Raw genomic sequence first — 144,179 nt, 5'->3', positions numbered from 1 at the left:
ATTTCTTATGTATTGAAATTAATCAGTTTTTTCACATATGTAACATCAGAACGACCTGCGACCCGATTTGCTGCCCAACACCAGTCCTACAACATTTGCTAATTGCTAGCACAGAACAAAGAGCTTTTGAGTGCTGTGAAGCCTGAGTTAGCAAGAATTCTAAGGTATAGTCACTGAGAAAGCTTAATCATTTTGTTATAATCTAAAACTTAATAGTGTCTCCCAAAAGTTTTGACTGCAGTAAGAATTACCCATGAAACTGCATGATGGGGTTCCCCTTTGGAATCGCTCTGTACTTGTGCTATTCAGAGGAGGAGGAGGATAATTATGATGAAGATGTTGATGATGATAGTGATAAAGAGTGGGAAGCTCTTTTGGATTCACGAGCAGTAGAGCAGCAATCATTGCACCAGAGCAACAATTCGGAGATACACAGCTGAGCGGGTTTATAGAACTCAATGAATGTTCCTAAATCTTAGAGAGGAGCATGCCTCCGGAAGTTCTGGTTTAGTAGGAAGATTGTCAGAGAAGTGCATGGAGAGGACCTCAGCCTAAACTGTCTGCACCAATGAAGATCACCATAGGACTCATTGTCTACGTAACCGGGGGGTTTCAGGGGCCCACTGGACATAACTTACATAAGCCAGTTGACAGTGTATAGATGTATCAACAGGGAACAGATGCCTTATTTGCCAGGGCAATTTAATACATCATGTTCTCCATGGATGCCAGGGAGAAGCACAATGACACGCCAACATGCCAACGAACAAACAAACTTGCATTTATGTCGCGCCTTTCATGACCTCGGGACTGTCCCAAAGCACTTTACAGCCAATGAAGTATTTTTGAAGTGTAGTCACTGTTGTAATGTAGGAAACACGGCAGCCAATTTTCACACAGCAAAGACCTACAAACAGCAATGACATAATGACCAAATAATCTGTTTTAGTGATGTTGGTTGAGGGATAAATGTTGGCCATGACATGTGGAAGTACTCCCCTGGCCATGACATGTGGAAGTACTCCCCTGATCTTCTTTGAATAATGCCATGGAAGCTTTTAAATCCACCTGAGAGGGCAGATGGTTTAATGTCTCACCTGAAAGATGGCATCTCCAACAGTGCAGTACCCCCTCAGTACTGCACTAAGGTTTCAGCCTGGATTATATGCTCACATCTCTGGAATGGGACTTGAACCAACAACCTTCTGACTCAGAGGCGAGAGTCCTAGCACTGAGGCAAGGGCGCAGGGTGTGATTGATGGGATCCATGTAGGCCTACAGACTTCTGTGAAGAGGAGTGCCACTTACATTCATCAATAGGGGTTCTACTCCATTAATGTTCAACTAGTGTGCGATCACCAGCACAAAATTGTGAAGGTGAGTGCTAGGTTACCTGATAACTTGCATGATGCTTTCATCCTTAGACAATTCACCATTCCATCCTTGTTTGAAGAAGGGCAAAGATAATAGGGCTGGCTACTAGGTACTTTAGCTACCCGCTGTTGCCATGTTTAATGCCACTTTCATGGGTTCCATTTGATGGTGTGGAGTAGAAATATAATGAAGCTCATGCTGCCACTAGAGCCATGACCAATAGCATTCTAAAGCAGAGGTTCTGATGCCTGGATCGTTCTTTCAATATAATCTGGGGAAGGTATCTAGGATTATAGTAACCTGTTGTATGCTTCACAACCTAGCCACTGACAGGGACACCCACCTGGAGGAACAAGAAGTGGAGCAGGCAGTGGAAGCAGAAGGATTTGGTAGATGTAAGATGAGTCAGATAGATCACAGGGCAGTCAGGCTGCCACTGACTGAAGTATTCAGAGGAATTTCACCCTGGAAACTTTTTCCTGACCATGTCATTCACTTTCACTATAACCTCTGCATACTATCCATCCCTCTTGATCTTTCTCCACAGGCTACAGCTCATCTGCTATGATGACAGTCTGGCCCTGCCTGCTTCAAGGCTCCTGTGCAGTCAAAGGATGGAGCTTTCTTGATAGATAGCACAAAATACACTGTTCCAACCTTTCCCTGCTTATGGCCCTCTTGCCATTCTGCATGTAGGTCTGAGAATTATCAGACCCCATGATAGATTGACTGGGTGCATGGCAAACACTATTTCCCACCTTATTGAGCTACCTCTTCTGTGAGCCTGTCAAATAAGGCTGCCACAGTGCAACCGAGGGCCTGTATTGCATCAGTCTGAGCATTCATGAGAGAACCTAAGACTGGAAACAAGGCCTCAGCTGTGAGGGGTTGTTCAGCATTTGGCCCTGGAGCTGCCACCTGCTCCAAGGATGTCTACATGCTTTCATTACTGAACATCAACACCTCTTAGATGCAGGATGTTGATGCCTCCACATTTGTCATCATGATGCGGAAGCTGCTAGGCACACCTCCTGATGAGTCCATCATACTCTGAAAGCATTCTTTGAATGCAGGGCCATGGAGATTTGGGTCCATTGCCTGTGCAGTTGCTAAACGGAGCTCACTTGTCCTCAAATGATGGCTCTCCTCTTCTTCCCCCTCCAGCTTTTCTTGTTCCTGCGCTCCAGTTCTCAGTGATTCCACTTCAGCCCTCCCTTCATACTCTTTATCTATATCCTCCTGAGTGGCTGTAACTGAGCTGCTGCATGTCAAGCCCTGCAATTGTGACAAGGTGCCTAATGAAGTGCTTCGTCCAGGTTCCATGGAGGGTCCAGCCTCTGATTGCTCTGAATTCCTGTGAAGACATAAAAAGAGACAAACATAAAGACACATTAAAAGGCAAACATGTACTTCTGGGCTTCATCATCATTCTCATTTGCACAAGAAGTTCCTGAAAGTTGATATTTTCAGACACATTCCAGGACTGGAAGGAAAGGGAACAACAAACCCTCAGGGAGGACATGCCCACCTACTTCACCCTCTCCTGTCACTTCTCTCAAGTTGCATTGCAGGAGCTCTATTGCCTTTTCCTCAAATGGGATCTGAACGATAGCAGGAACTCCTGCTCCAGTAGCTTTGGCCTGCCTTCTGTTAAATGTCAACATCTCTTGCAGAGACAGAAAAGACTTTCACTACAGCATTGTAACCCCCTACAATAGTAGCAGTACCTTTTCCCTCTGCATTCAGAGGTGGTGCTGCTTTCCTGATCTTTCTTGCATTAGATCCTTGCAGATACTTGTGTGGAGTGAGTCTGACTTGTGACTAGTGAGTCAATCCTTACTGTGTATGAGACTGTACATGCTTTACATGGAGCTATTTTAACTAGCTCATTACACTGAGTGATGGGTAATACTAGGTAGTTGCTACATGGCTCACAAACAGTTTTAAATCTGTGTAAAGATTCACACTTACTTTCCCTCTCCTGGTGAGGTTATGAAACTTTTTTCAACATTGTGCCCAAGTTTTGGCACAGTGCTACTGCTGTTGATGGTCTCTTGCCATGCCTTGTATGCCACTGCCTTCGTGGCCTTCCCTCCATGATGGAAAAAAAGGGCTTCCCCAGGCTCCTCAGCTGATGCCACATTTAACAGGCCCCATTGCTCTTTCTATATCCTTGGATTCTGGTTTGGACTCAGGTTCTGTGTGAGGATGACCACTCTGAACTAGGAGCCTCAGTCAGAACCAATCTGTACTTGGACTTCACAACGGGCCGGCACAGACCAACCTGAACCAAAGTGAGAACCAAATTGCACAAAGGCAGCAGGCTCGATGTTTGGGGCACTTCTCACAGGGCATATCATCTTAAATTCAGCTGATCACGAATAATTCTAAACGACACCCTAGGCTTGGACTCAATAAAGAAGAGTTTCCATAGAATGATAGCAATTATAGCACAGGAAGTGAAGCATCTCATTGTCCAATAGCCTACAGTTCAAAAACTTTCCTTCTCCCTTCCCACCTGTTGCTGTTGCTGCTGTTCCTGGCTCTGCAGGAAATCCAGGGCTCCACACCCACCCCATTTCCTAGTCTCCCTCTCTCCCTCCGCCCGTGCCCCAATCTCATGACTGCTATTCCTCAGTGTTCCTCTCTCCTTGAACCCCATCCCTAAAACCCCATTCTGCAGTCTTCCTCTCTTCCCTGAAGCCCCATCCCAACCCATTCCCCAGTCTCCCTATCTCCCCTGAACCGCCATTCAAGGTCACCTATTCTTTCCCACCCCCCCCCCCCCAGAGCCCCAATCCCCTGCTTCCTAGTCCCTATTCACCCTAGCCCCATCTGTCTCCCCGTTCTGTCTCTATCTCTTCCCCGACTCCCAGTTGTTTCTCCAATAGCCGGACCTGTTTCTGGTCACCCTTGAGTGGGAGCTGGCACTCTGCAGCACTTGGGGTGGGGGATGATGCTACCGAGCCGGAGGCTTCTCTCTGGCATCACAGACACGGGGTGTGGCAAGGGGGTGGTGGTCACTGCTGCAGCATGAAATTTAAGGCTCAAAATTCTCCAAGGCTCCTAGCAGCAGTGCCCAGGAGATTCAAGCCTCATTTCGGGAGACTCCCTGGGAATCCCGGGTTGGCAATCCTACTCATTAGTGAAAGCAACTGACTCCTGAGATGTGGTTGTCTGGAATGTATCTGTGGGATAAAAAATTATGGCAGTGGTGACCTGCAGGTGGAGGTGGTTGACTGTACCTGCAGGTATTCGTAGACTAAGAGGTCACATTAAGTCACAGCTTCCCTGATTAGCTTGAGCTTCCCCCAAAACTGCACCTCTATCATGCCCAGGTAATTGATCCACTGCAATGGATGCTGCCAAGGGTGGTACTTGCTGAGACCTGTATGCTTCCAATGCCCTCTGCATTCTTTGGCTTCCCTTTTCTTCTCCACCACAATATGACAGATAATGGCCATTAAACCCAAGCTTTTAGTCAGAAAACTTTTGTAGTATTACTGCCTGCACTGTTCCTGTGCTGCTCACAACTCTTCATCTTTGTTATCCTCATGAACATCAGATCTGGAATTAAATTGTCACCTTTTAGTGTGCCTCTGCACATGTGGAATGCTGTACAAGTTCCTCAATGGCGACCTTTAGGAGGCTTTAACAAGTGAAATTAGCTTTTTATAAACAAAATCACTAGTGGTTTTCCTCCTGTCTTTGAGGGATGAAAATACTAAGAGGGGTGCTAATCTCTAATAGTTAATCTATTGTTACGTCACTGTGTAACTTTTCCCACATCACTGTGTAACTTTGTCAATCCATGAGTGTCTGTTTCAAATGCATGTTATACATAAGACTTCAAAGGTCTGGGCAGCTTTCTGTTAAAAAAAAGGTATCTGATCTAAAAAAATAAGTTTGTTATATTTTTAAGGGTGCTGTTTCCAAACTTTAAAAAAACTAGTACATTTGGTGCAGAAAATTGGCTTGATCACTGAAGCCTTATATTATGGATTGTTTTCCCCCACTGAAGTACTAGAGATTGTTACAATATTAAGAGTATGTAGCCTTCAATGTCAGAGAGTACTGTTAACTTCAGCTAGGAAAAGGCTATGATAACATTTAGAAGCTACTTTGTAATTTGCTTCAGTTACAGAATGTCCTAGTCACGTATTGCTATGTTTTGATAGTCCAGACAAATAAATTAGGACTTTCTGAGTGTCTTTCTAGACAGAGTTGTTTGTAATAGATGATCAAATACATGCTTCTTGACCATTTCCTTGTTTGTGTGGTATCCATGTTTGTGCAGCTACTAAATACTAGAATGGGAACTTGTGTGGACTCCTTGAAAGGAAGATGCTTCATGGGACCCTTCCCCTGCCACCCAGCTGGATGCCCCATGATCTACATGTAGAGTACCTCCAACGTGGGTGAAGCCCGCCATTATTGCTCTTTGCAATGAATCACCGAGTCTATCAAATCTGGCACCTATAACTGGGTACTCAAAGTTTCAATGGTGCCAGTCACAGGGTTCATAAAAGAACGCTGCTCTGTGCTTGTTCCCTCGCTGTTTTGGTTCCCCTGGAGAGGGCAAAGGATACTATGCTTTAACAACACTGCATAAAGAAATTTCTCCTAACCCTTCTCCTAACCTCTTAGTGACAATTTTAAATTGATGACCAATTTTCAGAAACCTACCTCTATTAAATCATCTCATAACCTTCTGTGCTCCAGTGGAAATAGTCCCAGATTTTCAAATCTCTCCTCATAACCATAGTTTCTTGTCCCTTGAATCATCTTGGCGGATCTACACTAAACAACAACAACAACTTGCATTTATATACCACCTTTAACGTAGTAAAACATCCCAAGGCGCTTCACATGAGCGTTATCAAACAAAATTTCACACCAAACCACATAAGGAGATATTAGGACAGATGACCAAATGTTTGGTCAAAGAGGTAGGTTTTAAGGAGTGTCTTAAAGGAGGAGAGAGAGGTAGAGAGGCAAAGAGGTTTAGTGAGGGAATTCCAGAGCTTAGGGCCTAGACAGCTGAAGGCATGGCCACCAATGGTGGAGTGATTAAAATTGGGGATGAACATGAGGCAAGAATTGGAGGAGCACAGAGATCTCGGAGGGTTGTAAGGCTGGAGGAGGTTACAGAGATAGAGAGGGGCGAGGCCATGGAGGAATTTGAAAACAAGGATGAGAATTTTAAAATCGAGGCATTCCCGGACTGGAAGCCAATGTAGGTCAGCGAGCACAGGGGTGATGGGAGAACGGAACTTGGTGCGAGTTAGGATACGGGCAGCAGAGTTTTGGATGAGCTCAAGTTTATGGAGGGTGGAAGATGGGAGGCTGGCCAGGAGACCATTGGAATAGTCCAGTCTGGAAGTAACAAAGGCATGGATGAGGGTTTCAGCAGCAAATGAGCGGAGGCGGGGCAGAGACGGGCGATGAACACTTTTCAATGGTGCCAGTCACAGGGTTCATAAAAGAACGCTGCCCTGTGCTTGTTCCCTCACTGTTTTGGTTCCCCTGGAGAGGGCAAAGGATACTAAGGCCTTTAATGTCCTTTCTATAATGGGGTGCCCAAATCTACACACAGGACTCTAAGTATGGCCTAACCATTGCCTTGTACAAATTATCATTACTTCTTTATTCTTCTTCTATAATCCCTTATTTATAAAATCCAAAATGTTATTGGCCTTTTTTGTAGCTTTATCTACCTGCACAAGCACTTTAAAGGAACTTTATATTTGAACTCTTAGATCTTTCTGTTCATCCACACCCTTCAGCATCTTTCCATTGAGTGTATATTTCCATTCCTTGTATATTCTACCAAAATGTTTTACCTCACACTTATCCCAATTAAATTGTATCTGCCACCCGTTTGCCCATTTACAGTCCTAATTTGTCATCAGCAAATTTCAATATCACGCTGACTGCACCTATCCAAATCATATATATATAAAATATATCGAGAACAAAAGTGGATTTATCACTGATGCTGTGGTACACTCTCCAGCCCTTCTCAAATCCAAGCCACGCCCATTCATCCTAACTCTCTGTTTCCTGTCGGACAACGAATTTTCTATTTTTGTTGCAACATTTCCTCTTGTACCATATGCCTAAATTTTTGTAACATGCCTCCTGTGAGACATCTTATTGAAAATCCATATACCCTACATCCACTGCATTTTCTTTACCTATATAATCAATCAATCCATTGTCCATGACTGACATTAGACTGATCATCCAGTTTATCTTTCTTTCCCTTCTTGAACAGAGCTGGTGCATTGGCTCCCCTCCAGTTCCCTGGCAGAATTTGCATATCTAAGGAGCATTGAAAAATTGTGGTCAGAGGCTCTGTTATCTCCACTCTGACTTCCTTCATCAGCCTAGGGTGCATGTTATTAGGGCCCAGTGACTAATCCACTTTGAGTTCTACTAATCATTTTTCAGAATCAATTCCTTTGTTACAGATATCTCTAATTCTAACAGGGAAGTGGGACAGTAAGAAGTGCAGATGGGAGTCAATTGAAATTTTCAAGACTGAGATCAACAGATTGCTGGTAGGTAAGTGTATTAAGGGATATGGAACAAAGACGGGTAAATGGAGTTGAGGTGCAGATCAGCCATGATCTAATTGAATGGTGGAACAGGCTCAAGGGGCTGAATGGCCTACTCCTATTCCTATGTTCCTATGTAGATAACCCATCATGAACAGGCAACAGGGAAGGATAATTAGTATTGCCTTGTTAGCTTTGCCCACATTCCAAGAACAAATAAAAATAAAGAGGCCAGGAGCAAATGGCACAGTGATGCTTTTTAATATTACTTATGCCGCTGTTGTACTTGTTTGTAAGCAAACATTTTTTCATTAAGATAGTGCCCCTTTAAAAGAACCATATTATGGTCTGCTAATCATGGATGGAAATGAAGTAATAATAAGGAGTCTTTGACATCTGCTATCTGACAGGACAGAGGGGAGCAAAAATAGGAAGCAATTTAAAGAAGTGGAAATATTGAATCAATTTAAACTCTTACATAATGTCAGAGTGGAGGGAATAACTGACATTTGAGAAAGGAGGACATATAATAAACATAATAAACATTCTAAAGAAGTGACTAAAGTAATGGACAGGGGAATGTCTATGTATGTTGTTTATATGGCTATATGTTTCTATGTTTCTATATGGATTTCCAGATGGCATTCGATAAAGTCCATCATAAGAGACTGTTAGCTAAAGTTGAAGTTCATGGAATTGAGAGCAAATTATTGACCTGCTTAGGAAATTGGCTGAGCAGCAGGAGACAGAGAGTAGGGACAATGGGCAGGTACTCAAATTGGCAGGATGTGACTAGTGGTGTCCCACAGGGATCTGTGTTGGAGCCTCAACTATTCACTGTATTTATTAACGACTTAGATGACAGGATAGAGAGCCACATATCCAAGTTTGCTGATGACACAAAGATAGGCATTATTGTAAGCAGTGTGGATAGAAGCATAAAATGACAGAGAGATATTAATAGATTAAGTGAATGGGCAAAGCTGTGGCAAATGGATTTCAATGTAGGCAAGTGTGAGGTCATCCACTTTGGACCTAAAAAGGATAGATCAGAGTACTTTCTAAATGGTGAAAAGCTGAAACAGTGGAGGTCCAAAGAGACTTAGGGGGCCATTACTTAGATCATTAAAATGTCATGGACAGGTACAGAAAATAAACAAAAAGGCTAATGGAATGCTGGCCTTTATATCTAGAGGACTGGAATACAAGGTGGTAGAAGTTATGCTACAGCTATTCAAAGCCCTGGTTAGACAACACCTGGAGTGCTGTGTTCAGTTCTGGGCACCGGACCTTAGGAAGAATATATTGGCCTTGGAGGGAGTGCAGCATAGATTTACTAGAATGATACCTGGACTCCAAGGGTTAAATTACGAGGAGAGATTACACAAACTAGGGTCGTATTCCCTGGAATTTAGAAGATTAAGGAATGATTTGATCAAAGTTTTCAAGATATTAAGGGGAACTGATAGGGTAGATAGAGAGAAACTATTTCTGCTGGTTGGGGAGTCTAGGACTAAGTGACATAGCCTAAAAATTAGAGCCAGGACTTTCAGGAGTGAAGTTAGGAAACACTCCTACATGCAAAAGGTGGTAAAAGTTTGGAACTCTTTTCCGCAAATGGCAGTTGATGCTAGCTCAAATGTTAATTTTCAATCTGAGATTGATAGATTTTTGTTAACCAAAGGTATTAAAGAATATGGGGCTAAGGCGAGTATATGGAGTTAGGTCACAGATGAGCAATGATCTCAGTGAATGGCAGGACAGGCTCGAGTGGCTAAATGACCTACTCCTGTTCCTATGTTCCAAGCAGTTGTGGCGGAAGATTGAATTCGTGTACATAGAAATACGGTAACAACAGTTTTTGTTTGCTAGAGACTAAAGTGAATGCATTGCAGAGAGAGCATACTGTATGTTAAAGCAGATTTGTCAGTAACCCTGTGATAGTTGTATAAAGCATATTTCACATCCCCAGGATGTCCCAAAGTGCTTCACAGTCAATGAATTACTTTTTCAAGTGTAGTCATTGTTGTTATGTAAATAAACACAGCAGCCAATTTGCACACAGCAAGGTCCCACAAATCTCAATGAGGTAAATAACCAGTTAATATGTTTTAGTGGCGCTGGTTGAGTGATAAATGTTGAGACCGAACACTAGAAGAACTTTCTGCTCCTTTTCGAAAAAGTGCCATGGGATCTTTTACAACCACCTGAATAGGCAGACAGGGCCTCAGTTTAATTTCTCATCTAGAAGACAACGCTGTTGATTTTCCATAGGTGTTCTTCTGGTCTCCTGCCATAACTTCTCTGGAGTTTACTCCAGTCTCCCATAGAATTTCAGGGCCGACTGCTCCAACAATGCAACACTCCCACAGCAGTAAACTGAAGTGTCAGCCCAGGTTATGAGTTCTAGTCCTGAAAAGGGGCATGAACCTACAAACTTCAGACTTAGAGGCAAAAGAAGTTACCAACTGAGCTAAACAGACTTAATAATTAAAGAATGTAATGGAAACATTTCTATTGCCTCTGGATGTAGTGTAAAATAAACTCTGAGCCAGACTAATAGCTCTGATATCTGTTACCAGTTGTAAAAACATGGGAGGTACGTGTTCAATCCACCCATTATCTCATATTTTCATTCCTGATAATTTGAAGTTTTTTCAGCTAAAAAATTTGAATTATCCAATAATTTCAACTAAGTGTAGACCAGCGTGTCTTTTACGTATGTGAACAGTGTTTGACATAATCTTAAATGTTCTTGCTCTTGTGTGTTCAAACAAATCATTACTTGAAAACCTTGCATACAGAAAGTAATGTTTTAGTTTTTAAAAACAAAAAATGTTGCCATGAAGCCAGGAGGAGCAGGAACGCTCTCCCCGACTCCACAGTACTCGAATTCTAGTTTAAAAACTTAGGTTCTGCGTTTCCATGGAGCTTCTCCTGATCTCCTGCTGTAACTTTGATGGGAGATCAGCAGACCCTGTAAAGAGATGTTGTAAATATCCATTCTCTGATGACGCTGCCAAATCTCCTGCCAAAGTTACGGCAGTAGATCAGGACAACCCCTGTTTAGGGTCTTGTAATCTATTTTGACATATCTTACTCTGAAAAATAAACACCACTTCCTAAACTGCGTTTAAATTGGTTTGCAATTAGTCTTGCTCTTGTCAATTTTAAAACTGTACATTTCTCTGATGTTGGTAACTCTCTGTAACAAACAACAATGCAGCCAATTCTCCCCGACATTAGTTACAGTTCATGTCACTCACTGGCTGCTCTGCTGCCCTTATCAAAGATGGCACCTCCTGGTCTCCAAGAGACATGGTTGCAGAGGGCACATACGGGTCTCTTCCTGCAAGCCCTGGAAGTGTCTGAGTGAGCGGTGGCAGGTATATGACAATGAACCATCTTTAATCATTTAATTATTAATGATTGGGATAAAACTTATATGATTGCAATCAACTACGTTGCTTTCAAGAATACAAAAGACTTTTTTATGAGTAAGGTAAGTAACCAAAATTTGATTTTTTCCAAATCCTCAGTGGGTGAGTTGAGTAGCTGTTCTCTGCGTTTTGGTAAAGTGTGAGACACTCCACAATGGTAAAGTCGATAGTTTTAGGTTGGGAAAGATGAATGCTAAATTTGGCCACTATGTTGAGGTATTGTGGGGTGCACATGGAATCGTACCCCAGCAAACCTTCAGGAGGGGAGAAATTCGCAGAAAAATTGGTCTGGTATTTCAACAAACAAGGTAGGATCTTCTGTTGATCCCTATGTCAAGGTGCAGTACTTCTTGTCCTTTGTGCCTGAACAATGGTGTGAGAGCAACTTTAGAAGTGGGTCTCCTGTACAATATGGACAAGAATTTCCTTCTATGAGGAATGGGGTCATGCTCACACAGAAAATTTTGATTTTGACACTTTATTTGGTACACTTTCCAACATTTTGGCATACACTTTTTCTTATACGTACATAAGGGAACCAAAATTCCATGGCCCTTCCTCAAAATCAATGCTTCTCTTAAGTAACCACCCCCCCACCCATCTCTATACGCCTGTTGTGGTAACTGTAGGAATTTAAACTAAGTATCAATCTAGTGGTCCTTCTCTGAACCTTTCCCAGGTCCTCTATATCACCAATCATATGAGGGGACGAAAACTGGACACAGTATTCTAGATGAGGCCCGACTTATTTATTGCTTTATATTAAATTGTCTTGATATTTACTTTTACTTTTGCAATAGCCTCAAGGCACTAGTCATCGACCTTCAATGATTCACGTACCGAAACACCCAGGTCCACTTCTGACTCTTTTGAAACTTGGGTTTCCTTTTAAAAATGAGGTAACTAATTCTTCTTGTCCGTGTACATATAAGCACAAATCTAATAACAATGCTTGTGAGTAAAATAAAATGCTGGGCATTACAGACAAAAAACGATTAACACTGTAACAGTTTTTTCTCAGTTGAATATCTAGGGTACTGACTGTACTTTCTGTGGTATGTCTTGTTTGCAGAGTGTTCCTAGCTTTATAGCTATGACTTGATTATTGCTTCACCCTAGCACTTATGTTGGTGTTTTGAAAGAATAAAATACAGTTCCCTTAAATCTTACACAACATCCTTTCAGTCATGTGACCTACTCATTGTGAAATTATTTGGAAGGGAACTGGTCTTTCTACATAAAGATTCAATCTAGCTTTATTTGTTGTAAATTGCCAAAATGCAAATTTCATAGTAATTTGAATAATTTTATGTTCATTGAATAATTAACATATACCTGTCTCTGTGTACTTATCAGTTTCGCTTTTTTATTTGAGGTGGTGATGATGGTGAATTCTAAAACTGTTTTGGTGCCCCCCACAGTACCTGATCACCGTATTCTTCTCCGCCGCCTCAGAGCCCCAATCCTTACCTCCACAGTGCCCAGTCTCCATCTGCTTCGCTCCCCCCGAGTCCGAATGCCTCGACCCCCCCCAACCCCGTCACCCTCTCCCTGCATCCTCAGTCACCCTCTCTCTTGTCGAGTCCCAATTCCCAGTCCCCATTCACCCTCTTTTAGCTCAGCTCTGCCCATCTCCCTGGACTGTCTCTCCCTTCCCCCGGAACCCTTGCTGTTTCTCCACTGGCCAGTTCCGTTTCCAGGAATCACCCCCCGCCACCCCCGGAAAATGCCCTTGTTAATCCCCTCCCAATATTCTTCAAGCTGAGTGAACCTGCGGCGGGCATGCGCTGGGGTGGGGGGGGGTGCGGTTGTTAACCGGGAGGGATATCAGACAGTGATGGGTATCAGACAGTGAGGGGTATCAGACAGTGATGGGTATCAGTAGGGAGGGGTATCAGACAGTGATGGGTATCAGCAGGGAGGGGGTATCAGACAGTGATAGGTATCAGACAGTGAGGGGTATCAGACAGTGATGGGTATCAGCAGGGGGTGGTATCAGACAGTGATGGGTATCAGCAGGGAGGGGTATCAGACAGTGATTTGGTATCAGACAGTGATGGGTATCAGCAGGGAGGGATATCAGAGAGTGATGGGTATCAGACAGTGATGGGTATCAACAGGGATGGGTATCAGCAGGGAGTGGTATCAGACAGGGATGGGTATCAGACAGTGATGGGTATCAACAGGGATGGGTATCAGCAGGGAGTGGTATCAGACAGGGATGGGTATCAGACAGGGATGGGTATCAGCAGGGTGGGGTATCAGACAGTGATGGATATCAGACAGTGATGGGTATCAGCAGGGAGGGGTATCAGACAGTGATGAGTATCAGACGGTGATGGGTATCAGCAGGGATGGGTATCAGCAGGGAGGGGTATCAGACAGGGATGGGTATCAGACAGGGATGGGTATCGGACAATGATGAGTGTCAGCAGGGATGGGTATCAGACAGTGATGGGTATCAGCAGGGAGGGGTATCAGACAGGGATGGGTATCAACAGGGATGGGTATCAGACAGTGATGGGTATCAACTGGGAGGGGTATCAGACAGGGATGGGTATCAGCAGGGATGGGTATCGGACAGTGATGGGTATCAGCAGGGATGGGTATCAGACAGTGATGGGTATCAGCAGGGAGGGGTATCAGACAGTGATGGGTATCAGACAGTGATGGGTATCAGCAGGGAGGGGTATCAGACAGTGATGGGTATCAGACAGGGATGGGTATCAGCAGGGATGGGTATCGGACAATGATGGGTATCAGCAGGGATGGGTATCAGACAGTGATGGGTATCAGCAGGGAGGGGTATCAGACAGGGATGGGTATCAACAGGGATGGGTATCAGACAGTGATGGGTATCAGACAGGGATGGGTATCAGCAAGGAGGGGTATCAGACAGTGATGGGTATCAGCTGGGAGGGGTATCAGACAGGGACGGGTATCAGCAGGGATGGGTATCGGACAGTGATGGGTATCAGCAGGGATGGGTATCAGACAGTGATGGGTATCAGCAGGGAGGGGTATCAGACAGTGATTGGTATCAGACAGGGATGGGTATCAGCAGGGATGGGTATCAGATAGTGATGGGTATCAGACAGTGATGGGTATCAGCAGGGAGGGGTATCAGACAGTGATGGGTATCAGACAATGTTGGGTATCAGTAGGGATGGGTATCAGCAGGGAGGGATATCAGACAGTGATGGGTATCAGACACCGATGGGTATCAGTAGGGATGGGTATCAGCAGGGAAGGGTATCAGCAGGGAGGGGTATCAGCAGGGTGGGGTATCAGACAGTGATGGGTATCAGACAGGGATGGGTATCAGCAGGGTGGGGTATCAGACAGTGATGGGTATCAGCAGGGAGGGGTATCAGACAGTGATGGGTATCAGACAATGATGGATATCAGCAGGGATGGGTATCAGCAGGGAGAGCTATCAGTCAGTGATGGGTATCAGACAGTGATGGGTATCAGCAGGGATGGGTATCAGCAGGGATGGGTATCAGCAGGGAGGGATATCAGTCAGTGATGGGTATCAGACAGTGATGGGTATCAGCAGGGATGGGTATCAGCAGGGATGGGTATCAGCAGGGAGGGGTATCAGACAGTGATGGGTATCAGACAGGGATGGGTATCAGCAGGGATGGGTATCGGACAATGATGGGTATCAGCAGGGATGGGTATCAGACAGTGATGGGTATCAGCAGGGAGGGGTATCAGACAGTGATTGGTATCAGACAGGGATGGGTATCAGCAGGGATGGGTATCAGATAGTGATGGGTATCAGACAGTGATGGGTATCAGCAGGGAGGGGTATCAGACAGTGATGGATATCAGACAATGTTGGGTATCAGTAGGGATGGGTATCAGCAGGGAGGGATATCAGACAGTGATGGGTATCAGACACTGATGGGTATCAGTAGGGATGGGTATCAGCAGGGAAGGGTATCAGACAGTGATGGGTATCAGCAGGGAGGGGTATCAGACAGTGATGGGTATCAGACAATGATGGATATCAGCAGGGATGGGTATCAGCAGGGAGAGATATCAGTCAGTGATGGGTATCAGACAGTGATGGGTATCAGCAGGGATGGGTATCAGCAGGGATGGGTATCAGCAGGGAGGGATATCAGTCAGTGATGGGTATCAGCAGGGATGGGTATCAGCAGGGATGGGTATCAGCAGGGAGGGGTATCAGCAGGGAGGGGTATCAGACAGTGATGGGTATCAGACAGTGATGGGTATCAGACAGTGATGGGTATCAGCAGGGAGGGGTATCAGACAGTGATGGGTATCAGACAGGGATGGGTATCAGCAGGGATGGGTATCGGACAATGATGGGTATCAGCAGGGATGGGTGTCAGACAGTGATGGGTATCAGCAGGGAGGGGTATCAGACAGGGATGGGTATCAACAGGGATGGGTATCAGACAGTGATGGGTATCAGACAGGGATGGGTATCAGCAAGGAGGGGTATCAGACAGTGATGGGTATCAGCTGGGAGGGGTATCAGACAGGGACGGGTATCAGCAGGGATGGGTATTGGACAGTGATGGGTATCAGCAGGGATGGGTATCAGACAGTGATGGGTATCAGCAGGGAGGGGTATCAGACAGTGATTGGTATCAGACAGGGATGGGTATCAGCAGGGATGGGTATCAGATAGTGATGGGTATCAGACAGTGATGGGTATCAGCAGGGAGGGGTATCAGACAGTGATGGGTATCAGACAATGTTGGGTATCAGTAGGGATGGGTATCAGCAGCGAGGGATATCAGACAGTGATGGGTATCAGACACTGATGGGTATCAGTAGGGATGGGTATCAACAGGGAAGGGTATCAGACAGTGATGGGTATCAGCAGGGAGGGGTATCAGACAGTGATGGGTATCAGACAATGATGGATATCAGCAGGGATGGGTATCAGCAGGGAGAGATATCAGTCAGTGATGGGTATCAGACAGTGATGGGTATCAGCAGGGATGGGTATCAGCAGGGATGGGTATCAGCAGGGAGGGATATCAGTCAGTGATGGGTATCAGACAGTGATGGGTATCAGCAGGGATGGGTATCAGCATCGATGGGTATCAGCAGGGAGGGGTATCAGCAGGGAGGGGTATCAGACAGTGATGGGTATCAGACAGGGATGGGTATCAGCAGGGTGGGGTATCAGACAGTGATGGGTATCAGACAGTGATGGGTATCAGTAGGGATGGGTATCAGTCGGGATGGGCTCTTTGAGGTTACCGGGGTGGGGGCGCGGTTTCTCTACAACGGCGTCACAATGCGGGCGTAGTACCCCGCCCCCCCCCCCCCAGAACGGGCAGCGTGAGTCGGTGCAGCAGCTGTGCCCGGGAAACTCCCAGACAATCTGGGAGGGCTGGCAACCCCATGTCATTCTGGTGTAGGCGATTAGAGTTTTGGGTGTAAGTTTGATATGCCAGAGTTACGCCTGTTCTAAAATACATGCTAAATTCCAGTAGAAGTGGCTGCTGACAGAAGGTGTGCACCACCACCACCCCCCCACACACACACACACACACCCTAGTGCTGCATGTTTGCAAATTACAGAATAATGCGGCAAAACCTGCTGCTCCAGAAATTCTGTCGCTTACACTTGACTTAAGTTAAGCTTGTAGGAAAGAGGGGTAAGTTACCTGCATGACCTGTCAAACCAAGAGGTGGTTGAGTTCACAGGCTTTGAATGTCCACAAAGTTTATCTGAAATATCAGCTTTGACTAAAGTGATTAGAAAAATCTTTTCTCAGCTTTGCAAATAAAAAAGGATTCTGCAAGTTGCCTTTCAGCTGTTTCAGGATTGGAAATCTTGTTTCCCACCCTCCTGTCATGGAATCTTTACCATTGGGTTCACTATGGGCATTCCCATTTTTGTCCTTATGAAGGGGGCAGAACAGGAGCAGGAGGAAGAGGAAATAGCAGAGGCACGCAGGATAAGGCTACACCAAAGGAGAAGAGGTACCTTTCCATCAAAGTCTACTGACCTCACCACTCCCGTGATGTTGTCTCAGAAGAGGTCAGCTTAAGGAGGCAACAGTTCAGAAAGAAGTCATCGAAGAAACTCTAGCCCCGATCATAACTCGGGATGGGAATTGGGCAGGTGAGGGCCGAGGCGGGTGGCAAACCACCCTGACTGCAACAGAGTGAGGCCTGGGTGATTTTAACTCCTGGGCCTCATCTGCAAGCTTCCAGAAAGTTGCTTGCCCGAAACCTGCAGGAAGTGACAGCTGGCTGGCGGGTGGGATTGGAATATCGGATGGCATATTGAGGGGGGCTGGCTAGAAAGGTCACATGAGCTGTCATCAGGAGAGAGGATGGCATCATGAAGGCCAACTCTAACCACACCACTTGTGCTGGATCCTGGAATTGAATGCCCACTGATCAGTGGGAGGGCAGACCCGATGATATCAGTTAGATCCTGCAGACCCTGAGAGATGGGAAAAAATAGGGCCCATTAGGGACAAAAATGGCAATCTGTGTGTGGAGCCGGCAGATGTAGGAGGGGTTCTAAATGAATTTTTTGCATCTGTTTTCACTATGGAGAAGGACGATGTAGACATAGAAATACGGCAGGGGGACTGTGATATACTCGAACATATTAACATCGAGCGGGAGGAGGTATTGGCGGTTTTAGCAGGCCTAAAAATGGATAAATCCCCAGGCCCGGACGAAATGTATCCCAGGCTACTGTGTGAGGCAAAGGAGGAGATTGCGGGGGCTCTGACACATCAGTGGTAGGAAAATTATTGGAAAAAATTCTGAAGGACAAAATTAGCCTCCACTTGGAGAAGCAAGGATTAATCAGGGATAGTCAACATGGCTTTGTCAAGGGAAGATCATGTCTGACTAATTTGATTGAATTTTTTGAGGGGGTGACTAGGCGTGTGGATGAGGGTAACGCAGTGGATGTGGTATACATGGATTTCAGTAAGGCCTTCGATAAAGTCCCCCACAGGAGACTGGTCAAGAAGGTACGAGCCCATGGAATCCAGGGTGCCTTGGCACTTTGGATACAAAACTGGCTTAGTGGCAGAAGGCAGAGGGTGATGGTCGAAGGTTGTTTTTGTGACTGGAAGCCTGTGGCCAGTGGGGTACCACAGGGATCGGTGCTGGGTCCCTTGCTGTTTGTGGTCTACATTAATGACTTGGATATGAATGTAAAAGGTATGATCAGTAAGTTCGCTGATGATACAAAAATTGGTAGGGTGGTAAATAGCGAGGAGGATAGCCTCAGTCTGCAGGACGATATAGATGGGTTGGTCAGATGGGCGGAACAGTGGCAAATGGAATTTAACCCGGAAAAGTGCGAGGTGTTGCACTTTGGAGGGACTAACAAGGCAAGGGAATACACAATGAATGGGAGGACCCTAGGCAAGACAGAGGGTCAGAGGGATCTTGGTGTGCAAGTTCACAGATCCCTGAAGGCGGCGGAACAGGTAGATAAGGTGGTAAAGAAGGCATATGGGATACTTGCCTTTATTCGCCGAGGCATAGAATATAAGAGCAAGGAGGTTATGATGGAGCTGTATAAAACACTGGTTAGGCCACAGCTGGAGTACTGTGTGCAGTTCTGGTCGCCACACTACAGGAAGGATGTGATCGCTTTGGAGAGGGTGCAGAGGAGATTCACCAGGATGTTACCAGGGCTGGAGCGCTTCAGCTATGAAGAGAGACTGGGAAGATTGGGTTTGTTTTCCTTGGAGCAGAGGAGGCTGAGGGGGGACATGATTGAGGTGTACAAAATTATGAGGGGCACAGATAGGATGGATACTAAGGAGCTTTTTCCCTTCGTTGAGGGTTCTATAACAAGGGGACATAGATTCAAGGTAAAAGGCGGGAGGTTTAGAGGGGATTTGAGAAAGAACTTTTTCACCCAGAGGGTGGTTGGAGTCTGGAACTCACTGCCTGAAAGGGTTGTGGAGGCAGGAACCCTCACAACATTCAAGAAGCATTTGGATGAGCACTTGAAATGCCATAGCATACAAGGCTACGGACCAAATGCTGGAATATGGGATTAGAGTACACAGGGCTGATGGCCGGCGCGGACACGATGGGCCGAAGGGCCTCTATCCGTGCTGTATAACTCTATGACTCTATGAATCTATGTCACCCTGAAGCTCTTGGAAGCTGCTTTCCATTGTTAGATTGTTATCTTTAAGCAATCTCCAAGACCTGAAGGCCAGTTTTCAATTCATCCACTTTGGATGCACTGACTGGACAGGAGAGATGGATGCAGACGTTTGTGGTGCCACCACTCACTCCAGGCAATAATCTGTTGTTTTTCAAGAAATGATTTTGATATTTGTACCAGTAATCTGGATTCCCCGTTCACTAAGACCTGCAGCTGATACACCTGTAGGTATCCAGCAAGAAATAGAATTCATTCCGTAATTCTTCAAATGACCTGAATTCAGGAAAAGACATTTCCTGACGACTCCTTTCTCCCACTCACTGGCATGGCTTTATCCTAATTATAAAATTGGGTTAATTTACAACAATTTTCCTCTCTGCCTTTAAAGTTGGATTCTTTTTCACCTTCACAATGTGGAAGTAATGAGTAAGTGTTGTTAAATCATACAGCTCTCTCTCTCTGTTTTCAGTCATGGGAGCAGCCCCAGGTATAGTCATGGGTCTAGATGGAGCCAGTGGGATAACTACTTATCCATTAATGCCAAATAATATTTGACAAGATGGTCAACTCCCCCCAATCAGAGCTAAGACAAGGAAGGTTGGGAGTACAGGCAAACCAATTCAACAGGTTATAGAGACTGTCAAAATAAATTAATGCTGACTGAGGCAACATACTTGGAATATAAATTGCAGTTCAGTGTTCTTGCATAGTGTGAGTGCTTGAGTGATCTCACTATTTCTATGCGGGTTATCCACCACCAGGCAGAAATGGTTGGTAATAGCTTTGGGGCTTGGCTGTCACTGTTGTGTAACCCATCCTATTTATACCTCAGGGTGGATTCCACAGCATTCGTCACAACAGAAAACTGCACACGCCCAGTTGTTGGAAAGCCACAATTGGCGACTTTATTTTCTGATGCCTGCACCAATTGCTGAGAAAAAGCCTGTACAGGTTAACAGTGAGAAAACCCTATTGCTAGCCTGTATGGACAGATGGAATCAGGGGGAAAACTCTCCAGTGGCTGGAGTCATATCTAGCACAAAGGAAGATGGTAGTGGATGTTGGAGACCAATCATCTCAGCCCCAGGACATTGCTGCAGGAGTTCCTCAGGGCAGTGTCCTAGGGCCAACCATTTTCAGCTGCTTCATCAATGACCTTCCCTCTATCATAAGGTCAGAAATGGGGATGTTCGCTGATGATTGCACAGTGTTCAGTTCCATTCGCAACCCCTCAGATAATGAAGCAGTCCGTGCCCGCATGCAGCAAGACCTGGACAACATCCAGGCTTGGGTTCATGAGTGGCAAGTAGCATTTGCGCCAAACAAGTGCCAGGCAATAACCATCTCCAACAAGAGAGAGTCTAACCACCTCTCCTTGACATTCAATGGCATTACCATTGCCGAATCCCCCACCATCAACATCGTGGGGGTCACCATTGACCAGAAACTTAACTGGACCAGCTACATAAATACTGTGGCTACAAGAGCAGGACAGAGGCTGGGTATTCTGTGGTGAGTGACTCACCTCCTGACTCCCCAAAGCCTTTCCACCATCTACAAGGTACAAGTCAGGAGTGTGATGGAATACTCTCCACTTGCCTGGATGAGTGCAGCTCCAACAACACTCAAGAAGCTCGACACATTCCAGGACAAAGCAGCCTGCTTGATTGGGACCCCATCCATCACCCTAAACACTCACTCCCTTCACCACTGGCACACCATGGCTGTAGTGTGTACCATCCACAGTATGCACTGCAGCAACTCACCAAGGCTTCTTTGACAGCACCTCCCAAACCCACGACCTCTACCACCTAGAAGGACAAGGACAGCAGGCACATGGGAACACCACCTGCACGTTCCCCTCCAAGTCACACACCATCCCGACTTGCAAATATATCGGCATTCCTTCATCATCGCTGGTTCAAAATCCTGGAACTCCCTTCCTAACAGCACTGTGGGAGAACCTTCCCCTCACAGACTGCAGCGGTTCAAGAAAGACGGCTCACCACCACCTTCTCAAAGGCAATTAGGGATGGGCAATAAATGCTGGCCTTGCCAGCGCGCTCACATCCCATGAATGAATAAAAAAAAAGCTACAGCCCACCCAGAGCCAGCAAAAATAGCAGCTGATATTGCTGGAACCAATGCTTACACAGCTGTTCTGGCCCTAGTGCCTCTGATGACATCATGGAAAACCAACTCTTCAGATGCACCTTGGCCACTCTGAAGACAGCAGTACTGCTTCAATTACCTTAGTGCCACAGTTAGGACTACCTCCTAACTTTAGCATTATAAGGTAAATGCATCATAACGCAGATATATCATCATTTTGCTTCAGCCAGCCTGAAGTGAAGCTACTGGACTGATCTTCCCTGGTGCGCTGTATCCAAAAACATTTATTACAATTTTTTCCCTCTCCCTTGCAGTTGATCTCAAACCTATAATATTGAAAAGGGTCCAATTGGCAGCAGGAGAGCTGGGAGGAGGAATTCTGGCTTTGTAGAAGCATTATGTTATCACTGTCAATACAATTTTGTGCTTAACATTATTCAGATGATACTTTGGCAAAATTGGATTGCCTCTGCGGGTAGCAATTCCTACATAAACTCAAACAGGAGAGGTAGAGGATAACATTGCCTATTTGCCAGCTTAGAGTCTGTTGAGATTTGAGTAATTACCCCTTCAGAGATCTTACAAAAGCATAGGAAGTCATTTACTAAGAACCCAGACCAAACTTTTGGGGCATGTGCAGCACCTGTGTCCATCCCTTTCCTATGTCTGTTAGATGAGGTTACTGAACCTTTCGTATATTCACAAATGTGTCAGAATCATAGAATCATAGAATCATAGAAGTTACAACATGGAAACAGGCCCTTCGGCCCAACATGTCCATGTCGCCCAGTTTATACCACTAAGCTAGTCCCAATTGCCTGCACTTGGCCCATATCCCTCGATACCCATCTTCCCCATGTAACTGTCCAAATGCTTTTTAAAAGACAAAATTGTACCCGCCTCTACTACTGCCTCTGGCAGCTCGTTCCAGACACTCACCACCCTTTGAGTGAAAAAATTGCCCCTCTGGATCCTTTTGTATCTCTCCCCTCTCACCTTAAATCTGTGCCCCCTCGTTATAGACTCCCCTACCTTTGGGAAAAGATTTTGACTATCGACCTTATCTATGCCCCTCATTATTTTATAGACTTCTATAAGATCACCCCTTAACCTCCTACTCTCCAGGGAATAAAGTCCCAGTCTGTCTAACCTCTCCCTGTAAGTCAAACCATCAAGTCCCGGTAGCATCCTAGTAAATCTTTTCTGCACTCTTTCTAGTTTAATAATATCCTTTCTATAATAGGGTGACCAGAACTGTACACAGTACTCCAAGTGTGGCCTCACCAATGCCCTGTACAACTTCAACAAGACATCCCAACTCCTGCATTCAATGTTCTGACCAATGAAACCAAGCATGCTGAATGCCTTCTTCACCACCCTATCCACCTGTGACTCCACTTTCAAGGAGCTATGAATCTGTACTCCTAGATCTCTTTGTTCTATAACTCTCCCCAACGCCCTACCATTAACGGAGTAGGTCCTGGCCCGATTCGATCTACCAAAATGCATCACCTCACATTTATCTAAATTAAACTCCATCTGCCATTCATCGGCCCAGTGGCCCAATTTATCAAGATCCCGTTGCAATCCTAGATAACCTTCTTCACTGTCCACAATGCCACCAATCTTGGTGTCATCTGCAAACTTACTAACCATGCCTCCTAAATTCTCATCCAAATCATTAATATAAATAACAAATAACAGCGGACCCAGCACCGATCCCTGAGGCACACCGCTGGACACAGGCATCCAGTTTGAAAAACAACCCTCGACAACCACCCTCTGTCTTCTGTCGTCAAGCCAATTTTGTATCCAATTGGCTACCTCACCTTGGATCCCATGAGATTTAACCTTATGTAACAACCTACCATGCGGTACCTTGTCAAATGCTTTGCTGAAGTCCATGTAGACCACGTCTACTGCACAGCCCTCATCTATCTTCTTGGTTACCCCTTCAAAAAACTCAATCAAATTCGTGAGACATGATTTTCCTCTCACAAAACCATGCTGACTGTTCCTAATTAGTCCCTGCCTCTCCAAATGCCTGTAGATTCTGTCCCTCAGAATACCCTCTAACAACTTACCCACTACAGATGTCAGGCTCACTGGTCTGTAGTTCCCAGGCTTTTCCCTGCCGCCCTTCTTAAACAAAGGCACAACATTTGCTACCCTCCAATCTTCAGGCACCTCACCTGTAGCGGTGGATGATTCAAATATCTCTGCTAGGGGACCCGCAATTTCCTCCCTAACCTCCCATAACGTCCTGGGATACATTTCATCAGGTCCCGGAGATTTATCTACCTTGATGCGCGTTAAGACTTCCAGCACCTCCCTCTCTGTAATATGTACACTCCTCAAGACATCACTATTTATTTCCCCAAGTTCCCTAACATCCATGCCTTTCTCAACCGTAAATACCGATGTGAAATATTCATTCAGGATCTCACCCATCTCTTGTGGTTCCGCACATAGATGACCTTGTTGATCCTTAAGAGGCCCTACTCTCTCCCTTGTTACCCTTTTGCCCTTTATGTATTTGTAGAAGCTCTTTGGATTCACCTTTGCCTGATCTGCCAAAGCAATCTCATATCCCCTTTTTGCCCTCCTGATTTCTCTCTTAACTCTACTCCGGCAATCTCTATACTCTTCAAGGGATCCACTTGATCCCAGCTGCCTATGCATGTCATATGCCTCCTTCTTATTTTTGACTAGTGCCTCAATCTCCCGAGTCATCCAAGGTTCCCTACTTCTACCAGCCTTGCCCTTCACTTTATAAGGAATGTGCTTACACTGAACCCTGGTTAACACACTTTTCAAAGCCTCCCACTTACCAGACGTCCCTTTGCCTGCCAACAGACTCTCCCAATCAACTTCTGAAAGTTCCTGTCTCATACCATCAAAATTGGCCTTTCCCCAATTTAAAATTTTAACTTTTGGGCCAGACCTATCCTTCTCCATAGCTATCTTAAAACTAATGGAATTATGATCACTGGTCCCAAAGTGATCCCTCACTAACACTTCTGTCACCTGCCCTTCCTTATTTCCCAAGAGGAGGTCAAGTTTTGCCCCCTCTCTAGTCGGGCCATCCACATACTGAATGAGAAATTCCTCCTGAATACACTCAACAAATTTCTCTCCATCCAAGCCCCTAATGCTATGGCTGTCCCAGTCAATGTTGGGAAAGTTAAAGTCCCCTACTATTACCACCCTATTTAGTTACCATTTTCCCTTTACAACACCCCATGGTTCCTCTAGTTCCACTTCTGACTTTACTCCTTTGTTTCTAGTTCTAGACCACTGCTTTTCTTGATAGATATTAATGACTTGGACTTGGGTGTAAAGGGCACAACTTCAAAATTTGCAGATGACACAAGATTTGGAAGGGTAGTAAACAGTGAGGAGGATAGTGCTGGACTTCAACAAGATATAGACAGGCTGATGGCATGGACGGACACGTGGTAGATGAAATTTAACGCAGAAAAATGTAAAGTGATACATTTCGGTAGGAAGAATAAGGAGAGGCAATATAAACTAGAGGGCACAACTCTAAAAGGGGTACAGGAACAGAGAGACCTGGGGGTACATGTGCACAAATCATTGAAGGTGGCAGGGCAGGTTGAGAAAGCGGTTAAAAAAGCATACGGGATCCTGGGCTTTATAAATAGAGGCATAGGGCTCGATATTAGCAGGGCGGCGGGTTCTCAGCGGTTGGTCAATTGGGCGCGTGGGTAACGTGCCCGGTGAAATCAGTGTGCTCCGCACAGAATCACAGGTTAATTGGAGCCACTTACCTTTGCTTCTGGGTTTCCTGCTGGTGAGCTGCACGGCGAGCAGACTGCGCATGCGTTGCAAGGTCTGTCAGCTGGAGGAGCCCTATTTAAAGGGGCAGTCCACCTATGCTCCTCCTGCAGCAAACAACCAATGCTGAACCATGGACCAGGCAAGAGGGAAGGCTGCCCCAAGATTTACGGACTCCTCACTCCAGCTGCTGCTGGATGGGGTGAGGAGGAGGAGGGAAATCATTTTCCTGTCTGATGGGAGGAAGTGCCCTCCCTCCACCACGAAGAAGGCCTGGCTGGAGGTGGCCGAGGAGGTCACCAGCAGCGGCAATGTACCACGAACCTGGGTCCAGAGCAGGAAGAGATTTAATGACCTAAACAGGTCAGCCAAAGTGAGTATACTTACGCATTCTCCCACACTCCATCTTCCACATCACCTCCACCACCACACAACCCCTTCTGCACTGCCACCACAACGCTCTCGCATCACTCCTCACATCCACTCAACCATCATCCTCACCTTGCCTGCACGTACTCACCGCCCCTGTCCCCATTCGTACACTACCACGCAACCCAATCCTCATACAATCTCATGGCTATGTTGCACACGCACCCTCCCATGCATCTCCCTCACGCTCAACCCCACCCACACCAATGCATGCAGCGGCTCACCATGCAACCATCACTCAATCACGCCTCTGTGTTTTGCCTTGATAGGAGAAGAGATGCCAGAACGCCCGGGAGAGGGCATGGACCAGAGGGGGCCCGCCACACCAGGTGGCACTAAAAGACGCAGAGCATCAGGCATTGGAGATCAGCCGCATGCTGGAGTGCCTGTCCGTGGCAGATGCCGAGGCTAGGATTGCACAAGCGGCTGGTGACAGAAAGCTAACACTCAGCACTCATGATAGCGAATGATCTTAGCATCACTTGGCATCTGCAGCACCTCAACATCTGCCCACATGCCTAATATTGCTTTCTGTTCTCTTGCAGGGCCATCTGCGAGACCTGCCGGCCTCTGAGGGTCCATCGTCACATCTGAGCCATGCATCCACCAGCGCAGATACACACACCTCGGTGGGTCCCCATCCTCATTTAGTTGGGCTTGCACATGGTGAGTCACCACGCACATGTGAGCACGAGCAGACCCTGGTGGCAGGGGCAGCCGTGGAGAGTCCACTCTGCTCAGCTGGACCCAGATACTGAACCCTGGGGGCCAGCCATGAAAAGGAGAATCGTCGAGGGGCAGCAGCACATTGCCGAGGCACTGGAACAGGTGCCACGCGCACTCTCCACAATCATGCAGAGGATGGAGGAGTCCAACTCCTGCATGAGGGGAATGGTGGCACAGGTACAGGAGGGTGTCTCCGAGATAGTGTCGCAGGGACGTGAAGGCATTTCTGAGATAGTGTTGTGGGTAGGTACGGGAATGTCTGCGATGGAGGAAAGGCTAGCCTCCCTCGAGCGTCAAGCATGGCTCAACAATGAGTCCATTCAGGCCCTGACAATGGCCGTTAGGATTCAGGGTGAGCAACATTCTGCCGCCTTGAACAGGCTGACAGATACCTTACAAGTGGCCTTCCAAGGCCTCACACAAGTTCTCCAAACTGCCGTCGAGCAGGGTGGAAGTGCCGTGAGCCTGGGCCACGAGAGGGATGATAGTGTAAGGGGACATGGAAGTGGGGATGCCATTCAAAGCGCTCCCACGTCTCACCCATTGCCCCCCTCTCAACCAGTACCCACAATGCTGCCCCCTCTCTAGGTGGCCGAGTCTGCCCCTGCACAGGCGCAGGTAGAGCAGTCTTTGGAGGGGCCCTCACAGGCACCCAAACCCAGAGGGCATCGGCCCAAAGCATCTCATCGATCAAGGCATGGACAAGAGCAACCTGCCACTACCTCTGCTGAAGCCACAGGGGTAGCACCACGTAGGGGTTCCCGGAAGCGCAAGGCGAAGGTTTTGTGAGCACAAAGGGAATGCACAAGGGTGTCTGACGATTTTTCATGTTTTTTATTTATATTTGTTTTCTTTCACATGCACAATAAATATTATTATTATCACCACTACTGCCACGACTTGCCCATTCTTGACTAGCTTGTGGAATAGGTCCCTTTCACCAGGTTCACCATGAACACGCACACTTGATGCCACCCATTGTGTCACTGCAGAGTGGGTGTAGGTGTATTTGCAGGGCTCTTTTGTGCAGACGACTGAGAGACGTCGGCGATGTCCCCGGTGGCACCCTGGAAGCATGCGGAGGAGAAGTTGTTGAGGGCAGTGGTGACTTTGACAGCGACAGGTAAGAAGATGGTGCTCAGGCCAGCCGGGAGCAGCTCAGCATGAAGGAGGCTGCAGATGTCCACGACTACATGTCGAGTGACTCTGACCCTCCGTGTGCACTGCTGCTCAGAGAGGTCCAGGAAGCTGAGCCTTGGTCTGTAGACCCTGTGGCGAGGGTAGTGCCCTCTGCGACGCATCTCTCTCTGCGATTGCCCTCCCTCCTGCTGTGCAGGTGGATGTGTCGCAGCACTCTGTTGTGGAGTTCCATGTGTTAGAGGTGGACGGCACGGCCAGCGAGGCTGGTGATGCTGTTCGCCCTCCGAGGAGGTCATGGCTGCAGCTACCGCGGCCCCCATCCGGAAGATGTACATTTGAGGGGGTCCGCAAGGTAGGTAAATGTGTCTGGACACCGGGGTAAGTGTGCAAGTTTCTGAATGTTACTGTTAGGAGGAGGGTGGTGGAGGCCAAACTTTGTCCAAAGTGACAGAGTGGCCTCCTGCAATGAGTGGGGGTCTCCCCCCACACCTGTCAAATGGACCTTTGTAGCTGCCACAGGCTGATAGCTGCAACACGTCCATTTGAACTAGGAGTGTTTCCCCCTGTATGGGAAATAGTCTCAGTTAATTTCAAAATCCCAGCCCTCCTAAAATATCAGGTCAATTAGGTCTGTAAACGACCTGAAGTACCTGTTTAAATACTTTAAGTGGCACCCCGCCGGCTTTAATTGCCTGCGGGAGTCCCACATGCAGGGACTGCTCGCGCATGTCAGCGGGTCACTGGGGAACCCGGAAATGGGCAGGTTGGAGCCGGGCTCTGGGCCCGCCCCGGGAATCCCCGATTTTTGCAACCCCCCCGCCACGAATGCACCCGATCGCGGGTGCAAAAATCGAGTCCATAGAGTACAAAGTATGGAAGTCATGATGAACTTTTATAAAACACTGGTTCGGCCACAACTGGATTATTGTGTACAGTTCTGGGCACCGCACTTCAGGAAAGATATGAAGGCTTTAGAGAGGGTGCAGAAGAGATTTACTAGAATGATTCCAGGGATGAGGGATTTTAGTTACGTGGATGGACTGGAGAAGCTGGGGTTGTTCTCCTTGGAACAGAGACCGTTGCGAGGAGATTTGATAGAGGTATTCAAAATCGTGTAGGGTCTAGACAGAGTGGATAGAGAGATACTCTTCCCACTGGCAGAAAAGTCAAGAACCAGAGGACATAGGTTTAAGGCGATTGGCAAAAGAACCAAAGGTGACAAGAGGAAAAACTTTTTTACACAGCGAGTGCTTAGGATCTGGAATGTACTGCCCATGGGACTGGTGGAGGCAGATTCAATCATAGCCTTCAAAAGGGAATTGGATAAGTACCTGAAAGGCAAACATATGCAGGGCTACGGGGAAAGGGCGGTGGTGGTCGGGGGGGACTAGCTGGATTGTTCTTGCATAGAGCCGGCATGGACTCGATGGGCCGAACGGCCTCCTTCCATGCAGTAACCTTTCTATGATTCTAGTTTCTGTTTCTGAGGAACATTGGCATCTCCAGAGCAAAACAGAATTTAATTATTTGCACGAATAAACTGCTCAAACCACATTTGAGGGATTTTGAGCACAGCAAAGGTCAGGCAAGAAGTTGGCCCACGTGATTCTCTGCCTTTAATAAGAGAGAAGTCACAAAAATTATTATTTAATGTACTTAATCCTTCTCAGAGCCCAGATGGCCGAGAGGGTAGTAATGGGCTGACTCTTTCCATATCTCCCTTGAGTTTGCCTTGGCATTTCATTTGCATTGAGATTGTGACTGTTTATATCTCTCTCAAAATTGTTCTGTGCCATGCATCTCTTGGTCAACAAAAACATCTTGTTCCCCAAGGGTGCCAGACCAAGGCTTATTTACAATAGGCGTCCATCATTCATTTTCATGACATTATCTTATAATTGCTATTGACTCTGAAGAAAATATTTAATGAGTATACCACAGCCTTCGAACACTTTTCTATGTTCTAACACTTTATTTTTTTCATTCCAAATTTCGCCCCTCATTTCCTGAATGGTGGGTTAAGATTACATGGGTATTAGTCACGCTCTAGTACTTCATCCAGGAGGCAATTCTTCATGTGTGAGCCTAGACAGTGAGTGATGGCAGACTGTTCAACCATAGGGGGCATCATTGTTCAGCCTGATCCTGTCCTTACCGCATGTCTACGCATGCACACTTTCCAGCACAAACCACTAAATAACATCAGAAGCTAGAATCCTGGCTTAGTTTTCCCCCACCATAGACCAGGGATGCTGAAGTCAATTGTACTACCCCTGTTGCTATCCAGGATGAGATCAGATAGCTTAGAATAGACCAGTTATCAAACTTGAGAATTTCTTGGTCTGTATGGTATGCTGCCACTCCTGGACCTACTTTGTGTACTTTTTAATGCAGCTATGCATCAAGTTATTAAATCTATATATGGATCTTGTATTTCTAACTTGACTGTTTTTTTTTAATGCCAAAAGCCTTCAGTGCTCCCTTATGTATAGCTATTATATTTGGACATCATTTCCTTGCCATTGTTTTTCTAGTTAGTATGTAATTTTTGTTGAAGCCTACAAAGTCCTTTTGCATTGTGGACACAGAATTAACCTAGACCTCAAACTGTTATCTCTTTTTTTTGTCCATGTGGTAATTGTCGTCTTCTCATTACAAACGTTTATCAGGATTGTGGATCTCCTCCTTCACAATTGACAGGTTTCCACTAAGATATCAGTTTTGTGGCAAACAGCTGGATAGAAGCTTGTTGCAGTTTGTTTGAAAAGTCTGCATGTTGCATTTCATTTATATGTGCACTTATCAAATTTTTATTTGTCCATAATGAAGCTATTTTAAATTTTCAAATTCTTTTGCAAATCCTTTGAATTTAATCGAAATTTGAAAGAAGAAAGTTAATTGAACTATTTTGCATTTACAATTATTTTCACTCTTCATTAACATGGGGCTAAAAACCGATGGCGCTTACCTCCTGGGGTAAGTGCCTGAATGTGCCTTCTGGTGACGTCCATTCCTGACCCAACCAAAATATTCTGGGTCAGAGGGAGGGCATCTATTTCACATATTGCAAGCAGGTGCTTATGCCACTAGTGGTACATCTCAGATGCCCACCAGGCAAGTGAGGCTGCCAAATGCAGCGGAGGCTGCCTGCTTGGGGGAGGGGTGCTAGGGTTTTTCCCCTTAAACATGCCTCAAAGTTGCTTATTACCCCTTCTATAAGAGGGCCTAAAACAATCTCTTTGTGGACTCCAGATCATGACCCAGGCTTGGACCACCAGGTGGGTCCCACTTGCAATATGTGAAACGGATGCCCTCCCTCTGACCCAGAATACTTTGGTTGGGTCAGGAGTGAACGCCACCAGAAGTCATATTCAGGCACTTGCCCCGGGAGGTAAGCGCCATCGGTTTTTAGCCCCATGTTAATGAAGAGTGAAAATAATTGTAAATGCAAAACAATTCAATTAAATTCCCTGCAGCGGTTGGTGTGCCTCCTTTCACTGGGCATACTGGCTGCTATTGTTCTACCAGGCTGGTGACAAGGAAACCTCTGGCCTCGGAATCTCGTTCTTCAGCCAAGCCCCCTCTGATGCAGCTGACCATGTTTGAGTTGGACAGAAGTTCTGCCCCAAACAAAGACCTGCAAATAAGTGGATCTACATCCCGGACTAATTCCCGGGTCTTCCACCATACTTCCGACAGACTTTTGCAGAAGTGCGCTAGAAGGCCAGCAGAAATTTGGAAGCATCCAAGCACTTGAGGCTGTGCAGAATGAGCCACAAGGTTGCTTAGTTCTGGTCATTTGTGTTTAAATATAATGGATTATCATGTTATCACGCAAAGCAACTCACAGTGCACTCAGAACTACAGAAGTTCAAGGAAAATGACATTTATCTATCACTTCTTTATACTGGGGAGGGTGTGGAGGGAGCTGGGGTTAGGGGGAAGGAAGGGGAGCCCAAATATTCTTGGTGCCCAGGGCCTCAAGAGTTCTTAATGCAGCTCTCCTTCAATTCCTTCAAACCTCTGCTGCCCATATACAATTCCACGCCAGGTGCTGCTCATATGTCACCGCTATCCTTGCTGACCTACATTGGCTCCTGGTCCCTCACTGCCTGAAATTTAAATCCCTTCATGACCTCGCCCCTCGCTAGCTCTGTAACTTCCTCCAGCCCAAAAACCCCCTCTGAACTTGCTGTTCCTCTGACTCTGGCCTCTTGTGCATCTACCCCCTCCCTTCGCCCACCATTGTTGGCAATGCCTTCAGCTGTCTAGGCCCCCCACTGGAATTCCCTTCCTAAACCCATCCACATCTCTACCTTCCTCTCCTCCTTTGAGACCCTCCTTAAAACCTACCCCTTTGTCCAAGGTTTTCCTAATATCTCTTCCTTTGGCTCGGCATCCATTTTTGTCTGACTACACATCTGTGAAGCACCTTGGTGTGTTTTTCTATGTTAAAGGTGCTAAATAATGCAACTTGTAGTTTGATCCATCTTGTTGTATTTCAGTGTGGACTTTAATTATGAAAAACAATTACATAATTAGGTTTGATATGGAAATTGAAGAGGAGAGGGAACAAAGATAAGGGCGGTGATTTTAACCCTACCCGCCCGGTGGAAACTGTTAAAATCCCACAGGTAATTTACCTACCCTGGAGCTGACCTGTTGGAATTTTCACCATAGGCGGCAAAGACACCCGCCCAAAACCGGTAGGGTCCTTTTTAGCACATGCATGTCATCCCAATGACGTCATTGGGAATTGACTGCAATTTCTACTTGTAGGTCTGAGCAGGAAACGGCAGTGAATTTCCCGCCAGGCCTACCCAGCAAGGAACCAGGTCGGGATCAAAAGAGGCCTGAAAAGGTAAGTTGAAATGTTCTTTTCTTATGGGGCCAGAAGGAGCAGGAGTGGCACCTTCCTAGACTGTAAACTGAACCTTTGGGACAATTGAGTTGAAGATGCTTAACATTGATGGTTGGTCGATTAACATTCCACTCAAATTTGGGCATCTGATGTAGACTAGATAACCAAGGAAGGATGTTTATAATAAGAACACTGACTGTGTCTAGGAACATAAATGCTGATTCATTCTAATTTAATGCAGCGATGGTGTGTGCGTACACGTGGCATGGGATGAGATAATTGACTTTTTATAAGGACTGTGGATTAAGAGTAATCTGCAAACCAAAATCTAGAGATTACCATTGAAGGTATTAGCAGAGGGGCACTAATGAGTATCTACAGCATTCCTCTGCTATTTTAATACAGACATTAACTAGTTTACTTTAAATTGGGCTGGCACCCCTCTTGAAGTAGAGGACAAAAGAATTTCATACGAATCCATTAAGTGTTAATAGATCTAATATCACCGAAAGTAATTTCTAAACTGAAGACCTATAGGGGGCGAAATTGGCCCACGTAGTGCTACACGGACTCCTGAGCACTGAAAATGGCGTCCGAGATGCTCTTCCGGCGTGATCTAATATCCACAGGCACCAGCTCAGAGACTGACACTGTGTGTTCTTTAGAGGCTAGGATAGAGGAGGGATGTGCACGAGTTCCATTGCAGCACATACATCCACCATCAAAGGTCTGGCAGCTGCATTTGGAGCTCAGACTGCTGCCTTGGAAAGTCAGACTGCTGCTTTGGGTATCACTGTTGAAAGGGCATCACAGCAGTTCAGCAAACTGTTCTCCAACAGATCACCAGGATTGCTGAGGCACTGCCCCGGGAGAGCGGCAGAGGTGCCATTGAAGATGAACCTGCTGTCCTATCTCAGGATGACAGCATTCCTGCTCCCACCCCTGCCACTTCGCCAGTGCCCTTGCTGTTGCCTGTCAGCCAGCCAGGCCAGAATGCTGCAGCCCAAGCCGAAACAGTGCAGTCTGAAGCCAGGCCCTCTCGGCCCAAAGCTGCTCGACGTCGTCCTCCAAGGCCATCTACATTCTCCTCAATTGAAGGTCACCACTCATGCTCCAACCACTGGGGATGCACCTCATAGGAGCACTAGGAATGGTAAAGCCCACAAAAGATAAGCACTAAGAGAATGCACAAGGGTGAATAGCCTCATATTGTTTATGTCTTAATTTATAAATGTGGATTTGAATTTTCATTTGGTGATGGTTTTTAGTTCTGTGATGAGCTAAGGGAGGAAGCAATGTGTAATCATAAAGAGGACGATTTGATGGTCATGTGAGAGACGAAAGGTAAGGAGTGTGGGACTGTTGGTGAATGGGGAGGTGTTGTTGAGGTTACTGGTATTGCTCATTAATAATCTGATCATGCTGAGCCCTAGCAGACAGGGCCTGTCTACCTTGTAGCCTCCCTGCCTCTTCCTCCACTTCCTGTTGCACTTCCTCCTCCTCCTCCTCCTCCTCCTCCATGTCCTCCTCTGGCTCTTCCTCCTCTTCCTCTACCTCTTCCTCTTGTTCAGTTTCTCACCTGATAGGCAGTGGCAAGGGATGTTCCATCATAATGGCGATGTTGTGCAGCATGCAGGATATAATGACAAATCATAAGACCCGTTCAGCTAAGTATGCAGGGCTTCAACAGAGTGGTCTAGGCAGCGGAAGTGTTGCTTGAGGATGCTTATGATGTGCTCGATGATTTTCCATGTGGCAGCGTGGCTCTCATTGTAGGCCTGCTGTGCATGTATGCGTGCGTTCTGGACCGGAGACATGAGCCATTTCATGAGGGGATAACCTTTGTCGCCCAGTAGCCAGCCTGTGACTTGCTGGTTGAAATACAGGTGGAACAGAGGACTGCTGCCAAATGAAAGAATCATGACTGCTGACAGGATAGCGGGCATTCACCTGCATGCTGCGCTGCGTGTGGTCGCACACCAGCTGCACATTGAGGGAGTGGAATCCCTTTCTGTTCACGGATATGGCTGAGTTCAGATGTGGAGCATGTGTGGCAATATGCGTGCAGTCAATGGCACCCTGCACCAAAGGGAAACCTGCAATGCGAGCAAAACCTTGTGCTCGCTCCTCCTGCTTGTCTCTGGCAAGAGGGAATGAGATGAATCTGTTTTGCATTGTGCAGAGTCTCAGTGACCTCCCTTATACAGCAGTGCACTGCAAACTGCAAGATGTTGCTTATATCTCCAGCAGCAGCCTGAAAGGAGCCAGAGCCGTAAAAATTAAGATCCTCGATCACCTTGACAGCCATAGGCAATGCAGTCCTTGCCCTGCTTTGAGATTGCAGTTGTGGCTGCAGCAGTGACAAATTTCAGTCACAACTTCTTTTGTGAATCACAGACATCTGATGTACTGATCTTCGCTGCAGTTGAAGTAAGAGAATTGGTCCCTGAAGACCCTCGTTGGATATGACACTGTCTTAACCTTGCACAGCTGAACAGGACTTAAACGGCACGAAAGATTCTCCCCCCACCCCCCACCAGTGCTATTTGAAGGGATTATGAAATATTTACAGGTTAGTCGCTGGATTATTTATGCATGCTGCTGGTGCAATTGTCTGCGTTTTTGGATGTTTCCTATACTTGGCTAAAGTTTCAATATTCTATAGATCGTGGTCCGGCTGGTCCTAACCAGCATTGGCTGGAGTGTGGAGTTCCAAAATTTCAGAGGTTGCTTCAAATCAGTGTTGCACACTGATTCGCATCATCAAATCCCAATGCCACATGCTGCTGGCGGTTGTGAGGTGCGTGTGCGCAAACACCTTTAGCAAGATGGCAACCTGCGCACTTCCCATCGGAAGTGTGTGCGCACATTTTGGACACCATTTTCGGTACTTAGGTGTCGGTGTAGTGCTTACAAAACGGGCGCTAAATCGCCCAATTTTGCCCTCCTTGAGTCTAGAGATGACCATGGAACCATCTCAAGAGTGAAGGAAGGCATACGCATTGTACTCATTTGTGTATAAATTTATTTCAGTGTTGTCTCCCTTACAGTGGGGAATGCATTTGGAGGAGTTCAAAGCATTGCTCATTTCCATGCTGGTAACACTATTTTGTTTTTCTACACAGATCCAGAGGATAGGAAATGACACATACTGCCGGGTTTACAATGTTGGTGTCAAGTAGCACGGATGTTGAGCATAGACACCAAACTTGGAAAAGTGAGAATGTATCAGCTGATGTGTCTACAAGCTTGAAATTGCTAAAAACAACCCTGGGTCAGCCACCATAGCCTCAGCCTTTGTATAATTATCCTTATACCCAAGCAGAAGATCGGGCTGTTGAACAGCAGCCATAACACAGGCAAAAAAAACCTGTAGATTGGAGATAAACAGTTACAAATCATCTGCATAGAATGAGACTTTGTGTTGCTGTTCTGTATGTATTGCTGAAGGTTTTATGATAGAGTGAATTAGAGATAAGGATATCCTTGCTATGTACTCCTTTAAATGTTACAGCTGGCTAAGATTGTGTTATTTGTGATCACTGTAGGCTGAAGGTTCGAGTATAGGAGAGAAACCTATTGATGAAGAAATCACTGAATCCAATATAGCTCAAAGAGGTTCTATTTTGCGTAATCATAGGCTTCACCTACATATTGGGAAAGTAGCTTTATTAGTTTACACACTAAAAATTATTACAATATATAATTGTTTGAAATAACTTTTGTAATTTCAAATTAATTGAATATTGAAATCAGCAGTGGAAAGTGATGGAAACAATACTATTTGAATACAGCAAATGTGTATAGTATGCATTTGATATTGTAAAGCCAAATATTTATTTTTATCAAATGAACACTTTGTATGCTGGCTTTTTACTATTTCTCCTGTCAAAAAATACCCGACTCCACTGGCAAATTACAGTAATAAATATTATGCAAGTAAATTATTGTAGTGAAGATAAACTGTAAATAAAAGAAATAGCAAACTTAAACCCATTGCTCTTTATTTTCTAATATCAAACCCATTGGTATTTTTAGATTCTATTCTAATATTTGCACTAAGATGGCTCTAAGATTTTTATGCAATAGGATCCCATTATGTCAGAAGGAGGAGAAATTGGACCCTGGGAATTATAGGCCCGTGAGTTTGACATTGGTTGTAGGGAAACTATTGGAAAGTATTATACAAAGTGCGATTCATGATCTCGCGGAGAGTTTGGTAGTTATTATGGATTCCCAGCATTCTTCAGAAAATATAGGCCTTACCTCACTGATCTAATTGAATTCTTTGAGGAAATTACCAATATGATGGATGACGGTAGTTCTGGTGATGTTATATATTTATATCCAAAAAATATGAAAAGGTACTGCATTAATACATATTGGAAACAATTAGATCATATGGGATTATAGGACAGATATTATGCTAGGTAGGTAACTGGTTGAAATCTCATAACTGGGGAATTGTCATTACGGGAGTGAATATGGTCACGAGTGGAATTCAATAAGACTCTATGCTGGGACCATTGTTGTTCATCATTTTCATTAATGATTCAGATGAGGGCATTAATTAAAACATTCTTAAATTTACAGATAACTAAAATGTGCTTGGGGTGAATAGTTTAGCTTAAATAAATAAGTTTCAGGCCTTTTAAAATTTGTTTTTAGGACACTGACCAGGCTGCATTTATTGTCTATTCCTAGTTGTCCTGATGGCAAGGTGGTGGGCCGCTTTCTTGAATTGTTGCAGGCCATGTGGTGATGGTACCTCCGCAAAGGTAAAGTTAGGAGGAAAGGGCCTGTGTGCGGCAGGTGGCCTTTAATGTCGACCAGTGCATTTGGGGTTGGGAAATTCCAGACATGTTTATATCATTAAGTGGTATTTGTTAAATGTAAGTGATCTAGATAGAGACCTGGGGATAATAGCAGATCACTCAGTAAAGGTGCATAGCAGTGTGAGGTGGCTATAGGAAAAGCAAATATGTTTCTAGGTTGCATTGATAGGATCATTGAATATCAAACAAGAAGTATTACACTTGAACTATTAAAGCTTTGGTACATCAACACTTGGAGTCTTGTGTCCAGTTTTGGCCTGGACACTTGTTTAAAGGTATTGAGGCTCTGGAGAAAGTGTAATGGAGGGTGACCATAATGATACTTAACCAATGGGCTCATAGTTATGAGGATAGGCTCCAAGATACTTTAGAGATACTGGAGTAGATTATCAACTTGCCGCCTGGATGTAAAACTGGCTTTGCGAATCAGACATCTGTTATAGAAACTTCCCGATCTTCATTTCCATTGATTTCAAATTTAGGCATCATTAACTCCTAGGCATAGACTGGATGGCAAACTTCAGATGATTTCTTGATGAGGCGAAAGGGCTAAGGATTCATCTGGTGCCCTTGATGAATATTTTTGTCAGAGTATCGATCACAGTGCTCTTTCATAGGTCAACAGTGTACGTGGTTGCACCATTGTTTGGATGGGGTGGGCTTGACCGGCCTGGTGACCTTATCACACCCCTTTTCTTCAAATGTTCACATAATGATTGCCACACGGTGCTTTCTTGCTGGACCTTTCTTAGAAGACTATGGATAGAAATACTAATATAAATGCTGTCTTCACGTGCTCCACAAATATAACGTTGGTACTGTGGCTCACAACTGCAAACTGAATCACACTTTCTTGCAGGATTTGTAATGGAGAAACTCACTGAACAGCTCAATGGAAGTTTTTGGGAATTGGGAAAATAGAAATTATTTCTACAGCACCCTCTACTGGACAAAAACAGATAGATCAATGCCCTATAATCAAAATGTCATTGCACAGTTGATCTATATAATCGTTTGCTCTATAACTCACAGACGGATTGCAGCAATATAATTTTAACAGAAGGATGTATAAAGGTAAAATGAGATGCATTTCTGATTTATTGGACAGAGTTCTTTTTGTTCTAACCTTTTTTTGCTGTTTCTCAAATTCCTTACATTTAGTGCAAGAAAAGTATATGTATGCACCCGGGAATTTCAAATAACTAAATCTTGGGAAAATATACTTGTTATATTGATCCCACAGCAGGCAAAGTGAACATGAAAGCTTCTAGTTGATCTATATTTTTAAGATTCGAATCAATAGTTCCCTTCAACCAACATCCCTAGAAATTGCATAGCCTACCTTACTGTCTCAGCCTTGGCTCAGTGGCAGCATTCTTACCTATGAGTGAGAAAATTGTAGGTTCAAGCACCACGCCAGAGACTTGCACGTATAATTTAAGAAGAGCAGGGGAGTTCTCCTGCTGTCCTGGGCAACATTTATCTCTCAAACAAAACCAAAAACAGATGATCTATCATTGCTCTTTGTGGGACCTTGCTTTGTACATTTGGCTGCTGTGTTTCCTACATTACAACAGCGAGAATATTTCAAAAGTACTTCATTGGCTGTATAAAAACAACAACTTGCATTTATATAGCGCCTTGAACATAGGAAAACGTCCCAAGGTGCTTCACATGAGCGATTATCAAACAAAATTTGACACCGAGTCACATAAGGAGATATTAGGACAGCTTGGTCACAGATGTAGGTTTTAAGGAGCGTCTTAAAGGAGGAGGGAGGTACAGAAGCGGAGAGGTTTAGGAAGGGAATTCCAGAGCTTAAAGCCTGGGCAGCTGAAGGCAAGGCCACCAATGGTGGAGCGATTAAAACCAGGGATGCGCAAGATGCAAGAATTGGAGGAGTGCAGAGATAGTGTCATAGTAGGTATAGCACAGGAGGAGGCCATTGGGCCCATCGTGTCTGTGTTGGCTCTTTGAAAGAGCTATCCAATTAGTCCCATTCCCCTGCTCTTTCCCCATGACCCGGTAAATATTTTCCCTTCAAGCATTTATCCAATTCCCTTTTGAAAATTACTATTGAATCTGCTTCCACCACCCTTTCAGGCCGTGCATTCCAGATCATTACAACTCGCTGCGTAAAAAAATATTTCCTCATTTTGCCTCTGGCTCTTTTGCAGATCACCTTAAATCTTGGAGGGTTGTAGGCTAGAGGAGGTTACAGAGATAGGGAGGGGTGAGACTATGGAGGGATTTGAAAACAAGGATGAGAATTTTAAAATCGAGTTGTTCCCGGACTGGGAGCCAATGTGGGTCAGTGAGCACAGGGGTGATGGGTGTATGGGAATTAGTGGGAGTTAGGATACGGGCAGCAGAGTTTTGGATGAGCTCAAATTTATGGAGAATAACGATTTGGAATGCCATGAAAGGCACTAGATCAATGCAAGTTCTGTCTTTCTAAGCAAGGAACACTGGAGGGAAGACTTAATTATTTTTGTGAACCATCCTTTGGTATCTGGCATTTTCTAAGATTAAACATAAGCCTCAAATTTTATTCTTAAATTTTCCCTTATGCTGCTTTGTGTATTAAGATGAATCCAATTCTCATATTGTTCCCATGTTGATCAGCAGAGTTCTACAGGATGATGCAGAATGCTAAATTTAGCAATTCTTTGGCTTAACACTCAGCTAAAAAAATCTTGTTACGTAGGGCTACCTAGTGTGAGGGTCATTTGGAGTGCAGTGGTGCTTCTAAAGTGAATGTGAGAATGAGGTTATGGCTGAAAAAATTCCATGTTAGTGCTGGGGGAATTTAAAAATATATAGACATCGGTGGGTTTTTAAGTTTAATATTTCATCTTAGAGATGTTCAGATGCATTTATGTGAATTATCCAGTCAGTATACTCTCAATGTTAAAATAAGTGATGCATCACAGCTTCATCTTCTCACAATTAAAGAAATTGATTTAAAAACAAATTTGCTCACAGAAAATTTGACTGTGTAACATTGTAAGACTACAGCTCTTCCAGGAAATTTTTTTCACTAGCTTTTAGTTTTTCACTAGTTTTTCACTGGAGTAATTTTTTTGCTGTTGATTTTAAAGGTAGATATTACTGTAAAATTGTGGAAGGATGGATTTACAATGGGCAATTGTGAAGTTATTAAGGCCTTCCAAATAAACAGTTCTTGGGAGTCAATTAAAAGAAAACCAGTGTCATGGTTCATTAGTGCCATAGGATTGGAGGGAAGTGCCTTATGTAATATTATTGTGCAGCGGGAAATACATTTGAAGCTGCAATACCCAACAATAGTTTTTTTTTGTGTCCGTATTATTAAAGTAATGATCTTCTGATAATAACAACGGTCATCTTATTTTCCAACCATGAAAGTTAAAATAACATTTTTTTCAGATTAATTGAATTTGACTTATCATGCTTATTTCTCTAAATAAAACATGATTTTTTTTCTTTCTTGTAGTTTTAAAATTTATAAAGTTCACTTCCTATCCAGGAACTTGTTAGCTGAAGTTTGGTACCCTTGAGTTATAAAATTTAAAATTTTGGGAAAACAGAAACCAATCAAATAAGCAAAAGCTGTCACTGTGCAAAATATTATACTGTACAAAATATTATACTTTACAAAATATTATACTGTACAATTAGTAACCATATAGTACAGTCATACTGACTATTGGCTGAAAAATAATTTCAAAATGAAGAAAAATTTCTTCAGAAAATTTCTTTGCATCCTTTCCGATCAGTATGTACAGTTCATAATATTCTGTAAACTAAATTACTGTGGAAGAAATATTTTGTTAATTTTTTTACTTGTTTCCCCCCCTGTGTTTTCTACTCTTTTATCCCCTCTTCCCCAAAAAATATGATCCTTGCTGTGCTACAATTGTACAGGTGTATCATCCCTTCAGATCTTTGCCAAAGTGCCCATTCCTTATCTGTGAACTTAGATAGCGTCAGCAACGTATTTAACCATGGAGGGCATCACACACAAGCCCAGTACAGTCCTCAGCTAACTTCTACAGAGAGACACTTTCCAGCAAGGATTACTGGATGACAATCAACAGCAGGGGCCCCACCTGTGTTTCTCCCTCCCTCCCTGCTCATTCATAGAGATACTCTACCCCTCAGACTCAGTTACCAGAGACACTGCACCTCTTCCAGAGATGCTGTCTCCTCCTGCACCCTCCTAGTTCATCTGGCATTCTTCTCTTTTACCCGAAATTCAAACTGTTGCTCATCTTCCATCCAAACCAGTTCGAGCTGGTACTCTTCTTCCACACCTCATTAAGCTAATACTATTCTCTCCACCCCCCCCCCCCCGCCCCGCCTTCCCCATTCAATCTGGCACCCTTTTCCCCTCCAACCTTCTCAAACCACTAATGTCAGCTTGGCTTAGTTGGTAGGACTCTTGTCTTTTGAGTCAGAAGACTGTGTTTAACCATCATTTCAGATTTGATAACACAATCTAACTAATACTAGAGCACAGTACTGAGGTAGTGTTATATTGTCAGACCTTTCGGAGGAGACGTTAAACAGAAACCGTGGCTACCTATCCAGGAGAACATAAAAGATCCTATGGCACGATTCAGAGAAGAACAGGGAGTTCTTCTGAAGACCTGGCCAATGTGCCTCCCTCAACTAGCACCACCAAAAACAGATTATCTAATCATTAATTCATTAGTCATTCGTGGGACCTTGCTGTGTGAAATTGACTGCCATGTTTGCCTACATAGCAACAAAATTGATCTATTAGTGCACTGTAAAGCACTTTGAGACGTCATGAGGACATGATAAGTATATAAATGCAATTTCTTTCATTTCCATGTCATTTTCTAGAGCTGAGCTGATCTTGACAAGTTTAGGACAATTTTGTTAGTGGGAAAGAGAGAAAGTAAAAAATGACATGGAAAGCTTTGGAGGAGAAGCACGTCAGCTCCTGTACATGGTAGTAGATTGGACAATCTTGAGTGTTCTAGATTACAACCTAGAAAGCAGAACCCAACGCCAAACTTGGAACAATGGAAAACAGGCGGTAGCAGATCAGCTCCATTATACACCCCGCGCGATTTTTCACTCCGTTGAAGTCAGTAGAAAGGAAAATCATCCAGGGTGTCTAACGGGATAACGGGAGGCTGATCTGTTGCTGCTGGTTTTCTGCCCCCGCTGAAGTTGAAAATGACCCCCCATAAGTTAAAAGCATAATTTTGCAATTTTGCACATTGCTACAAACTCCAAACAGTTCAAGCATCCTTGCTGAAATCAGGAAGGTGATTGCTCATATTTGAGATAAAATGTTGCATTAAAAAAAAATCTGCTTAATCCACATTAACTTTGGTGGGAGGGGGAAGGGTGGGGGGAGGTTGTCTAAGAGGTATGTAAAGTCTATTTCCTAAACATTTGCTAACGTGTTCATCAATTTTCAGAAAGGTGAAACCCAAGTTTGGGATCCCAGTATTTATTAGTGTGTTGTGACATAGCTGATGACAATACTAGTTCTTACAACACACCCAGCAGTAAGTCATTTATATCTTACATTTAATTCAAAATATATAGGTCAACTGGGTCGGAAGGAACAGGAAGCTACTTGTTTTGTCGGGCTAAATGCACCCTTAGTTGTGCTGTACCTCTCACATCAGACCTGAGTGCGTAGGTTGGACACGTGTGAACTTCAGTCACAGAACATAAGAACATAAGAAATAGGAGCAGGAGTAGGCCATATGGCCCCTCGAGCCTGCTCCACCATTCAATCAGATCATGGCTGATCTTAGACCTCAACTCCACTTTCCTGCCCAATCCCCATAATCCCTTCATTCCCCGAAAGTCCAAAAGTCTATCCATCTCAGCCTTGATTATATTCAATGGCTCAGCATTCACAACCCTCTGGGGTAGAGAATTCCAAAGACTCACAACCCTCTGAGTGAAGAAATTCCTCCTCATCTCAGTCTTATCCTGCGACTATGCCTCCTAGGTCGAGACTCTCCAGCCAGGGGAAACAATCTCTCAGCATCTCCCTGTCAAGCCCCCTCAGAATCTTATATGTTTCACTGAGATCACCTCTCATTCTACTCAACCTCTCTTCATAGGACAATCCTCTCATTCCAGAAATTAATCTAGTGAACCTTCATTGTACTGCCTCTCATTCCAGAAATTAATCTAGTGAACCTTCGTTGTACTGCCTCCAAGGCAAATATATCCATCCTTAGAGAAGGAGACCAAAACTGTATGCAGTACTCCAGGTGAGGTCTCACTAAAGCCTTGTACAACTGTAGTAAGACTTCCTTACTCTTGTACTTCAACCCCCTTGCAATAAAGGCCAACATGCCATTTGCTTTCCTAAATGCCTGCTGTACCTGCATACTAACTTTTTGTGTTTCTTGTATGAGAACACCCAAGTCTCTCTCAACACCAACATTTAATAGTTTCTCACCATTTAAAAATATTCTGTTTTTCTATTCGTCCTACCAAAGTGAATAACCTCACATTTCCCCACATTATACTCCATCTGCCACCTTCTTGCCCACTCGCTTAATCTGTCTATATCCCCTATGTTCTTATGTTTTTATGTTTCTGTTAGCTGCTCCATGTTCTTTGATTGTAAACAAATTTTATGGAATGAACTAATACTATTGTACTTAAACATTCTAATTGGTGAATAGTTGGGGCACTAATTATTGTTGGGGTCCTGCTTCCAGAAAGTATTTTAAATTTCAAAGTTGTAATACATGCAATTATTTTTCTAATACAATAGCTACAGCGCTCTTTGTCAGATTCGATTCAGAATTTGGAGAAAAAGTTGAAGCTTTTGGCTAATGTGATGAAGTAACCTGGTGTAGTCCTACTCAATGTTTTATGCTATGAATAGTAAGATGCAGGTTTGTTTCCGTATTTTCCCCTTACTGCTTATCTTGGGGTGATCAAGGGTAAGAACCGACCCATGTCTAGTTGCTTCCTCACGGAGCGGAAAAATCAGAGATGAGCCCCAAACATTCTAACGGCTAGTTTAAGAATGGCCTTGGCAGGGACATGAGAGCAGGCTGCATGTAAGTCCTTTTGGCCAGATATGTTTTGTGTTGTGGAGAGGTTTCAAAAAGAAGGGAGAATATAAAGAATGGAGGAAGAGAAGTTGTTCTTTTGGAAATATTGTGTGGCCTGATCAGTTTAAGAATCTCTATTCCAGCATAGAATTTGACAGAGCCTGTGCACTGGCATCAGTATCTTCTACTCATAGTTTAATTTGCCTAAATTTCTGCTTTTCTTGTCATTTGGCAGGATTTCTAATGTCTGGGACTTCATTGCAAAGATATAGCAAGCCTGGAGCAGTAGTCCTTTCATCCTTGCAACATCTTTTCCTTATAGGGAATTGAGAGATGAGTCACAGATGCTGGAGGAAGAAAATTTACACAAAGCAGTGGTTGTGCAATGAGCTATAAAAATGACTGAACCTTTCAAGACTTATTAATTAAGATTTTTGCTTGTATTATTGCAAGCTTTTTCATCAAGACCTACAAGCAGCGGCAGGAAGACAATGAAAATATTGCTGTTACATTTAAACATTAACGTGACATGATTCTAGGTTCTGTTTATTGGATTTGTATGTACAAATAACTATTTTCTTCTGATAAGTATTTTTAGTCTTATTTACATTAGTCCTCAAGCAAGGACACTAAATATTATTTACACTTGTTTGGAGTCACGAAAAGTGGAAATTCTCTTTGGACTGGGGATTGGGAAAGAGCAAATTAAATTGTGACTTTCAAACTTTTCTGTATGGGAGACCCCCTGCAACTATTGACACACTCCCAGGACTACCTGCAAATATTGACACACTCCCAGAGATTTCCTGTCCAAACTTCCAAAATGCAGTATTAGCTACCCAAAGGAAAACTTCTTTCATTGCAGAAAATTTGTTTTATTTGTATACAGAAATAACATGCTAGAAAATTCAGTAGACGAACAGAAAGATTGATGACCCTGGTGACCCCTGATATCCCTTGCGGACTCTAGTTTGAAAACTTGTATTCTAAATGGAGCAACCATTCACTCAGATATTTGAATACAACTGTATTATTTATTGCTCCTTAATCTTCTAGGCAAGGTACACAAAGTGCTATCTTCCTCTATAATGCTTCCTCGTGAATACCTGTTTAGTGTGGTTTCTGAATGGAATCTTCGAGGGAAGAATTACTGTGTGTTTTCATCTTTACTCGATTCTGTGATTTTCTTTTCCTTTCTCGTACTGTGCTTCTTTTTCTCTGCCTCCCTATTCACGGCCATTTTGTTTAGGACCATGCCAATTTTACATGTTTTCTTTCAGTTTGGGTGTTTAATTCTCTGAGGGCTGCACAAAAAAAAACATTAGTCGAAAGAAGACTGTATCATGAAATAATGTGGGGTTCTGCATGCTTCAGGTCAGCCATGATCTAATTGAATGGCAGAACAGGCTCGAGGGGCTGACTGGCCTACTCCTGTTCTGATGTTCCTACGTGTTGCCTGCATTGGAAATGTCCAAAATATCACCTTTCCAGCTGCATGTCAGCCTCAGAGGTCAGGATCTACTGGCTGTCGATGAGAACATTCCCTCCTGCCTCAAATAAATGCCTTTGATAGGCCTTCTTTCCTAACCCACGGGAAAGCCCTGGAAAACTCCCTTTTCCCAATCTTTGCACCATGGGAGCTGGAAATCAACCCTTTTTTGTTTAAGTAACCAAAGAACCGATCTTCATTTTTTCTGCCTGTCCAGAAAATAAAAAGTATAAGAATTTTAATGAGATTATCAGTTAATGTTGAAAATTACTTTTTAGACCAAATTTTACATTTCCCATTTTTATTCTCCAATTTGATGCAGTTGTGGAGTAAATAGCTAATGTTATATATTGCTTGAGATTAACATTATTTTATTTCCAACGACGTAACACCACCAAGCTTCAACAACATTTAATTTTAAAATATTGGATTAAAGGAAACTACGGAGCTATAAATTAAAGTATGCATCAATGGCTGCTAATTATTGTTAGCTTCCTCTTCTAGACAGCCAACTGCACAATTACACGCTCACACATGTGCTCACATCTTTTGCACAGATGATTGCTTTGTTAAAATGCATGATTGCACAATCCGAATCTGTGTAGACATATGTGATCCTATTTATTGTTGCTCTGTAGCGCCACAAAGTGTGTGAATGCAGCACAGCTTCATAACTGGTGGCAACTCCAGATTCAAGTAAGCATGGATTCCTTCAATGCACTAAGGACTATTCCAATGGAAACTTGTATGATGCAAGGCATTTAAAAAAAATTACAGAAAAGTATTCTTTTTTAAATGTCCTCTGGCCTGTTTCTTTCCACCCAAGTTATGCTCGACCTTTCATAGTCCATGTTATTTTCCTGAATCAGGAGGATAAAACATTCCAAAATAAAAACAGAAAATGCTGGAGAAGCCCAGCAAGTCAGGCAGCATCTGTGGACAAAGAAACAGAGTTAACGTTTCAGGTCAAAACCTTTCGTTAGAACTGGAAGATGTAAAAAGAGTTAAAGTTTTTACGCAAGTACAGAGTCTGGGAAAGGGGGGTGAGGGTGGGGAGGGGAGGAAAGAACAAAAGGGAAGGTCTCTGATAGGGTGGAGGGCACGAGTGATTAAATGACAAAAGGGTTGATGGTGCAAGGCAAGGAGGGTGATAATGGGACAGGTTAAGAAATAAAAGATATGTCAGGAGTAGCTGTAAATGGCAACAGCAGAACCATTACACTTGCTGTCCGAAAAAGTGGGAGTAGTGGTTATGATCTGAAGCTATTGAAATCAATGTTGAGTCCGGAAGGTTGTAAAGTGCCTAATCGAAAGATGAGGTGCTGTTCCTTGAGCTTACGTTGAGCTTCATTAGAACAGTGTAAGAGGCCGAGGACAGAGAGGTCAGAGTGGGAGTGGGATGGGGAATTAAAATGGCAAGTGACCGGCAGGTCAGGGTCACGCTTGAGGACAGAGCAGAGGTGTTCAGCAAAGCGATCACCCGATCTGCGTTTGGTCTCCCCAATGTAGAGGAGACCACATTGTGAGCAGCAAATACAATATTCTAAATTGAAAGAAGTAGAAGTAAACTGCTGTTTCACCTGGAAGGAATGTTTGAAAACATTCCAACCTGTGAATGTTAACACAGACAATGCTATTACTGCCCTTTGCCCTCTAGGAGAAGCATGAGTAGATATTTCAAAATCATGATTCCAGGGTGACAGTCCAATATTCTAGCTTTATAGCTGCGAATTTGGAAGAAAAATATTTTAAATAGGATTCACAGCTTGTGTTTGCTTCCTCCAATCCATAACAGTAAACTTTCTGATTGAAAATCTCAGCAAACAAAATTTCATTACAATTTTTGCTAGTAATTGTAATTCTCAGGAGTGCAATTGGATTACACTTGGAGAACTACAATACCTCTGCACCAAAATGAGAAAATCAAAGCCTCTTTTTTTAGTTAAAGAATCCAGCAAATTAAGAAATGTTCCATAGTATGTACCCTTCTCCCACACTACTCTATAACGTCAGTATTAAAAATGTACAGAAAATATATTTTTTCAAACTGTAAAATCAAACAAAACAATTAAGCACTTTATTCTTTATAGGTCTTGAGTTTTTGTAAGTGTTCTCAATTCAAATATTCACTTGTGTGTTTTTTGTCGCATTATTAATACATAACTGAAGTTTATGTTTTTGGACTGGTTTCAATGTTCCTATTTTTTATTTATTTATGTGTGCATATGGACTACTGGTTCCTTGTTTCAATTAATTCTTATATTTGACAAGTTACCAGATTCAAAGACACTGGGTTGGGAGGGGCGGGGGGTGATTTTAACCCCCAAGAACGAGTGGGTTGGGGGTGAGTGAGAGCTGAAGATAATTGTTTTTGGGTCGCGACCGCAAACCGGCTTCACTTCAGGGTTTAACGTGGGCAGTAAAAGTACAGGCTTCCCATTGGGAATGCAAAGTCTGAATATTTTGCGGTTGCAACCCAAAAAAAACAACTATTTTTAACTACCGTCCACCCCAACCCACCCGTTCTTAGGGGTTAAAATTACCCCCTGGATCTGATAATTTGTCACGTCACAGATTTACCAGGGGTTGGGGGAATTCTCCTCCTCGATCCTGCCTGAAATTGGATGGAATTGTAGGGGACAATATCGCAAAATTTGGACATTGAGGCCGACTGCTGCCACAACGCTGTGACTAGGAATTCCCTTCCCCTGCTCCCATTGGTCCCATTGGTCTTGGCCGAGGCCTTGAGTAGGAGTCTACCTTCCAGTATTCAGGGTGCCTTTGCTCCTTTAAGGTCCCTCGGCACCGCTTCTGCAGCAGTGCCAGAGTTTCCTTGCTCACACTGCTGGGCTCCCCCATGACAGTGGGAATCCTGACGGGAGCCTTGATACAAGCCCTGACCGAGGAAAATGAGTTGGGGCTAGGACGGATATGGGAGGATGGGCGGAGGTCACACTCCACTGGAACTCTACCCCAATTGTTCTCTGATGTGACACTAAATCTGGTATTTTGAGACGAAACAAAACTTAGCAACCCTTCCTTGCATTGTGAAGCAGGGCACCCTTTTGTGCATTTTACTTATTTTTCCAAGTTAAATAAGTAGTCAAGTTGTTGAGTTTGTGATACAAAACCACATTAACCATTAGTGATACCATACAGTCTTAAATAAAATACATGAAATGAGCTATTTTCAGATAAAGTGATTGTGCCAAAAGAAATGCTGATGACACAATGTACAACTGCATTTGGTTTCTTTTGGCTGTGTAGGTTGTATCTTACATTGATCTATTGTGCAATTACAAAGAATGTCTCAGTGATAAAGCAGCCAGACATTTTGTTTGTTGGTATTCCAAAAGAACCGAAGGGTTTATGGGGGATATAATGGCTAACCCCTGAAAACGGGCGCTGGGATCATGGTGCGCGATTAACCCACACCCGTTGGTTACGATGCAGACAGCACGCAACAATGGTGCTGCCTGATGATTTCTATGATTGCTGCGTACAGCCAGTGCTACCTGTGCTATTGAGTGGCTGCACGCACCAGCAGGGGTCCCCAAAATCGGGAGTGGCAGCCACCACTTAAAAGCAGCCTGCACCTCTTAAAGGGGAGGTGCACTGTGGCTGCAGAAAGTGCTTTATGTCCATTGGGAAGTAAATCTGTGCTGGACCATCGTGAAGCATAGTGATGATGGGAGCTCTGGAATTTTTAATGAGCAACAACTTGGCAGCTCAAAGTTTGCGGGACTCTTATATTTTCAAAATATAAGATATGGGTCTGAACGGAGTCTGAATGGAGATCAGAAATCTCACAGGTAAAACACAGATGCAGGTCTCTCCTTATGTTTAAAAACAGTTGTTTCATTTTAAAATGTTGAATAAAGGTTTCACAAAACTACATCCCACATCATCCAATCTGCACACTTTACCCCACCAATCTGCCGATCTGAGTCTGTACCAGGCCTACGAGAGAGCGTGCACCAAAGTTCTCTGATGATGCACTAGAGGCCTTGGTGCAAGATGTGGACAGAAGGAGGGGCATCCTATATCTGCAGGGGGGGGGGTCAAGAGGCCCTCCAGACATATGCTCCCGAAGCAGTGGGAGGCAGTGGCGGATGTGGTCATTAACAGGAACATAGCACCAAGAACATGGATGCAGTGCAGGAAGAAGTTCAATGATTTAATACGAGTTGTCAAGGTATGTGAGTTCAAGTTTTAAGTGGCATATCCTACCAACTGCACCACTAGTCACATCCACTTCTCCACGGACTGCACCCTCCCTCACCCACCCACCAATAAGTGCACAACTCTTCCAATCAGATGCTTCCTCTCACCCTCACACATTACCACTATTGCAAGCCACACACCCACAACTCACAGGTCAAACATACTGGCAGCTATTCAACCATGACAGCCACATTACCCAAACATCTTGCAGGACACTCACCGACACACTTCCCTCTTTCTTGCAGGAGAAGGTGGCGCATAACAGGATGCAGCAAGTGGCAGTGGCTCCATGGAACATGAACCTGCTGTCCTCTCTCAGGGTGACAGCATTCCTGTCCCACCCCTGTCACTCCGCCAGGGTCCTTGCTGTTGCCTGTCAGCTAGCCAGCCCACTCCCTGTAGAGTATTGAAACTTTATTATAGGAATATAGGAACATAGGAACAGGAGTAGGCCATTCAATGAGATCATGGCTGATCTGTGACCTAACTCCATATACTTGCCTTAGCTCCATATCCCGTAATACCTTTGGTTAACAAAAATCTATCAATCTCAGGTTTAAAATTAACAATTGAGTTAACATCAACTGCCCTTTGCCGAAGAGCGTTCCAAACTTCTACCACCCTTTACTTGTAGAAGTGCTTCCTAACTTCACTCCTGAAAGTCCTGGCTCTAATTTTTAGGCTATGTCCTCTCGTCTCGTCCTAGTATTCAAGTATAGGAGACCTCCAAAAACAGGTACAAATGCATCAGCAGCAAAATGCAATAATCCAGCAACTAACCTGTAACTCCTGCATGATAGCGCTGGTGGGGAATCCGCCAGGCCATTCAAGACCTGTCCAGCTGTGCGAGGTTAAAACAGTGCGTTGGAGCGTGGAGTTCCAAAATAGCAGTGGTCCCTTTAAATCAGCGTTGCACACTGATTCACGTCATAATCTCCCCACTCTACATGCTGCCGGCGTTCATTAGGAACCACCTTTACCAACGTCATGCCAGAAGGGTGTGTGCGCATCTCGGACGCCATTTTAGGGACTCAGTTATCTGCGTAGCGCCGACAGAACGGGTGCTATGGGGCTCAATTTAGTCTCCCATATCTTTTATCGGTTTCAAATGAGGTATTTTGGGGTAGAATTTCCATGGGGCTTCCCCGATCTCCTGCTTTAGCTTCAGTGGTCTGAAAGGACCTGCAAGATAATATGGGGAAAATTCTGAGAGTGCTTGCCCCTCGTTGGAAGATGAATAAAAACAATGTAAATGCAAGAAGCATTGATCTTCTTTGGTGAGAATTGGTTGCGAGCATATTGCTAAGTTTGGTATGTAAAGTTACTACACAAAACTGGCATTGTGAGGGTACATAGGCGAGTGATACGTATATCAGGAATTTTAAGTATGATGAAGGGTTAAGGAAGTTGGGCTTGTTTTTGTTTGGAAAAATAGAGACACCAAAGTAACCTAATGAATTTTGCAAGATTTTGAAGGGAACTGACAAAGTTTATAAAGGCAAATCGTTCACTGTGAAAGGTTCAAATACCAGGGGGTGCAATTAAATGAGGAACTTAGAAGAAAGCAGAGTGGAACTTTTTCACCCTAAGGGCAATAGAGTTGTGGAACAAGTTCCCAGGAAAGGCTATTGAAACAGATAGTATAAATAGGTACAAGAGTCGATTAGTTGTATTTCTAGAGCGAGAAGGGATTCAGAGATTTGCTAAGTAGGTGGGGTATGAAAAAGGAAGTGAACGAACTCTATCCATTAATTGTGCATCTCCTGCAAGGTCTTTTGCACATTATTAGAACTGCCCGAGGTACTAGCCACTTGGCCACCTTCTTAGTTGGGCAATAGTACATGCCAGGTGGGAGCTCGAAAGAGGAGGAGGGGAATGCTTTCGAAATAGTGAGGTGGGAGGGACTGGGATCAAGTCATACCAGTAGTTGGTAGGTGAGTAATAATAAGTATATTATTTAATATTTGTAATATTTTGTTTCATTCACCAAAATGAATTACATAGATTGTGATCAAAGTTAAAGTATTTAAATTGAGTTGGAAATAAAATCTATTTCCTCACATCCACTATAGTCATGCCTTGGTGAAGGATAATAGAATAACTGGTTCAGATTGGTTTATCCATGCTGATCTCCTGTATTTAAAATAATACTAGAAATGAACAGTTGGAGGAGCTATTTAATAAGTTTTTACCCTTTAATTTTCATGATTTGACTAATATTTGATTTAATGCTTTTATAAACTTAAAATTTTAACATTAAAATGAAAGTACTTTGGGCTCCAAATTCCATTAGGGCTACTCCATTGCCACCCCACATCTAAGGGTGCATCACTGGCATCCCCCGCCGGGAGGAAATTCGGAGTGCTGCCATGCCATTTTGTCCGGATTTTTTACTAAAGTTTTTGAACACTCATTTTTTTTCCTGACCTATATGTTTGTACTTCATAGTTTTGTTGTGCACCATTTCCTTAATAAGTTATACTTTTGATACACTGTGTAGTACTTTTGCAGTACACTTTATGTTTTCAATGTATAATTGTCTTATTGTATAATTTCTGAGCAATATCTAAGAAGCATTTAAGATTTTTTGTCACGTGAATGTGATTTTGGGATGATCCCCCTCTTAAATTTCATGAATTAATGAATAGAAATGAGGGCAACTAATGTATTGTAAACAGTTCAGGGACAGTTAAATGCCTGACACATTTGCCCTGTAGTCTATACTAAATGCCTGTGCCAATAATTTCTATGGGGGTTCTCCTGATCATTCGGCAGAACGTCGGTGGAAGATTGGAAGAAACCCCAAAGAAATGGCATATACAGCCGTTTCCATCATTTTTCCAAGGATTCCGCTGATCTTCCACTGAAGTTACGGTGGGAGATTGGGGATCTCACACTGAAATTCTACCCCCTACTGTCAGAACATATTTAGTTATGTAACTATCTACAGGAGAAATGTGAAGAAACAAATGATCCTGGTTAGTAACTGTACTATCATTACAATTGAGGCTTTCCACCACCACTTTTTATCTGTGTTCACAGCAGCAAGGTATTTTCCATAGACAGATCCTTGCCTCTTATGAACATAAGAACATAAGAAATAGGAGCAGGTGTACGCCATACGGCCCCTCGAGCCTGCTCCGCCATTCAATAAGATCATGGCTGATCTTCTACCTCATCTCCACTTTCCTGCCCTATCCCCATATCTGTTGATTCCCTTGGTGTCCAAAAATCTATCGATCTCAGTCTTGAAATTACTCAACGACTAAGCATCCACAGCCCTCTGGGGTAGAGAATTCAAAAGATTCACAACCCACTGAGTGAAGACATTTTTCCTCACCTTGGACCTAAATGGCCATCCCCTTATCTTGAGATTATGACCCCTAGTTCTAGACTCTCCAGCCAGGGGAAACAGCCTCTCAGCATCTACATTGTCAAGCCCTATAAGAATTTTATACATTTCAATGAGATCACCTCTCATTCTTCTAAACATCAGAGAATATAGGCCCATTCTACACAGTCTCTCCTCAAAGGACAACCCTGTCACCTCAGGAACCAATCTAGTGAACCTTCATTGCATCCCCTCTAAGGCAAGTAAATCCTTCCTTAGGTAAGGGGGCCAAAACTCCAGGTGTGGTCTATATCCCTTTGCAGTCTCTTTCCATCCTCCTCACAGTTTACTTTCCCATCTAGCTTTGTAGCATCAGCAAACTTGGATACATTACACTCGGTCCCCTCATCTAAGTCATTGATATATATTGTAAACAACTGAGGCCCAAGCACTGACCCTTGTGGCACCCCACTAGTTACAACCTGCCAACAATGAACCTTTTATCCCTACTCTCTGTTATCTGTCCGTTAACCAATCCTTAATCCATGCTAATATATTACTCCCAATCTCATGAGCTTTAATCTTGTGTAACAACCTTTTGTGTGGCACCTTATTGAGTGTCTTTTTAAAATCCAAATATATTACATCCACTGATTTCCCCTAATCCACCCTGCTGGTTACACCCTCAAAAAACGCTAATAGCTTTGTCAAACATGATTTCCTTTTCATAAAACTGTGTTGACTCTGCCTAATTATATTATGATTTTCCAAGTGCCCTGTTACTATGTGCTTAATAATAGATTCTAGCATTTCCCCTACTACTTATGTCAGGCTAACTGGCCTACAGTTCCCCGTTTTCTCTCTCCCTCCTTTCATGAAAAAATGCAGCGTTACATTTGCTACCTTCCTAACCATGGGGACAGTTCTAGAATCTAGGGAATTGTGGAAGATCAAAACCAATGCATCCACTATCTCTGCAGCCACCTCTTTTAAAACCCTGTGATGTAGGCCACCAGGTCTAGGGGATTCGTTGGCTTTTAGTCCCATCAATTTCTCCAGCACTTTTTCTTTACTAATCTTAATTACTTTAAGTTCCTCACTCTCAATAGACCCTTGGTTCCCCACTATTTCCAGTATATTTTTTGCATCTTCTACAGTGAAGACAGATACAAAATATTTGTTTAACATCTCTATCATTTCCTTATTCCCCATTATAATTTCTCCTGTCTCTGCCTCTAAGGGACCCACGTTTACTTTCGTTACTCTCTTCCTTTTCACATTCTTGTAGAAGCTCCTATAATCTATTTTTATATTTCTTGCTAGTTTGCTCTCATTCAATTTTCTCCCTCGTTATCAATTTCTTGGTCATCCTTTGCTGATTTCTAAAACCCTCCCAATCTTCAGGCTTACTATTCTTTTTGGCAACACTGTAAGCCTCTACTTTTAATCTAATACTATCCCTAACTAAAAATACAATTTCTTTAATGACCCTATGATTTTTCTCCTGGGTTGCTGACATCAATGTCCAAGAGATTAATCTTTAATTCCTGGAGACTTCAGGACAATCCTGGAGGGTTGGCAACCCTAACTTGGGATGGGATCTTCCTGGTCTGGAAGTCTCAGCACTATACTGGGTAGTGCATTTACAACACGGAACCCTCAAGGGAGCTTTCTGTGCCTAATTTTTTTTAATCAAATAAAATATGTAGGAAATATAAAGGATAATTCAAGGCCGAGGAAGAATTTTTTAATGAGACTGAAACAGATTGCAGTGTGGCCAAAAATCAATGCAGCTTGGTTCGCCTGACGTATGTGGTTGTTTTATGTGGCAGTGGGGTCAATGTGTATTATAGGCATACAGTGTGTATTACTGGCGGACAGTGTGTACTATAGGTGGACAGTGGGTATTATAGGTGGACGGTGTGTATTATAGGCGGACGGTGTGTAATATGGGCGGACGGGGTGTATGATAAGTGGACAGTGTGTGTTATAAAGGACATGATGTGGAGATGCCGGTGATGGACTGGGGTTGACAATTGTAAACAATTTTACAACACCAAGTTATAGTCCAGCAATTTTATTTTAAATTCACAAGCTTTCGGAGGCTTCCTCCTTCGTCAGGTGAACGATGTGAAAATCACATCGTTCACCTGACGAAGGAGGAAGCCTCCGAAAGCTTGTGAATTTAAAATAAAATTGCTGGACTATAACTTGGTGTTGTAAAATTGTTTACAATTATAAAGGACAGTGTGTATTATAGGCCCACAGTGTGTGTTATAGACGGACAGTGTGTATTATAGACAGACCGTGTGTGTTATAGGCCCACGGTGTGTGTTATAAACGGACAGTGTGTATTATAGACAGACTGTGTGTGTTATAGGCGGACAGTGTGTATTATAGACAGACTGTGTGTGTTATAGACAGACTGTGTGTGTTATAGACAGACCGTGTGAGTTATAGACAGACCGTGTGAGTTATAGGCGGACTGTGTGTATTATAGGCGGACTGTGTGTATTATAGGCGGACTGTGTGTATTATAGGCGGACTGTGTGTATTATAGACAGACTGTGTATTATAGGCGGACAGTGTGTATTATAGACAGACCGTGTGTGTTATAGGCGGACAGTGTGTATTATAGACAGACCATGTGTGTTATAGGCAGACAGTGTGTATTATAGACAGATCGTGTGAGTTATAGGCGGACAGTGTGTATTATAGGCGGACTGTGTGTATTATAGACAGATCGTGTGTATTATAGGCGGACAGTGTGTATTATAGACAGACCGTGTGTGTTATAGGCGGACAGTGTGTATTATAGGTGGTCAATGTGAGTTATATTGGACAGTGTGAGTTCTATCGGACAGTGGGGGAAAAATTGGATAAAGGTCCGTTTTGAGCGGGGGTAGTGCGATGCACTAGTCCCCCTCGCCCGATGGACCCTACGCAGGCAGAACACAAGTTTGAACCCACCCGAGGACTTATCTGCAATCAGCCTTCCTTTCCAGGCCTCGCATGTGGAATCAATGCAATTTGCACTTTCCACCACCAGAGAGAGCGCAATCTCTTAAAGGGAGGATGTTTCTTAGAAATCTCTTAAAGGTAGCTGGTACCTGTTATTTGTTGAAAATAACAGTCTATGTCCGCATGGAGTCTGAATGGAGATCAGACATCGCACACGTAAAACACAGATGCAGGTCCCATCCCTATGTTTACACACTGATGAGTTATGTTAAAACATTGAATAAAGCTTGCGCACTACTAAATCCCACATCCTCCAATCTGCACGCCAGACCTCACCAATCTGCCGATCTGAGTTGGTACCAGGTCTGCAAGAGTGCATGCACCAAGGTTCTCTGCTGATGCACTAAAGACCTTGGATGCAAGAGGTGGACAGAAGGAGGGACTTCCTATATCCGCAGGGTGGGTGGGGGGAGGCAAGAGACCCTCCAGACATATTCTCAAAAGGCAGTAGGAGGCAGCGAGGGACGAAGTCAATGCCAGGTGCACAGCATCATGAACATGGATGCAGTGCAGGAAGAAGTTCAGTGCTTTGACATGAGTGGTCAAGGTGAGTGAGGTCAACTGTCAAGTGGCGTCTCCTACCAACTGCACCATCCCCCACATACCAATAAACTCTTTCCATCAGTACTCAACTTTTCCAATCAGATGTTTCCTCTCACCCTTACGCATTACCACTGGTTCAAGCCGCCCACTCACAACTCACAGGCCACACACACTGGCAGCTATTCAACCACTACGGGCACATCAACCAGACACATGTCCCGCTTTCTTGCAGGAGAAGGTGGCACATATCATGAGGCAGCAAGTGGCAATGGCATTTAGCCCCTCGAGCCTTCGAGCCTGTTCCGCCATTCAATAAAATCAAGGTGGACCTGTGACCTAACTCCACATACCCTTAGCCCCATAAGGGATATGGGTCTTAGCCCTATATTCCTTAATACCCTTGGTTCACAGAAATCTATCAATCTCAGATTTAACATTCACAAGTGAGCCAGTATCAACTGCCGTCTGCAGAACATTGTTCCAAACGTCTCCCACCCTTTGTGTGTAAAAGCATTTCCTAACTTCACTCCTGCACGTCCTGGCTCTAAATGTTAGGCTATGTGCCCGCCTCCTAGTCCTGCAGTCGAGGAGACCTCCAAAAACAGTTACAAATGTCTTGGCAGCCAGAAGCAATAATCCGGCCACTAACCTGTAAATCCTGCATGGTCCCTTTAAATTGCATTGGTGGAGGGTTCTCCAGGAACTCTAAGACATGTTCAGATGGTTGGAGTTAAGACTGTGCGTTGAGTTGAGCATTAAGTCCCAAAATGGTGTCTATCACTTTAAATCAGCGTTGCGCACTGATTGAAACCATTTTCTCCCTACTTTACATGATTCCAGCGTTCGTTATCTACACCTGGGCTAACTCCTATACTAAGATGGCGTCTAACACACGTAATGCAGGAAACGTGTGTGCGCATCCAAGATGCCATCTTGGGTGTGGCCGTGTAGCGCTGAAACAACAGACACTATACGGCCCAATTTAGTACCCAGTGTGTATTATAGGCAGACAGTGTGTATTGTAGGCAGACTGTGTGTATTATAGGCGGACAGTGTGAGTTATATTGGACAGTGTGTATTATAGGCGGACTGTGTATTAAGGTGGAGAGTGTATCGTAGGCGGACAGTGTGTATTATAGGCGGATGGTGTGTATTATAGGCCCACAGTGTGTGTTATAGATGGACAGTGTGTATTCTAGACAGACTGTGTGTGTTACAGGCGGACAGTGTGTATTATAGGCCGACAGTGTATTATAGGCGGACGGTGTGTATTATAGGCGGACGGTGTGTATTAAAGGCAGACAGTGGGTATGATAGTTGGACGGTGTATTATAGGCAGGCAGTGTGTATTATAGGCGGACAGTGTGTGTTCTAGTTGGTCAGTGTCTGTTATAGGCAGATAGAGCTGGAACCAATGTCCTCATGGGGAGGTTATCTAGTGCTGTGGGGAAGGTTTAAACTAATTTGGCAGTGGGATGGGCACCAGAATGAAACATTAGAAAGGAGAAACAAGGTGCACAGAGGACTGGGAGAGACAAATAGCACTAGAGTAAAGAATAGTTCAGAAATAGGAGGGATCAAACAAGGGGCAAATGCGAGGCAGTCTAAGATGGATTTGGAGTGCATGTGCGTAAATGCATGTAGCGTGGTAAATAAGGTTGGTGAGCTGCAGGCACAAGTTGTCACGTGGGACTATGAATATAGTGGCAATAACAGAGACCTGGCTCAAAGAAGGGTAGGACTGGGTACTTAATATTCCTGGCTACAAGGTATTCAGGAAAGATAGGGAAGGAAAGAATGGAGAGAGGTGGGGTGGCAGTATTGATCAAAGAAACTACTGTAGAACTGGAAAGGGATGATGTAGTTGAGGAGTCGAAGACAGAATCTATTTGGTTAGAATTAAGAAATAATAGAGGAGCTATTGCTTGGTATATACCATAAGCCACCAAATAGTGGGAAGGAGATAGAGGAGCAAATTTGCAGGCAAATTACAGAAAGCTGCAAGAACTATAGAGTAGTGATAATGGGGGACTTCAATTATCCCAGTATAGATGGGGGGAAGACTGGGTATAGAGGAAGGAAGCAGTGCTGGATTTAGTTCTGGGGAATGAAGTGGGGCGAGTGGAGCACGTTTCATTGGGGGAGCATTTGGGGAACAGTGATCATAATATCATTAGGTTCAGAGTAGTTATGGAAAAGGACTAAGAACAATCAAGTGTAAAAATACTTAACTGGAGGAGGGATAATTTCAGTAATTAAAAAGGGATCTTGCCCTGGTGGATTGAAATCAAAAATTGGTAGGCAAAACAGTAATTGACATTGGGAGGCCTTCAAGGACGAGATGGTTTGGGCACAGAGCAGACATATTCCCACGAGAGGGAAGGGAAGGACATCCAAAGCTAGAGCTCCCTGGATGACTAAATATATAGTGATTAAAATGAAACTGAAAAAGGAGCCTTGTGACAAATGTAAGGTTCATAATACAGTTGAGAACCAAGCTAAATACAGAAAGTAAAGAGAAGATTGGAAAAAGAGAATAACAGGGGCAAAGAGAGATTATGAGAATAGATTAGCTGCCAACTGAAAAGGGAACCCTAAAGTCTTTTCTAAAGATATAAATAGTAAAAGGATAGTTAAAGGAAAGGTGGAACTGATTAAGGACAAAAAAGGAGATCTTCTTGTGGAGGCGGAGGGCATGGCTGAGGTACTAAATTATACTTTGCATCTGCTTCACTAGAAAAGAGGATGCTGCCAATGTAGCAGTAAAGGAGAAGATAGTAGTGAGAATGGATGAGATAAAAATAGATAAAGAGGTATTTAAAAGGTTGGCAGTATTCAAAGTAGAAAAGTCACCTGGTCCAGATGGGATGCATCCTAGATTACTGAGGGAATTAAGGGTAGAAATTGCAGAGGCTCTGGCCGCAATCTTCCAATCCTCCTTAGATATGGGGGCTGGGCCAGAGGACAGGAGGATTGCAAATGTTACACCCCTGTTCAAAAAAGGGGAGAGGGACAAACCCGATAATTACAGGCCAGTCAGCCTAACGTCGGTGGTGGGGAAACTTTTAGGGACAATAATCCGGGACAAAATTAATTGGCACTTGGAAAAGTATGGGCTAATAAATGAAAATCAGCACGGATTTGTTAAAGAAAAATCATGTTTGACTGATTTAATTGAGTTCTTTGATGAAGTAACGGAGAGGGTTGATGAGGGTAGTACGGTTGATGTTGTGCATATGGAGTTTCAAAAGGCATTTGATAAAATCTCACATAATAGACCTAAAAGCAAAATTAAAGCTCATGGGATTAAAGGGACAATGGCAGCATGGATACAAAATTGGCTAAGGGACAGAAAGCAGAGAGTAGTGGTGAACGGTTGTTTTTCAGACTGGAGGGAAGTTTACAGTGGTGCCCCTCAAAGGTTGGTATTAGGACCATTGCTCTTTTTGATATATATTAATGACCTGGACTTGGGTATACAGGGCATAATTTCAAAGTTTGCAGATGAAATGAAACTCGGAAATGTAGTAAACAATGTGAAGGATAGTAACAGACTTCAGGAGGACATAGACAGACTGGTGAAATGGGCAGACATATGGCAGATGAAATTTAATGCGGAGAAGTGTGAGGTGTTACATTTTGGTAGGAAGAACGAGGAGAGGAAATATAAATTAAATGGTACAATTTTAAAGGAGGTACAGGAACATAGAGACCAGGGGGTGTCTGTACACAAATCTTTGAAGGTGGCAGGACAAGTTGAGAAGGCTGTTAAAAAAGCATATGGGATCCTGGGCTTTATTAATAGATTCTCAGAGTACAAAAGCAAGGAAGTTAAGCTAAACTTTTCTAAAACACTAGTTAGGCCTCAGCAGGAGTATTGTGTTCAATTCTGGGCATCACACTTTAGGAAGGATGTGAAGGCCTTAGAGAGGGTGCAGAAGAGATTTACTAGAATGGTATTCAGGGATGAGGGACTTCAGTCATGTGGAAAGACTGGAGAAGCAGGGGTTGTTACTCTTTAGAGCAGAGAAGGTTAAGAGGAGATTTGATATAAGTGTTCAAAATCATGAACGGTTTTGACAGAGTAAATAAGGAGAAATAGTGGTAGAAGGGTCGGTAACCAGAGGACACAGATTTAAGGTAATCGGCAAAAGAGCCAGAGGCGACATGAGGAAACATTTTTTTAGGCAGTGAGTTGTAATGATCTGGAATGCACTGCCGGAAAGGGTGGTGGAAGCAGATACAATAGTAACTTTCAAAAGGGAATTGTACAAATACTTGAAGGGAAAAAAATTACAAGGGGCTATGGGGAAAGGGCAGGGGTGTGGGACTAATTGGATAGCTCTATCAAAGAGTTGCACAGGTTGGATGGGCCGAATGGCCTCCTTCTGTGCTGTAAGGTAGGATGATACTATGATACAGTGCATATTATATGCAGTCAGTGTGTGTTATAGGCGGTCAGTGTGTATTATAGGCAGTCGGTGGGTATGATAGGCGGACAGTGTGTCGGTCAGTGTGTGTGATAGGAGGACAGTGTGTATTATAGGCGGATAGTGTGTGTTTACCTGCATGAACTGGATATGGCCGAGTGCCTACGGGCTGCGTTGCAGAGGCGGGAGAAGGGTGGCAGTGAATGCCGAGCAGAGTCGGGGCAGTGGGACAGCGCCACCGATATATGGTCAGCGAAATGGCTCACGGAGAGGAAGAAGCTTCCGAAGGTACAAAACACGTATTAATAAAATATATTAACTGCGAGGCCAATCCGCAATCGGAAAAGGTAAATACTTTGATCTTTCTGAAACGACAGCCCTGAAGAGATATGTCAGTAAAGTGCGCAGTCTGTAACTCTACAGATAGAGGGGCTGATATTAAGACTATTAATAATTGATCGGACTTTATTCGATTCTGTGTAAGAAAGCATTGCGTGCCTTATTTGATTTTAGCTTTTGAGATGATAGATTCTCCCTTATGCACAACAACGACTTACATTTATAACGCAGTATATTTTCAAATCATTATTGCATCCACATATTTGAGAAAACAACAAACTATTAAAAAGTCTGAGCGTCGAACAATTTGGAAAATCTGAGAGAGAAGGATGACAACTCATAAAGGACAGCAGGCGTGTCAAATACTTTCATCTCTCCTTAACATACACTGATATGTTGTGGGCTTCACAATGGAGAGATGACTTATTAATTATTGTTACTTATCTCTCCAGTGCTCCTCTTTGAGGGGGGTTGGTGAGGGGGCTGGAGACGTTCATCAATCCCCAAATTTAAAAATCCCCTAGTTAAGTCGGTATTTTCTCTAAGGTAATATTGGGAGTTGAATGTATAATTTCATTTCATTCTTGTACTGCCCGTGCTAAGATCTCATACGTTCTGGTGCAGAATGTGACCTGTTGAGCTGTTTGAGGCAGTGGTGTAGAGCTCCGAGTGTGTGTGTAAACCGACCGTATCGCAGCACGTTAGCGATACAGATGTTCACTTTCCAGTTGGCATATCAGTGGTAAAGTGAGGCTAAGAAATAGCCGTACACGTTATCGACTGTTAAATAAGCCACTTACCTGATCAGAAAAGATAAATGCCAACTTGGAAAGCAGGCAGATGCCAGGTTTTTCTGGAAAGATAATAAGTCATTCCCCCAGCAATTCTGTTACTCTACCCCCAAGATGTGCTGTGCAAAGGCTCATGTCACATCGACAAGGTGATCAGATTCCATTGGCCATGTTCCTCACAGCAACTGGGCACAGAAATCCAGAGCCACTGCCAATGGTGAGGGGAGGGGTGGCACTGTGGTGCTGATACTGTTTTATAGTTTAATTACATGATAAATAGGTACATTATGTAGTATGTCTCAGCTTCTACATCAAAGAGGAAGTCTGAACATCAGGACACATTTTTAAAATTTTAACAGTTTTCCCCATATTTGCTGATTGTCTGTATTCTATATATCAATTGTAATGAACATAATTTTGCCACACAAAACAACATCAGAATTTTGGGGCCAGCATTCAAGTGTTCAGGAATCTCAGAAAGATTCATGTATCCAATATATTAACATCTGAACTGCAGTAGAGTACAGCCATGTTCAGACTAGTGATAGGATTTCTTCACAATTGGCCACCTGCTTGAGTAATGCTTGTGGCAAAGCTTAGTATTCCATTGGTTGTACATTTCTGGCTTCATGATGGCTGGTGAGTACAGATACTGCTCGGTGTGGCACTAAACCATGCAATCTAGATCCCAGATTCAATTTCTGGCCTGTGCTCAGTTAACTGATTTCAGCTGGGCAATAAGGATGCTATCAATTGGTCTCAGCAGAGAGGAAAAATCAGCCAGGGTTCCTTCTCCTGATTGACATTCAATGACTCAAACTGGAAAATGTGCTTGTCCTTGTGTAAATGTTTTTTGAGAACAGGATTAGACTTAGCTGTGATGCTCCATGCAGTCTTATAGTCTGCTAACACACATTGTCTAAGCCGCTTGGCTGAAATACCGGAGATACCAGTAAGAGTCAGCACATGGAGGGGAGAAAATTGGCAAAACCGTACACTATTTCTGCCATATTAAGTATCAGGACTCACTTTTATCAAGGAGAGGTACTAACTAATACAACAACAACTTGCATTTATATAGCAACTTTAACATAGTAAAAATGTCCCAAGGCACTTCACTGGAGTGTAATCAGAGAAAATTTGACACTGAACCACATAAAGAGATATTGGGACAGGTGACCAAAAGCTTGGTCAAAGAGGTAGATTTTAAGGTGAGACTTATAGGAGGAGAGATGTATCCCAGTGCATGTTGTTGCTACAGTGCATTGCTAAAATTCAAATCAGAAAATGCACCACATTAATTGTACTGTATTCTATGGGAATACTCCCATGGAAAAATAGTCTCATTTTCTTTCTTTTTTATGTTTCTTTCATTGTATTTTTCCTACAGCAGTGCACCCACAATCAAATCAAAAATTAAATTCAAGAAAAAAGACAATGAAATAAGAACTGGAGGAACAGGATTTCCTGAGAAATTAGTTTGAAGGGTGCAATTACAGTACAAGGAAATTGAAGACACAAGGAAATCGGGGTGTGATCCGCTGGTGGCAGGACCACGGCAACTTGGTCCATCGGCTTCATTAGGAGGGCTGTGGGCCCTAGAGGCAGCTCGCCAGTTGTGGGGTCAAACAGCAAGATTGGCCAGTTCGGACACTGATGAAGGGCCTCAGAAGAGTCCGGGAGGGGAGGGGAGACAATCGGGTGGGGGGATCATGTGGTGGCAGGCAGTGGCCCGCGGTTTTAATGTGGAGCCAGGAGGAACATTCCTGCTCCTCCTGGCTCATCAGTAAGGTAAGTAAAAAACTTTTAACTTACCTTTCGAATGGCAGGCTCCAGCAATCCATTTAAGGACTGCTGGTTTGGCTGCTGAGTGCCTTAAAAATCTGACCACAGCATGCATGGCGCTTGATGTGGTCATTCACAGTCCAATTTGGCAAAGGGGCCTGAAACTGGTGTTGGGCCCCCAATTTGCATATGCCTCTATCTACATGGGGACTCTTAGGTGCCTGTTTTACACCTGTAAAATGGGCACAGCGCCATCAAATATCTGGGCCTTACACTTTCCTGCTCTGTGACTGAAAGTCATGGTGTGAGTAATCAATTGATATTTTAAAAAATGTGTCCTGATGTTGAGACTTCCTCTTTGATGTAGAAGCTGAGACGTATTGCATTACACAATGACAAATAGCTTCAATTCCTATTATCCCTTTACCCTTTCATCAACATTGTGCTGCTTCTAGTGTTTTCTGCTCATGAGTATAACAGTTGAAAATATCTTTATGTCAGCTGAATTACTGATCTCAGCTGCAATGCTGTTTTACACAGGAATTGTTGATAACAGACTTACTAAGAGAATACTGTTTTTTTGATTATATTGTTTTATAGCCTTGAATTGGTGGGGTTTAGCCACCTCACTTCCAATTTTGAATAAATAATATGTGCATTTTTCTCTACTTCTGGTTCTTATCTGACTGTCTCCCTTTTTGCCTCCTCACCTGAAGGTGTGACTAAGGTTGGCCTGTGAATCAGTAGGCAGCTGTGGCCCTCCAGTGTACCACCCCAGTGGCTTTTCCTCATATGTAAAAATGCCTGGCCAGCAAATGTTGACAGGCAATTTGACCATGGGAGGGGGTTTGTTCACAACTAGGCCAAATTCTATCAATTGGTGTACACATGTACATCCAGGTGTAGTCCAGGGATACTGAGGACAATTATAGCTATCTCCCCACTATCAACCTTACTTAGCACAGATTGGGGACTGAACCTGGTCTACCTGACTTAATGCCATAAAATGCAGTTACTTTACACACTGAGCCATTGATGTATTGTATATCCTTTATAACAATTGTACTGTTTAAGTTTTCCAAAGTTGGTTACAGCAATAATGGTAATAATTAAATTTGTCTGTTTTAGGCCAAAGTAGCAAAAAAACTGACTATATGCAGCAAATTATGTTTTGCAATTGGAGGTGCTCCATATGAGGTGGTTGGAAGCGTAATAGGATTCTACTTGCAAATCTATCTACTTGATGTAGCACAGGTTGGTACATTTAGCAGAGGAGAGAACTGCAGAAAATAGCTGTTAGAAATATATTTATTTTATTTTTGAGAACTGTTACCTACTGTTACCGAAAGAAGTTGCTAGCAGTCACATCGGGGTTATATTTAGTTCAAAAGTTTAACTGGAGAGTTCACTCACTGTCCCTGAATTGGTAGTGTGACATAAATTGACAAAGGTTCACATTGTAAGTAAAACCATGGTCACAAAACCCTGGTTCTAATGTCCAAATGGATTCAAAAATGCATGCTTTTACAGAGTCAGCAATACACTATTCATCCCAATGAACCGTTTGTCATCCTTTTAGAAAGAAAACATTTATTGAGCCAAACAAATAGCAACACAACCGGTGATTCTGACTCAATTGAAACAAGCACTGCTATTTTAATGGAAACAAAAATTATACAACACAGATGCTTCTATTACCATTAAAATAGAGAAGTGAACAAACAGTTTTCAATTGAAAAGGCTTTTACCCAATTGAGGATTGCTATAGTATTTTATTCCGTGACAGCGAATGATATGCAGTGTGATAAGACAGTGAAGTGTGTGGGCTCATATGAGGTATAGCAGTTGCAAACAATAGTATTAAATCAATGAGACAGTATTCTATTTAGTTCATGGATGTGTTATTTTAAACAAGGTCTGGAACTGGGGGCCTGTTTGAGCAGTAATTCACTGCAAAGATTTATTATATTCTTTGCTGTACAGTAGATTCCTCTATTTGAGTCTGTACTTTCTCTTCAACAATCCTCTTACGGCTTCCTGCACCATATTGCAACAGAGAGTTTGCTCAGGCTGCTTACTCATATGACCACTGGGAGGTGCACGGTAATGATCCATGGTGATTCCAGTGGTTATTTTTCCCTTCTCCTCACAGAAATACTCTTTCACAAGCCTGCAATCCCGGGGACATGGAGCTTTGTCCACTGGGCATGTACCTAAATTCCCAAAATGCTCTCCAAGTGGGGGAAGCTCTGCATTAGGAGTACAAATTAATAAAATTAACCCTTTGATCTCCAGTTGGATCGTCCCCATGGTACAGCATGAAATTGTGAATTTGCTGTATTGGGAATTGCAGGTGTAAAACCATATTTTGCCGCTGTACAGAACAGTGTTTTGAAGCACCAGTACACCACACTACCGCACTGCCTTCTGTCCTGATGTCTTCTAGTACTCAGTGTCAAGCATTTTTAAATTATAATTTCATACTGCTCATGGAGGAGTAGAACTGACAGTTTTTCAGGCCCTTTTTAAAAAGTTGTTCTTGGTATGTAGGTGACACTGGCAAAGCCACACTTACTGCCCATTCCTGGTTACCCTCAGAAGATGGTGATGGGACTTCTCCTTGAAATTCTTAAGTCCTTGTGCTGAAGGTAGGGAATTCCAGAATCTTGACCCAGCAACGGAGCAGTGAAAAATGTCCAAGTCAGGATGGTGTGTAACTTGACAGGGGAACTGGAGGTGATGGTTTCCCTATGCTCTTGCTGTTCTTGTCCTTCTTGTTTGTAGAGGTCATGGGGCTTGGAGGTGCATTGAAGTAACTTTGGTCAGTTGTTGCAATGCATTCTGATACATACCACAGTCACAGTGCACTGGTGGTAGAGGGGATGGATATTAAGTCCAGTAGTGGAAGTGCCGAGCAAATGGACTACTCTGTTTTGGATGGTGTTGAGCTTCCTGAGTCTTGTTGCAGCTCCAGTTGAGTGGTGAGAATTCCATCACACACCTGATTTGAGCCTCATCGATGATGGAGAGGCTTTGATGGGTCAGGAGGTGTGCCACTCATCGCAGTTTACCCAGCCTCTCCTGTGCTCTTTTAGTAATGTTGTTGATGTGGTTGCTCCACTTGATATGACTGGTCCAGTTAAGTTTCAGTGGTGATTCCCAGAATATTGGTGGTGGAGATCTCAGTGATGGTGGTGCCATTGTAGGTCATGGTGGGTGGGTGTTTTCTTGTTGGGGATGGTTATTATCTGGTACTGTTGTGGTGTAAATGTTACCTGCCATTTGTCAGTCTAAGCCTGGATGTTATCCAGGTTTTGCTGTAGGCTGGTATAGGATGCTTCATCATCTGTGAAGTTGCGAATGTAACTGAACACAGTGGAATCATCAGCGATCAGCCTCACTTCAGACATTATAATGGAGGGAAGGTCATTGATGAAACATTTGAAGATGGTTTGGCCAATGACGCTTTCCTGAAGAATTCCATCACTGATGTCCTGGGGCAGTGATGATTGGCTCTGTGTTTTCCTTTGCGGCCCTATGTGTTTATGTGCACTATTATATAACTAACTGATCAGAAGTCTACCTACATAGCATGTACCTACATAGTTCCAGTTGGTATGCCTATGCAGGATATTGCACATTTTCAGGACCATTTTATTTTTGTCTTCCAAACATTGGAACCAATTATGCAGTCCTGTCACACTGTTGACAGGACCACAATATATGGCATGGAAGTTGTGTGGAGAGCTGACCTCGCATTATTTTGTGAGGCTAACTCAATATAATAATCAGCATATCCTCCCAGCACAGGGAGCCTCATAACAACATAAGAAATAAGAGCAGGAGTAGGCCATACGGCTCCTCGAGCCTGCTCTGCCATTCAGTAAGATCATGGCTGATCACCGGCCTCATCTCCACGTTCCTGTCTGATCCTCATATCTCTTGATTCCCTTAGAGTCCAAAAATCTATCTGTCTAAGCCTTGAATATACTCAATGACTCAGCATCCAAAGCCCTCTGCGGTAGAGAATTCCAAAGATTCACAACCCTCTGAGTGAAGAAATCCCTCCTCATCTCAGTCTTAAATGGCCGACTCCTTATCCTGAGACTATGCCCCCTAGTTCTAGACTTGTCAACCAGGGGAAACAACCTCTCAGCATCTACCTCTCATTCTTCTAAACTCCAGAGAGTATAGGCCCATTCTACTCAACGTCTCCTCATAGGACAACCCTCTCATCCCAGGAATCAATCTAGTGAACCTTCGTTGCACCGCCTCCAAGGCAAGTATATCCTTCCTTAGAAAAGGAGACCAAGACTGTACACAGTACTCCAGGTGTGGTCTCACCAAAGCCCTGTGTAATTGTAGCAAGACTTCTTTACTCTTGTACTCCAACTCCCTTGCAATAAAGGCCGACATGCCATTTGCGTGCCACATGCCATTTATACATCCTGGGTGTGAGGCCGGGATATCTGGTGAGCTACATTTCCAATTTGAAAGTTTTGCTGATAACAATTCAGGATGGCAGTAAGTAGGGTTAGGAGCAAGACTGCTCATTTTAAGGATGCAGCTCAGGAAGTTTTACTTCAGGAGGTGCTGCAAAGGAAGGTTGCCCTGTTTGAAGCAAAGGGGCAACCTCCAATTAGGGCAGAGATGGCTGAATGAATCGGTGTCCTATGTCGAGTTTCTGGACTCTTAACTAGGTACAATATCCATATTTTTAGTATATGACATTACAATGAATGTCAACAAGAGTTCACTATCACCTTGGTACTGCTTCATTGAGATGCATGCAAGGCACTCAGGCAACCTTTTAGCTGGTTGGCACACGCACATGGCTGTACCACCTTGCTGTGGCACAGAAATATGCTTTTAATGTTGCACTTGCATTTTTTAAGTTAGAATTACCAAGTACACTGTCAACACAAGCTACTTTCATGCTGTAAATTCGTGGACTCACACAAGTCTTGGCAATTGGGTGACAACTCTCTCTGCTCTTCCAAATGCCAACATACGTATATTTTATATCTGTTTAGAGGAAAAGGTCATACATAACAGATGGGAACAAATGTGGACCAGATGGGGCTCTTTCAATTACCATCCATTGACTCCCTATAAGGAGAGCATCATCCAAATTCTGGAGTCGAAAAGCTGTACCGGGGTGGGAAGAAGGGAAGGTTGGAGGCTTCCCCCAAACTCAGGGCCTGTACCATTCTTTGCTTATAATTCTTTCTCTCCCCACTCACACACTCACTCATGCACAGGCATACACTGCATCACAGCAGCATGACACAGATTGGGCCTGATTTTCTTGACCTTTGCCTTCAGGAATGCCCATTTGCTGGGCTCGTTGGTCAGGAAAATGTGGTGAAGACTTGTTTTTCTAGGTCTCTGCTGCTTTTATGTTGCCATGGGATTTCCAGGGCTTCCCTGGAGAAGCACAGGCCCATCACAGGCATACAAATGAGGTTGAAAGAGGCATTCCCAGCCTCCTGTCTCACTTTCTAGTGCAATGTTCACCGAGTGCAATACAGGGATGCCCAGTGAAACGTGGCATTATGGCCTGCTCCTGGAGCCCCAGTAACCGAGGGCCTACAGAGCTCCTAGGGGACAGGTCGATAATGGGCAGGTGAGTTTTCTCTTTCCTCTTTAGGTTTCCCCCAGGAGATCTGAGTGCAATCATGGCCTTCTGGCTGCATATCTCCAAGGGTCTCAATGGCCGCATGTGTGCCAACAATCATGCCCTGCAGTTTGGGGAATCCAACGACACCGAAAGATTGCACTGCTCTCCCGTATTGCTGGCTGCTTTCCATGGGGATTTTTGATGAAGGAGTTAGCCTGGGTAAACAAGACATCTGCACTTGCTTGATACATCAGTTGTGAAAATTAGTATATATTTCCTGCTGTTGTTTGAAAGGATCCAGTAAAAAGGAAATTCAATCTGTGATCACCTTTCCTGTTGTGAAACTTGACTGAAGGTCTAGCTCAAAGGGAGATAGCATGTTTTCTGTGACTGCCTTCCTTGTGAAGCATAGGCAGAGAAGGCAGACATGTGTAGGTAGATGCACCTTGATCCATAGACAAAGGTGGTTATGTAAAGGTGGGTGAGGCATGCCCACCTCAGGTGTAAACCCTTTCATGCCTCCTCAGAACATACTACAAAACCATCAAAAACCTAGTGGGATGCTGACAGTCAGTATTGTGTTTGTGGCAACATAAATTGTAGCTGTCAACAAGACACAGATGAAAAGTAGGAGGCTGCAAATAGTTTTCTAAGTGCAAAAACTAGGCCACAACTGAAAGCAGTAACAAAAGCAATGAAAACAATACAAAAAATCGGAATGAATAATGGGCAATCCAAAATTCTACAGATAATAATGGCACCCCCTTTAAGACTGCAATCTCCTGACCCAGCATTAGGAGGTACTAAACTCTTTACAATCTATATTAACGATTTGGAGGAGGGGACCGAGTGCAACATATCAAAATTTGCAGATGATACAAAGATGGGAGGGAAAGTAGAGAGTGAGGAGGACATAAAAAACCTGCAAGGGGATATAGACAGGCTGGGTGAGTGGGCGGAGATTTGGCAGATGCAATATAATATTGGAAAATGTGAGGTTATGCACTTTGGCAGGAAAAATCAGAGAGCAAGTTATTTTCTTAATGGCGAGAGACTGGAAAGTACTGCAGTACAAAGGGATCTGGGGGTCCTAGTGCAAGAAAATCAAAAAGTTGGTATGCAGGTGCAGCAGGTGATCAAGAAAGCCAACGGAATGTTGGCTTTTATTGCTAGGGGGATAGAATATAAAAACAAGGAGGTATTGCTGCAGTTATATAAGGTATTGGTGAGACCGCACCTGGAATACTGCATACAGTTTTGGTCTCCATACTTAAGAAAAGACATACTTGCTCTCGAGGCAGTACAAAGAAGGTTCACTCGGTTAATCCCGGGGATGAGGGGGCGGACATATGAGGAGAGGTTGAGTAGATTGGGACTCTACTCATTGGAGTTCAGAAGAATGAGAGGCGATCTTATTGAAACATATAAGATTGTGAAGGGTCTTGATCGGGTGGATGCGGTAAGGATGTTCCCAAAGATGGGTGAAACTAGAACTAGGGGGCATAATCTTAGAATAAGGGGCTGCTCTTTCAAAACTGAGATGAGGAGAAACTTCTTCACTCAGAGGGTGGTAGGTCTGTGGAATTTGCTGCCCCAGGAAGCTGTGGAAGCTACATCATTAGATAAATTTAAAACAGAAATAGACAGTTTCCTAGAAGTAAAGGGAATTAGGGGTTATGGGGAGCGGGCAGGAAATTGGACATAAAGCTGAGTTCGGATCGGTCAATGCCCTGTGGGTGGCGGAGAGGGCCCAGGGGCTATGTGGCCGGGTCCTGCTCCGACTTCTTGTGTTCTTTAGATTTGTGGTTGGGATCAGATCAGCCATGATCTTATTGAATGGCGGAGCAGGCTCAAGGGGCCGATTGGCCTACTCCTGCTCCAATTTCTTATGTTCTTATGTTCTTATGTTCTTAAACCACCTCCATCTGGAACGGCACACACTGACACCCAGTAACTGCATTTTTCCAACAGTGGCTCAGAATTTCCTGGAACGGTGCATTTGATCCCAAACACCATAAGTTAAACTGTTGCGTGCCTCGATCCTCCAGTGGCGAATTTACACCAAAAGTTGTTGGAAAGCTGATTAAAAGACGCTACAGTGAGGATAGTGGCGATTCGCAAGCAGTGCAGCCAATAGCCATTAAGAAATGTTTGCTATCAATTCCAATTTCAATCAGTTGAACAGTATCGCAGTATTCATCCATTTTTTATTCTGGTTTATAAAAGCACGTAATCGCCCTGTAATTCCAATTTTGTGAAGTTACCATGAATCTGTTAGATTGTTTACTTTGTTTTCTAAAGTTGTGGAAATATAATTCTTGGGTATAATATGGGCACCACGTGTGGCTGCAGGTACCTGAGCTAATTAAAGGCTTCTTAATTATAATGGTTTTCAGATGTTAGTGGGCAAATTCATTTCAAAGCACGGATCCTGTGTTTTTCAGGGGAAATATATAAAAAACTTAAAGCAATATCTGCAGGAGGTAGTTATTTAATAATTTATTTCTCAGATATCTGCCTTTAAATTCAGAGCAGCTGCAGCTTTATGGGGCATGATTTTAATATGGCGGCGGGATCTCAGCGGGGGGGAGGTCAATGTGCACGTGGGAAACCCGATAAAAATTTCCCTACTTTTTTGCACGCAATCGCAACTTAATTGAAGGCCCTTAATATGGCTTCTGGGTTTGGTGTCCCCATGCTGGACAGCAGGCATACTGGCAGCTGGAATATTTAAAGGGCCATTGCAAACATGGCTTTTGTGGGAGAAAGAAAACATTTACAAAGTTGGAGCAACAGAAGAGAAAGCCAGCACCCCGGTTCAGTGACTCCACACTTGAGTTGCAACTGGCGGGGTGAGGAGCAGGGGGGAGATGCCGTACCTGGCTGATGGGAGGAAGCGCCCTGCCTCTGCCACCAAGAAGGCCTGGCTCTAGGTGGCAGTGGAGGTAATCAGCAGCACCGACGTCCCCCGGACCAGTGCAGTGCATGAAGCATTTCAATGACTTAACCAGGTCAGGAAAAGTGAGTACAGTTACTGATTCACCTGCAATCTGTGGTGTACAGCACCCCCCCCTTCACACTCTGCCCTTCGAGGCATCATCCATCACATCACTCCTCACGCCCACTTAAAGCTCAGTGTCAGGTGATCTTCACTTTCTGTGCACTTCCTCACCTCTCCATTTGTGCATCCACCACTCCCATTCACCCTAATCCTGATGCAGTGTGATCAATTTGGTAGTATGCATCTCTTTAATTATCAGCCTCACACAAAGCAATTCATCCATCGGGTGACCCCGTCACCCTCACTCACTCACATGTCAGTACTTTCTCCCCTTATAGGAGAAGAGAGCGCAAAATGCAAGGGCGAGGATGAGGACTGGAGGGGGGCCAGCACAAATAGTGGACCTCACAGAGGTGGGGGAGGTGGCCTTGGAGCTGAGTGGAACAGTGGAGTGTCTAGCCATCAGGGATGCCGAGACAGAAACCTTGCAAACGTCTGGTGACAGAACTTTAACACTCCTCACACACAACATGAATTGATGTTATCAATGATTGACCTATTGCACACCTCAGGATGCTCATCGCAACATCACTTATGCAATGATTCTTAATATGTTCTCTTCCCAGGCCTTCAAGGATTGATGACGAGGCAGGCGCCATGGAAGAAGACGATTCCTCGAGGAGCTCCATTCCTCTGAGGGTGCACCGTCACATCACATCCAGCCATGCACCAGTGCAGATACTTGCACTTCAGTGGGTCCTGTTAAGCAGAGAGTTGGGTTGTCACCTGGTGATTCAACACTCACATGTATGCACGAGTTTACACTGGTGGCAGGGGCAGCTGTGGAGAGTCCGCATTGGGGGCTGCACTCCTCTCCAAGCTCTGCTCAGCTGGACTCAGATGATGAACTCCAGGGGACATCGTTGAAATTGAGAATGATTAAGGTACAGATGCACCTTTGTGAGGTAATGGAAAAAGTGCCACGCACACTCTCTACAATAGCGGATAGGATGGAGGAGTCCAACTCCATCGCTTGTGGATTGGTGGCGCAGATAAGTGCGGGAATGTCTTCGATGGAGGAATGGCAGCCTCCATTGAGCTTCAAGCATGGATCTCAAATGAATCCATTCAGGCCATAACAACGGCCAACATGTCTGCCGCCTTAAACAGGCAGACAGAAACTTCATCCGTAGCCTTAGAAAGCATCATATCTCCTCATCAGCCTGCTGTCCAACAGTGGTGGGAGTGATGTGGCGCTGGCCCAGGAGAGGGATGATGGTGAAAGGGGAAATGGAAGTGGGGATTCCACTCAAAGCGCTCCCATGTCTCACCCGTTGCCCCCCTCTCAACCAGTACCCGCAATGCTGCCGCCTCTCCCGATGTCCGGGTCTGCCCCTGCACATGTGCAGGTGGAGCAGTCTTTGGCAGGGTCCTCACAGGCTCCAAAACCCAGAGGTCGTAGGCCGAAAGCATCTAAGGAGTCAGATCATGAATCTGAGCAGCCTGCCACATGGGATGCACCATGTATAAGCGGTAGGAAGAGGAACTGTGAGGTTTTGTGATCACAAATGGTATGCACAAAGGCGAGTGAGAGAATGTGATGTTTTCATTTATATTTGTTTTTTGTTAAATGCACATTAAATGTTATAATTCTCACCACCACTGCCTCGTCTTGCTCATTCTTGAGTCTCTTCTTTGAAAGCGCCCTTTCATGTGCTTCATCATGAATGGCTAGCCTTCATGTCACCAATTGGGCAAGTTTACATTGGGTGTCTATGTGGTTGTAGGAGTGTGTTGTGCAACCAGGTGGGGTGGGCTGGTGTTGTGGTCATTTTCCAGGTGGTCTGAGTACTTGACTATCTTCACTTTGCAATATCCTTATGAGAATCTATCAAATATCACCAACACCAGTGGCTCACCTGGCATCAAGAGCAGCCAGGTGAGCCGCTGCTCAGCCGATGGTTTCCCCATCTTCATCCTGCTCCTCTGCCTCCTCCTCAATGTTGATGGCAGATGCGGATGCTGATGCTTCATGGGCGCATGGAACCTCACCCACTGGTAACACTCTCTGTTGAGCGATGTTGTGCAGGAAGCAACAAACGATTTTTATTCTACACACTCTCACTGGCGCGTACTGAAGGGCTCCCCCAGATCGATCCAGGCACCTGAAGTGCATCTTGAGCAATCCTATAAGAGACCATTGGGCCATAAGAGATAGGAGCAGGAGAAGGCTATTCAGTCCCTTGAGCCTGCTCGGCCATTTAATGATATCATGGCTGATCTGATTTTTACCTCAACTCCACTTTCCCGCCCTTTCCCCATATCCTTTGACTCCCTTGCTGATCAAAAATTTGTCTAACTCAGCCTTGAATGTATTCAGTGACTCAGCCTGCACAGCTTTTTGGGGTAAAGAATTCCAAAGATTCACGATCCTCTGGGAGAAGAAATTCCTCCTCATTTCCATCTTAAACGGGCGACCCCTAATCCTATGGCTTGTTCAATGACAGACCTGGTGGAGATGTGACTGTTGTTGCAATGCTGTTGTGCCTTGTTGGTGGGGTTTCTCAGAGGTGTCATGAGCCACTTCTGCAGGGGGTATCCCTTATCTCCAAGGAGCCAGCCCTTAAGTCTTTTTTGTGCGTGGAAGAGGGCCGGGATGTTTGATTCACGCAGAAAGAAGGAATCATGGCAGCTGCCAGGGAATTTGGCACACACCTGCAGAAATCTCTTCCGGTGGTCCCAAACCAGCTGCACATTTATGGAGAGATAACCCTTTCGGTTGATGAACAGTCCTGGCTCATGTGCAGGTCCTCGGATTGCTACGTGTGTGCAATCAATTGTGCCCTGTACCAGTGGGGAGCCAGCCATAGAGTGGAAACCCACTGCCCTCTCAGTCTGGCTGATGTCATCACAGGGGAAGTTGACATAGTTGGATGCCCTGGCAAACAAGCCATACACTTATGTGCAGACGACTGAGAGACTCCAGCGATGTCACCGGTGGCGCCCTGGAAGGATCCAGAGGTGAAGAAATTGAGGGCAGTGGTGACTTTAACTGCAAAAGGCAATGCGTGGCCACCAGGACCAGTTGGGAGCAGCTCTGCATGAAGGAGGGTGCAGATGTCTGTCACCACCTGGCGACTCAATGTGAGCCTGCATAGGCACTGCTCCTCAGAGAGGTCCAGGAAGCTCAGCCTCTGCCTGTACACCCTCTCATGTGGGTAGTGCCTCCTGTGACCTCGGCCCCTCTGTTGTTCTCCTCTCTGCTCTTCTGCAGGTCCTTGTGGCGCATCTTTGTCTTGTGGAGCTGCAAGTTCCAGAACTGCACACCGTGCCTGCCGCAGATGGTGATGTGCCTCCTTCTCAGATGTAGTGCTGAATAGATCCATTGTGTTCCCCATCCTGATGTTGTCAGTTTGAGGGGGTCCAAAATGTAGGTAAAGATGTGTGAACACAAGAATTCTGAGTGTGAACAAAGTAATCCCAGTCTAAAAACAAAGAAGTCCCAGCCAAAGGTTTGTCTGAGTGAACTGATTGCCCTTCCGCAAAAACTCACCTTTTATCCCCAGTTGTCAATCACTGGTTTAAAGGTCCAAATGGCTGCCGGCTGCAACTCACTTCCGTTTCCATGACATATTTCAGAGGCCATGGGAGTCACGTTGAGGCAGAGTTAAAACCATTTCCCTGCCTCAATCCACAAAAAATTAAACACTTTAACTACTTTAAGTCTCTTAATTTTTTTTTTATTCGTTCATGGGATGTGGGCGTCGCTGGCAAGGCCGGCATTTATTGCCCATCCCTAATTGCCCTCGAGAAGGTGGTGGTGAGCCGCCTTCTTGAACCGCTGCAGTCCGTGTGGTGACGGTTCTCCCACAGTGCTGTTGGTTTATATATCGGCCCATCGGCTTTAATTGCCGGCGGGACGTTCACCTTCCTGAAGCACGCGCGGACCCAGATGCGTCTGGGTCAGAGGCGAAAGTCAGCGGCTTGGAGCCAAAATTCATTCCGTCTCCGGAAAACATCGTTTTCTCTGACCCCCCGACCCAACCCAACCCACCCAATCTTGGGGGCTAAAACCATGCCCATGTTCTCAAATAGTTGTTTTAGCTCTCTAAATAGACCAATTTTGCATTTTTCTCTCAACAAAATATTTCCTGATGCAGCACCCCATTGATTTGGAATTGAGTACATTTATCAATATGAAATCTGAAAGAAACACGCATTTGGATCGACATTCTATGTTAAAATTAACGATTAACACTGTTAAAGGACCTGAGATCAGTGAATCGATCAAATAATTTTCTAAGTGCAAAAACTAGGCCACAACTGAAAGCAGTAACAAAAGCAATGAAAACAATACAAAAAATCGGAATGAATAATGGGCAATCCAAAATTCTACAGATAATAATGGCACTCCCTTTAAGACTGCAATCTCCTGACCCAGCATTAGGAGGTACTAAACCACCTCCATCTGGAAAGGCACACACTGACACCCAGTAACTGCATTTTTCCAACAGTGGCTCAGAATTTCCTGGAACGGTGCATTTGATCCCAAACACCATAAGTTAAACTGTTGCGTGCCTCGATCCTCCAGTGGCGAATTTACACCAAAAGTTGTTGGAAAGCTGATTAAAAGACGCTACAGTGAGGATAGTGGCGATTCGCAAGCAGTGCAGCCAATAGCCATTAAGAAATGTTTGCTATCAATTCCAATTTCAATCAGTTGAACAGTATCGCAGTATTCATCCATTTTTTATTCTGGTTTATAAAAGCACGTAATCACCCTGTAATTCCAATTTTGTGAAGTTACCATGAATCTGTTAGATTGTTTACTTTGTTTTCTAAAGTTGTGGAAATATAATTCTTGGGTATAATATGGGCACCACGTGTGGCTGCAGGTACCTGAGCTAATTAAAGGCTTCTTAATTATAATGGTTTTCAGATGTTAGTGGGCAAATTCATTTCAAAGCACGGATCCTGTGTTTTTCAGGGGAAATATATTAAAAACTTAATGCAATATCTGCAGGAGGTAATTATTTAACATTTTATTTCTCAGTGATCCCTGACTTTAAATTCGGAGCAGCTGCACCGTCATAATCTCTAATAGTCGTTTTAACTCTTTAAATAGACCAATTTTGCGTTTATTCCCTCAACAAAATAATTCTTGATGCAGTATCCCATTGATGTGGAATTGCATGTATTTATCAATATGAATTCTGAAAGAAACACACATTTGAATCGATATTCTATGTTAAAATTAACGATTAACACTGTTAAAGGACCTGAGATCAGTGAATCGATACAAACATTAAATGGTTTACAAAAATTCAGTTCCTTTTAACAGCAAACTGACCGGCCAGCTAGTATGTCTGAAAGCCAATTATATTTGCATCAGCTAAATAAATCGGCAAAGCTCAGGAAGAAGACATTGGAGCAATGAAATCACATCGCTACCAGGTCACCAGCGCCGGTCCAGTTCAGTCTAAGTGGCAGTGGTGATCAAAGCAGCATTAATCCAGCAAATTGGACAGTGCCATTGATTTTAGAGGGAAGGGCAGAGCTGATATTGAAATTCTCACTGTTTTGCCGAGAGTCATGGTGGGACGACGCAGGGGGTCCCGGGAAATTTTGGCGTGGTGTAGGTAATGGCCTGAGTCACTCATGCCATAATTTCCTGAAAAATCTGCGCTATTGTAATGATGTACGCTTTAGATGAGCCATTATTGTGGTGCATGTTTTCAGGAAATCCTGGGCCAGTGTTTCTTAACCCCAGCCTCAGAAGAGCACCCCTTTTCCATTTTCCCACAAAAGCCATTCTTGTGACCTCCCTGAGTGACTGCTAAGCTTTTACTTAATTATATATAGTTTTTGTTCTGTGCACTAACGACCGTTGGAAATGTACTGGAATTGTTAAGATTTCACATAGGATCTTTACAGGCATCCAAGAAGGAAGACTTTAATGCTATCAGTCAATTCAATATCAAGTCAAAGAAGTGAAAAGGGACTGCTGTCCCTCACCCAGCCTCTGTGTTTATTTTCTGTTAGCTGTAATACTGCATTCTACTTACTGTTGAAAATACTTTTCATTCTTGTTTTCAGATAACTCCATTTCATGCTTCATTAGTATTGTTCATCGGAAGAGCTTGGGATGCCATTACTGATCCAGCTGTTGGATATTTAATCAGTAAAAGCAAATGGACAAAGATTGGGAGATTAATGCCATGGTGAGTAAGCTTTATAGATATTTACGCCCCTATTTACATGGGGATCTCCACTTTCTGGGACCAAACACAAGGAATGGGAAGATTTCCTCCAAGCACCTGTTCTTATGGGTAAAGGTAAACCCAGAAAATGACTTTAAATTAAATTACAAGATTAGGGCAAGTTCATACATGTTCACACTGATAAAAGATAAATTTGGTACTGACATGAGGAAGTTCTTCTTCACACAAAAGAGGAAATTTTAACTCCCTCCGCCCGGTTACTGCTGGGAGTTAAAATGGAAGCATTGCACTTACTACTCCATTCCTGCCCCATGGCCATTTTACCGCTGTTTTTTCAGGCGGCTGAAACAGGCGGGAACTTCAGAGATTTATGCAAATTGGGGTCCTGTCACGTCGGGCACCCAGTTCAGTAAACCTGGCAGGCAAGAAGTGGAGGCACAAGATGATAAATGTTAAAGTTTTCTTTATGGGGCCAGAAGGAGCAGAACCAGTTTCTGGTCAGGTTTGAGGTGGGCAGTGGAAGCTCCAATCTGAAGCAGACATGAACGTCATTAAAATATGTAAAAAGAACATGGAAGTCCCCCCCTCTATTTCATGGAACGCTGATGTGCTGGGCATCAAGTCCAACCCATGCCCAGGAAACATGTCATCCAGGGTTGCTAGGATTGGACCTTTCAGGCGGGAGACCATTTAAAAGACACAGCATGTTAAAAGTAAATGTTCTTAGGCCACTTCTGGGCTGTTTTTGTTATTTTAGGCCTTTATAACCCTTTGTGCCAGTTGTCCATAGTTATTAAATTTTTGCCTCCAGCACTCTTCCCAATGAGAAACCTTTGACCTGACATCCTGGGAAGAAGAGAATGCCATATCGAGGACGCCAGGCAGGTCAGCCTGCCTGAGAGGTGCTCCAGGCCCTCTTGTTGGCACTTGCTCAACTCCATTGCAGAGGGAGAGAAAGAGGTGAAATAACCTCACTTTACATGGTTCTACACAAAAGAAGGCATATCAGGGTGATCAAAAGTCAGCATTGCCTGATTAGACTCACCCTCTAAAATACCACCAGCAATTTCCGCAGGCCGTGGCACACAACGACTCTGGTGATCGGTTCTTTCTCTTTTACTCTCTTTTCATGTACTTGAGAGATCATGTTCCAGGACTTCTGATGCATCTATTTAATATGGACGAGGGGCACGTTGTGGGTGAAGTCTCACTCAAAGACATGAAATTCAGGTTGGGACCAAATTTAAATTCTCCATGCTGTGAGTCTCATACATGTTTTTAGCATGGCCTCATTCTATCCCTGGAAATTGTGCTTTGCAAAACACAGTTATTCAGGTATGTGAGGTTGGGGTCTGATTTTGCGACCTGCACCTCCACACCACCAGTGCAGCCTTTAAAAATCAGGGCTATTATGTGCCAGGGCTTCACACTATCATCTTGGTGTTAGTTCCTCAAAAAAGTCATTGAGGTTGGTCCAGCTGGATCACCCCCTTCTGAAACCATGTAAACCACCATGTCCTGTATTAATTTCATGGAGGTAATTCTTAAGTTTGTTCCTGATGATTAATTACAAGATTTCCCAAGTTATTGTAAGATTAACAGATCTCTTATTACTCTAGTTTGTGTTGTCACCATTTTTGAAAATAACTGGTTGGCTTCCTGTAGACTATCCCTATGATCATTGACTGCCTCAAGAAAACGGTCATCTCTGTGTAAAGAAAGAAAGACTTGCATTTATATAGCACCTTTCTTGATCTCAAGATGTCCCAAAGCACTTTACAGCCAATTGTACTTTTGAAGTGTAGTCACTGTTGTAAACATGGCAGCCAAGTTGCACACAGCAAGATCCCACAAACAGCAATGTGATCATGACCAGATAATCTGTTTTTTAGGTATTGGTTGAGGGATAAATATTGGCCAGGGCACCAGGGAGAACTCCCCTGCTCTTCTTTAAATAGGAATCTTTTACATCCACCTGAGAGGGCAGTCAGGGTCTTGGTTTAACGTCTCATCCAAAAGACAAGAGTGTCGCACTCCCTCAGTATTGCACTGAAGTGTCAGCCCAGATTTTGTACTCAGGTCTCTGGAATGAGACTTGAACCTACAGACCCTCTGACTCAGAGGCAAAAAGCGCTAACACTGAGCCACGGCTGACACATCAGGCTTTGTCCCCAATCTCACTTAGCACGCTTGTGAATATAGAGTCAGTTCCTGAGAATTTATTGGTTTTCAGCTTTTGAAATTGCAGTTAGTGCACTAATCAGTTTATGGGAAATGGGCTGAGGTTATAACAATTCTCAGCCAATTAGAACTTTCTTTTGACATAAGACCTGCAGGCCCCTTCAATGCAGTACACGAGAAGCACAATCAATGCAAGTTGTTGATGGGCACAGGAAATAACAGATCACCTGTCTCAATCATAAGTTGGCTCTACGGAAACACTCGAACCAGCACAACAGCCAGTGGAGCAGACAGTGGTGTTTTTGTGGAAATATTGGAAAAATGCTATTGACATAAAAAGAGAAGCGTAGACCAAAAAACGGTAATGCAAAAAAAGGTTATCAGAATAAGACTAGTGAGCAGCAATCACTGTGGTATGGGGAAATAAAAACATGTAATTCTTTCAATGCAAAGAAATCTAAATTAATTGTGTCCACCTATTTAACTCTGATTAGGCCAGTAGTAATAGCTAAATGTGAATGTGTTTGGAATAGTATGTTTTCTTATGTTTTCGCATCCAGCTGTCAGCATCGTTTATTAACAGCAGAATTGCTGGAATGCTGCGAAATGCGTTCCTTCAGTGATGGTGTCCTTGGAATGAGGGGTAGCCATCAAACTAGGAAGTGTGAAAAAGTGGTGGAAGCAGCTGAGAATTCAACCAGATCCCAGGGTGGCCTCACAGTCAATGGCATGTAAACAGGGACTTGGAGTTGGGCAATATTGGGACTCCCTTTCATCTAAACAGTACATTTCCAAGCAAAGACGGATATCAATGTTATGATGTGGTTTCCTTTTTAATGGCAATATATCGCATCATATTCATTGCAAACACATTATGTCTTTGCAAGTACAACAATACTCTTCATTCACCAGTTGTTTCAAAATAAAGATGGTAATCATTAGGGTAAAATAAGCAAAGTTCAAAGTAGTTCAATGATTGAAAAATACATCAAAATAATACAGTAACTTACATCAGGATGTATGTCATGTATGAAAAATTAGATTATCGTTAGAATCATTTCTGTGTTCATTTTATTATGCTTCAGTGCAAAGCTGCCTTCGTATTTCACAAAAAATGCATTTCAATGTGGCTGAAAAGGTTTACTGATGCTGATATTGCTATTTAGTCTTTTATGCCTGGGAACATAGTTCCTCATAATAGAAAATAAAGGGCCATGGTTGAAGGTTCTTAAAAAAATTAAGTGAATTTCTTTTTGTGAGAAGGTCATTACAGGAATAATATATTTTGAAAAATATATATAAATCAACATCATGCTTTTTTGTGCTATAGCACTGGGAGCATCACTTCTCCTGATATTAATCTGGGTTCACAGATCCTTGTACAGTAACTAAAAATAGAATAAGATTCCTCTTTTAGTGCTGTATATAACCAACACTTGTAATGAGGTATAGGTACCCAGTGACCAATTCAACATAACTTCTCTATTTCTGGAATAATAACAAACATTACTCATGGCGAAGCATTACATAGTGATGACTTACAGTACACTCTTCTGGCTAGGAATGCCTAGACTGCATGGACCAGTAGCACAGTTGTCTCTTAACTATAAAGTTGTGTGTATTTGAGTCCCAATATTGCCCAACGCTTATCGAGGGTAATTTTAAGTTTTGGCGCTATCAGATCAGCCGCCCATTATACAATCTCCTGATTTTCATTTGGAATGAAAATTAAAAGTTAAAATGACCCCCATGCTTTGTATTGGGCATGTGGAATTGAGGAGCAACAAGGGGGCGGGAAGAGAAAGGTGAATCTGGTGCTAATCAGATAGATACAAAATGCTGGAGAGGGGATGTGGTCTGAAAGTGGTAAAATGGGAAAGGGATGACATTAATAGGTTCACAAAAATTAATTCTTTGCATGGGCTTTCTATTTTTATAGCTGTTGCTCAAAGTTAGAGTGAGGGAGAAATACATTTAGGCTCTTTTTGTGCCCGAAATGGTCGACACACTCCCAGCGCACACCAGAAGATGGAGGCCAGAGGCTCATTTGCAATTGGGTTTTGGGCCTCGTCAGAATAATTCCAGTGAGCTGTGGGTGCCTGTCGGGGCTCCTGAGGCAGCTTGCTGGTTTTCTCTGGAACAATTTGGTCAACTGTGGCCTGGCAGCGGCCTCAGTTGGGTCCTGGGGGGCAGGGGAGGCAAACAGAAGGGGGCCGACTGTGGGTCAGCAGCGACCCGCAGTAGTGCTGAGTGGCCAGAAAGAGCACTCCTGCTCCTCCTGGCTCTATATTAAGGTAAATTAAAAAGAATAAATCGTACCTCTATGTTGGCGGCCCCCAGCAGTCCCTTCAAGAACCATTGGTTAGGCCGCAGAAGGAACTGAAAAAACTGAGCAGAGCATGCCCCGCATGCTACACTCAGTTTATGACCATTTTCATCAGGCACTGGGCCCTTCATTAGCATATTCAAGGTGCCTAATGCCTGTTTGAGGCAGCTGCCAGGGATGCTAGAATATCGTTCAAGCCAATATGGTGTTGGACGTATTTCAGGCGCCCTTTGGCGCAGGATATAGCCCTTGAAATTGGACCTTTTTGCACCTGAGAAATGGGTGATATGAAGTCCAATTTCGGCCCCCCATTTGTTTAATCTGAGACTTTTTAACTAACGTAGATTATTAATGTCGTCTTCTAAATAAATGGTTAAAACAAAATCTGTAACTTAGATTGTTTCTGAAAATTGAATACAGCAGCTGAGTGTGTCTATAATTCAAACAAATTTCTGCAAGTGATCAAGTTCATCATCGTGAAAGGATTTGAAATTCAGATTTCTGCGACTCAAGTTATGCCAATATTGATCTGCTTCATTGATGCAGATGGAGTAAGCCTTTGGCTGCGGCACTTCTGAGGTCCCTGATTTGCCATTATGCTCAATGTGGCGTATTCAAATTACTTTTCTAGGAAATTTTGGAGTAAGTTCACAATGGAAAGATCTGGACATGAAACGGCGTAACTTATGGCACAGATCCAGGAAATCCTGGGCCAATGTTCAGTATTGAGTTGTCTTACTGTAGTCAGCATACTGAGTACAGTAAAGCAAGCATAATGAAGAATATATGAAAAGAAAGGTGAGAAACGACCAGCAGGCCCATCAGGTTCATCCTCTCCATTGGAGGATGAGATACTGCAATCTCATACAACACCTTTCCTCCACCCCCCCATCCAAGATGAAGATGAAGGCATAGTAAAGATGAAATTTAACACAGAAAAGTGTGAAGTGATATATTTTGGTAGGAAGAACAAGGAGAAGCAATATAAACTAAAGGGTACAATTCTAAGATGGATGCAGGAACAGAGAGATCTGGGGGTATACGTGCACAAATCTTTGAAGGTGACAGGGCAGGTTGAGAAAGCAATTAAAAATACTTACGGGATACTGGGCTTTATAAATAGAGGTATAGAGTACAAAAGCAAGGAAGTTATGATGAACCATTATAAATCACTGGTTTGGCCACAATTGGAGTATTGTCCAGTTCTGGGCTCCGCACTTTCAGAAGGATGTGAAGGCCTTCGAGAGGGTGCAGAAGAGATTTACTAGAATGGTTCCAGGGATGAGGGACTTCAGTTACGTGGATAGACTGGAGAAGCTGGGGTTTTCTCCTTAGAGCAGAGAAAATTGAGAGGAGATTTGATAGAAGTATTCAAAATCATGAAGGGTCTCGACAGAATAGATAGAGAGAAACTGTTCCCATTGGCAGAAGGGTCATGAACCAGAGGACATAGATTTAAGGTGATTGGCAAAAGCACCAAAGGCGACATGAGGAAAAACTTTTTTATACTGTGAGTGGTTAGGATCTGGAATGCACTGCCTGAGGGGTGGTGGAGGCAGATTCAATCATGGCTTTCAAAAGGGAATTGGATAAGTATTTGAAGGGAAAAAATTTGCAGAGCTACGTGGAAAGGGCGGGAGAGTGGGACTAGCTGGATTGTTCTTGCAGAGAGCTGGCACGAATTCCATGGGCCGAATGGCCTCCTTCTGTGCTATAACCATTCTATGATTCTATGATAGCGATTGTGTGCTCAATACTATAGTTATACCATTTTTGTGAGTAGGGAATTGCCAGCAATTGTACTGTATGCTGTGTAAATATCGGGGCAGAACTTGCTCCTGAAATAACAGAGGAGCTCAACAGCACTCTTCGTTTTTAATGGTGAATTGAAGGAGCAAGTTCCTGCGTTTGCACATGCGCACTAAAACACGGAAATCGTGAACTTGTTCCTATTTGTTCGCCGGCGAATTGACAGCTGCGAATTAAAAGGACATCAAACGCTGCAGTCATTGAAATCACTGAAAAACCATAAACTTACTCATCCGCTGAGCTGGAAAGTAATTGATTACGTCACCAAACAGGTACACTTAAAAATACCAGATCTAAACTAAGTTTTAAAAGAGCAGTTAGTCTTAATGACTGCCAAACAACTAAAAATTAAATTTTAAAAATTGGGAGTCTCATATTACTCCTTATTTTAATAGGTTTTGGTCATTTAAAAAAAATTAAAAATTAAAATTAAAAGTTTGTTTTTACTTTTCCCCTCTGTCTCTTCAATTTAATTCAATTTTTTTTTGGCTTTTTATTTAAAAAAATTAAAATTTTTATTTACAATGACTTCCAGAATAGTAACTTTAAATGAATGAAGTCTGCTTGCCTGCTTGTGGGCGTGACTTCTCTTCCTAACAGATTTTGTGGGCGTGTCTTCTAGTTGCAAAGATTGTACCATGCGAATCAACGTACGCTGCTCAGAGGCTGGGTTGATATCAATTTTTTAAAAGTTCAAAATCAAGCAAGTCGATGCCGCAGAGCCCGCAGTAAGTACATTCATTAATTTAATTCGCAGGAGTTACGGCAAGTGTGGCCTCGCCGCTCTGTGCAAGTTCTGGCCTTTTATGTTATGAAGGTTTCCCTGCTACTGTTTAGTCATATTCTGGAATGTGTTTATGCAAAATTTATGCACATATGTTTCAGCTGAAGAATCAAATTAACAAACTGTCCATCACGTGAACTGCTTTACGCCGTCTGACTGTCTTACATGACTTTTGATTATTTGAAAGAACCACAAGCATTTGTGACAGCAGGGCTGAAGGCTATGAATACCACAGCTGTCAGATTCCCCTGTTCTTACAAACGTACCAAGGCCATATCTGCTTTCAGTTGTTTTTGCAGTATCTGAATGGTAGTTTCAGTTAATAACCTCATTTTAAAATACATACTGTTCATTTCTTTTTTCTCAAAGGGATCACACATTCAATGAGTTAAAATCTTGTTTTCTATTTCCCAGAGAGTATTCTAGGGATAGTTTGTGTCTAGAATATAGTTTAATAGCTGAATAACTGTCTGTTAAAAAAAACAAAAAGCATTGGAACAAAATATAGTAACATACCAGGATAATGCAAATAGTTACATATAAGAGATTGATGACAGTTGATTAGGAAAAGACAATGGAACAAAGGTGAGGAAGGAACATTTGCAAGAAATGTTAAACTTGAAAACAAGCAAATGGAAGAAACTTAAGAAAGAATAATAAGGAAATTGTGAAGAGCAAAGGAAAGAAAGAGAAATGCAATGCAGTATTTTAATCCACTGCAAGTGAAGGAAATTACACAATTTCAAATGCTGGATTAATCTACACTATGAAGGCTTGTTCTAGGTACTAATCACAAAGGATTAACAGGTCCTTGGAAATCAGATGACATGGGAGCACCTGCTCATCAGCTTTCCATGCAATAGTTCACACCATTGTGTTTTAATTATGAATGATTGACAGGTCTAACTTCAAAATCCCTTTGGCTGAATTAAGTACTGGAGAGAATACTCTCATGTCTAGATCTGCCTAGAGTTCCGGGTGTGGAAATTGGTTACGGGTCATTTTCAAGTTAATAACCAGCGGCAAGCCGACACTGCACACCCCAATCAGAACGCCCAAGGCTGGCCCGAAATTGGTCCTTGGGGAGTTAGTAACATTTTGAGCGCAGTCTGTTTGTGCCTGTTGCGCCTCCATGGTCAGCTTGTGCATTTTATTAAAAAGAATATCGGACTGCTTGCCTCGCTAGGACAGGGGTGGGAGCAACAATGGGGAGGGGGGAGGGGCGCAATCATGAGGACTGTGGAATGGATGGAGCACTGCTGCTTCTCTTGGCTCCACAGGAACGATTTCTGAATTTTAAAAAAACCTTACCTTTCTTTGGCCTCCACAAGAGCTACTCCTCTCTACTCCTCTCTCCTCCTTTAAGACACTCCTTAAAATCTACCCGTCACCTGTCCTAATATCTCTTTATATGGCTCAATGTCAAATTTTTGTCTCATAATGCTCCAATGAAGCGCCTTAGGATGTTTTACTATGTTAAAGGCGCTATATAAATGCAAGTTATTGTTGTTGAAAAATCCCAAGCAGAGCAGACCTGGCGCCTGCTGTGCTCATCGCCAACCTTTTCAGTAAAGGGACCTTGTAAGGCCTCCATTTACATATGTAAGGAATCTTACAACACTAGGTTATAGTCCAACAGTTTTATTTGAAAATCACATGCTTTCGGAGCTTTCGTCCTTCGTCAGGTGTGTGAAGGTTTCCATCAAAGCACCGCATATATAGTCACAGAACAAAGCCTGGTGATTACAGATAATCTTTCCAACTGCCTGTTATCACACCTCTGCATGGATGGTGTTCAGACAGGGGAACATTACACCTAAGACCACTGAATACGCAAGCGGTCAGATCACAAAGACAGAGAGAGAGAGAGAGAGAGAGACAAAGAATGGCCAGTTGTATTAAAAACAAATAACTTATTTTTCCCCCCCTGGTGGGGTTACATGTAGCGTGACATGAACCCAAGATCCCGGTTGAGGCCGTCCTAATGGGTGCGGAACTTGGCTATCAATTTCTGCTCGACGATTTTGCGTTGTCGTGTGTCTCGAAGGCTGCCTTGGAGAACGCTTACCCGAAGATCGGAGGCTGAATGTCCTTGACTGCTGAAGTGTTCCCCGACTGGGAGGGAACCCTCCTGTCTGGCGGTTGTTGTGCGGTGTCCGTTCATCCGTTGTCGCAGCGTCTGCATGGTCTCGCCAATGTACCATGCTCCGGGGCATCCTTTCCTGCAACGTATGAGGTAGACAACGTTGGCCGAGTCACAGGAGTATGAACCATGTACCTGGTGGGTGGTGTCCTCTCGTGTGGTGGTGGTATCTGTGTCGTTGATCTGGCATGTCTTGCAGAGGTTACCGTGGCAGGGTTGTGTGGTGTCGTCGACGCTGTTCTCCTGAGAGCTGGGTAATTTGCTGCGAACGATGGTCTGTTTGTGATTGGGTGGCTGTTTGAAGGCGAGTAGTGGAGGCGTGGGGATGGCCTTAGCGAGGTGTTCGTCATCATCGATGACATGTTGAAGGCTGCGGAGAACATGCCGTACATATGTAGGGAGCCTAACGTTTGTTTTAGGCAGCTGCCGGGAATGCCTGAAAAATAGCCCCAACTGATTTAGCAATGACACAAACGCATGTCCCACTTCTAAATTTGTCATCGTTGTGCCCTTTTATGCCCGAAAAATGGGTGCAACGATCCCCTGAACTCCATGAATGAACTGAGATTTACATCATTCATGTGCAAGTGTTAGCCTGGTTCAGTGGTAGCACTCTTGCCTGAGTCAGAAAGTTATGGGTTCAAGCCCTACTCCAGCGCTTCAGCACATAATCTAGGTTGACACTTCGTTGCAGTACTGCATTGTTCAAGGTGCTGTCTTTTGAATGAGACGTTAAACTGAGGCCCTGTCTGCCTTTTTAGATGAACGTAAATGATTCCAGAGCGCTATTTAAAGACTAGTAGGCGAGTTCCCCCGATGTTTCAGTTAATTCTTTTCCCTCAACAAACACCATCAAAAAACAAATTAACTGTTTATTTATCTCATTATTATTTGTGGGACCTTGCTGTGTGCTAATTGGTTACATATTGTACCCTCTACCAACTGGAAGTCTTGCAGGGGTTCTCTTACGGAAGTTCGGCAAAACCCCTGGAAAAACAGCGAAGGTGGTTAAAAATGGCCATTCACACCATTTCTCTGGGGTTTCTATCAATTTCCCACTGAAGTTACGATGGGAGATTGGGAGAACCCTGCTGAAATCCAGGGCCAGTATCTTCTTGTGTCTGTGTCTCACTGATTCTATTATTCAGCTTGTAAATAAATCTGACCATTAATTTCAGCCTGTATGCATTGATCTTATGGTTTGGCATTTTTCAAGAGAATATGGTGGGCATCCCACATGTTTAATTAATCCAGTGTTTAATGTCACAATTGAGAGATACTAGTTAATTATGAGCACTCTATCCCATTCATGGCATGCTAAGGACCCTGATTTCAGCTCATAGGAGTCTTGATCTGCTTATGGATCCTATTGTTTTGTCATGGGCACAAGACAAATGTGTTGAGAGAACATCTGAACTGTAACAGTTGGAGTACAAGAGGTTACAGAGGGTAAAGGGTGCAAGGCCATAGAGAGATTTTTTAGATAAGGACCAGGATTTTGAAATTAATATGTTGGGAAGGCAGTGAAGATTGGTGAGGATAGGGATGATAGGTGAATTGGAATTAGTACAGAAATTGGTGCTATCAAGAACACCTTTGCTTAAATATTCCGATGATGTGGAGATGCTGGTGATGGACTGGGGTTGACAATTGTAAAAATTTTACAACACCAAGTTATAGTCCAGCAATTTTATTTTAAATTCACAAGCTTTCGGAGGCTTCCTCCTTTCTCAGGTGAACGTTGTTGGAAATGAAATCCTCGAAATGAAATCGCATTTATAATTCACAGAACAATGCTTGGTGATTACAGACAGTTTTTTCAACTGCCCGTTGCCAAGGCAATCAGTGTGCAGACAGAAGAGGATAGAGTCACACTGGAAAGAGTCACACTGGACTCCTCCGGAGGGTCGCTGCCCTCAGCTGGACATGTATGCTCAAGCTGTCAGGAAATGCGTCAATGCCAGATTCATCAGCCGCACTCAGAAGACAGTCCAGAATGTCACCCGAGCTCAACGCAACGCCATCAACGCTCTCAAGACCAACCGCAACATCGTCATCAAACTAGCGGACAAAGGAGGAGCCATCGTCATACAAAACAGAACGGACTATTGCAAAGAAGCATACCGACAACTGGACAACCAGGAACACTACAGACGGTTACCCGCAGATCCGACCAAAGAACACACCCACCAGCTCAACAAACTGATCAAGACCTTCGATCCAGACCTTCAAAGCATCCTACGCACTCTCATCCCACGTACTCCCCGCGTGGGAGACTTCAACTGCCTCCCAAAGATACACAAAGCCAACACACCCGGACGTCCTATCGTATCAGGCAACGGAACCCTGTGTGAGAACCTCTCTGGATACATCGAGGGCATCCTGAAACCCATCATACAGGGAACCCCCAGCTTCTGTCGCGACACTACAGACTTCCTTCAAAAACCCAGTACCCACGGACCAGTTGAACCAGGAACACTTCTCACCACGATGGACGTCTCGGCACTCTACACCAGTATCCCCCACGATGACGGCATCGCTGCGACAGCATCAATACTCAACACCAACAACAGCCAATCTCCAGACGCCATCCTACAACTCATCCGCTTCATCCTGGATCACAATGTCTTCACCTTCGATAACCAGTTCTTTACATAAACACACGGAACAGCCATGGGGACCAAATTCGCACCCCAATACGCCAACATTTTCATGCACAAGTTCGAGCAGGACTTCTTCACTGCACAGGACCTCCAACCAACACTATACACCAGATACATCGACGACATTTTATTTTCTATGGACCCACGGCGAGGAATCACTAAAGAGACTACACGATAACATCAACAAGTTCCACCCCACCATCAAGCTCACCATGGACTACTCCTCAGAATCAGTTTCTTTCTTGGACACACAAATCTCCATCAAAGACGGGCACCTCAGCACCTCACTCTACCGCAAGCCCACGGACAACCTCACGATGCTCCACTTTTCCAGCTTCCACCCTAACCACGTCAAAGAGGCCATCCCCTATGGACAGGCCCTGCGAATACACAGGGTCTGCTCAGACGAGGAGGAATGCGATGGACATCTACAGACGCTGAAAGACGCCCTAGTAAGAACGGGATATGACGCTCGACTCATCGATCGACAGTTCCGACGGGCCACAGCGAAAAATCGCATAGACCTCCTCAGGAGACTAACACGGGACGCAACCAACAGAGTACCCTTTGTCGTCCAGTACTTCCCCGGAGCGGAGAAACTACGCCATGTTCTCCGCAGCCTTCAACATGTCATCAATGACGACGAACACCTCGCTATGGCCATCCCCACACCTCCACTACTCGCCTTTAAACAGCCACCCAACCTCAAACAGACCATCGTTCGCAGCAAATTACCTAGCTTTCAAGCGAACAGCGTCCACGCCACCACACAACCCTGCCACAGCAACCTCTGCAAGACATGCCAGATCATCGACACAGATACCACCATCACACGAGAGGACACCACCCACCAGGTGCACGGTTCATACTCCTGTGACTCGGCCAACGTTGTCTACCTCATACGTTGCAGGAAAGGATGCCCCAGAGCATGGTACATTGGCGAGACCATGCAGACGCTGCGACAACGGATGAACGGACACCGCGCAACAATCACCAAACAGGAGGGTTCCCTCCCAGTCGGGGAACACTTCAGCAGTCAAGGACATTCAGCCACTGACCTTCGGGTAAGCGTACTCCAAGGCGGCCTTCGAGACACACGACAACGCAAAATCGTCGAGCAGAAATTGATAGCCAAGTTCCGCACCCATGAGGACGGCCTCAACCGGGATCTTGGGTTCATGTCACGCTACACGTTACCCCACCAGCGAACAAATGTTATCTGTTTTTAATATAACGGGTCAGTTGCTGTCTTTTCTATGTTTCTACCTCTCTATCTCTGTTTTTTTTGTTTTTTTGTTTTTTTTTGGTGATTTGTATATTCGGAGACCTTGCAGGTAACACCTGTCTGTCTGCACACTGATTGCCTTGGCAACGGGCAGTTGAAAAAACTGTCTGTAATCACCAAGCATTGTTCTGTGAATTATAAATGCGATTTCATTTCGAGGATTTCATTTCCAACAACGTTCACCTGAGGAAGGAGGAAGCCTCCGAAAGCTTGTGAATTTAAAATAAAATTGCTGGACTATAACTTGGTGTTGTAAAATTTTTACAATTAAATATACCGAGACAAGATAGCTCTGAGTAGGCAGGCTGTTTCCAACAGAAAGTGTAACTTTCCATTTTGAGTGTGGTATTTTTAAATCACAAGACACAGTTTAAAAAAAAAGCCATGGTGAAAAAAACAGAGCTTATAATGGAAGGTTGGCCTTTAAAGTACCTTAAATCAGACAGTTAGGTTTATATGGACAAAGGGTGCTTTTGTCGATAAAATGAAAATAGGCATGGACATAACACACTGTAGCCAAAATTAATATGAAATGAAACACTGATTTTATTGCAAGTTCCGTTGAACAAAGAAAGAATTTACATTTATAAAGCACCTTATCATATCACAACTTCCCAAATTATGAATTGCTTTTCTGAAGTGCAGTCATTGTTGTTATGTGGGTAAATACATCAATCAATTTGATCATAGCAATGTCCCATAAATAACAAATGAAATGAGTAATCAGTTGATCAGTTTTTTTTTATTCGTTCATGAGATGTGGGCATCGTCGGCAAGGCCAGCATTTATTGCCCATCCCTAATTGCCCTTGAGAAAGTGGTGGTGATCCGCCTTCTTGAACTGCTGCAGTCCGTGTGGTGAAGGTTCTCCCGCAGTGCTGTTAGGAAGGGAGTTCCAGGATTTTGACCCAGTGACGATGAAGGAACGGCGATATATTTCCAAGTCGGGATGGTGTGTGACTTGGAGGGGAGGTGGTGTTGTTCCCATGTGCCCGCTGCCCTTGTCCTTCTAGGTGGTAGAGGTTGCGAGTTTGGGAGGTGCTGTTGAAGAAGCCTTGGTGAGTTGCTGCAGTGCATCCTGTAGATGGTACACACTGCAGCCACTGTGCGCTAGTGGTGAAGGGAGTGAATATTTAGGGCGATCGATTGGGTGCCAATCAATCGGGCTGCTGTGTCCTGGATGATGTTGAGCCTCTTGAGTGTTGTTGGAACTGTAATCATCCAGGCAAGTGGAGAGTATTCCATCACACTCCTGACTTGTGCCTTGTGGATGGTGGAAAGGCTTTGGGGAGTCAGGAGGTGAGTCACTCACCACAGAAAACCCAGCCTCTGACCTGCTCTTGCAGCCACAGTGTTTATGTGGCTGGTCCAGTTAAGTTTCTGGTCAATGGTAACCCCCAGGATGTTGATGGTGGGGGATTCGGCGATGGTAATGCTGTTGAATATCAAGGAGAGGTGGTTAGACTCTATCATGTTGGAGATGGTCATTGCCTGGCACTTGTCTGGCGCAAATGTTACTTGCCACTTATTAGCCCAAGCCTGGATGTTGTCCAGGTCTTGCTGCATGTGGAAATGGACTGCTTCATTATCTGAGGGGCTGTGAATGGAACTGAACACTGTGCAGTCATCAGCGAACATCTCCATGACCTTATGATGGAGGGAAGGTCATTGATGAAGCAGCTGAAGATGGTTGGGCCTAGGACACTGCCCTGAGGAACTCCTGCAGCAATGTCCTGGGGCTGAGATGATTGGCCTCCAACAACCACCATCATCTTCCTTTGTGCTAGGTATGACTCCAGCCACTGGAGAGTTTTTCCCCGATTCCCATTGACTTCAATTTCACTAGGGCTCCTTGTTGCCACACTCCGTTAAATGCTGCCTTGATGTCAAGGGTAGTCACTCTCACCTCACCTCTGGAATTCAGCTCTTTTGTCCATGTTTGGACCAAGGCTGTAATGAGGTCTGGTACCGAGTGGTCCTGGCGGAACCCAAACTGAACATCGATGAGCAGGTTATTGGTGAGTAAGTGCCGCTTGATAGCACTGTTGACAACACCTTCCTTCACTTTGCTGATGATTGAGAGTAGACTGATGGGGCGGTAATTGGCCGGATTGGATTTGTCCTGCTTTTTGTGGACAGGACATACCTGTGCATTGTCGGGTAGATGCCAGTGTTGTAGCTGTACTGGAACAGCTTGGCTAGAGGTGTGGCTAGTTCTGGAGCACTAACCTTTGTTGTATCCAGTACCCTCAGCCATTTCTTGATATCACATGGAGTGAATCGAATTGGCTGAAGACTGTCTTCTGTGATGGTGGGGGTATCGGGAGGAAGCCGAAATGGATCATCCACTCGGCACTTCTGGCTGAAGATGGTTGCAAACGCATCAGCCTTGTCTTTTGCACTCACGTGCTGGACTCTGCCATCATTGAGGATGGGGATGTTTACAGAACCTCCTCCTCCCGTTAGTTGTTTAATTGTCCACCACCATTCACGACTGGATGTGGCAGGACTGCAGAGCTGTGATCTGATCCGTTGATTGTGGAATCGTTTAACTCTGTCTATAGCATGCTGCTTCTGCTATTTAGCCTGCATGTAGTCCTGTGTTGTGGCTTCACCAGCTTGGCACCTCATTTTTAGGTACTCCTGGTGCTGCTCCTGGCATGCTCTTCTACGCTCCTCATTGAACCAGGGTTGATCCCCTGGCTTGTTGGTAATGGTAGAGTGAGGAATATGCCGGGCTATGAGCTTACAGGTTGTGCTGGAATACAATTCTGCTGCTGCTGATGGCCCACAGCGCCTCATGGGTGCCCAGTGTTGAGCTGCTAGATCTGTTCTGAATCTATCCCATTTAGCACTGTGGTAGTGCCACACAACACGTTGGATGGTGCGGTGGTCACCCCTACCAATACTGTCATGGACAGATGCATCTGCGACAGGTAGTTTGGTGAGGACGAGGTCAAGTAGGTTTTTCCCTCGTGTTGGTTCACTCACCACCTGCCGCAGGCCCAGTCTGGCAACTATATCCTACATAAGAACATAAGAACATAAGAAATTGGAGCAGGAGTAGGCCAATCGGCCCCTCGAGCCTGCTCCGCCATTCAATAAGATCATGGCTGATCTGATCCCAACCACAAATCTAAAGAACACAAGAAGTCGGAGCAGGACCCGGCCACATAGCCCCTGGGCCTTCTCCGCCACCCACAGGGCATTGACCGATCCGAACTCAGCTTCATGTCCAATTTCCTGCCCGCTCCCCATAACCCCTAATTCCCTTTACTTCTAGGAAACTGTCTATTTCTGTTTTAAATTTATCTAATGATGTAGCTTCCACAGCTTCCTGGGGCAGCAAATTCCACAGACCTACCACCCTCTGAGTGAAGAAGTTTCTCCTCATCTCAGTTTTGAAAGAGCAGCCCCTTATTCTAAGATTATGCCCCCTAGTTCTAGTTTCACCCATCTTTGGGAACATCCTTACTGCATCCACCCGATCAAGACCCTTCACAATCTTATATGTTTCAATAAGATCGCCTCTCATTCTTCTGAACTCCAATGAGTAGAGTCCCAATCTACTCAACCTCTCCTCATATGTCCGCCCCCTCATCCCCGGGATTAACCGCGTGAACCTTCTTTGTACTGCCTCGAGAGCAAGTATGTCTTTTCTTAAGTATGGAGACCAAAACTGTATGCAGTATTCCAGGTGCGGTCTCACCAATACCTTATATAACTGCAGCAATACCTCCTTGTTTTTATATTCTATCCCCCTAGCAATAAAAGCCAACATTCCGTTGGCTTTCTTGATCACCTGCTGCACCTGCATACCAACTTTTTGATTTTCTTGCACTAGGACCCCCAGATCCCTTTGTACTGCAGTACTTTCCAGTCTCTCGCCATTAAGAAAATAACTTGCTCTCTGATTTTTCCTGCCAAAGTGCATAACCTCACATTTTCCAATATTATATTGCATCTGCCAAATCTCCGCCCACTCACCCAGCCTGTCTATATCCCCTTGCAGGTTTTTTATGTCCTCCTCACTCTCTACTTTCCCTGCAGGACTTTGCCAGCTCGGTCAGTAGTGCTGCTTCCGCACCACTCTTGGTGATGGACATTGAAGTCCCCCACCCAGAGTATATTCTGTGCCCTTGCTACCCTCAGTGCTTCCTCCAAGTGGTGCTCAACATGGAGGAGGACTGACTCATCAGCTGAGGGAGGACGGTAGGTGGTAATCAGCAGGAGGTTTCCTTGCCCATGTTTGACCTGATGCCATGAGATTTCATGGGGTTCGGTGTCAATGTCGATAACTCCCAGGGCCACTCCCTCCTGACTGTATATCACTGTACCGCCACCTCTGGTGGGTCTGTGCTGCTGGTGGGACAGGACATACCCAGGGATGGTGATGGAAGAGTCTGGGACTTTGGCTGAAAGGTACGATTCTGTGATTTTGGCTATGTCAGGCTGATGCTTGACTAGCCTGTGGGATATCTCTCCCAATGTTGGCACAAGTCCCCAGAAGTTAGTGAGGAGGACTTTGCAGGGTCGACTGGGCTTGGTTTGCCTAGTGGTCCGATGCCGGGTGGTCCGTCTGGTTTTATTCTTATTGTGACTTTCTGTAGCAGAGATTGTACAACTGAGTGGCTTGCTAGGCCATTTCAGAGGGCAGTCAAGCATCAACCACATTGCAGTGGGTCTGGAGTCACATATAGGCCAGACTGGGTAAGGACGGCAGGTTTCATTCCCTAAAGGACATTAGTGAATCAAATGGGTTTTTACGACAATCCGGTAGTTTCATGGCCACCTTTACTGATACCGTTTTCTTAATTCCAGATTTTATTTAATTAATTGAATTTAAATTCCCCAGCTGCAATGGTGGGATTTGAACTCATGACTCCAGATTATTAGTCCAGGCCTCTGGATTACTATTTCCAGCAAGATAACCACTATGCTACTGTACCCTAGTTTTTGAGTGATCAGTGAATGTTGACCATTACACACTCGTCTTTGAATGGTGTCATTGGATCTTTAACAACCACTTCAACCACCTGGACAGAGGGATAGGGCTTTCAACATCATTTGAATGATAGCACCTCTACATTACTGAACGGAAGTGTCATCTTAGATTACGCGCTCAAATCTTGAACCCACACTTTCAAATTTAGAGACAAGAGTGTTGAGTCAAGCTTACATTTATTGATAAATTAGTGCAATAATGCTAGTGTTTGTGGTTGAACAGGACAACCTTATTTCATAAATGTAGTACTTAATTTTAGCGTTATCATCAGTTTGTAAAGAAATTAGATTCTTCTTCTTCATTTGGTTCCCAAAGCCCCTTCAACAGAAGAATAAAATGACATACTTAAAAAAATCCCATAATGCATTTTGTGGATGAATTTCCACAGCAGTTCTTCCACTTGTCCACTGTAACTTTGCCAGAGGAGCCACAAAACCCCCAGAACAGCAATAAAAAAAAAGCATTTACACCATTTTTCTGGGTTTCCACAGCTCTAGTTTTGCAGTTATGACAGACAAATGGGAGAACCCTGGCAGTAATTCACTGCCCATATATATAATCTGTGAGCATTCAGTTTAATAACCTTTAGCTGTAAAATCTTAGCAGGGAATAAACATAATGTTCAGACTATTTTTTGACTAACACAACCCCTGATTCATTATTCACGCGTCTTTGTAATTAACACATACATTCCCACTTCCACATTACATTTCACTGTTTTTCTAATGGCACAAATGATTTCAGCTGACATTTCACCTCTGTGCTATGGACATCAAATAGGCTAACATCTGGGTAAAAGCAATTAATCACCGACAATATGATACAATAAGAATCAATTTGACTGTCAGACCAATCACCATGGACCAAATGTCAATCCGACTATCACATCAAAAGGCTTTTGTCTTCCATTATGGGGTATTTTCACCATAAGAAATTAAGATCGTTTTGATTTAATGCATCCCTCTTTTTGTGAAATGTTTCAGACTTAAATAAAGATATTGGAGAGGCGCGATTTTTAACTTCGGCCCAAAACAGGCGCAAAGTCGGTGGTGCGTCCACAATTCCGGCCCAAGGCCACAGCCAGGAGGCCCAATCCATTTTCACTAAAATCTTAAAAAACAAAAATGTACCTTTTTCTGAATGGTCCCCTGCAGTCCCTTTAGGGACTGCTGGTTAGGCCACTTAATGCTCGGTACAACTAAGACTAGCATGCATGGCGCACATCAAAATTACAATCAGGAACAGCTACTGAAGACACTGGTGACTTCCGGAGTGGCATAGATGCTGCTATAGATGCTTTGAACAGGACGCTTTCAGTGGTTTCCAAAACCTGTTTGGAACTAGTCAGCCTGTACACTGACACCAACCAGTATTATGCAGAATGCATCAAGCTACAATGAATGTTAAGGCTCTTGCTGTGCTGTGTCATAGTGCTCTACCAGATTTATCCAGGCACTTAAATCGGGACTTGAGAGTTCCAATAGTTTGCTCTACGCTTCTTGTAGTGGCATGAGCCACATCATATCTGTTGCCCCTCTCTGTCTGTTGAAGCTTTACTGGAGTCATCAGCCATGACAGCAGGTGATAGTCCTGATTACCAACCAACAAACTGGATATCTAGCTCCGAGTCATGAGGACGGGCATAGTGGATTGTTGCAGCTTTCTGGGTGTCTGGCATTGATGTGCAGCATAAGATCATTAGCATCACACATTAGTTGGATATTAATAGAATGAAAGTCTTTATTATTCATAAAATTGAGGGGGGTGTCATATGGGGCTTTGAATGCCACATGTGTTCGGTCAATTGCCAATCTATAGAATGGGATAGCTCTAGCTCTCTTTGCTTGTTTAGCTCCATTGGGAAGAATATGAATTGTGCAGCCCTCTTGAAAAGAGCATTGGTGGCCTGCTTGATGCAGCTGTCTGCCTAATGTGGCAAAGTTCACTTGATGCTGCCTGGAAGCATCTAGACACAAAAGTGACCTTGATTGGTACCGACAATGCTCTTCTTCTGGTGGATGTAGGCTGCTTGTCTTCAGTCAGAAGTTGACATATTTCAGCAATAACCTCCGGGAGGTTGGGGGGTGGGGGAGGTGGGGGTGGGGTGAGGGGTTGTGCGACCTTCTAAGACACTGATAGAAAAGTTTAAATAAGACCGTCTTGATCTGTAGATCTTGATGAGTTTGTATGAGTAGATAGGGATGAGGTCTTTTCTGTGAAGCTTGACTCTAAGGGGCTTCAATCTAACCTCTTCCATGTCCTTATCCTCCTGCTCTTCAAAGCATAAGAATGGAAGTGTTCCCATTGGGAAATCGATATCTCCGTGCAAAGTAGTACTTTGAGCAGCAGGAGTATGAACTGAACCTACAAAGTAATAAAGAGATTTGCAGGCAAAATACCACCAACCTTCAGTAATGGCCTTCACAATGTGGTATCTGCCTCAGGAATATCTTCCTGAAGCTCCTACCGACAATTAAATAGTAACAGTAATTATTTAGGATGGATGTGGGGTGGAATTTGGGTGAAATGTGTTGGAGGGGTTAGCCATGCCCCTTGACCCTATTTACATGAGGTGGTTTGGACTCCCAGCGATCACTAGACAAGACTGGTGCTTTTTTGGGAGGATAATTCAGATCTAGATTTTCTGCGGCAGATTTGAGGCAGTAGCCTCTAAGAACCCATTTTACTCCATTTATCACTGCAAATTTACTTCAAAACAGCGGGTAATTTGGAACAAAATTCAGACCCCAGTGTCATCATTAAACCCTCCCAGGTCAAGCATAGCATAGCCCCTTGTACTGTCCCAGGAACTTATCTCAGCCCAAACCTCAGGAGAGCACTCCCTACTTCACCATTTTTTAAATTTCCCATACCAGTCATCCTATGGCCTTTCTGAGTGAAGTTGCTAATTGGTGCCCAATTAGAGACCGTTTTATGCTAAACTCATTTCAGCCAAAGGAAACTTTCATTCTATGAGTCTGGGCTGGAGTTGAACCCAGGTACTGGAGGTAAAAGGCCAGTGTCTAACTCACCATATCACCTAATTCTCATACTTCTCCATTTGAGTACTGTACTTTCATTACGTGCATTATTAAGTGCTTGTGCACAATTAGGGTGTATGCACAATTTAATTAACATGTGGTGCAAATAATAAAATATATGATTAATATGGGACATAACAGTAGTTCTACACACCCTTCTAGTCTTCACAACCCAAATGCCTTCCCTAATACCTATTGGTTGGTCATATGGACTAAGTTGTTTCTAGTCATATGTTCCATCACGTGTTCCATGTTGCATCTTCCTACTATTTGTGAGTAAACATAAGAGTAATGGAGACCATGACATGGTGATTTGCCCTATGGAAATTCCTACTTTTTGCCATTATAGCACTTGTAGTGCAATTTACATAACGCTGCTACTTTCACTTCCACTACCTTACTTTATACATCCTTGCTAACATTTTTCTGTGTCAGCACAGTATTTTTTTGCATATATCATTAACACCTACTCCTTTCCCTCATGTCCACTTATGCCTTGTACTGCTATCCTCCAGTAACATTAAAATCTTACCTTTGTGCTGTTCATTAATTCATGCAGCTTCTTCCAGACCTCCCACCAAGTCCTCCTACTGACAGCACATTCACTCTTTTGGTGACGTACTGTAACACTGGTTTCTTTCTTCTCATATTTGGGAGTCATTCTTCCTCACCAAAAATTTATTTGAGTTTCTCCTTTACTGAGAAACATATCTTACTCATATATCCAAGGCATGGTTGCTAAAAACAGGCTTCTTGCAATTATTGTTAAGGCATTTCCCTCTAAGACTGTGTACTGTACAGTAGGGTTAGCAACATTTCAACATTTATATTGGTTAAATGGAGAGGTGAGCTGCAAATACTCACTACAAAATCACATTAGTAAGAATCACACATTTCAAAACCACACATTCATACAATTTCATTAGCAGGTGTTAAACTTTTGATGAAATCAGGCATTTCTGCCATTTAAAAAAAATGATATTGGTTCGCAGTTCTACAAATCTCATTAGGTAGGTACTAAACCACATTGCATTTCTCTGATCCCTTTATAACTCTGGAGTTTTTGGGTTTTCAAATATGCTATTTGGACCAACAACCACTCCCAAAAGCAGACCTTGCTTCTCCTACAAATCAGTATGTGTCTTTAGCAGCCCAATATCTAGGTAAATGTGGTGAGAATATATCATGTGCTGCAATACGAAGTTTTCATCCTCATTAGGCAGATGAATATACATCCATCAGACCAAAGCTCAGGCTATAAACCAACAGACAACTTTATTTAACATTATATAGATAAATGGACAGTATTCAGCACAAACAGCATATTTACAGTAATTACAACTTTTACTATTCTCCTCAAAATGTCAAAAAAAATGTTTCCCTTGTGCTACCACTCAATGTAAGATCATAGAGCAACAATTTAGATCAATGTCTCTGCTGGCTTTAGACTGGCCACTAAGCTTAGGGAAGGCAGATAGATATAAGTCCCCAATTGGAAATTCCTAATCACAGAACTGTCCATAACAGGGATTAGAAATAATCACTGGCCTTTCTCCTCTTATAGACTGACCCTCGTCATCACCCCAGACAAAGCTGAGAATCAGATGGACTACCCAATGATGTTATAACATCAGGGTGTTTGGAATTGAGTAAAATGGCTATTACAAACAAAACCAGAAATTTCTGGAAGTAAATTGCCTGGACATAAAATAATTTGTTATAAATGTACAACGGAACTTATCATTTAAGAACACTTTTCGTGTCAGGAAAAAAGTGGTCTTGCAAAACAGGTGGTCCCTTATTGGAGGGACATTGCATGAATTGACATTACATAGTGCTCATAAATGAGGATTTTAAGGAGTTAATGGCTGATTGAACAAAGACAAATTGTTTCCATATGATAAACGATGCCAGTGTTGTTTAAAATAAGGAAACTGCTTTAAGCTGCATAAAATATACAGTCAATATGGTCAGTTGAATATAATACCATAAATATATGTGGCATCTCAAATCTTTCAAACCAGCCAAGGGGACACCGATGAACAGAATGTGATAAATATTTTGCTAACACCCTTTGGATTGAATTCAATTTTGAACCACACACACACACACACACACGAGGGAACCCCAGACAGAATATAAATTTGGATGTCAGTGAATGCAGCTGTGCTGTTCCTGGGCAGACAGTAATGTGAGTGCCTGCACTGCAGCTCTGGTGTGCTGAGCCGGAATTGTTCCATGTAGAGGTAGCAGTCTGAGTTCGGTACCTACCCTATAACCGTTTCATTTCTTGTATTCTTATTCTGTTGTGTACCATTACCACTTGGTTAATGAAATGAATGGATGGCCACCTATACGGAAGTTTAAATTTTTTTTTCCATGGACAAGTCAGTGCAGCAAATGCTTTGTGAATGTCAGCTGACTCTTGGTGTGTTTAATTTGCTGTCTCAGAATAACGGGAGTAACCAAAACAGGGATTTCTACCCAGAGTCACAAGGTTCGGGCTTTTCCATCCAAGGAACCTAAAATGTTTTAACCCTTTAACTACCAGCAGCAAGGCAGAGGTCACCGCTTCTCTGAATGCAAATGGTAGACATCCATTCCTGCTTGTTATATCAGTTACCAACTAAAAGATGTTACAAATGCATCAGTCATTTCAATACAAATGATAAAATATATTGATTTACTTCATCAGATAATATTTATTAAGATTCGTTCAAAATTTCCTCGCACTGACTGATGTGGCTGTTGATTACATTAGGCAGTCAAATAGAGCCTGGTTGCTGGTCATGTTCAGCAGGTGGACTTCCATTGGAGGTTAATTACAAAAAAAGACTTTCCAGTCAAACTATCATGGTCATCTACGACATGTGATTTCTCATAAGAGGGATCGTAAATGATAGGTTCTACTATGATGGTGATTTCTTTTCATAAAACAGTTTTATTGTAACATATTTAAAGTTTGTGCTTTCTTACAGGATAATCGGTTCTGCACCTTTTGCAGTTGTGTCCTACCTTCTTCTGTGGTACGTTCCACCACTTAAAACAGGGAAGTTCCTTTGGTATTTGTTCTTCTACTGTCTGTTCCAGACTCTGCTCACTGTAAGTACTTGGAACAGGGATATAACACTAATTGGATGATTAAAGTGTGGTGCAACAGTTAGATTGTAGCTAGTCTGCTTGATGTTCAAAAATGTAGGATCATCCAAAGTGATTCAAAATACACCAAGAGAGAAGGTTGAACTGTATCTAGCCGTATGTTTGGAATATAGCTTGAGCATATATTATTAATTAATTTGCTGATGAGACCTATATTTAGGGCTAGATGAACAGATTGAGAATATCGATCATACTCAAAGAAATCTGGACAAATTAAATGGGTCAGCTAATGAATGATTGTTGGATTTTAACATTGAAAAATGTAAAGTAATGCACAATGTAACAGAAAATACAAAGAATGGGCAGTTAAACAATTAGTGACTTCAACTATTCTGCTTGTGACTGTAAAAGTTGTATTACCCATGAACTCCTTTTGCTACACCACATTCATCTGCCTTCAGGTGGTGACAGATAGTCTCCTGTGGGAGGCTGCAGGTTTATTCATTTTGTTAAAAATGTATAGAAAGAATTGGACCTACAACAAGAAGTTCATGCCATGGTGGGCTTTCCCAAAGTGCACGGCAAAAATAAAAACTTCCATTAGCTTAAACATGCGGAAAATATATTGTGGCTGGAATATACTTCTCCAAGTTACCGTGAAATATCCAGAGCTGGCAAAGGACTCTTTCATTCTTAGCCAGTCTTGTGTGCCTTGTTTGAACAGGATCCATGTTTGATACAGCCTGGAGAATTGCCATTTGTGAGACAATTAAGAATGGAACAATAAAGACTATTTAGACCATCAAATCATGTACAATTTAGCCAGTCATGGTCTCATAGAAGGCTATTTTACGAGGTTGCATTGCTGGCATTGAGTGTCACCCACCAGGAGTGCATAACTGCATTTGGGCATATACCCTCTTAATTTTCCATCCATAAAATGTGGAAAATCATGGGAGGTGCATGCCTGAATTCCCAATCTGCACTCAATGAAGGTGAGGCACTGCACCAGGAGCATGAGCTCATAAATCACCCTTTTTACTAATTTATTTAATCTGTTTTGAGAGGAAGTTCTGCATAATATGCCTTGATCCCCAAAGGTAGTCAAGTATCCTGGGTGACAATATTCCAAAATCATAGAAACAATTATATTCAATGGAGTATTTGATGATCTCAACTTGCACTTATCCCACAACTTCCAATCTTTCACCCATCTGCCTAACCTGCCCAGATCTTTTTGAATATGTCCCATATATTGGATCATATTGCTCGGTATCATCAGCATATCTTACAATGTTACAGAATGTACTCTCTTCCAAATAGATATGAACGCTATGAAAAAGAGGAACAGATCTCTGCAGAACTACACTAGTCGCTGTCCTCCAGGCCCAGCTATGTCCATTAATCATCACCTGCTGCTTTCAATTGTTAAGCCAGTTTTCAACACAGTTAGCTAATTTATCATTAATTCCACATGTTGAAATTTTTCAAATATCTGCTGAAAATTCAAGTGAGTTATTTTCACTGGATAGTTGTCATCTACTAGCTTAGAGTCCAAGAATATGGCTTAGATCGTTACACCAATTATAAATGCCAGCGGAGCATCAATACAAGTCACACGAGTGTACTGTTACTGAACAAACACTTGAATTGCAAAAAACAATGATTTAGCCTTCATCAGTCTGGTTATGCACTGTCGTGTGATGCACACAGTTTGCAAACTATTCTTATGTTGTGTATATTTTACCATTCAAGAGGGCATTCAGTTTGACATTTTGGAGGAGCAGATCTGTGGCTTGTTGGTGATCTGTGGGGAGAAGCCCCAAATATCCCACATCAGAAGTTAATGCTGCACTATCTTCAAAAAAAGGTTTATGGTGCTATATTAGAAAAGCGTTTCAGTTGAAGGACTCTCACTTGGCTTTGTGTGTTAATTCAATTCACATTTGTATAATTAAGTCAAAAGCAAAATACTGCAGATGTTGGAAATTTGAAATAAAACCAGAAAATACTGGAAATCAGCAGATCAGGCAGCATCTGTGAAGAGAGAAACAGAGTTAATGTTTCAGGTCGATGACCTTTCGTCACGACTGGAAGAAGTTAGAAATTTAACAGCTTATAAGCAAGCACAGAGGCAGGGAAAGAAGAGATTGGGGAGGAGGGGAGGAAAGAATAAAAGGGAAGGTCTGTGATAGGGTGGAGGGCAGGACTCATCAAATGACAAAAGCGATGATGATGCAAGGCGAAAGGGAGTGGTAGTGGGACAAGTAAAGAAACAAAAGATGGATCTAGAGGAGCTGTAAATGGCAAAAGCAGAACCATTACCAGTATCTGCTGTCTGTAAAAATGGGAGCAGTGATTATGATCTGAAGTTGTTGAAATCAGTGTTGAGTCCAGAAGTTAATAAAGTGCCTAATCAAAAGATGAGGTGCTGTTCCTCGAGCTTCAGTTGAGCTTCATTGGGGAGATCAAATGCAAATTGGGTGATCACTTTGCTGAACACCTCTGTTTAGTTTGCAAGCGTGAACCTGAGCTTTCGGATGCTTGCCATTTTAATTCCCCATCCTACTCACACTCTGATCTCTCTGTCTTCGGCCTCCTACACTGTTCCAATGAAACTCAATGGAAGTTTGAGGAAGCACTTTACAACCTTGTAAAGGGCAAAGAGGGGGAGGAGTTCCTGAAATGTGTACAAGAGAACGTTCTTGATCAGTATGTTTCCAGCCCGACGAGGAAGGAAGCAGTGCTAGATCTAGTTCTGGGGAATGAAAGAAGGCAAGCGGAGCATGTTTCAGTGGGGGAGCATTTAGGAAACGGTGATCATAATGTATGATTAGGTTTAGAGTAGTCATGGAAAAGGACGAGGAAAAATCAAATGCAAAAATACTCCTGGAGGATGGTTAATTTCAGTGAGTTGAAAAGTGATCTGGCCCAGGTGGATTGGAATCAAAGATTGGCAGGTAAAACAGTAATTGAACAATGGGAGTCAAAGAGGAGATAGTTCAGGTACAGACTAGACACATTACCATGAGAGGGAAAGGAAGGGCATCCAAAGCTAGAGCTCCCTGGATGACTAAAGTTATAGAGATTAAAATGAAACAGAAAAAGGAGGCTTATGATAAATGTTAGGTTCATAATTCAGTGGAGAATCAAGCTGAATACAGAAAGTACAGGGGAGAACTGAAAAAGGAAATAAGAGTGGCAAAGAGAGTGTATGAAAATAGATTAGCAGGTAACATAAAAAGGGAACCCAAAAGTCTTTTATAAACATATTAATAGTAAAAGGGTAGTCAAAAGAAGGGTGGGGCCGAATAGCGACCAAAAAGGAGATCTTGTGGAGGCAGAGGGCATTGCTGAGGTAGTAAATGAGTACTTTGCATCTGTCTTCACTAGAGAAGAGGATGCTGTCAACATCACAGTAAAGGAGGAGGTAGTAGAGAAATTGGATAGGATAAAAATAGATAGAGGAGGTACTTAAAGTGTTGGGAGCATTCAAAGTAGAAACATCACCCGGTCCAGATATGGGGTGCATCCTACGTTGCTGAGAGAAGGGTTGAAATTGTGGAAGCTCCTTAGATATGGGGGCGGTGCCAGAGGACTGGGGGATTGCAAATGTTACACCCCTGTTCAAAAAAGGGGAGAGGGATAAAGCCAGCAACTCAGGCCAATCAGCCTAACATCGTTGGTGGGGAAACTTTTAGAGACATTAATCTGGGACAAATTTAATTGGCATTTGGAAAAATATAGGTTAATAATTGAAAGCCAGCATGGATTTGTTAAAGGCAAATCATGTTTGACTAACTGGATTGAGTTCTTTGATGAAGTAACAGAGAAGGTTGATGAGGGTAGTGTGGTTGATGTGTATATGGACTTGCAAAAGACGTTTGATAAAATACCACATAATAGACTTATTAGCAAAATTAAAGCCCATGTGATTAAAGGAGCAATGACTGCGTGGATACAACATTGGCTAAGGAACAGAAAGCAGAGAGTAGTGGTGAACGGTTGTTTTTCAGACTGGAGGAAAGTGTGCAGTGGTGCCCCCCAGGGGTCGGTGTTGGGACCACTGCTCTTTTTAATATATATTAATGACCTGGACTTGGGTATACAGGGCATTATTTCAAAGCTTGCAGATGACAAAAAACTTGGAAATGTAGTAAACAGTGAGGATGATAGTAACAGACTTCAGGAGGACATAGACTGGTGAAACGGGCAGACACATGGCAGATGAAATTTAAAGCAGAGAAGTATGAAGTGATTCATTTTGGCAGGAAGAATGAGGAGAAGCAATATAAATTAAATGGTACAATTTTAAAGGGGGTGCAGGAAAAGAGAGACCTGGGGGTGCAAATACACAAATCTTTGAAGGTGGCAGGACAATTTGAGAAGGCTGTTAAAAAGGCATACGATTTATAAGTAGAGGCATAAAGTGCAAAAGCAAGGAAGATATGCTAAACCTTTATAAAATACTGGTTAGGCCCCAGCTGGAGTATTGTGGCCAATTCTGGGCACCGCACTTTAGGAAGGATGTCAAGGCCTTGGAGAGGGCACAGAGGAGATTTACTAGAATGGTACCAGGGATGAAAGACTTCAGTTACATGGAGAGATTAGAGAATCTGGGGGTTTTCTCCTTAGAGTAGAGAAGGTTAAGGGGAGATTTGATAGAGGCATTCAAAATCATGAAGGAGAAACTGTTTCCAGTGGCAGAAGGGTTAGTAACCAGAGGACACAGATTTAAGGCAATTGGCAAAAGAACCAGAGGCAACATGAGGAAACATTTTTTTACACAGCATGTTGTTATTATCTGGAATGCACTGCCTGAAAGGGTGCTGGAAGCAGATTCAATAATGACTTTTAAAAGGATAAATACTTGAACTGGAAAAAAAATTGCAGGGCTATGGGAAAAGAGCAAGGTTGAATTAACCTTGTTTATTCCTCCCCATCTCCCCCCCCCCCCACTCCCCGCCTTTCTTTCCCTGGCTCTGTACTTGCTTATAAAGTATTAAATCTATAACTTCTTCCAGTTCTGATGAAAGGCCATTGACCTGAAACTCTGTTTCTCTTTCCACAGATGCTGCCTGACGTGCTGAGTATTACCAGCATTTTCTGTTTTTATTTTATATTATATAATTAAGTGTCTTGCATCTTGCATCCATAGGACATCATACTTTAACAGAGCTACACACCCAGCGTGTCATACTTTAAAAATCATGTCACACTTTCGTGGTTGGCTCAAATGAAATGCTTACTGTTAAGTTAATCATGCTAATTTATGCAAATGCCACACAATAAATATAAACTAATCAAAAACTACTACCTATACTGGAAGGAAAAATCCCTTATTGTATTAAACAGTTAAACACCACTTCTCTCAAGATGCAGTTGTTTTAATCTTAAACTCTGCAGCCTGCTTTCATGTCCCCCACTGTGCTGCATTCCCAGGTCCCCCACTCCCCTCCTGTGCTCCATTCTCAGGTCCCCCACTCCCCTCCTGTGCTCCATTCCATGTTCCCTCCTCCCACCATGCTCTGCACTCCAGTACGTTCGGCTCTGAAACCTCAGGCTGTGCTTCATTCTCCAACCTCACTCTACTCCACTCCCTCCCTTCAGCTCAGATGGGACCACAATAAATATCACAGTTATATTCCAGACCGTGAGCAACCCATGAACAATGCATGGGGGAATCAGTTAGTTTTATTAAATACTGTGGTCCAAATGTCACCTCACATACTATACACTGCTGATAGCTTATTTGTGAAATAACGTATCTGTAGTTACCTGCAACATTTGCTTTTGGTTTAAATGTAATATTTGTTTCAAACCATATGTTGTGAATGAATCTTTCATTAAATACATATGTTAACAGTAAGTGAAAACACTATGCAAAATGATTTGAAAATATTTGGAAAAGTGATTATGAATATATGCACTATTTCTGTTATTCCCATTGTGAAGCCTTTGTACCATTGCTCACCAAGTGCCACATTGTTTTTATTTGTGACTCTTGTGAATCCCCATGATGTAGAATCAGTAGAGGATGGAGTCAAATCTGCAACTTGATGTAGAAGTTGGGTTGTGAGGGTAGTGGAGGGATCAGTAGCTCTCCTTGATTCCAATGTATCAGGACAAGAAATGTCTTAAACCATCTCTCTAGAAGGCTCTAGCAGTGCTTGCAGTGAAATGTTGCTTAGGCTAACCACCACCACAGACAAAGAAAGACCTCGGGCCTACTGTATTGGCTATAATTTCCCAAGCTTTGCTGTTGTGCTTTGCAGATGCTAAAGTTGCCTATCTATCTGATTGAAAGAAGTCTAAATGGCTTCAAACAAACTTTGCCTTGTCACTGATTGCAATTGCTCTACATGACCTTCTAGCAGTACTCGCAGAACTGCTCAGAGACCTGATACCAGGTTAGGGATATAGCTGCCAAAAAAGTTTGAAATACTGATCCCATGTTGCTGAATCCATGTGCCTCAGAGGATTGTAATCTGGCTACTAAATTGTTTGATAATACATTGATATTGGACTGTATTATATCCAACTGGAGTCCCATCCACCATAAATCTCAGTGATGAAGCCTTCAATATTCTCCAACCTGTGATTCATTTTCCAATAGAACTCTGCATATCCTGCACCAAATGCAACCTTTACATTATGCCACTGACCTCCATACCCACTAGCTGAGACCTGCAACACCCACAAATTCAAATAGGTTTCTCCAATTCATAATCTTTCACTGGTAGGGCTACATTCTGTGTATCAGGTAAATGTTCATGTGGTTGTTATGTTGCTGTCCAATGTGATAGTATAGCTGCTGCATCACCTGCACTGGTACATGTACTAGCCATTCTCTATCCTACCCCCTCATCTTGTCATAAAAGGTGCTTGATGAGGAGAGCTATTGACTATTCCACAACTTCCAAAGGCAATACTATTCTGATGGCATTCATTCAGGTAAAATGGACAGTGTGTCAGCTTTTCCTGTAGCAAATTAATTTATGTTACAGTCTAGCTGAAAATTATCAACATTTTTTACATATATTGGAAATGTTGGGCATTCAAAGCGGCATAATACTGATGTACAATAAAACTTTAGCCATGATGAGGGAGAAAGTTTGTTATAATGAAAGGTTTGTAATAACGAGGTTCCACCACTCATTTTTTAAAATTGTAACCTGTTTGGATATATGCTACTCTTAAAAAATAAACATAGGTTTGTAGGGTAGGACTTCCAATTGGTAAAGTTCACATACAAACACTTAAGCTCGTACTATATTCCTATGTGCTCAATTTTCTCACAGGCGTTAACCTGAATGGATTAACACTTGCATAAGAATAGCACACCCTGGAATGTAATATACATACATAAAGCATTCATACTCAAATTTCACTGTTCAGAATTTTACCTTCATATTTTTAAATAGGATTGTATCTTTTCACTTTTACTGATCATAAATGTCTCTCAAAATCACAAGGCTATTATGGATGAGGAGGGCCATTGTACCCAACTTAATTCATCCACCCAGAAAGACCTACAGTTCACTGCCCCACCACCCCCACCCCCACCCCCACACCGCCATTGCAATATCCAATTGTTTCTTAAATAATTCTAGAGTTTTGCCCTCCTCTATTCGACCTGGAAGTCCAGTCTATGTGTTGATTAGTCTTTGTGTCAAGAAAAATTTCTGGCATCAGTTCTAAATTTGTCTTTCACTAGTTTCAACTTGTGCTGCCTTGTTCTACTTTTGCAATTTAGTTTGAAGTGATATTCTGGATTTTTCCTTTCCACACTGTTTACTATTTATAAGATCATATCTCAATCACCTCATTAAAGGTTGAAAATCCCAAGGTTCTCCAATATTTCCTCATACTCAGTCATCATTCGGGATCAGCTAGAGGGTCTTCTCTGAAAACGCTCTTTCACTTGAATGTATCGCTATGTCTTAGTAGCCAGAACTGGGCACAGTATTCAGGTGTGGTCTGACCAGGGTTGTATACAGTTCAATTAAGACTTCCTCTGACATATTGTACTGTACTGTACTGTTTTGGCTATATAGTTCAGCATTCCATTTGCTATGTTGCTGGCTTCTCTGCACTGTCTGGCATTTTGAGCGTCAAGTTTACTAAGACTTCAGGATCTCTTTCAACTTCATTTATGGCGTATGTATGTTGCCCTTTTTTCTTCCTTTGTACAGTACTTCATACATGTCCATATTAAATTTCAGCAGCCATTGTTCTGCCTTCTTACCTAATTTGTCCAGCTCACTTTGCATTTCCTGAGCTGCCTCCTTAGAATCAACTGCCCTCCTTATTTGGCTAATTTGACTAATTTACATTGAATTTCTGAATCCAAGTCATTGATATAAGTTAGAGACAGTATTGGCCCAATACTGAACACTAGGCCACCTCACTCAGTACTTCCCCAACCCAAACATAATCCCTCAAATATGTACTCACTGTTTTCTACCCTTCAGCTAATTTCTTATCCATTCCCAAAGAATATCCTGAATTCCCACTGCTTTGAGTTTAACTTTCATGTTCAGCATTATACCTTTAAAGGTGTTCCATTTGTCCTCTACTGATGAGTTGTTGAACAACCTATCCCAGTCAATTTGGTTAAGTTGTTCCCTCATTTCCTTGAAATTAGACCTTTTAAAATTATATACTTCATTCCTGGTTCTTGGAATATCTGAGTTCCAAATTATGTCAAACTTCATAATTCTGTGGTTGCTATCCCCCAAAAGTACCATGACTTCCATTTCCTGTACCTTGTTTGAGTCACTTACCATTACCAAGTCAAGATGTGCACTGACTTTCCTGGCTTCATTAATGTAGTAGGTCATAAATCGGTCGTGCATTACTTTATCAACGCAGACTCTGAACCGCTTTAGTTTTCTCAATTTACATTTGGTTAATTGATGTTGCCCATGAAAATAACTTCCCAGTTCTCACATATCCTTCCTATCTCTTCATGGAGCAAACTGTCTTCCTTCTTATGTGCCTTGGTGACCTGTAGCACACCTTTAGTGTTAGCTTTGTTTTGTTTTGTTCACATTGAAGTTGTCTAACCAGAATAGTTCAATGTGTAACTTTCCATCTCCCACAGAGTCAACTTCATTCACCTCCCATGTGTCCTTGACATGTGGAACTAAACCCCTTTATTTTCTGTCCACTGTACCTTTTTTAAACACCTTATACTCCTGAATGTTATATTTGTTACCAAGCTTTGGGGGTCAGCCAGGTCACTGAAAATCCTACTACACCGTAGTTTCCTACTGCCACAATGGCCTTCAGTTCTAACATCTTATTCCTAATACTCCTAGTGTTCATGTGTATACGTCTTGTGGTAGATTTGCCTCCTTTCCTGGCCCCCAGTATCTGACTTTTCTTGATATCTGGTTCCTCTATGTCTCTCTGAGTTACTGTGTTCACACCCTCCTATTTATTACTTTTCACTCTACAATCAATCTTGCTGGATTCCGATTTTCTCCCCATCATCCTCCCCACTATCATGACTCTGTTCTTCCTGATTTTTTAGGTGCAGTCATCTCTCCTGTACTAGTCCTTTTTATCCAGAAAATAGTCTCAGTTACTTGCGAAAGTAGTATTATTATTTTCATACCGGATTCCCACTTATTTAAATCCTCAATTTTCTTGGTGAACTCTCCTTCATGGGGGGGGAGGGGGTAATTTTAACTTTTATCGCCAAGCGGAAAATGGGCGATAGCAGCTCAGCTGCCTGTCTTATAGCCTGCCCAATTTTCTATTGACTTCAGTGGGGAAAAAAATTGGGCGGGGTGTAATACTAAATAAGAGAACACTATTTTGCAGCCATTATCTTTGCTTAACATTTCCCTTCCTAATATATATAACATTTAGCAAAAGTACAACATCCAAAAGCAACTGCAACCTATATTGCAGATCAGTACTTGGGGATAATTCCAATTGCAGGGTCTTATCCTGGCATATTCTACTGATGAAGAATAAGTATATCCTGTTCCCTTCTGAAGATGCTATGAATGGGCAAAATGTCCAATTACACAAGTAAAAATGTACAACTGGTCAGAATGATTAAAGACAGAACTGGTCAGGATGATCTTATGTGTGAAAGTCTATTCAATCTTCTGTGGAAGCATTTAAATAATGCTCATTTGAATCCAAGTAAACATTTGGAGATCAAAACTACCCATTGATTTATTTACAAAATTGATCTGAGACATCTTTGTCTATTTTAGTGGCATTTCTGTTGTGAATCACTCTGGATTAAACATTTACTGGGATATTCCAGAAGAGCCCTGTTATACCTGATCAGTTGTATCTCTTTTTCCAGTGTTTCCACGTGCCATACTCGGCTCTCACTATGTTTTTGAGCAGTGACCAGAAGGAGAGAGACTCTGCAACTGCCTACCGTAAGTTTAATTTCCTCTGACAGAATTTCCAGTAAAATCAGTGACATACGTTTTACAAACATTTGCTTGGCACCGAGCCCATCTGAGGCCATCTGCTGGTAATGGTAAATAGAGACGTTCAGTCAATCAGTAGATGCTTAACAAACTAAACTGCAATATGGTTTGCACTTCTTTGCTATATTTGTCTAAAACATTAGCATATGCAGTTTTCATTTATGGCCCTATGAGTGATGCCTCAGATATGGCAACCGTATAATTTCAGGCTAATAGATTATCTTTCAAATACTGAAAAATGAATCCTGCAACAAAGATTTAGCAATGTTCTGTTTGACAGACACTGTAAGCTAACACTGGAGGTTTTGCATAGTATTTACCAGAAGACAAGCCTATTATATTCCATTGGGATCTCATTGTATTACAATCACACTGGTCCCAACATCTTGTCCTTGGGGTCCTTTGATTCTGATTTAGAGTACTGTTTCAAAGGAGAAAATTGCACAAGAAAAATTAACTGATTAAAAAGAGAAATCATTATAATCAAAAAATGAACTAGAAACATTTGAGAGTTACAGCATTACAGCAGCTCCTGTCTAAATCTCCTTGCTGCAGGGAACCTGGTTACTGGTGGAACTCTGGGCTTTTGGCGATGGATGACGTGGCATGGTGGGGACCAAAGAAAACCTAACTTAGTAAAAAGAATTGAGGGTCAAAACATTTTACCTCGTAAATTATTTTTCTGGTCTTTCATAAGGGTTTTACATAAAAAAGTTGGCAGAATATATATCAACAATACATCTTGAGCAGCTACATTACTCCAGTCCTTTTCATTAGAACAACAAGCTGGGCAGGGCTGTATATTTCTTAAGAATTCCTGTTACAGGACTCACACAACATCCCCTCACTAATATACTGAATGCTGAGAACGATTACAATTGGTACCTAAATTATTCACCACAAAAAACCTGTTATCACTATAATACTTCAATTAAATAATTAACTTTTGGAAATTTGATTCAGATTCTGATCCAATTTCATTGTAATACATGTCGTTGTATGTTAACAGACACTGTTCCTTTAAGGTTGTGACTTCAGATAAATGCACTAAAATCATAGAAAAAGAATCATAATGGTTTTCAAGATTAATTCTGATCTGTAGTTTAGACTTGAAGTCTGCAGTTGCATTTGTGCACCAAAGTCAGTAATAAGGCTACATTTTTTTATTGCAAAAAAATTTCAGTTATGAAAGAAAGTTAAGAAAGCTGGGCTTGTTTTCCTTGTAAAAGAGAAGACTTTGAGATGACTTATTTGATGTTTTCAAGGAAAAGAATGAACAAAGTTGATCCAGGCAACTTGTCCATTATAGTGAAGGGTTGAAATATCAGGGGACACAAGTTAAAAGGGGCAAGAAGGGAATTTTGACAGAACATTTTCCACTCAAAGGGTAATAGAGTTGTGTAATAAGTCACCAGAGAAGGACATTGAAGCAAGCATTATAAATGGGTTCAAGAGACATTTTTGGAGAGACAAGGGATTAAAGGATGTGGTGAGAAGGCCAGTATGTGATCTTTGCAAAAGGGACAGGCTTGTTGCAGCTTTTGGGAACTGAGCACATGGGTAAGCATGGTTGCAAAGTTTTGTCCCATCAATCCCTGGCACAGTCTGTTGGACCACTATTAATACAACAGTTTCCCATTGCATCTATGAATTTTTAGTTTTAGGTTTTCAAGTGCGCTGATTTCTGAGAGTATGATGTCATCGTTCATACAAAATAAAGTTGGAACAGCTTCATTACTATTTTTTTCATATTTCCATTTAAAGCCAAAACAGAAATAAAATGATTTAGATTATTTTTGCATGTTATAAGTTTTGATTTTAGATATTCACCAGAAGCAAGAGCAAGGAAAAATGAAGCTTTACTCTGCATCTAGCCTTGCTACCATAAACCTTTTACGCTGAAAAGCGTTCCATTTCCCAGCACTAACATCCCTCACCTTCATAAAGCACAAAATTTACAAACAAAAGTGATAAAAAGCCATATGTTACTGCATTTCTTTGTTGGGGAAAGTAAAGTGTGAACTCTGTAGTTGCCAGTACAAACACAAAACCATTGGAGAAAAGATTGATTAAAAATGGACTTATTTTATCACACTGTTGGCATTTTCATATATAACCAAGCAGTATTGTATTTCATTAGATGTGATGATGAAATGGAACCTGGCATCTTTTATTTTTCCTCAACAGGTATGACAATGGAAGTATTTGGAACAATGATTGGAGCTGCTGTCCAGGGGCAGATTGTAGCACAGGGCCATGCCTCCAATCACTGCTTTCCACAGAACACATCAGCAGATTCCAGTATTAATTCCACAGATGTAATCAGTTCACTTAATGGCAACACCAGCACTTGGCAGCCACAAGACCTACTCTCTCATACAGTAAGTACTTTATGCTAGCAATGCCATCCCACTTTGGCAGAATTGATGCTGGTCAGGTGGAGGGGTAATTTGGGACAGAACCTTTTCCGTTGGATTTCTGCCGCTTCCTGACCTCTTTAGGAATTCTGAATGAGGGGGATCCAGTGTTTCTTCTGTCTGTTCCCACTGCTCCCTCCCCCCTCATGACATCACATTTGGAGGTGAGACCGGTGGGATGCCAGACTTTCCTGGAAATTCTGCCAGTTCCACCCAGTGTTCAGCCAAAAGTAAGTACAAGTCCAAGAAGTAGGTGTATTTGCTACACAATGGCTGTAAGTGGGGCCCACAATGTTGCACCCCAATGACGATTGATGTCAGAGAGATCAATCCAGAACAAAGCAGCCCGCTTGATTGGCACCCCATCCACCACCCTAATTTTCACTCCCTTCACCACCGGCGCACCATGGCTGCAGTGTGTACTATCTACAGGATGCACTACAGCAATTCGACAAGGCTTCTTCGACAGCACCTCCCAAACCCGTGACCTCTACCACCTAGAAGGACAAGGGCAGCAGGCACGTGGGAACCACACCGCCTGCACATTCCCCTCCGAGTCACACACCATCCCGACTTGGAAATATATCGCCGTTCCTTCTTCGTCGCTGGGTCAAAATCCTGGAACTCCCTTCCTAACAGCACTGTGGGAGAACCTTCACCACATGGACTGCAACGGTTCAAGAAGGCGGCTCACCACCACCTTCTCAAGGGCAATTAGGGATGGGCAATAAATGCTGGCCTTGCCAGCAACGCCCACATCTCATGAACGAATTTTTTAAAAAATTGCTGTTAGGAAAGTGGCATATCATCATAGAAGCAGCCAGCAACAAAAAGCTTTCTCTTCAGACACATTGGCTTGACTGACCTTAGATTCCCAGATAGAGCGGTAACATGCCTAGGCAGAATTCTGTTGTCCTGTGGGACATGTGTTCCAGTAGCGCCGTAAATGGTGTAAGCTCCTGCCCTAATTATGCAAATTAGCCTATCCCCAAAATATCTGGTCTTTTTGTATCTTACACTGCTGCATCTTCCCATTTGAACCTCTCAGTGAATCATTGTTTTGCATCTCTTCCTGCTATCTTATCTTACTCTCTCTCTGTGGTATAAATCTATTTTACATTTATTTTGAACTCAGAGGGTAAACTTGCAACCCACTTTCAGGCCTCTCACTAACTTGGAATAATGCCTATCATTTTCCCATCTCTGTAGGAAAGTACACAGCCTGTGTTCTGTATCTCCTCACAATGATTTGAATGAGATAGGGAACTCATATAATGGCACACCTATCTCCTATACATGTTTCATTTCTCTCTGGTGCCTTGTAATGCACTGAAAATATATTCTTTTACAATCAAGGTTATTGTAAAGTACTTTCCTATTTAATTCCAACACTAAATTGCGGTAAAGTTGAAGGTGTTTTGCTTATAATTCAGTTTTTCCCTCTCAGTGGCAATATACTCCAATAGTCTAAGGTGACCTTAGTTGCTTTTGTTCTACAGGCAATTCCAATAGGTATGGTAGCATAGTGGTTATGTTACTGGACTAATCCAGAGTTGAGTTCAAATCCTACCATGGCAGCTGGGGAATTTAAATTCAATTAATTAAAAATAAAAATCTGGAATTAAAAAAAATCTAGTATCAGTAATGGTGGCCATGAAACTACTGGATTGTCATAAAAACCCATCTGGTTTGCTAATCTCCTTTAAGGAAGGAAACCTGCTGTCTACTTATCCAGTCTGGCCTATACATGACTCCAGATCCACAGCAATGTGGTTGATTCTTAATGGCCAAGTCACTCAGTTGTTCAAGAAGGTGGCTTACCACCACCTTCTCAAGGGCAATTAGGGATGGGCAATAAATGCTGGCCCTGCCAGTGATGCCCACATCTCATGAATGAATAATAAAAAAAAAATCTGTTAATTACCTTAAAGTTGAGAAGAAGCTGTTATTTTTTTTACTTCGCTAGTTCAAACCAGTTCTGTGATTTTATCAAGGAAGAGTGAAGCTGCCTGGTGCCTAGATTTTGTTTTGGCTTTGATGTGCTGGATTTTACAGGTTACTGCACTTAAAAGCAAGTGGCTTTAGAAGAATTCATGCCAGTTATGAATAGGATAATTCCGACAACCAGAATTGTTGTTTAAAAGGAACAAGTTTTATGCTGAAAATTCCCCTTGATTAAGAAAAATCAAATCATTATATACTTCACTTCTAATAAACTAAAGCTTAAAATCAAGTGCAAATTTCACTGCAGACATTGGTGCGTTTTAAAAAAAACTTCTTTTGGTGTCTTATGTGCTCATCAAGGTGCAGGGAAGTGGAAATCTTTCTCATTTCAGACATCCAGGGGTAAATTTTAACCCTGAAAAACAGGTGGGTTGGGGGCGGGTGGGTACTGAAAATTCTTGGTTTTGGGAGCAGTACCGCATCCCGGCTCCAACCCGCCGACTTCTGGGTTTGACCAGACGTGTCTGGGTCCCACACGCTTCTGAAACCTGGAAGTTGGCGGGACGATATTTAAAGGGCCAACTGAGGCATGTAAAGTACTTAAAGATGTTACATTTTTGTGGTTTGAACTACACAAGCCATTTTAACTGCTGAACGTGTCTCCCGTGACCTCTGAAAGATCTACGAAAATGGAGGCGAGTTGCAGCCGGCACCATTTGGACCTTTAAACCAATGATTGATACTTGTGAAGAAAAGGTGAGTTTTGCAACAGGGCAATCAGTTCTCTAAGACAAACCTTTGGCTGGGCATTCTTTGTATTTAGATTGAGATTTCTTGGTTCATACTCAGAATTCTTGTGTTCACACGTATTTACCAATATTTTGGACCCCCGCAAGCTGACAACATCAGGACGGGGGTTGCAATGGATTTATTCTACAGTACAGCTGAGGATGAGGCACATCACCATCCGTGGCAGGCAAGGTGTGCAGTTCTGGGAGTAGCAGCTTCACAAGACAGAGGTGCACCACAAGGACCTTCAGAAGAGCAGAGAGGGGACCAACAGAGGGGCCGAGGTCATAGGAGGCACTACCCCCTGAAAGGGTCTACAGGCAGAGGCTGAGCTTTTTGGACCTCTCTGAGGAGCAGTGCCTACGAAGGCTCAGATTGAGTTGCCAGGTGGTCACAGACATCTGCACCCTCCTTCATGCAGAGCTGCTCCCGGCTGGACCTGGTAGCCACGCATTACCCGTCGCAGTTAAAGTCACCACTGCTCTCAATTTCTTCACCTCCAGATCCTTCAAGGGCGCCATTGGTGACATCACCAGGATCTCTCAGTCGTCTGCACATAAGTGTATACGACAGGTCACGGATGGCTTGTTTGCCATAGCATCTGACTACGTCAACGTCCCCATCGACGACATCAGCCAGACTGAGAGGGCAGTGGGTTTCCACTCTCTGACTGGCTTCCCATGGGTACAGGGCGCAATTGATTGCACACACGTAGCAATCCGAGGACCTGCACATGAGCCAAGACTGTTCATCAACCAAAAGGGATCAACATTGAAGAAGAGGAGGAGGAGGACGAAGGGCAACCCATCGGCAGAGCAGCAGCATACCTGGCTGCTCGTGATGCCAGGGAGTCACTCATATTTGATAGATTCACATAAGGAGATGTGCAAAGTGACGATAGTCAAGTACTCAGACCACCTGGAATGACCACCACCACCACCACCAACACCACCACTACCACCAGCAACTTCCCCCCGCCCCCCCCCCCCCCCACCTCCACATTTACACAAACAGTCCTACAACCACACATACACCCATGTAAACACATTTAATGGATGGCATCAAGTCTTGCCGTTCATGATGAAGCTCATGCAAGAGTGCTTTCACGAAAGGGACTCAAGAATGGACTAAACGTGGCAGTGGTAGTGACAAGTATGACATTTATTGTGAATGTAACAAAAAACAAAGAGAAATGAAAAGCATGACATTTAGTCAGACACCCTTGTGCATACCCTTGGTGATCACAAAAGCTTCGCCTTCCTCTTCTTACCTCTTCTACGTGGTACATCCCCTGTGGCTTAAGCAGAGGTAGTGGCAGGTTGCTCAGGTCAATGCTGGGACTGCTGAGATGCTCTCAGCCTACGCCCTCTTGATTTTGGAGCCCATGAGGGCCCTGTCAAAGACTGCTCCACCTGCATCTGTGCAGGGGCAGATTCAGCCATTGGGAGAGGAGGCAGCGTTGTAGGTATCGGTTGAGGGGGGGGGGGCAACGGGTGAGATGTGGGAGCGCTTTGAGTGGAGTCCCCAATTCCATGTCCCCTTTCACCATTGACCCTGTCCTGGACCAGGGCCACATCACTCCTACCACTCTGCTGGACAACAGCTTGGTGCAGGTCTGTGACACCTTCTGAGGCTAAAGTATCTGTCTGCCTGTTTAAGGCGGCAGACACGTTGGCATCCAGAGTCCGCACGGCTGTTGTCAGGGCCTGAATGGACTCATTTGCGAGCCGTGCTTGAAGCTCAATGGTGTCTGCCATTCTGTCCATCGCAGACATTCCCGCACTTACCTGCGCCACCATTCCACTGATGTTGGATGTGGACTCCTCCATGCTCTCCACTACCGTGGAGAGTGAGCGTGGCATGTCTTCCTGTACATCGCAAAGATGCACCTGTACCTCGATCATTCTCCTTCTCAAGGATGGCCCCCAGGGTTCAGCATCTGTATCCAGCTGAACAGAGCTTGGAGAGGAGTGCACCCACCGACGTGGACTCTCCACAGCTGCCCCTGCCACCAGTATCTGCTTGTGCACACTTGTGAGTGGTGAATCACCAGGTGACAACCCAGCTAACTGTCTAATAGGACCCACCGAGGTGTGAGTATCTCTGCTGGTGCATGGCTTGCTATGATGTGACGGTGCGCCCTCAGATGCAGAGAGCGCCTCTGAGGAATCACCCTTGTCCAGATTGTCTGCTGCTTCAGCACTCCTTGAAGGCCCTGGAAGAGAACATACAGCAATATTAAGAATCATTGCATAAGTGATGTTGCAATGAGCATCCTGAGGTGTGCAATAGGTCAATCATTGATAACATCAATTCATGTTGTGTGTGAGGAGTGTTAAAGTTCTGTCACCAGATGTTTGCGGGGTGCCAGTCTTGGCATCTCCAACAGCCAGGCATTCTAGCGTTGGGTTGAGCTCCAACGCCTCCTCCTCTGCCTCTGTCAGGGCCACTATTTGTGCTGGCCCCCCTCCAGTCCGACTCCTCGCCCTTGCATTTTGCGTTCTCTTCTCCTACAGGTGGAGAAAGTACAGACATGTGAGTGAATGACGAGGAATTACACAGAATTAAACAGAAAGTGAAGGTAACTTGACATTGAGCCTTAAGTGGGTGTGAGGAGTGATGTGATGGAGTAGGTTTTGCAGGACAGAGTGTGTTGGGGGGGTGGCGGGGGGGCGGAGGTGGTCGTGGGGTGAGTAATGTGCAGCACAGAAAGGAGGTGAATCAGTCACTGTACTCACTTTTCCTGACTTGATTAGGTCACTGCATCCAAGTCCTTGAGATGGTGTTCCTGTTGGTCACCTCCTCTGCCACCTCGAGCCAAGCCTTCTTGGTGGTAGAGGCAGGGTGCTTCCTCCTATCTGCCGGGTACAATGTTTCCCTCCTGCTCCTCACACTGGCTAACAGCAACTCCAGCGAAGAGTCAATGAACTGGGGTGCTGGCCTCGTCCTTTGCTGCTCCATGTTTGTGGATTTCTCCATTTTCTCTCAAAATCCATGTTTGCAATGTCCCTTTAAATAACCCAAGACTCAGAATGTCATTCGGGTGCACAGCACGCCTGCTGCGCAGCTTGAAGATGCGAAACCCAGAAGCCACATTAAGGGCCTTCAATTGAGTTGCTATCGCTCGAGAAAAGGCACAAAGATTTTTTTCCGCTTTCCCACCCACGTATTGACCCCCCCACCCCCGCTGAAATCCTGCCGTTATGTTAAAATTTACCCCCCCCGCCCGTGTCAGCATCAAACACCCTAGGGTCAGGAACAGCACAGTTTGATGCAGGGAAAAACTGCAGCTATTCTGTCTGAACAATGTGCATCAGCCTCACTTGGCAACCCAACTGCACCTAATCCAGTGTAATCTCAGATTCAAGACTTTTGAGCACATCTGCTTGCTGTTCTGCATTTCATCTAGGCTGAGTACAATTGGTTTTATGCAGCATGTGGTAAGGACTTACTTGTATTTAATCACATTTACATATATATAAAGCTTACATTTTCCATTTCCTACACTGTCCACCCTTGTGGTCTTTCTAAGTATGATTGCCAATTAGTGGTGAATTGGGGTAGTTTTATATTGTGGGCTCATGTCCACTAGGAACTGGTTGAGATGGCTGAAACTCATTTATGTGGAATCCTTACAGCCAAAAGACAAAGAAAACTTTCATTCCAGCACTTTGCGTTGAAGTTGAATCCAGGCCCCAGTGGTGAAAGGCTACTGTGTAACTGACTGTGCAGTGATTTTTTAACTATTTAATTCTTCTATCTCCTTCAGGTGCCTCTGACAGTTTCTGGCTCAGGTACCAGGTGCACTGCAATCTATCCAGACACTCACTTCCAAACAATTTATCCCAACTTTTGCTTTCAATTACTTTTAATTTCTGACATACTTGGACATTGTATTTATTCAATTTACAAAAGTGTTGTTTTTTTTTTGCATTGTTGTGCTAGAGGTATAATTTAAGATGATATAATGTTATACAGATTAGTTCAGGAGATTTGTAAATGAAATGTGCTACTGAACTTGAAAAGATTGTTACTTTGCTCTCCGTGGAACCTAATCCAGTGTAATCACAGAATCAACTCTTTTGAGCACGTGTTTGCTGTTCTGCATTTCATCTAGGCTGAGTACAATAGGTGTTATCTAGCATGTGGTAAGGACCTTCTTGTATTTAATCATATTTGCATATATATAAAGCTTACATTTAGGTCATCCCATTACAAATGATCATACACAAGAAGCTCCTCAAAAAGCCTTCAGTTATTTCCCTGGACTACCTGAAGTCAAAGCTATTAGTTTGAATATTTTGTAACTGAAAAAAATAACAAATCAATTTTCAAAGAAATGTTAACAATTCCTCAAATAAAGTGAACAGTGCCTCATAAAACAAGGCTAGTTATATGCATGCCTTTTCTAAGTTTATGACATAACACTACCTTTAATGTAACTCATATTGCTAATAGTTCCCTCTGTGACACAGAATTCTATAATTTGCCTCCTTTATAAGATCTCCTTCCCTTTATAATATGATTCATGGATGTCTGCTAAAGACAAAAGAATAAATTCAGCACTCCCAGTGGGGAGCTGTGCTTGAAGGAAGTGCAGGCTGGAGAATCGGGCTACAATGTTGTAGCCCTATGGCCGACTTGCATTCTCGCTTAATGTGGCGTCCCTGCTGGAAGCACAGAATTTACCCCAATATTCTAATAAGTTTATACAGATATGTATAGAGATAATTGGAACATAAATGGGGTAGATTTTCAACTTGCCACCTGATGTAAAACTGGCATTGCGGCTTTCGTCAGCTGTTATAGAAACCATCCGATTGATTTCAATGGAAATGAAAGTTGGGCAGTTTCTATAATGGGTGGTCCATCTGCAAAGCCAGTTTTATGCCCAGGCAGCAAGTTGAAAATCCACCCCAATGATTCCTTTGAAGATAGGACTGTGGAAAGTCATGCCATGAAAGCAAATGATTAAGGATGTATAATATAGGATGTAAGATTAGATAGATATTACAGAGTTTCAGTTGCCTTATCCTGGATAGGGATGGAGAGAAGCATGGTCGAACCTTTTCTCAGTAGATGCAATGCATTAAGTGTAATCCATGATAAAATGGATTGTAGATGATCTGTGAGGGTACAGGCTGGATAGACTGAATGATTGTCCATTCTTATGTTCTTAGCAGACATGAAACTAAATAAGGGAATGCTGGGTGCAAGGTTTTTGAGGTTGCAGAGCAGAATCCCCTGATGGCTTTGCTGTTAGAGATAAACAGTAGAAATAAAAAAGGAGGTAAATCAGTTTCTATAGCGACTGAGTGTTAAAATAAGTGTTGGGAAGGAGTTAAAAGGCGATCCTATATATAGAGCGTCTGCGTCCTCTAGGGCAATACATGATTATCTCAAAGACTACCACCTCAAGTTAATTTTATGGTTTCATTTGTCTGACCTATCTGCTAATTCTTCAGACCATGAAATGGCTTCACGGACCAGAGGATCAGCAGTAACGTATATGTTGTAATTAGCTCTAAGTACTTAGGTGGGGTCCTGGAAGATGTGAATCGCAGGTTTAAATTTTATGTGTAGAAAAAGGCTAGTAAATATTACATTCCAGAATGGGGTCACATTGGAACATGGACAAGGTACATACTCCAGATATACCAATCAGAAAGATATACATATTTACAAGGATATCAATCTAGTGTAACTTTACTGAACAGAAAAAAGATCATGAAAATTTAGAGTTTATCACTGAAAATCACTTTGGTGAGGATGCATGACAATGAGATAGAGTACAGTCACAAAGTTCCGAAATTTGTTGAATAAAAACTAAAATACAAGGAAGCTCCACACATTCAACAGAAAGCCCAAAGTTTCAATTAATCCTGTATAATTATAGTATATTGAAAGTTTTCATCATTATTTAAAAGTTGCATTCAATTTAACCCCTTTGGTAAACTGGGCATTTAATCCATGGACTTTTTACATCAAAAATATGATTGGATCAGCATAGAATCATAGAATCTTACAGCAGAGAAGAAGGCCATTCGGTCCATTGTGCCTGTGCCAGTAAAACACTTTTATTCTGGTTTGTCCATTTATTTAAAATAACGAGTATTAGACAGATGTTAAAAAATGGAAACAGTTTATGATGTCCATATTTTTGATTTCTTGGATGAATTTTTACAGTTGATTGGTTTTAATTTTATTGTCTCTGCCCTTTTACAGAAAGACTCGTACATGATTGCTGCTGGTGTTGTAGGAGGCGTTTACATTTTTTGTACAATTGTTCTGTTCTTTGGTGTGAAAGAGCGAGATGGTGAGTAACTCCGCCACTAGTGGCAAGGGAGGCCCGTGGAGTACATTCTCATACCAAAAAGTCTTTGAAGCACACAAGTAATTTGGTTGTTTTTAAACTCGGACTCTTTTAAAATATGCAGTAATGCCTCATAAGGGAGTTTTTCTGGCAGGCCTGGCTCTTTAAGCTCTGAAACTGCTGCTGCTGCATCATTACATTGGTCGTGGGGAAAAGCAATGATCAGTGGTTATAGACATTTCCCAATGCAGCATTAGAAATTCACAGAATAGTGTCATATGACAAGTAAGTATGGCAGCATGAGAAACTTGAAAAGGAATACAGGGCTTCAGTGATTTGCATCATTTCCTAAACTATGAATAAGAGTTCTGTTGAAGCAATTTCTTCCCATTTATTTCAGAATAACTGTGATTGGATAGTGGAAATAAACAGTGACTTTGCAATGGATACAAATAGAAAATGCCGGAATTGCACAACCATGTGCTGACAAAGGACCTACATCTGAAATGCTAATTTGTCATTTCTCTTTACAGACGGTGACAGATTTGCTGTGTACTTGCAGCAGTTATTTTTTCTTTTTATTTGACTCTGCAATAGAGTACATGTGGGAATAATATTAACTGAAAAGACTGCGAGTGTAAAATAATGATGATTTGAACACAGCCTCATGATTTTGAAGAACTTATAAACTTACTCTTGTGGTTTATAGTGTTATCAGAACTCTTCGAGTATGTTATAGCTGCAATAACAGTCCATTTAAAATAGAGGGCATAAAATCACAGGGGGGTGGGGGGATGGGGCATGTGGGCAGATGTTGCTGTGTGGTCCTGACAGGCAACACTCTGCACTGGGAGCGTAAATTTATAAAATGATTCCTAAATTACCCCAAGACTGCTCTTTGCTCAATATTTTTCCAGTCCAGTAAGTAAAGTAATATTGCCTGATTATGTTCTGAGAAATGCAGTGAGGCAAATAACCAATGTAAATGTGGCAAAACAATTGAGAAATGGCCACTACAAGATTCAATATGAAAGTAGAAAAGGACTAGGAAGAGTCAAACTTAAGGATGCTTGACTGCAAAAAGGCAAAGTTTTGTGAGATGAGAAGGGATCTGGCCCAAATTAAGTGGGCAAAAAAGGTAGTAAACAGAGCAATGGATCAGTAGTAGGGTATCTTCAAATATGAATTGAATAGAGTACAGAATAGATGATCCTATAAGGTTAAAACGATGTGTATCAAAGGATAAGGCTCAATGGATTAATGGATTGAATTGAAATGTAAATATTTTATTTTGCCTCAGTTGTAGCACTCTGGCCCCTGACTCAGAAGGTTATGGGTTCAAACTCCACTTCAGGTCTTGAGCACTTCAACTAGGCTGATGCTTCAGTACAGAACTGAGGAAGTGTATTATCATAGGTGAATCTTTCAGATAGTGTTAAACTGAGGCTCTCTCTGCCTGTTCATGTGGATGCAAAATGTCCCATGGCACTATTTGAATCCTCCTGGTGTCCTGATCAACATTCTTTCCTCCAGCAACACTACGAAAAAAGATTAGTCATTCATCTCATTGTTTTTTTCTGGGACTTTGCTGTGTGCAAATTGGCTGCTGTGTTTGCCCACAAAACAATAGGGTCTATACATCAAAATTAATTAACCGATAGTAAAGTGCTTTGGAATACTATATAAATGCAAGTTCTTTCATTAAAAGGGAGGCATAAGATAAAACTAAGGATAACAATACCACGAAGAATATAGAAAGTGTAGTGGGGAGGTGAAATGGAGATTAGGAGGGGATTATAAAAAAAGGCTAGTATATAAATACAAAAGGTTTTATTAGCATATTAACAGTAGATGAACAGTTAAGGAGAGGAAAAGGCCTCTCAGAGAAGAAGGAGGAATTTAGTTGTGGGTGATGAAGATGTGGCAGAGATATTAAATAAATATCATACCTGAATATATATAGGACACCATTCAATGGATTGTGATGGATATCCATTTTGTGGTCATTAGGATGGTGGTAATGCACTCACATTTTTGGTGAGTTATATTGCTTACCAAGCCACCTGCGACGAGCTCCTAATACTGTGTTAGGTATTTGAGCGAGGGCTCAAATCTGTGCTTGTCGATTATCTAACGACCAACTAGTGATTATCCCCTTGCTGGGAGGTAGGCAAGATTGCTTGGGATTGAGGTAGCTCCAAGATGACATACTTAGTGATGGAAGTTCAGAACCAAATCAACCCACTGTGGCAGATTTAGTAATCTGTTAACTTTCTGATACCTAAGCCTGGCAGGTCATCAGTAATCCAGGGTGCTGTTAATGATTGACCAGCCTATTTGGCTCACTTATGGAACCTGGATGGGGTAGACCTGTCACTGGGGATTGGGATTCTTTCCCCTTGGCTCCAGATAACTCTGTAGGCCAGAGCCCCAATAGGTAAAGTACTTGGACAAGTAGTGGGAGGCTTACCGATGATATACTCTGGCAAGCTGAACACTTTTAGCTGGTAAAACTTCAGCACTACCCCTTGGGGACCCTAAGCCTCAGCTCTGCCAACCTGCACCAAAGCTGTCCAGATTTAGGTAAATAGTATATGTCCCTACAGGGCGAAGTTGTGCACTCCATATTGGGCAAACAAGTTGGTGTGGATTTCTCAGTAGCTTCGAGATTCTTAAGCACGGTAATGGACTTTCATGCGTGTCAGACACCCAGCTGACCAAAAAAAATGCATACAGCATCACATGACTGTTACAAGGAGAAAACACAGCAGAGCGTCACATTAAATGTATTACACAGTGGAAAGGAAAAATCAGACGGGGTGTATAATGGACTGCTGATAATTTGCCACCCGTTTTGTTCTCCCGCTGAAGTTGAATTTCACCTCCATTTACTCCAGAAGCGAGTTTAGGACTCTGGGCAAAAGTTAATGCCCATTCAGTTCATGGCAAGATGGAAAATTACTACCCTTAACGGACAATTAGCATATGTACTAACTGTAATGCACATAATTTACACCATGGTGTCCCAGTTTTAACTCCAGATGGGACAGATGTTCTTCTCTCTCCCTCTGATCACTTCAGATAACCCCTTGATTATTTAAAGCTGCATATCCAATGGTCCATATTGTAGAACATATGTAACCGGTATCTCCATTTTGAATTGTTGTGACCCTGGTTCCCTCTTGTTATCCCAATGAAAGAGAGAGAAAGTATTGAGAAACATTGTTAAACGCAGAACTTAAAGGAACGAATTCAAATATCATTAGAGAGAGCTACACTGAAAAACTTAAAATAAAAAAGGGCTTGGAATAAAACTGAAATGCGTGAGTGAAGAAAGAATTGAGTGGTACAGGTTACTTTTAAAGAAGGCAAAATTAAATAGGAATGCAATTAAAATTTCAGCAAGAGGGAGGGTTAAAATTAAATAACCTAACCCGCTGGGTGGGAAAGTGACGGGATTAGGTTGGTCGCCATTTTACACCACACCACGGGGTGTAAAACGAGCGGTCGATCCAATCCCATCACTTTCCCGCTGGGTGAGTTAGGTTAAAATTACCCCCAAGGATTTGCATTTATATAGCATTTTTCATGTTTCTCAAAAATGTCTCAAAATACATTTCATAAATGAACTACTTTGAAGACCTAAAGAGACATTAACAGTTGCAAATACAGAGGCACAGAGAGAGGACGTGGAAAAAATATGCATTTGCTTTGTTTTAAAAATGCATATTTCTTTAGTTTAATAACCTCAACTCCATGTAACCTCTATCCTTGAAAGTGATACTGAAAGCCCTCCAACCTAAATTGAAATCTGATCAACTAACTCAATGCTGTCTTTTGATGGGGATTTTTTTATTTATTACTGTTACATGACTTGTTTAATGAAATGTAAAGGGTAAGTAGTTTGATGTTCCATTTTCTTGGTTAGACCCCTACACTGTGAAGTCAGACAAACCAATTCCTTTCCTAAAAGGAATGAAACTTGTGATGAGACACGGCCCCTACGTGAAGCTGACTACAACTTTTCTCTTCACATCCTTGGCCCTTCAGGTAATCCTCCTGAACTTTTAAAGCTGCGTCACACAAGGGACCATATTGCTCCACTACATTGAAAGTGTAAGGAGTGCCTGAATTTTACATCTTAAAAAATGACTTGGGAAAAAAAATCACCTTAGTATCCCTTGAAAATTGTAGACAGAAAGCATTAAAGTCGTTTTTTTTTACCAGTTCTTGTAATTGCACCTGAGCAGTGGTGTCAATATTGCAAAAATGATCTGTAAACATTATTGTGGGATCGTCACATAATTGTCTGAAAAAAATCTAAATATTGCATTTTTGCACAAACATTATATTTTGCTTTCTTCTTTACCCAAGATCCAATTATTGCCACAAATGAATTGTATAGGGATTCTATGTAATTTGGATTTGAAGGAGAATCCTGTGTTACGTATTTTTTTATTTTGGGGCAAAAGATAATGTCTGAAGGATATGCTTAAACATTGTGTATTGATGACAGACTGAGGGTAGGTTGGATAATTGAAGGATAGGAGTGAAGGTTAGTCTGTTAATCATTCAGCCTATACCGAATTTGCCAAGACATTAAAAAAATCAATGTTGCTCGAGTGACTTAGTTAAAAGATAATATTTTAGTTCCTCATTTTAAAGTTTTAACTTTAAATAAGTAAGTGTTTAGAAGCCTCTTTGTAAAAGTAATAATTTGTGAAGAATATGAATCAAAAGCCTGGAAATTGTGCTGAGCAGTGAATGAATGTCGCCCGTCGTTCGTTAGTAATAAACTACCCACAATCTATTCGCGGATTTTAGTGTGGGAACTTTCCCTAATGGTGAGCTGCAAAAAGTGCAGCGTCCTTTCCCGGGCTTCTGTGAGCTGTGACATCGGGGAAAGGATCGCTCTCTCTCTCCTCAACCAATCAGCTTGAAGCATCCTTGACAAGCTACCAGGAAGTGAAAGCGACAACAGTAAATTCAATATAAAATCAGTTAGAGAAAACGAAATAAAGAGAGGGTGAGAAATATCGAATTAAAAGACAGAGGTAAAAAGACAGACAGAAAAAGTTTTTAAAAATTTAAATTCTTTTTTATTTTTTTTAAAAGTCCAACAACAATTAAAATTTGAAGTAATGAGAATCCATATTTTTAAAAGTTAATTTTTAGTGCCAGAGAGGTTGTTTGGAAGTTGTTAAGACTTACCACAACATTAAAAGTTAGATTAGACCTAAAAGACCCAGCATACCTTTTTTATGGTGAGATTAGTTTGTTTCCAACTGGGCAGGTGAGCAAGTTCGTGCTGGTCCATTCATTCAGCTGGTGAGCTGTCCTTTCCGCGCAGCTTTCAAGTGAGCAGGGAAAATGGTAGAGCAATTTCCGGATTTCAGCTTTTGACTGCCCGTGTATGCTTGCCAGAACTTGCTCTTCCATTTGGCCTGAAAGAACGGTGAGCCCTGTTAGCGTCGCCATTATTTTATGAGCAATTTCCAGGCCTATGTGTATGAGCCTATACAATGTTTATTATAAAAGAATTATTTTCTCACACCCAGCTTGTAGAGGGGAATTTTGCTCTCTTTTGCACCTATGCTGTAGATCTTCGACACCATTTTCAAAACATCGTGCTTACGATTCTGGTAAGTTTATTTTTAACATCTTGTTTTTTTTGTCTCAGTGCACACACATACACTTAGAACATTTATATATTTGAAGAGGACTGTGTTTCTTGGAGCAGCAATACAATAAAAAATGAACTCATATCCTGAAATATTTTAGTATTTAGATTCTGGGCCTTTAAATGGGTGCTGGTGCTGGCACTTGAAGCCTGGCAACTGCTGATTTTTCTCTTCAGTAGCCTGGTGCAAATGATTGTTGTTCTTGATAACTAGTAGATCTTGATAACTGTGCTACTTATGGTGAGTCAGAGGATTCTGCATAACAATAGGGGTGTAACATCAGAGCTGTTGATTTATAGTGACTGAAACTAAGAGATCACTTAGATTTTCCTTGGTGATTTGGGGATTGAATTTCACAATTCTATCCATTATTCTATGAAAACTGTAGGTGAGTGGGCTTATATATTCCTTTACTACTTTGTATTTAATTTTTATCCCTTACTATTTTTAAAATGGAGAATGCATAGCAGGATGGTTTGCACAATGCATCAATTGGAGGTAGATATCTGAAACTTAGCAGTACTAGGGAGGGGGAATTGGGTTTGACTGCAGATGGGGTCAGTCGTTGGCTTTGTTTACACTGGGGAATGATCCAGGGATTTGGCAGAATGGGGATCCTGGAGTTTGGCAGTGCTGCTGTGGGGCTGCTCGAGTTTGACAGCATCGGGGGTCCATCCACCTCCATCACTGTGGAATAGAAAACTGGGGTTTTACTAACTGGTGGATTCCTGGGGGGTAATTTTCAACTTTGCCACACGGGCGGTAATCTAGTAGGGCAGATTACTTGCCCACTGTAGATGCTGCTCGACTTTCATCCCATTGATTTCATTGCGGGTTCTACAATGGGCAGGTGATCAGCTCCGCCAGGTTACCACCCAAGCGACTGCCATCTGCTGGGATTCCTGGCTTCTTGGGTATACCGGCATCTGAGATGCAGCCTTACTGTTTTGGGTGCCCGCCGGTGCCATACAAATGAGGTGACTTCTCACTGATCCTGCGACCTCTGGTGGGGTTTGTTGCGAAGGTCACCATTGGGTGCCATAATGGTGATTGCCTAGATCACATCCCTGTGGATTTTTGGGGGCCAGATTATTTGCCCCATCCAGAGACCATACTGTTTTAGTTCTGGATTTTCCTAGTTCCAAACTATACCTGGGCAATCAGTACATGGGTAGAACAAAATTGAATTTAGGGTAAATTCACTGCTACGCATTTAATTCTAGAAGTTTTCATTCCATGTGGATGTGGTTACACTGCAGATTCCTGTCTGTAATAGGTATTCAGGGACAAATGCGGGCTCTACATGGAGATGAAACGGAACAAATTCAGTTCCCAGTATTTAAAATACTTTGAATATTTATGATTTCAACTTTAATGAAATCCTGAAGATTCTTGATTGAGTTGTTAATTACTAACCAAATTGATAGAATTCTGCAGCAACTATTTTTTTAAAATGTAAATTCTACTGGAGTGCTTTATCCATAATTATCAAATAACAAACAATTACTGAATGATTCAAGATCGATCAAGTTATCACTTTTGTTTCCTGTTGCAGGTATCTGCTGTGGTGACTATTCCATTCTGGCAGTGGTTTCTGCAGAGATTTGGCAAGAAAGCGGCTGTTTACTGTGGTATTACTGTATGTATTGAAACCTTTATGTTTCAAATTTGTACTTTGGAGTATTTTATATATTTCCTTTATTGGTACGTATCAGTAACTCCTCAATGAAAGTCAGTGGAAAGACATAGGGCTGGATTTCCTTCCTCTATCTGCCCTAAATTAGGCAGGAGAGCAAGAGAAAAGGTGAGGAAATGGGATGGCAAGGCCAAGAGTCACATTTCTTCCCCGACCCTACTGGAAAGGCCACTGGCCATTTCTTCCTTCCCTGCCACATGTAAATGCCGATGGAGAGGTGGCCTTCTGCTGCTGATCCCGCCGAGAATAGTGTCAGTAGTCCCTGGTGCAGTGGTGGATGGCCCACTGAGGCCCCTTTTAGAGGAAGAGGGCCCAGTAATGGGCACAGCTCCCTCCCCTCAGGCCTCAACGGCCACATTTTTAGGCCTCGGCCCCATCCAAGGCCTCAAAAAAAATTTCTCTCCTCGATTTTCCAGGCACCTCTTGCCCCTGTAAATGGCCTCCTTCTCTTCAGGTGCTGCAATGGTGACTTCAATGGAAATAAAAATCGGGAGAGATGTTTAATGGACGGCTGAATCCATAGCATCCATTTTACACTATTGCCTAAAGTCAAAAGTACCCCATTGTTTTTGTAGCAGCAGCAAAAAAATTATTATAGTTTGTACTCCTTCACATTTTGTGGCCTAAAAATAAAACAACAACATCCATAAAATGATAGGGTCCCTGATAATGAAATCACAAGTCATATGTGTATTCTTTTGAGGGGTGGCGGAACTTCTTTAGTTTTTAGTTTGGTTCCATCCTTTCCTTGATGGCGGTTCTCATGTTGATTTATGGATGCCGATAGCCCTCTGGTTACTCACCTAAGTGATCCTATAGAGTGAGCATTAACAGGCACTGTGTGTGTGTCCAGAGGATGGGGCAGTGGTGTCACAGTGAGCCTGACCCTGTGCTCATCCAACATGCCAGCACAGGTCACTGGATTACAATCAGCAGCAGTACCCCTTGCTGATATTTTTCCCTCCATGGCCCAGCTGCTCAGGCCAATTGTAATACCCAGCTCAGCCCAGTGGAGATATTCCAGTGTAGTCCAAGGATTGAACCTGGGACTTTCATATTCAGTTTTGTAGTTTTGTTTAGTTAAACACTTAGGGGTTGAAATTCCGGTGGCTGCGGAGGGTATAGAGCAGACCCATTGCCCCTGGGGCTGGAATTTGGTGTGGAATCTGGTTTCTGTTCCATGTAAGGCCTGGCTCAAATTCTGGTTGCATAGGGTGGATGACAAAGCAGGAATCCTGAAAATTTGGAACCTTAACGTCTGCAAATATAAACATTCACTATCCATTTATGTAAAGTTTTCAGGACGCTGGATGACAATGCACCATAATTGCATCTCCTTTTTCTCTGTTTACATGTGCAGTGCAGTAATTCACTAGATTGATTCCTGGGATGAGAGGGTTGTCCTATGAAGAAAGATTGACTAGATTAGGCCTATACTCTATGGAGGTTAGAAGAATGAGAGGTGATCTCATTGAAACATATAAGATTCTAAGAGGGCTTGACAGGGTAGATGCTGAGAGGATGTTTCCCCTGGTTGGAGAGTCTAGAACTAGGGAGCATAGTCTCAGGATAAGGGGTTGGACATTTAGAACTGAGATGAGGAGGAATTTCTTCACTCAGAGGGTCGTGACAATTTGGAATTCTCTACCTCAGTGGGCTGTGGATGCTCAGTCATTGAGTATATTCAAGGCTGAGATCAGTAGATTTTTGGACTCTAAGGGAATCAAGAGATATGGGGATCGGGTGGGAAAATGGGGTTGAGGTCGAAGGTCAGCCATGATCTTATTGAATGGCAGAGCAGGCTCGAGGGGCCGTATGGCCTATTCCTGCTCTTATTTCTTATGTTTTTATATTCTTATGTAAAAGCTACCTATTCAGAGAAAATAGCACAATTGTACTTTAGCACGAAATGACGCAGAGAAACTGTAATGTGAATCTTATTTGCATTAAAAAATGGAAGTTGGGCCCTAGTACAATAGTACAGACTTATTTTTTGATTTTGTTGTACTCTTTTCTATTTGTAGTGGATTATTCCATTTTTAATCATGATGGTTTCCATTCCAAACAATCTAATTGTATCCTATCTGGTGGCAGTCTCATCTGGTCTGAGTGTGGCTTCATATTTCCTATTGTTATGGTAAGTAGCTTGGATTTATTTACTTGTTTTGGGATTTATACATACGTTGACATAGTACATATCCCCTCACACATAACACACCCACTGATCATCTTCCCGTAAAACACACTTTTTATGGCTTTCTCATGAATAAATTTCCTTACAAAACTTCCCTTCTACAGGACGGCCTCTGATACTTTAATTTTTCTACGTCTCTCAAACACAGCGTTGACAAGAAAGTTTAGCATAATAAGTATTTTAGCTCATTTAACTCGTATTATGTCAGTGCTGTTAAATGCCAAAGCACAGGCCTCCTGCAGCTGACAGCACTCTCGGCCAAGACCCTGCAGCAATGTAGGTATTCGACCTTTGTGGTTCCTGGCTTCTGCCAATGGAATGACCTCGCAGTCATGCCACTAAGTGCACTGTGCTGCTTCAGCATGTTTACATTGTGACGTATGATTATGCCATAATGGGAGCTTGCAGGATGCATTGGGCCAGTCTAAGGAGTGTCTTCCAACTCCATTTTTTCCTCAAAATATCAAATAAGGAAAAGAATCTCTTACATTATTCATTAACTTCACAATCCTGCAGGCCCATTAGAGGCCAATTCAGCAAGCACAGAAGACAGACTCCATTTTTACAATTCGGTCTTCACCTGTCCAATGGGAGGGTAGAGGCAAAGAAACATAGGAAAGTAGTGCAAGAAGGTTATTTGGTGCCACTCTCCCATGATTCATATATAAGATAAAAGCTCCTTTAGGCTGGTGGCAGATTCTGGGGAAATCCAGCCATTGTTTTAAGAAGTTGTTAGCTCACGTGCTGTCACATTGGAACATATTCTAATTTATTTTCATTTGTTTGCAAAGAAACTTTTAATTACCTCAGCTTCAAATTTATGATTGGGGCAGAGGTGGAATCCCAGTGGATCTCTGGAACTGATGCTGGAAAATGGGGTGGAGGCTAGTTCCATCGAGAATCTACTCCATGTTTTCCTTCCCATCATTTTCCAGGAGGTTCATGGGCAGAACTTATTCCTGGCCCCACATTAAGAAGGTGTGTCTGGGGGAGTTCCCAGCTATTGTAGGAATTCCATCCTTTCGATCCTCAATAGGCCTCAGTGGAACTCAAACCAGCTGAGAGCTGGTATGAGTACCACTGATGCCTGCAAAAAGACCTTGGGGCTTCTCCAGCTCTGCTGCCGTAACTTCAGAGGAAACCTCATTTAAGTGTTTCTACCAAATTTTTGCTAAAGTTACGGCGGTGTCATGGGAGAAGCCATGAGGAATTCCTGGCCCATATGTCTTACCCATTCAAATGAGTTGTGCTCTAGATCTCATTGAACCAACAGAAAATACTATGTTGATAGGCTATACAGTTCAGGCTAACATAAATTTGACTTTATTATAAAATAAAATTATACAGAAGCATGAATAAGTCAGCTGACTTAAAAAAGAGTACAGTCTTTAATTCTCACTATTACTTTAAAACTGTTTTTCTTGAACCAAAATAACAGAACCTTTGAGGTGCTTTTTGCAAGTGCAAGCTGTTACACTCATCGAGTCCTGCCTCACTCAGTGATCTATACATGCAATGCAGTGTCAACTGAGCTAAAGAAATAGAGAAAGCTTGCAATATTTATTCCCCGATTCAGGCAGCTTCTGGCTTCAGAGCTGTCAATCAAGAATGAGAAAAAAGGTGCAATACTGGCAATGTCTCTCACACAGCGCCGATTGGCAGTGACACCTTGCATCTGCTTTAACCAGGAGCGCTTATTCTAACATAAAGTGCACTTGACAAGCTTTTGGAGAAATAAATTCTATTTTGGTGTGTTTATCTGTTGGGGATAACAACAGCATTTCTTCTCACAGTGGTAACTTTGCATATATTAACATATCACAATCCTCATGAACCAGACTGTTTACAACCTCGACGTCCTGTTTGACCCTGAGATGAACTTCCGATCATATATCCGCTCCATTACATTGACCTCCGTAACATCTCCCGTCTCCACCCCTGCCTCAGCTCATATGCTGCTGAAAGCCTCATCCATGCCTTTGTTACCTCTAGAGTTAACTATTCCAATGCTGTCATGGCCGGGGTCCCATCTTCCACCCTCTAGGAAAGATGTGAAGGCGTTAGAGAGGGTGCAGAAGAGATTTACTAGAATGATTCCAGGGATGAGGGACTTTAATTACGTGGATAGACTGGAGAAGCTGAGGTTGTTCTCCTTGGAACAGAGACGGTTGTGAGGAGATTTGATAGAGGTATTCAAAATCATGAAGGGTCTAGACAGAGTAGATAGAGAGAAACTGTTCCCATTGGCGGAAGGGTCAAGAACCAGAGGACACAGATTTAAGGTCATTGGCAAAAGAACCAAACGTGACAAGAGGAAAAACTTTTTACACAGCAAGTGGTTAGGATCTGGAATGCACTGCCCGTGGGGGCATTGGAGACTGATTCAACCATGGTCTTCAAAAGGGAACTGGATGAGTACTTGAAATGAAAAAATTGCAGGGCTACGGGGAAAGGGCGGGGGAGTGGGGCTAGCTGGATTGCTCTTGCGGACTCGATGGGCCGAATGGCCTCCTTCCATGCTGTAACCGTTCTATGATTCTATGATTCTCCATAAACTTGAGCTCATCCAAAACTCTGCTGCCCATATCCAGTCCCGTTCACCCATCACCCCTGTGCTCACTGACCTATATTGGCTCCCGGTCCGGGAACACATCGATTTTAAAAATTCTCATGCTAGTTTTCAAATCCCTCCATGGCCTCGCCCCCTCTGTAACCTCCTCCAGCCCTACTACCCTCCGAGATCTTTGCACTCCTCCAATTCTTGCCTCTTGCGCATCCCCAATTTTCATCGCTCCACCGTTGGCGACCGTGCCTTCAGCTGCCTAGGCCCTAAGCTCTGGAATTCCATCCCTAAACCTCTCTGCCTCTCTCTCCTCCTTTAAGACGTTCCTTGAAACCTACCTCTTTGACCAAGCTTTTGGTCACCTGTCCTACTATCTCCTTATATGGCTCAGTGTCAAATTTTATTTGAAAATCGCTCCTGTGAAGCGCTTTGGGACATTTTACTACGTTAAAGGCACTATATAAATGCAAGTTGTTGTTGCCGATGTATCTGGCCAACCAATCTGGAGCAATGATGTATTGTTTACAGATAAAGATGTAAAAAATAGGCAGAATGACAACCCCTCCCGCACCCCCCCCCCCCCACCTTACCTCACTTCATTATCAAACCTAGACAATTTGTATGTTCTCTCCTTCACAAAGACAACAAAAATCTCTCCCAGAAAGCAGTCAGCAAAACCATTTTAAATTGTTACATTACCAGGCACAGTTACAAATTCCTATAAAAATATCTAATATATAGAGATTGTTACAATCTGAAACATAACAGATCCTCAGGTCTGTCAAATGCAGTACAATTTTACCAGCTGTGATCCTAAGCAGGATAACCAACTTGTGGACTGATTATTCAGTCAAGGTATCAGAAAATTCATACACCACAGCTGACATCTGCACTAAAGTGTTAAGAACTAAGATTCTGTAGCATTTCTGACATTATATATATTAAGATTGACATTATTGACCTCAAGACTATTACTGTGTACTAAGACCTGCTTGTTTCTCACTGCAGGTCTATGCTGCCTGATGTTGTTGATGATTTTAGACTACAAAACCCATACATAAAAGGACTGGAACCTATATTCTGCTCATTCTATGTCTTTTTCACTAAGTTTGCTGCTGGAGTTTCTCTGGGGTTCTCTACTCTTAGCCTTGAGTAAGTGTTTCAAACATGTTTTTCCCTCCTTAAAACATACATTTGCATTAATTCACGAACCACTAGATACTTTTGATTGACTACGTAATTTCCCATCACTTTATAGTGACATTCTCCTTAGATAAACATCCCTCCACTGCATCAGTGAGGTATCAGCCGACCTAGACTCCCTCTTTTGATAATAGTTGCTTCTTTCTACATCCATTGATGCACCATGCAACGTGATTGAGAGGACAGGCAAGAGACCTGTTTAAGTGCCACTCTGAAACTAACTGCTGGGAGGTGCAAGACAGCGACATTGGCTGTTCTCCCTCTGGTTTTCCGTAAAACTGAGCAATTTGGGAGAGTTCATAGGATATTACATTAGCTAGGATTCTGATTATTTCATTCCATCTGTAGTTGGCTGACACTAAATCCTGCAGAATATTCTGGTTGAGATTATAATGGTTGTTTTGACTGTAACTTCATCCATCTATCTAGTATAAGAACTTTGACTTGACATTTCCAATACAAATTACCTGCAATTAGAACAGTTAAAAGTCATATAACATGTATAGGGTAACATAAGATGAGAAATGTATGCCCAAGAAGAGGTGACAGAGAAGCTTCATGATGAGATCTGTTTGTGTACTAGTTTTGCAGGCTATGAAACTGGAGCATGCTCCCAGCCCCCTCCTGTGGCTTTCACCCTAAAACTGCTAGTGGGAGCAGCGCCTACAGGACTGATCGTCATTGGGTTATTAATATTCCGGTTTTACCCAATAACAGAAGAAGTCCGAATGAGAAACAAATTGGCACTCCGAGAGCTAAGGTACATATTTATTGACGTAATAGTTTCCTGTGTTGTTTGTTCAAGGCAAAGAGTCAGTACGACACAATGGGCCGAATGTCCCCCTTCTGTGCTGTAAACTTCTAGAGGTAGAAATTCCTCTGGTAATGCTAACTGGGCGGTATCGCAGTGGTCGCCTGTTATACTCCCCGCTTGTTATGTATACTCCCCACTTGATATTCTGTTCTATTGAAGTCAATGAAATTGAATATCGGGGGGTGGTGGGAGGGGGGGGGAAGCGTAACAGCCGGCCGATATTATACTGCCTGCGATATCGCTCGAGTCAAATTTCTACCCCCTATGCTATATTGTTGTTATACATAGACATGATTACATGACTAGGGCAGAAGATAATTATGATATTATACATTGCGTGGTCCTGCAAGTGGGACTTTTTTTAAAAAACAAAATGCAGTTATTTAATACTTTAATTTTGGCTACAAATGCAAAATGTTTGTTGTTCTAAGCGAGGGGCCTTTTTTCAATAAAAATATGATTACAATGCTTTTATTCTGAAATAAATTTGAACTGCGTTCAGCAATGTAAGTCCTACCACAGTATGGTGTCATGAATCAAATTAAGAGAAAATGGTTGTCTGAGGTAACTCTGGAATATCTAGACTACTAGAACTTGCAGTTGCCTGGCAACAGAGATAGTAATGTATGTGGCATTAGCATGATGTGAAGTGTAGTCACTGTTGTAGGAAATGCAGCAGCCAATTTATGCACAGCAAGATCCCACAAACAGCAATGTGATAATGACCAGATAATCTGTTTTAGTGATATTGGTTGAGAGATAAAGATTAGCCAGGATACTGGGAGAATTTCCCTGCTCTTCTTAGAAATAGTGCCATGGGATCTTTTACGTCCACCTGACAGGGCAGATGGAGCCTTGGTTTAACGTCTCATTTGAAAGACGGCACCTCTGACAGTGCTGTACTGGAATATCAGCCTAGATTTTATACTCAAATCTCAGGAGTGGGACTTGAACCCATGACCTACTGACTCAGAAGTCGAGAGTGCTACCACTGAGCTACAGCTGATACAAACATCTGTCTCCAGTTGACACAGACATATGCCTCCAATGGGATTAGAATGGGCACCTGGTTGTTCTTTGAGCCGGTGCGGACACAATGGGCCGAATGGCCCCCTTCTGTGCTGTATCTTTTCTATGGATCTATGGACCTGGGATGGGGGTCAATGTCCTGTTAGAATGATGGCTGGAAGACCCTCACTGCTGCAGTTCTAATGGTAATGGGGGGCTCAAAGAATGTCGACTCCTGTGGTGTGATAGCATATTTGTTAGTTATATAATTTGATAAAAAAGATTACACAGATATTGTTCCTCAATCTTTCTTGCGAAAACGTACGATTGAGGCATTCAATCATTACATTCAAATCTTTAAATACATCAGAAACATTGCATGTTATGGGGTGAAACTGCTGAATTTGAAACATTGATGTTTAATGATGTCCTGAAAATGGGAACTTATTAAGGAGAGAGAGTGTAAACTTTTAAAAATTATTATTTCAGTTGTTTAATACTTTATGGTTGTTTTTATGTGTGCAAGAAGAGTGCTTTTATTAGAAATTTTTTAATTAAAAAAAATAGAAAATGTGAAATTCCTGGGCCTGTGAGGGTGAAACCGAGGTGTACATTGGGTGGGGGGGGGGGGAGGGAGGAGGAAAGTGAGGCTGGAATTTGGGGTGTGCCTTGGTTCCACCATGTCTCAGCCCCTTTTTCTATTCACGACTAAAAGTTCCACTTCTTGCTCTCACCCCCAATCCCATCCTGACGTCACTCGAAGATGTGGGACTAGCGAGGGGGAATCCTGCCTGTTTCACCTCTCTTAGCGAAACCTAAAGTACTCTTGGATGAAGCAAACGTACTTCAGGTTGTCTGCAAGAAAGGCAGAAATCGGGGTCACAATGTTGTCTCACAGAGGCAATCGATCACAGAGCAGAGCGATCGATTGCCATTAGAAAAGTCAAATTGCCCACAGCAACCCTCCTCCAACGGAGTAGCAAGGTGCCACTCTGAGCCTGTCACTGCCCGCTCCAAGTGGCTATCTGGGTCCATATCTTCTGCCCCCTCTAGCGGGCCCCCAAAATGCGCCCATACTGGCATGGTTGCCTGGCATAAAGAGGCTAATGAGATGACCGATCCTGACCTCGGATATTCCAGCGGGGTCAAGAGAGGAGGTCAGCAGCGCATGCTGCGCCACACTTAAGCCAGTGGAGCAGGCTGAAGGATTTACAGGTTGTAGTCTATATAAAAAAAATCACAGTACTGAGCTTTCTTATGGCACATCTGAAAAAAATATTAAAAGAAATATTATTCAAATATTTGAAAAATTCAAATCCATTAAAAAAAAGTGCAATTTTATTTTGTTTTATTGAACTTGAAATGCAGTTTCTACCTAGTTAGTGCTGACTGTTCCTCTTGTTTTACAGGGATAACAGCCAGAACTGCGATCGTCCATTGAAAGACATGGGGAGCATATTATGACAAATAGCAGGACTGAAGTATGACAATCATTTGCAAGCCATAGATTCCAGAGTATGTAGGGATCATTACTGCTGCAACACTTGTGTATATTACACTAATCACAAAGGACATAATGGATACTGCAGCTATTTATATTTTAATACAATTTCTGGAGATATTTTGTAAATCTGAAATAATGAATTTATCTCACATGAAGAGGTTGACCTGCTGTGTGGAAAATTAAAGTAATTTTTAGTAAATGGGAATGTGCAGTATTCATACATTCCCTTTTATTTACTAACTTTTGTGAAAAATAACTCCTAACATGACGTTGCTGTGATTTTACTTTCTGTTTGAGAACTGAAGCATGTTTTCCAATATATATATCTCGTAATGAATAATTTTTATTAAATGATCCGTGCGTTTAGAAGAACTGTAAATATGTGATGGCGGAACAAAATAGAGGTTTCATTTTGTTAAGAAATAAAATACAAAAAACATGCAACATATATAATGGAAAATGGAAATATTAAAAGTTTGGGGTACTACAATATTCATGTGAATTGGTATAAAAAGTTACCTAGTCTCCAAAGGTCTGAGTGATGTAGAGGTGGATAGGTTTGATAATTTTGATGTACATACACACTGTAGGTAATAAATATAATCTTCGAAACGGAAGTGGATGAAGAAAAATATTGGCCTCAGTCAAGTTATTTATTATATGATGTTTTCACAAGGCAGTGGACTTTGAAGATCCTTAGCATTTGAGTAGATGTGGGCTGATGATGATGTGACCATCAGAGATTGGTTGGCGCCATGAATTAGCACATGAGCCTTTCACTTTTGGCACCTGGGATGAAAGTCTATCAAGTCTGTTTGATAACTTTAAAGGGTCCAATGTGAAATAATGAGCTAGGACAGCCTCTGCCCAGTACCTCAAAAGCAAAATACTGTGGATGCTGGATATCTGAAATAAAAACAGAAAATGCTGGAAATACTCAGTAATTTAACCTTCAGAGTCCAGGTATCATTCTAGTGCAGCGTGGATTTACTAGAATGATACCTGGACTACAAGGGTTAAATTACAAGGAGAGATTACCCAAACTAGGGTTGTATTCCCTGGAATTTAGAAGATTAAGGGGTGATTTAATCGAAGTTTTCAAAATACTAAGGGGAACTGATAGGGTAGATAGAGAGAAACTATTTCCACTGGTTGGGGAGTCTAGGACTAGGGGACATAGCCTAAAAAATAAAGCCAGGACTTTCAGGAGTGAAGTTAGGAAATACTTCTACACACAAAGGGTGGTAAAAGTTTGGAACATCTCTTCTACAAATGGCAGTTGATGCTAGCTCAATTGTTAATTTTAAAATTGAAATTGATAGATTTTTGTTAACCAAAGGTATTAAGAGATATAGGGCTAAGGCAGGTAGCCACGATCTCATTGAATGGCAGAACAGGCTGGAAGGGCTAAATGACCTACTCCTGTTCCTATGTTCCTAAGTCAGGTAGCATCTGTGGAGAAAGAAACAGAGTTAACGTTTCAGGTCGACGACCCTTTGTCAGAACTGGAAAAAGTTAAAGATTTAACAGTTTTTAAGCAAGTACAGAGCCAGGGAAAGTCAGGGGGGGGGGGTGGGGAGAGGGAGGTGAGGGTGGAAGGGGAGGGGAGGAAAGAACAAAAGGGACCCTGACCTTCCATTTTAATTCTCCGTCCCACGTCCACTCTGACATCTCTGTCCTCGGCCTCCAACACTGTTCCAATGAAGCTCAACGGAAGCTCGAGAAACAGCACCTCATCTTTCGATTAGGCACTTTACAATCTTCCAGACTCAACATTGATTTCAATAACTTCAGATCATAACCACTGCTCCCAATTTTTCGGACAGCAGGTGCTGGTAATGGTTCTGCTGTTGCCATTTACAACTCCTCTGGACCCATCTTTTGTTTCTTTACTTGTCCCATTACCACCTTTCTTGCCTTGGACCATCATCCTTTTTGTCATTTAATCACTCCTGCCCTCCACCCTATCAGAGACCTTCCCTTTTGT

General features: G+C 43.0%; 1 protein-coding gene across 1 annotated transcript; it reads left to right on the top strand.

The window, feature by feature from the left end:
• Positions 1 to 61,661: 61,661 nt before the first annotated feature.
• On the top strand, positions 61,662 to 142,360 carry mfsd2b (MFSD2 lysolipid transporter B, sphingolipid). Its single transcript, XM_067985267.1, has 14 exons — positions 61,662 to 61,799; positions 65,555 to 65,680; positions 79,144 to 79,268; positions 103,483 to 103,606; positions 113,934 to 114,012; positions 116,254 to 116,447; positions 125,442 to 125,532; positions 129,458 to 129,579; positions 131,088 to 131,171; positions 132,766 to 132,849; positions 134,931 to 135,043; positions 138,672 to 138,815; positions 139,450 to 139,626; positions 142,098 to 142,360. Exons 1-14 carry the CDS (start codon positions 61,662 to 61,664, stop codon positions 142,150 to 142,152), a joined length of 1,656 nt encoding a protein of 551 aa, XP_067841368.1. The 3' UTR covers positions 142,153 to 142,360.
• The last annotated feature ends 1,819 nt before the right edge of the window (positions 142,361 to 144,179 follow it).

This window comes from Heptranchias perlo, chromosome 5 (genome assembly GCF_035084215.1).
Source record: "Heptranchias perlo isolate sHepPer1 chromosome 5, sHepPer1.hap1, whole genome shotgun sequence".
Taxonomy (NCBI): Eukaryota; Metazoa; Chordata; class Chondrichthyes; order Hexanchiformes; family Hexanchidae; genus Heptranchias; species Heptranchias perlo.
Note: the sequence above shows the minus strand (reverse complement) of the source record. Positions and strands in the feature narration are given on the sequence as shown.

What these genes read in the sequence shown, in the direction of transcription:
- mfsd2b (XM_067985267.1), top strand. Translation starts at nt 61,662, where the DNA reads ATGGCCGAGTGCCTACGGGCTGCGTTGCAGAGGCGGGAGAAGGGTGGC. An exon ending in ATCTACTTGATGTAGCACAG is followed by an intron (nt 65,681 to 79,143) that starts GTTGGTACATTT and finishes TCTTGTTTTCAG; the next exon opens with ATAACTCCATTTCATGCTTC. An exon ending in TCACATCCTTGGCCCTTCAG is followed by an intron (nt 129,580 to 131,087) that starts GTAATCCTCCTG and finishes TCTCACACCCAG; the next exon opens with CTTGTAGAGGGGAATTTTGC.